Source organism: Ornithorhynchus anatinus, chromosome 18 (genome assembly GCF_004115215.2).
Source record: "Ornithorhynchus anatinus isolate Pmale09 chromosome 18, mOrnAna1.pri.v4, whole genome shotgun sequence".
In the NCBI taxonomy this organism is placed as follows: Eukaryota; Metazoa; Chordata; class Mammalia; order Monotremata; family Ornithorhynchidae; genus Ornithorhynchus; species Ornithorhynchus anatinus.
The window spans coordinates 12,719,859-12,833,665 of NC_041745.1; the positions used below are offsets into that span (position 1 = coordinate 12,719,859).

The 113,807-nt window shown below is 52.1% G+C and overlaps 1 protein-coding gene across 2 annotated transcripts; it reads right to left on the minus strand.

Moving 5' to 3' along the window:
- Window positions 1-1,140: 1,140 nt before the first annotated feature.
- Window positions 1,141-81,248, minus strand: UBE3A (ubiquitin protein ligase E3A). 2 transcript variants are annotated; one of them, XM_029083015.2, is made up of 13 exons: window positions 81,162-81,248; window positions 54,523-54,586; window positions 53,365-53,484; window positions 49,099-49,143; window positions 38,978-39,288; window positions 25,737-26,983; window positions 14,492-14,636; window positions 9,258-9,463; window positions 8,056-8,220; window positions 5,762-5,917; window positions 5,600-5,673; window positions 2,255-2,398; window positions 1,141-1,437 (listed from the first exon to the last, which is right to left on the minus strand). In XM_029083015.2, exons 3-13 carry the CDS (start codon window positions 53,382-53,384, stop codon window positions 1,317-1,319), a joined length of 2,634 nt encoding a protein of 877 aa, XP_028938848.1. In that variant the 5' UTR covers window positions 53,385-53,484; window positions 54,523-54,586; window positions 81,162-81,248; the 3' UTR covers window positions 1,141-1,316. The 2 variants fall into 2 exon arrangements, with proteins under 2 accessions (XP_028938848.1, XP_028938849.1); XM_029083016.2 differs by lacking the exon at window positions 81,162-81,248 and adding an exon at window positions 54,975-55,147.
- Between the last annotated feature and the right edge of the window lie 32,559 nt (window positions 81,249-113,807).

Below are 113,807 nucleotides of genomic sequence, written 5' to 3' on the forward strand. Positions count from 1 at the left end.
AGGCTAAGAAAGGGAAACTAGTTACTCGTCAGAGCATCGGGATCGGAAACCCAAAGGGCCTCTGCTGGGTTGTCGTCGGCTAGTCGCTTTGGTATTTCCTTTGAGAAAGAAGGTCGAGCAGTTGGGGAGGGACAGTATTCACGGGCCTCCGGACGAACGGTGTCGCCAATTTCCAGGTCGGTCTCTCGTGAAATGAAATGCAAGTCGATGGCGAAGCCATCCTATCCGATTAACCCGCGGTGCCAGCCGCGTGCCTCGATAAAAACGCCAAACAGTTTTGACAGCACGCAGGGAAGACTCTGGACCGTCTGGGTACAATCGACGTGAAAGGCAATTGAGAATGAATTTCCATGTAAGTGCACTTCCTCAGGCTTTCTGTTTCCACAGAGCGGCGACATTCCAGCTTTCTTAAGACAGCCGGCAGCCTCGACACAATGAGGCCGAAATACACGCTTTCCAAACCCAAACCCCGAACCGGCCCCTCGCTCCCCGCCCCCCCGCCCCGGCCAAACCTAGGCTCCAAACCAACTAAAGATGCCCACCCTCCCCCAGCCCCCCGATGGGCTGGGAACAAGACTGGCCAGCGAAACGATCCATCATCGCGAAACACGTGAAGACCACATACGAGGAAATGAGTTTTGTTCTGTTTAATTCATTGTGCTGTGACTAAAAGTAAAGTTCTCAGGGCTGCACTTTACATTCGGCGATCTCCCTTCCATTTTATTGATTCTCAAGATTTTGCACAGAAGCTCTTTGGGGGCTTGAACAGCAGTAACGGCATCACACTGTTTCCAAGACTTCAAGTTTTCAAAGCAAACTGTTCCAAAAAGTACAGTTCCCGATTCGATTAGATATAAGGACCGGGGAGGGCGGGGCGGGGGGAGTAAGGGGGGGGGGGGGAAAGAAAAAAGCACATACTTGAAGGTTACACGGTCTACAAACGATGGCGGTATTTTTCCTGGGGAGAGTACAGTTTGGTTGGTATTTCTGTTTTCTTTAAATACTCCAAAAGGCTCAACTTCAAGCAGTAATAAACACAGGCAAAAGTGATTTAACCCTCAAAATAAATATTCAGGAAAACCTCTCTGTACATACAAGTGAAAGGATAGATAACGCTTTCACGCAAAAGGAGGGGGGGGGAAAAAAATAAAGAATTTGTTCATATGAGCAGCTGGCGTCTGCTGTTCCAGCCCCGGGGGTCTCCAGAGAGAAGGGAGGGAGGCTCAGGTAACTGGCTACCCTGACAGCCGTCTGGTTCGGGGACGTCAGCACCACCACCCAATTTTACCCCTTGGTTACATTTTATTCAGTTTTCTTTACAGCATGCCAAATCCTTTGGCGTATGTGATGGCCTTCAACAATCTCTCTTTCAGTTTCTCTTTGCTTGAGTATTCCGGAAGCAAAAGGACATTAAAGCAAGTGTGAGATGTGGGTAACCTGGAGAGGAAAAGGGGAGACAGAAATCAGGCCGAAAACTAAACACATCAGAGAAGTGCTCTGTCCCGGGGTTGCGGCGGGGGGGGCGGGGGAGAAAAAAACCATCACGGCCATCCCTGGCGATCACTGTCCGGGAAGTTCCCATTTTCTGTATTTCTGAAGACTCCTTTGCAAGGAAAGAGCCTCATTAGAGCAAAACAGCAGGGTACGCGTTCACTCCGGGAGGTGAAAATCATCCTGGTATTTGCGGAGGGGTTACCCTGGGCCGGCCACCGTGCTAAGCGCTGGGCTAGATACAGTTCCTCTCCCTCGTGGAGATCCCAGGCTAAGGGGAGAGAGGACAAGTATTTAATCCCCATTTTACAGATGAGGAAACTGAGGCCGAGAAGTTAAGCGACTCAGCCGAGAACGCGCTCTGTCCTCCGGGCCGCCCTGATTTTTCTTCCCAGGCAGGCTCTGACAGAGCTTTGAAATTCCATTCTGCGTCGTACTAAAAGGCAGAAGGGCAAAAGAGCGGTTCATCTTTTCGTTCAACGGGACGGATCCATTTCTAATCGGACGCTCTGCATCACGACCCGGCAAAAATTCCAACCAGGGCGAAGCAAGGCTGACCGGCTCGAGCCCCGGCTGGAGAGGGGCCTGGGGAGTCATTATTACAATAATTATTTCACAAAATCGGAGGGCAGGTCAACCTCCTCCGCCTCGTTTCACTTTTCTGCGACGGGGGAGGGGGCAGACCCGCCCGCTCCACGGCTTCGTGAAAGGCGCGTCTTTGAAATGATCCCTACCCCGACTGTGCGTTCGGTCGCGTATTTACCTTTCGGTGTCCGGGCCGTTTTTGGCTATGATCATCTTTAATTTGCCCAGGCCTCCCACGGGTGCTCTGTCTGTGCCTGTTGTAAACTGCAAGAAGAGTCTTTTCTGCTCATCTGTAAACGAATGGACTATTTCCCAGAACTCTCTAATTTGGGGGAAGGGAGGGGAGGAAAAAGAAGAGAGATGAATCCACACCGGAACGTTGTACGGTACTGCCGACGCCAGCTTAGGTCTTTGAACTAAATCCCAATCAGAATGGAAGCAGCATTCTCCTGAAAGCTTTAAATCAACATAAGGGCGAAACCTGATGATGATGAAGACGGTATGGTAAGCACCTACCTATGTGCCACGCGCTGTTCTAAGCGCCGGGGTACATATAAGCCCCGTGGGGCTCGCAGTCTTAACCCCAATTTTACAGATGAGGAAACTCAGACCAAGAGAAGTGACTTGCCCAAAGTCACACAGCTGATAAACGGCGGAGCCGGGATTAGAACCGGTGACCTCCGACTCCCAAGCCCGTGCTCTTTCTAAGCCACCCTGCTTCTCTGTGACTTGATGAAATGTTAATGTTAATGTTCGTGAAATGTTCATGAAATGAAATGTTAATGAAATGTACATCGCCTCGATTCTATTTATTTGCTATTGTTTTAATGAGCCGTTCATCCCCTCGATTCTATTTATCGCTATCGTTCTCGTCCGTCCGTCTCCCCCGATTAGACCGTGAGCCCGTCGAAGGGCAGGGACCGTCTCTACCTGTTGCCGATTTGTACGTTCCAAGCGCTTAGTCCAGTGCTCTGCACATAGGTAAGTGCTCAATAAACACTACTGAATGAATGAATGAATGAATGACCTGAAACATGAAACACGTTTCATGAAACACGACTTCGGACCCCAAACGCTCTAACAGCAGCATGTTCGCGGTCTGCGGGCTTGACCTCAAAACCAAGGTTGCCCCATGTGGGTTTCCTCCACCTCTTATTTCTGGGGCCAAGAGGACGTCGATCGTCACCGACACGGTGGCGGGTACACCGGTACCAGCCCCGGGTCCTTAAGGTCTGGATCTTTCGGGAATTCGATTTAAGGCCAAAGTAAAAGGCAACGGGGAAGACACGCTGAGAACTGAGCTGAGTCGCATCGCTACATTAAAACAGACAAAAAAGTCCAATCCGCTGACATTTCCATCGGCCCCTTAGGGGGTAGTGAAGCCAATGGTGTTCACTGTGGCTCTGTGGAAAGAGCCCGGGCTTGGGAGTCAGAGGTCATGGGTTCGAATCCCGTCTCTACCCCTTGTCAGCTGTGTGACTGTGGGCAGGTCACTTCACTTCTCTGTGCCTCAGTTCCCTCATCTGTAAAATGGGGACGAAGACTGGGAGCCTCACGTGGGACAACCTCATTCCCCTGTATCTACCCCAGCGCTTAGAACAGTGCTCTGACGCAGTAAGCGCCTAACAAACACCAACATTATTATTATTACTGGACCCTTTGTGCTGAACACTGTATGCAGCCTTTCATTCATTCATTCATTCATTCATTCATTCATTCACTCAACTGTATTTACTGAGCGTTTACTACGTGCAAAGCACCGTCGTATTAAGTGCCTGGGAGAGTATAATAAACCAACAGACACATTCCTGCCCACAACAAGCTCTCAGTCTAGACGGGCAGACAGACATTAATATCAATAAATAGATAAATAACAGCTAAATATAGATATATATATATAAGCCTTTGGGAGAGTACAATAAATACCACCGATTGAGTGACATAACAGAACAAAATGGGGGGACACATTCCCCGCCCACAAGGAGCTTCCAGTCTGGAGGGGGAGACCTGAAATCATATATTCCTTCCTATGGCAAACCGGATGACAGGCTACCCCCAAAATGGAACAGGCCGTTATTTTTCGGCATCGTTATCATCAAGAGTGTCGGCTAAAGAGAGCCGGTGAGTGGAACACTGTACTAGGGAAGTGTGGGAAGGTGACAGAGAAAGATGAAGACCTCGTTCCCGCTCCCCAGGCGCCGACTGTCTTGACAGGCGAGGTGGGCAAGATGCAAACAGAGCTGGAAAAACGCCGGACGAGCGGAGAGAACGGATAACAAGGGTGACGAAAGACACCAAACGAAACGCTAGAAATGGGGAGGGAGCCTGTCGGCCGACTCTCTTATGCTGTACTCTCCACACGGTAAGCGCTCAATAAAAGCCTTCACTAAATGATCGAGTAGGACCCCGTTGGGAGCCCGGATCTGGGGCCGTGGCACTGTTCGTGGCCTTCCCCGTGTACCCCGGTGGCACACGGAGGATCTGGGGCTAGCTGAAATGAATGGCGTGGGCAGGGTTGGGTAGGCTTGATGGGAGCCAAACAGTATCTCGGAAGGAAAAAGGGCACTGTTATCCCACGCCGGACCGACTGGACTTCGCCAGGCCCCTAGAAACCAGGGTGTCCCTGGCTCACTTTCCTGCCTGAGACACACTGGGCCGGCTCACAGGACGCTTGCTGCCCACAAACACGGAGCTTAAGGGTTTGTCCCAGGCAGAGGCCCTTTGTTTTAAAAGAAAAAATATATTTTGAAGCAGCGCTCGGTGGAATCAAAAAGACAGTCCATTCTCTGGGATCCAGAGCCCAGAGGAGAAAACCCTAGGCTTCATCAGGCTGTGGGATCCTGAGGGCTGGAGCAGAGGGCGAGAGTTACACTTAGAAAGCCCAGGGAACGGGGCTTTACACCCCCACTCAAAGACAGCTTGCTTTGGAGCAGTTTTCGTCCCCAGCACGGGGCCCTCATGTCTCCTGGGGCGAACCCTCTTCTCCTCACTCCCTCCAACCTCTTCCTTCCAAAGTTCCCAACCTCCCCCCTTGCTCCTAGACACCCCCTTCTGCTGCCTCTGAATCCCTGGGCTCTGACCAGTGGAAAAGGTCCATTTTCACATACACGGGTCCTTCGCTCTGTCACCTCAGGCCAACCTCGTCTTCCGAGGGCTACGGCTTTTGGGCAGGGTTGACTTTTATCGGGCAGGGATGCTCATGTTCAACGGGGAGGAGGAGGAGGAGGAGGAGGAGGATGCCCTTGCCATGTCATCGCCAAACCAGACCACGTCCAGTTGCCCTGCTCTCATTAGCCGGGGACTCCGCCCCCGACCTGCAGCCCCCTGGAAAAATCCCCAGACCCCTGGGCCACTCTCCCTGGCCCGGAAGCTACAGGAGTCCACGGGGAACCCGCGGGGAGCCCGCGGAGAGCCCGCTTGAAGATGCGGGCGAAGGGTACGGAGGCAGCAGCGGGCAAAAACCTGACCAAGGACATATCCCGTGGCCACGGAAGAGAAACTCTTAACAGAATCACTCTCTTACCTAATAATAAGAGAATCCCTGGCGTAGCCACCATCATATTCTGTGGTTTCTTCTAGTGCTTGGAAGTCTAGATTCTGAAAATACATGACACGTTCTAGTTCCTTTCAGCCAATAAACCGGCCCCTTCCCCGTCACACCCCCCCCAAGTTCCGGTTTTCTTACCCGGCTTCCGCAGATGAGCAGTTCGATCTCTTCTGGCCTGAACAAATACTTCAGAGGAGACTCATTGGTCACCATGTGAAAACCTCTCCGAAAGGCCTTGAATTGCTTTTCTACTGATTTATTGAGAATGTAGTCAGCGTACAGACTGACAAACTCCTGGAGGAAAAAAAACGGTAACCAGAGAAACGTCTCAGTGTTTGTACGGGAGGTACAAGGCGAACCCATCTGGCGGGAGGTCGTTATCGGAGGCGAGCACGGAAACAATTACACCAACGGCCTTCCCGAGGGAAAGAGCACTATATGGAGGTGGATCTGAGGATCACACAGTTATCACTTGCAGTTATCAGAGCAGTCTGGGGTTTCCATATATATATATATGAATATATATATCAGTTTATCAGTAACCCTGGCTTAAACCTGGCCACCCTGAGTCGGTTGACTAACCGGGATCTGCTGTCCTTTCCTTCATTCCCTCTTGTGCTGGACGTGCAAGGGTCTGTGGGAATCACAGACCTCAGCTAATAACAATAACAGTAATGCTGATTACTGCGGTAAGCACTGAGCACACACTTCCTGCCAAGCCCTGTACTAGACACGCTACAATCACATCAGCCTCAGTCCCAATCTCACATGGGGTTCACCGTCTCTGGGGAAGGGAGAACAGGTGTCCCCACCTGACGGACGAGGAAACCAAGGAGCGGAAAAAGTACAGTGACCTGCCACACGGCGGGCAAGCGGTGGAGCCGGGATGAGAACCGAGGCCGCCCCATTCCCAGGCCCGCGCTCCTTCTACTGGGCCCCGCTGCTTCTCTCCGTGGGAGGATGCGAAGCGGTAGCATTGACGGGAGAGAAGAACTGGCGTGTTTCTACCTCTATTCCCCTGGGCCGGGCTCTCTCTCGGTCGCCCTTCTGCCTTGCTTGGTGCCCGTCTTCCCAACTCTGACCTCCACTCATGTGACCATCCTCCCAGGTCCCATCTCTTTCCCCGTGCCCGGACTAGAAGACGAGCCAGAGTCCTGACATGAAGAATTTAGGAAAAAAAAAAAATCGCATCCGGGGAGTTCTCCCGTGACCGGGGAGCGGTGTTCTCGGACAACCTCGGGGTAGGGGCAAACTCCATTAGAGTTAATCAGTGATTCGCTGGTGTAGAGGGCGGGTAGCGCCGGGCTACTGCCGAGATCGATATTTCCCAATATGAATTCGAATGGAACGCTTTGCTCCGGTGCCACCCGTCCTGGTACGAAATTAGATATTACGAACTTGCAGGCAAAAGTACCGTACGGCTCGGAACAGCAAGACCGAGAATGGTAATGATAATGACAGCGATGGTGGTATCTATTAAGCGCTTATTAGGTGTCAAGCACCATTAAGCCCTGGGATAGATGCAGGAGGACCAGGTCCCACATGGAGCTCACAGTCTAATTAGGAGGGAATTTTAAAAACCAGTTTGGCAGTCGAGAAGTTTTGCAGGAGCGCATCCCGACCGCTCCATAAACACATGTGGGCGCGGCTGCTTCTCCCCGCACCAGATCTACTCGCGCTCATATGCGACTCCTGCTTGGCCCAGACCGGCTTCTCGCCTTCCCTGATTCTTCTCCTGTGCTCTACCTCAACTGTGGAATGAAAAATGTGCCTACATTACAGCAGAACTGGGTTTTCTCCTCTCTCTCCTGGGTAAGTCTACCATTCCCCTGCCTTGGAAATTTCAGAACGTCGGCATATCTTATAGTCAGGAGCAACTTAAGAGCAGATGAAGTTTCTTTCTGAGGTTTCCGTGACCTTGCAAGGATGCTAAAAGCTACAGAAAACCCCTCAGGCCCGGGGGGGGGGGGTCCCTTGCTGGTTAGAAGGGGTTTCTTTCCACGGGGACTAATGTCCTCGGGAAAATCGGCCGGGATGTTGGTCGTCCTTCGGAAGGGTCACCGTTTCAAAGGCAGGAAATTGCCTCCTTGGGCTCTCGACTTGGAAACCAACTAAGGAGCTTTCGAAAATTGGGTCCGTGGGCATCTTTATCGGCGGTACCTATACGAACTCCAAGAAGTAGTTCTCTGAAAGGATTAACCGCGACTCGCTCTAACAGCGGGCTAAGAAACTCCAAATGACCCTCCCGGCCGAGCCAAAGAAAATGCTTTAAAAATGCGACGGGCCATTCGCCCGGGGACGAACAGGTTATTCGTTCACGAAGATTCTTCACGCTTGCGATGCCGGTCTAAAGAAGAGTTAGCGGAGACGTACTGACGTTTTGGAAGGGGCGGAAATAAGAAACCCTTAGAAAACAAACCGCTCTGAATTACCTTCCTGTTTTCATTTGTAATGGGGATCTTATCTCCATTTTCCTTTAGGTCATACATCATTGGATTGCCAAAGAGATCTGTCTGGGAGATCTGGAAAGTGATCATCATATCATCTTCCACGCTTCCCTCGTACTCCAGTAAATCTTTCAAACTCTGATACAGAACCTGACAACCAAAACCAAAAATTGGATTCATTACCAACAAGAATCACATCGTCATTAAACACCCCGCCTGGAAGAAGGGGCGGCAAGTTATCACGGGCAAGGCGGGACTCCAGGCGGGTGCTGAACCGCTAAAGCTTGTTGGGGGCGGGGGATGCGTCTGTTTATTGTCATCGTGCACTCTCCCAGGCGCTTAATACAGTGCTCTGCACACGGTAAGCGCTCAATAAACACGACTGAATCCGAACAGTCCAAACCCCCGTTACGATCGGAGTCCGGCTGGCCGGGGAGAAGCCCTCCCATTCAGATATCTTGCAGCGGTAACAGTCATCGTGGTAATTCCTGACCTCCCGCCGTCTCCAACGCACTGCACTAGACACCTGGGCTGGGTAGGTTCGTCGGAACCGGGAGACGCTTTCCCTGCCCGTGAGGAGCTTAGGCTCTGAAGGGGGGAGGGAGGCATAAAAATGCATTCAAATAGAAGGACCCTAATAAAGGCGTGTTCACCTGCGTGGCCTAGTCCACCACATAATCCAACAGAGGATGCGAAAGAGAGTGAAAGCTCCTGGTGGAAAAGGAACTTGTCAACCAGCTCTGTCGCACCGAGCTCTCCCAAGTGCTTAGGACAGTGCTCTGCATTCAGTAAGCACTTCAAAAATACCACTGACTGACTGATTAGCAGTGGCCTTTGGGTCGATTCGCAGGTGTTGGGAATGAAGCGAGGCCAGCTGGTTGAAGGCAGCAATTTAGGAAACGCGGGCAGGGCTCTGCGGGAATCGGCGGGGCCTGGGAGGGGGGGTGTAGTTCCAAACCAGGGGAGCGGAGGGGGGAGAGCTGCGGGCGGGGCTGCCATGATCTGAAAATTCATCTCGTCTTGGGGGCCCCCTCTGGGACCCCAAGTGGCGCCGTTAATGGGCTCGTGCCGGGTTTCGGCACTATACGCGTTCCGTTCTCAATGCTGATTTTCTCTCTAAATGCTATCTAATGATTCAGGGTCCCTGGAACCCGGAGCAATAGAATCAAAAGACATCAAGTACTTACTGGGTGAGAGTCGGCGAGATCCCGGAAAGTTCCTTTCTTCCCCATTAATTTCCTGTAGACAACCATGGGAAAGTGTACGTCCAGAATACAGTTATTGTAAATCGCCAGACCCAACACTATGCCAATCAGGGTAAACTGACCCTCAGTTTCAAAAGAGGATGGATTGAACCAAAATAGCTTGGTAGACTCCTCATACGTGAACATACCTATAAGAAACAATTTCAAACCAGACATTACTTCCAAATTTCAAGAACAGGGTGGCCGGGGGCGGGGGGAGAGGCAAAGAGGCAAAGGGAGACCTACGCAAATGTAGATCTTTAAAGACACTCTCAGATATAAGTGCAGGTACGCTTAATATCCCGTTTTGGCAGTCAGCGTTCGGGAGATTAAAGGTCCTACTGGGTGGGGAAGAGGGCGGAAGGGTGGAATTTCAGGAAGGTGAGGCAAACGTGTGGTAAAAAGTGATTCTAGCAGTATTTGCCAGCCTGCCTCAAGGTCACGTTTTCTATCTTTCAGGGCTCAGTCTGGAAAAAAGGCCCCGGCACGGGAATGTAGCCGGCAGTCGGGAGGACCCAGGACCCAGTGAGAAGGGTGAGGCTGAGGAGACAGGAGTGAGAAGAGCGGAGTCACGGCTTCTTCATTTCACTATCAAGTGCCTTACCCACCCTCCCTTTCCAAGTTAATGTCCTCCTCTCCCTTCTGCCCCTAAACTTTACCAGCTCATGGGAAGAGTTTCTCAATAAGCAGGGACAAGCTTCTGCTCCACTACTTGCCCTACCTGGAATCTGTTTTTATCGTCTTCCACCTCCTGTAGAATGTAAACTCCTTTTGGGCGGGGATGGTGCTTATCAACTCGCCTGCACTGTCCCAACACTCAATATCGTGCTCTGCACACGGGAGACACTTAAGTACAGTGCTTAGTAGAGTACCTGGCACATAGTAAGTGCTTAACAAATACCACTGGGGGAAAAAAAAATGAAATAAATACCACCAATTGACTGACAGTCACTGGAAAGCTGTTTACTTCACCCAGAAGAACTGGTACAGAAAAGGTCTAATAGGTTGAGGTTTGAAACACTGCACCTGTTGCCGTTTAAAGCACGGATTATAAATTGCATTCCCAACTGTTGGGGGCTAAGTCCCTCTACCTTGTAAGACCAAGGACTTTCTGAACAAATGGGGTTCAGGGTTGATCAGTGGAGACCCTCACTTTTCTTGCTGGTCCCCTATGGGGCCTAATTCTCCCCAAAACGTCTCTCTCCATGGGCTAATGGCCCAACAACTCCACGTCCTTTTCTGCTGATTAACGCACCGCATTTACTGAGCATCTAAAGTAGGTACCAAGCGCTTGGGGGAGTACAACAGAGTTGGAAGACACGTTTCCTTTCCTTTTCTGAGGAAGTGTCCCCTCCCCGGTCCTTCTCACGAACGGCTCACACACACGCTTTGGGCATAGAGGCCGAGATGAGGTAGAAGAATGTGGAGAGTGGTTAGGCAAAACCACGGCTAACCCCAAACTGCAGGGCGTGGGAGACGAAATGGTATACGAAGAATAGTGAGAATGGCTACTCAAAACCATGGCTTGGGAAGGGAACGCTTTTAATTGAACTTCTCAATTTTCCATTTTGGCTCTTTTTTTCTTTCTGGTAAAAAGAAAACCACCCCAAGATGCCTCTGGTTTTCATCGTGAGAAATGAGATGATAAATTGGCTTCAGCTGGTGGGAAGAAAAAAAAAAAAATCCAACCTAACGTCTCTAAAATAGATAAATTTGCTCCCTCGGAGTTTAACAGGCAAGTTACCGCTGAGTAGAAACTTCATATAAAAATTTCCTTAATTGAATCACTTCTCTGTCTCAGTCACAAAGGAGAGGGTAGAAGACAGGCACTTCATATTAAAACTGGGGAACAATGAGTCCCCAAAATGGATTTTTGCCCGTCTGAAGGTCAGGTGTGGAGGTGACGGTAAGAAGAGCCATCCGTCGTCAGGTAAGGGTGGAAAACCTACCAGCTTTAGAGACCTGAAGTGTCTAATTTTTCCTACGGAGTGGGCTGTGGGACATTTTAGGGCACCTCTTAAGAGGTGCTCTGCAGCTCCAAGGAAGAAAGGCACCAACACATTACCCACTCGTCCACACATCGGAGAGGGATTTCAGGAGGAACGTTTAAGAAAATGCTACTGAGGGTGCTTTGGAGAGTATCACAATTAAAACGGTTATTTAGGAAGCCTCCAGCAGAAAGCAGCAACCAGGCCTCTGGTTTATCCTCTGTAATTTCGGGCCCTAACTCCGTACTTTGTCCCCGGTGAATGAACCGGAATGACCGCAGGGAGGAATGGAGATATGGAGTATCTGTTGCCGATTTGTAGACTCCAAGCGCTTAGTACAGTGCTCTGCACGTACTAAGCGCTCAATAAATACTATTGAATGAATGAATGAATGAATGAATACACAGAGCTAGAGAGTAACATCTATCATTATCTCTTTACCACTTCCAGCATCCGGCATATTTTGTGCCTGATTTAATCCATTGTGCTTATTTACTGTGTGCAGAGCACTCTACTAAACACCTAGAAGAGTACAATACAGCAGAGTTGGTGGATACATTCCCTTGCCATGGGCTAAGAGTCTAGAGAGGGAGACAGACAGTATTATAAACAAATTACAGCTATGTACATAAAGTGCTGCGGGACCGAGGGGTGAATAAAGGGTACAAATCCAAGCGCTAGGGTGAGTGGGAGAAGAGGAAATGACGGCTTAGTTGGGGGAGGCCTCTTGGAAGAGATGGGCTTTTTCAACGAGGCTCTGAAGGTGGGGAGAGTGTAAACGTCCGTTGGAAATGAAGAGGGAGTTGCAGGCCAGAGGCAGGACGAGGACACGGGGTCAGTGGTGAGACACACAAGACTAAGGTAGCATTAGAGGAGCGAAGTGTGCGGGCTGGGCTGTAGGAGGAAATCAGGGAGGGAAGGTAGGAGGGGGCAAGGAGATCGTGTGCTTTAAAGCCTGTAGTAAGGAGTTTCTGTTTGATCTGGAGGTGGATGGACAACCACTGGACGTTTCTGAGGAGTGAGGAAACATGGAATGAAAAGGTTTTTAGAAAAATGATCCGGGCAACACAGTGCAGGATGGACTGGAGAGGGAGGAAGACAAGAGGTGGGGAGGTCAGCAAGGGGGCTGATGCAGCAATCAAAGCAGGACAGGATAAATGCTTGGATTAACACGGTAGCGGTTTGGATGGAGAGGAAAGGGTGGATTTCAGAGATGTTACAGAAGCTGAACCGACAGGATTTGGTGACAGATTGAATATGTGGGTTGAATGAGAGAGATAAGTTGAGGATAATAATGATAATGGCATTTGTTAAGCACTTACTAAGTGCCAAGCACTGTTCAAAGTGCTGGGGGTAGATACAAGGTAATCAAGTTGTCCCACATGGGGCTCACGGTCTTAATCCCCATGGTACAGATGAGGTAACTAAGGCGCAGAGAAGCTGAGTGGCTTGCCCAAGGCCACCCGGCGGACAAGTGGCGGAGCCGGGATTAGAAGCCGGGATTAGAGGATAGTGCCAAGGTTATGGGTTTGGGAGACAGGCAGGATGGTGGTGCTGTGTACAGTGATGGGAATGTCAGGAGGAAGACAGGGTTTGGGTGGGAAGATACGGAGTTCTGTTTTGGGCACGGTAAGTTTGAGATGTCCACGGCTCGTCCAAGTAGAGCTGTCCTGAAGGCAGGAGGAAATGAGAGACGGCAGCAAAGAAGGGGGATCGGGACTGGAATATTAGATTGGGGAATCACCTGAGTAGAGGTGGTGGTTGAAGCTACGGAGCCATCGAGTCCTCCAGGGGAGTTGGGGGTACGCGGAGATCAGAAAGGGACCCAGACTGAGCCTTGAGGGGACGCCCATAATTGGGGGCGGGAGGCAGAGGATGAGAGGCCAGAGAGATAGGAGGAGAACCGCAGGACAGCGTATCGGCCGAAAACAAAAAAATTCACCATCGCTAGTCTCAAGGTTACTTTGGGCCCCAACAAGCGGTAGGTATTCTTTCTTACGCACGGATCCATAGATTATGTATTCACATTAATGTCTGTCTCCCCCTCTGCTCTGTAAGCTCGTTGAGGGCCTGGGACATACGAATCTATCAACACTGTCCTCTCCTAAGAGCTTACTACAGTGCTCAGAACAAGGCAGGCGCTCAATAAATACCCCTGACTGATCAACATAAGAGCTGACAGTCATCGTCTTGCCATCAAAACGATTGGAAACGGGCCCTCCAGCTCTAGTATGCAAATGTGAATTTTTTTTTTTTTTCGAATCAAGAGCAGATGATGATGATGGTGACTATAATGAAGTCTCTGGTCAGAAGGAAAACCTCGGTCCAGTCCCGAGAGTGGGCAGCCAAAATAGATCCATCATAGGCTTTCTTTTTAGTAATCAAATACCTGGGTTTACCTGAATCCTGAGACGGCACTGGCCTTATCAATCCATAAACTCCAGTGCCTTCTCTCTCTCCGCCTCCTGTTTTGCTCACTTTAATGCCACCGTGACTTTCACCAGGGGAAGAAGAAATAAAGTTAATTTCATCCCTCTTGGTGGGGCCTGGGTTTCGGAACTAGAGAAGACAACAGAGAGGACTCCTCCTGCCGCCCCACCGAAGAAGGACTTGTACTGGCACAAGTTTGTTGCAAGTGATCCTGGGTCTTTTTTTTTTTTTTTTTTAATTAAGCAGTGTGGCCTAATGAAAAGAGCATGAGCCTGAAAGTCAGGGGACCCGGGTTCACAATCCCGGCTCTGCCACCTGTCTGCTGTGTGGCCTCGGGCAAGTCACTTAACTTCTCTGTGCCTCAGTTTCCTCATCTACAAAATGAGGATTCAATACCTGTTCTCCCTCCCTCTCGGAAGGCGAACCTCACGCGGGCCGGGGCGGCTGGGTCGACTTGGGTGTTTAGCAGAGTGCTTGACACATAGTAAGTGCTTAACGATGACCATTACCATGATTACCATGTGAACAATTTTGCCCATCCTGAGAAACCAAACTTTTGGCCACAGAACACTCTGCCAAAAACCCCCCAACCCAGTCTTGACTTGAGAGCTGGATGAACTGCAACCCCCGCCATCAGAGCGAATGCACACAGCACACGGTGGAGTCAGAGGTAAAATTTCCCTTAATCCACGAGAAGCAATACAGAGAGAAGCCGAGTACAGACATTTTAGCGGGGTGAGCGAGTCACCAGATACATACCAATATCTGGGTTGAAGATCTCCTCCACAACCAGCTGAAAAAACTCTTTGGAAACACCTCCTTCATCTACGCCTTGCTCTCCTTCGAATTCCACATACAACTGCTTCTTCAAGTCTGCAGGATTTTCCATGGCGATCATCTCTAGCTAATAGGTGAACAACATACACGTGAGAAAAAAAATGATTGCCGCACTACGGTGAAAGTGAAACAAAAACGAAGTTGGGGCTTGGGGGGGGGGGGGAGGAGGAAGAGAGAAAGAGAGAGAGAAACGTACGTAGGGTAGTCGATTTTTACGAACGTGAATGGCGCAGTTCACACGATCGATTCCCTCAGGGGTTAAGACGACAGATGCTCCCAATTTGTTACTCCAACTTTTTTTCTACAGGGCCAGGTAGGGGACACTGCACCAGCAACAGGGGAGGGACTTGGGTAAAACTGGTGAGGGGCTGGCCACGGGGAAGCTCACTCACGCGTGCTGGCCTGGAGCCTTTCAGCTCTAGGGGAGGAGCACGGTTCTCCCTCCATTCTCGACCCCGCTGGCCCTCCCTCCAACATCCGTGCCATTTTTAGAACAGGAGGCTGGCGGCGGTTCTAAAAGTAGCAGTGGTTGGATTTCACTCCGGAGCCCCTCCCTAGGCCACAGACAAGTCGGAAGACCACTGGGCTAAGCCAAACCAGTTCTGTCGGCCGGGCTTGGCCCGCCTCTCGGAAGGGCGAGGAAACGGCCCGCAAGTGGGCTAAGGACCAGCAGTTCCTTGACGAATCTGCCAGAAACAAGGTAAATTAGGCAGGCAGATCTTGTTTTCATCTCCATCTGTGAGTTTAAGGTGACTCTGCCGGGAGGGCGTGGCATCCATCGCACCAGAAGATCACGAGACACCGAACAAAGACGAAACGCCCGGCGCTCAATCCTATCCTAGCACCTACTCTGAACCAGCGAGGAGCCAGCGGGCAATGCCACGGGACAGCAAGCCGCAGGCCCCATTCAAAGCAATGACGTCCCAACCGGCCGAAGTGAGCTTTCGTTCTTCCTAGAGTTCCCCTGCCTGGATTCGGCGGCCACCTCGGTCTGGCTTGGGCCGTAATTCACGCCGATCGTTCACGTAAGGCTCGGAAGGATGGCCGGCACTGATTTCTCACAGCTAAGTCACAGCTCCGGCTAAGTTCATCCCTCTTGGGCGGCGCCTGGGTTTTGGAACTAGAGGAGACAACGGAGAGGGCTCCTCCCGCCACCCCACCACAGAAGGACTTGTACCGGCGCAGGTACGGTGCAAGTGATCCCGGGACTGGCATGGCTGAGCCCACCCCGTTTCGGTCTCAAGCCGGGGAAGAGGCAGCTTCCGGAAGGCTCGGCCCGAGGGGTGGGATTCACGCTCCTGTTCCTCCCTCAGGTTTGGGCAACCCAAGGGCACCATCACCAGTGGCCACCTCTCTAAGGCTCCGCAGCACTTGGAGATCCCCCTCTAGACCGTCAGCTTGTTGTGGGCGGGGCACGTGCCTGCCTAGCGTACTTAGCGCAGCGCTCGGAACACGGTGAGCACTCAATAAATACGATCGATCGATTCCACCTGGACAGAAGCACACCGGCCCAGGCTTTCCGCCGACTTCCTCGGTCCAGGAAAAGAGGCCGCCGGTTACGTCTTTCCCTTGCGACCGGCCGAGGACTCCCCCGTCGTTGTCACTCCCAAGGTCTCTGAGGGCAAGGAGTCTGCCCCGGCAGGATCTGGCACCCTTCTGGAGAGGGCACATCGGCTGTTTTGCCAAGGCCACAACTCTGTCCCTGGCTACCAGCAACCCAGCACACGGGAAGCAGCACGGCGGAGCGGATAGAGCACGGGCCCGGTCATCGGCCAGTCGTGGGTTCTAATCCCGGCTCCACCACTTGTCTGCTGTGTGACCTTGGGCGATCACTTCACTTCTCCGGGCCTCACTTCCCTCATCTGGAAAATGGGGATTGAGACTGTGAGCCCCGCCGTGGGACATTTGAACCGACCCATTTGCTTGCTTCTACCCCGGTGCTTGAGTACAGTGCTCGGCACACAGCGAGGGCTTAACAAATACCAGAATTATTATTATTATCACCCCGGCTGCCCTGGCCTGGCATCCAACCTCAGAATAGCCCCGATTACTGTTTGGCTAGAGACCTCACTTGGCTGAGCTTCAGGGGAGGAGGCTTGGCATTCTGGCCCTGCTAATGACTCAGTGAAAGGCTGTAACGCTGCAAGCTATAACGCTGATCAGGTATAACAGATCAGGAACTTGCAATAGGCGGGACTTGAGAGACTGCAATACAAGTCAGAGATGCTGTCAAGGGCCCTCATACCTTGTCTCTTCTCACTCCTTCCCTTATCCTCTTCCCGTTATCGCTACGCTGAATTCTTATGCGACCTATGTGACAGCCCCACCCGTTGTAACGTTACCAAAAGATGCAAACAAGAGGGATAACTGCGCTAGTAAATACGGCACTTAGCGAATAAAAGTTACTTGCTCAAGAAAGGAAGACCTACCGACCACCGTGTCTTCCTCCAAGATTTCTCTCGGTATCCCGTATCTAATGCATCAGGGCACTTAAGAGGGTCGTTTGGACATTCTGGACTCTCCAAGTTGGACTGCAAAGCTGCTAGCTTGGCTTCGGCGTATTACACTTTTCGTCACTTACCGTGACCAACACCTCTTATTTAAGAACATTCCGCTTTATTCAATACTACATCTAACCCAGTCGGTCTCGAGAAGTAAGGGAACTTTAATAACCCACCTGGAGAAAAAGGAAGTAATCTTCTGTCCCAAGAATAAGGTAAGCACCATTCACGAGTTCAACAGAATCAGTCGAAAGTGGCATTAAAACTATGTTTTTTCAGCAGCACAGGCATATCCCATTACACGACACACAATACTCAGACAACTGATTCTTTACCTCAGTTTACGGACCCTTCGAATACGTATAACCTGGGGGGATACAACCAGGGTTGTTCGATATTTGTTTGATATTTTACGCCGGGTTCATTCATTCATTCAGTAGCATTTATTGAGTGCTTACCATGTGCACAGCACTGTACTAAGCGCTTGGAATGTACAATTCGGCAACAGATAGAGACAGGTTTACAACATCCCCATCAATGAAACAGTTAAGACCATAAGCTCCTCTATTTGAATAAAATCAATCGATCGGATTTACTGGGCACTTACTGAATGCGGAGCACCGTACTAGATGCTTGGGAGAGTTGGCAGACACACTCCCTGTCCAAAATGAGCTCACGGTCTAGAGGAGGGGCCAGACGTTGATATAAATAAACTGCGGACGCGTACGGAAGTGCTGTGGGACGGAGGGCGGGGTGAGTCAAGGGTGCAAATCCGGAATGGAAGAAGGGTTTAGTCAGGGGAGGCATCTCGGGGGAGGTGTGTTTTTAAAAAGCTTTGAAAGCGGGGAGAGTGATCACCTGTCAATATGAAGAGGGAGGGTGTTTCAGGCCAGAAGCGGGATGTGGGTGAGTGGCCGGCAGTAAGATGGACGAGACTGAGGTAGAGCGAGTAGGTTGTTATTAGAGGAGTGAAGTGTGCGGGCTGGGTGGTAACGAGAGAGTAGCGAGGTGGGTTAGGAGGGGGACGAGACGATTCAGTGCTTTAAAGCCGACGGTAAAGAGTTTCCGTTGGATGCGGAGATGGATGGGCAACCGCTGGAGAGGTTCCTGAGGAGTGGGGAAACACGACCTCAACGTTTCTGAAGAAAAATGATCCGGGCAGCAGAGTGCAGCAGGGACGGAAGTGGGGAGCGACAGGAGGCAGGGAGGTCAGCAAGGAGGCAGACGCGGTAATCAACAATCTCTTCTGTTAATGAAACGTACGTCGCCTCGCTTCTGTTTAGTTGCCATTGTTTTTACGAGATGTTCTTCCCCTCGACTCTATTCGTCGCCATCGTTCTCGCCTGTCCGTCTCCCCCGCTTAGACCGTGCGCCCGTCAAACGGCAGGGACCGTCTCTATCTGTTGCCGACCTGTCCATTCCAAGCGCTTAGTACAGTGCTCTGCACATAGTAAGCGCTCAGTAGATGCTATCGAATGAATAAATCCTATTGAATGACTAATCAACGGGGAAAGGATCCGCGCTTGGATTAAGGCGGTAGCACTTCGGGGTGGAGAAAAATAGATGAAGAGGCTCTGGTCCCTCACCCACAGGCTAGGATCCCGTATCCCCAATAGCTGAATCGTGGAGAACGTTTTCCCATAAACTTTACGTGACACAAATGAACCGCGGCTGGCTGGCGCGATGACCGGAGACAGGCCAAAATTACGCCGCAAATCTCTCCCTCATTTGTCCCCTAACTCTGGCTGATGGGTCTCTGCCCCGCTCTACCTGTATTCTAGAGCGCGAGTGAAAAACAAACGTAAAAAAACCCTCAATATTCGGCCCTAACTAAGGTGTCCGCACCCCTCCACGCCAGCCCAAGTCACAGGGACGGGGAGGGGGACCGACCGAAGCAGACCGGGGATAGGGGAGAGAGACGTCTCCTTCCGGATCGCCACCGCTGCCGTCCATCCCACCCCGTCCTGCTGACTGCAGGGAAAGGCAGGGGGAGTAGAGGTGGCTAGAATTAAAATTCAAGACAGAAAAAGAGAAAGAAGATACTGTAAAACGCGCCGGGAGCGTGCGGGAGACTGTGGAGACGCGATGAGTTCGGCGGGTGGGGAGGGAGGAGAGGAAAGCGGCCACGAGGGCGTATGACAAACCAACGGCGATCGGCCGTAATGGCGGAGGTGAGCAGGCGCGGGACGGGGTAGCCGGGAAATAATACAGGTCACGTAGCGGGGTGTGCCTAACGCAGGGAAGGCCCGTATTTAGATTACGCACCCTCTTTGGGCCGGAGGATATTTCTGAACGATGCAGTCAATCTTCCCCAGCACTCGGTGCACAGTGCTACCCGAAAAGAATACACGATAAGAGAGCGTGGAGAGATCAAGTAGCCGGAAAAGGTTTATCACAAGTCAGGCTGCTGCCAAGACTCTTTCACCTTTAAATGATTTTAATGGACATCCCAATTTCACTCGAAGGTCGCTGCCAAGGTATCCGCAAGCAAACGAAGACTGGTCAGGCGATCTGCCGTAACGGGGACCGCTGGGTATCTTTTTTGTTGTCCACAGGCCCCCAGAAATCTTTTCCGAATTGCTTCTGGGTCTCCCAGTGGGCTCCCGGCACCTCCTATTCCGGATCAGCCAGGCAAATATCAAAAGCATCTAACAGGGAAGCTTTTTTTTTTTTTAAAGCATCCCGCTGAGGTGGAGGGCTATTTTCCTTCCGAAAAGAAGGGGATGACCCCTAAATGCCGTCAAATTTCGCTGAGTTCGGGTCGCAGAGAGAATTTGCTCTCACTCCCTGTAACAGTATTTGCGGCATTCGCTGAGCAACTGGTACGTGCCAGGCATCGTCTCCATCTGTTGCCCAACTGCACAGTCCAGGCGCTTGCGACGGTGCTCTGCATATAGTAAGCGCTCAATAAATACTACCGAACGAATCCCCATTTTACAGATGAGGTAACTGAGGCACAGAGTGGTTAAGTGACTGGCCCAAGGCCACACAGCAGACAAGTAGCGGAGCCGGGACCTCCTGACTCCCAGGCCCGGGGCTCCACCCCCTAGGCCACGTTGTCACTACACACTATCTTGCAGCCTGCCCAAGGTCTTCCTGGCCTTTTTTGAGTTCTCAGTTGGCATCACTGGGCCGCGTACTGCTCAGAAGCAGAGAGGCCGAGTGGAAAGTGCCCGGGGCCTGGGAGTCAAGAGACCTGGGTTCCAATCCCGACTCCACCGCGGACTTGCTCTGTGACCTCGGGCAGGTCACTTAACTTCTCGGTGTCTCCGTTTCCTCGTCCACGTTAACGGGGGATTCAATACCTGTCCTCCCTCCTGATAATAATAATGATGTCGGCATTGGTTAAGCGCGTACTATGTGCCGAGCACTGTGCTAGGCGCTGGGGTAGAGAGAGGGTAATCAGGTTGTCCCACGTGAGGCTCACAGTCTTAATCCCCATTTAACAGATGAGGTAACTGAGGCCCAGAGAAGCGACTTGCCCACAGTCCCGCAGCTGCCAAGTGGCAGAGCCGGGATTCGAACTCATGACCTCCGACTCGCAAGCCCGGGCTCTTTGCACTGAGCCCCGCTGCTTCCTAATTAGACCGTGAGGCCCCACGTGGGACCTGATTGACTTGTACCTACTCCAGCACTCGGTACAGTCCTCGACACGTAAAATGCATTTGAGAAGTACCACGGCTGCTACGACCAGTATACTGCGACGGAATCTGGATGCGAATCGACTCCCCGGATACAGACCGATGTAGCACTTATAATTTTCTTCGAACTTGTAAGTTCGAGGCGCCGGGTGGCTAGATTAGAGGATCCTTGGCGGCAAGGCTCCCGTCTACCGATTTGACTGCACTCTCCCAGATGCTCGCTAAAATCCTCTCTACCCAACAGATGCAGACTACTGACGGATCGATGCGCTGGCAAAACGGTGGACAATTAGGTGCGCGTCTGCTCCGATATACTTGTCAGCCGCGTGACTGTGGGCGAGTCACTTCACTTCTCTGGGCCTCAGTTACCTCATCTGGAAAACGGGGATGAAGACTGCGCGCCCCACGTGGGACGACCTGATTCCCCTGTGTCTACCCCAGCGCTTAGAACAGTGCTCTGCACACAGTAAGCGCTTAACAGATACCGACGTTATTATTATTATTATACGACCCCAACAGTCTCCTGCACAGAGACCTACTGCCTCAGAGCCGTCCGATGACCACCGTAGCCTCCCGAGCCGGAAAGGTTTCGCTATCCGCAGACCCCGTGCTCGAATCCACCGGGACGGCAGCCCAACGGGCCTCGGCCGGGGCCTCCCGCCCCGACACGGTCCCGGATTCACCCCGGCGGTGACGGGGAGTGCTCAGATGTCCTCATTCCACAGAGGCCTACGGCCCATTTTCAAGATCAACCCGAAGTCTGGGAACTCCTGCACCTTTTCTTGTTAACTGAGAAAACCTTGAACCCTGGCTGTCCGTTTGTCAATTAGGCCACTTAGAGACGATCTATATCTTTGGACCGTCCGTGGGAGATTCGGGTTCCTCGGCAAGCCATCTTTATCCCTTCTCTCCAGGAAGGCCGGGAGAAGTACAGTGAGCTCTCTACCCATCTGAAGAGGGATTTGTGGGTGAGAATGCTGGAAGTACTAACTTGGGCTGGGATTAACTGGTCTGACACTGTTCCCTTGAAGTTAAAGCCTGGGATTCACACGCACAGCCTGTAGAAAGAAAAGATATCCGGGGGTCTGCTTTAAGCTCCGCACGCGGTAAACGCTCCATAAATGCCATCAATTGACCGACGGGGTCCATCGGTGCGTCGCCTGAATACTACTTGTACGGGGGAATGAGAAAGGACCTTCTCAGTGCCGTCCTCTTGAGTTATTCCCGTCGAATCATTCCTGAGGAGTCAGTTGGGACCTGAGGGGGTTGAACCGGGGAGGCACAACTTGGATTGTGCCCCGGCGGGGGAGGCTTCGGACCAATTCTTTAGGAACCAGTCACTGAGGGCAGTGTAAAATCAGCAGATGCCTTTGACAAACCTTCCTTACTCAGGCTGCGAGTTCCGGGTGGGACGGGGGCTGGGACTCATCTCCATATGCCATACCGTGGTACGGTGCCTGGCACACAGTACGCGCTTCAATACCACGGCTACTAATATTAGTCTACCATATGAACCTCTAACGGTACCGGGAGGTTCATATTCTAGAAGCTGATCCGGGGTCTCCAAAGACTTAAGGTCATGCAGACTGGGAAGAAGGATCTCCTTGCCTTGGGACTCTTTCTCCGGGGATAGCCCGTCTTCTTGCAGGTCGGCCCCCAAGCCCAAACTGATCTGAGAAGTCCCCGGTGGTCTGCCTGTCTGTCCGTGGCTCAGTGGCAAGAGCCTGGGCTTTGGAGTCAGAGGTCACTGGGTTCGAATCTCGGCCACTTGTCAGCTGTGCGACTGTGGGCGAGTCGCTTCACTTCTCTGGGCCTCAGTTCCCTCATCTGGAAAATGGGGATGAAGACTGCGAGCCCCACGTGGGACGACCTGATTCCCCTGTGTCTACCCCAGCGCTCAGAACAGTGCTCTGCACGTGGTAAGCGCTTAACGGAGCCCAGCATTATTATTATTCAATCCTACCTGAAACCCTGCAGAGATCCCTCTTGTTCAGCTGAGAAGCAGCGTGGCCTAGTGGGGAGGGCACGGGCCTGGAAGCGGGAAGGACCCGGGTCCGTCCGGTCATTCGACCATATTTACCACGTGGGACGACCCGATGACCCTGTATCTCCCCCAGCGCTTAGAACAGTGCTCGGCACCTAGTAAGCGCTTAACGAATACCAACGTTATTATCATTATTATTACCGAGCGCTCACTGTTCCAAGAGCTTGGGAGGTACAACACCCCGGCTCCGCCACTTGTCTGCCGAGTGACCGGGGGGCAGGTCGCTCGACTTCTCTGGGCCTCGGTTGCTTTCATCCGCAAAATCAAGACCGTGAGCCCCGTATGGGACGTGGACCGTATCCAGAGTCATTCGCTTGGATCTACCTCGAGGCTTAGTAGGGTGCCTGGCACAAAGCAAGTGGTTAGCAAATATCATTAAAAAAACCCCAGGCATACACCTCTTTGGGCGACGCTCCCTTGGTGGTTCAACTCTGTCGCCTCCTTTGACCGGAGGAATGCCACGTGGTGATTCAAGGACCGCTACGGCCTGGACAATCAGTGGCGGTTCTCGGCTAAAGACGAGTGTGCAGAAAAACACGGTCGGAGACGCTATTACCTCAAACGGAACTCTGGTGCAATCCGGAGTGGCATTTCTCAAGGCTCAGCTTTCCTTAACACCCTCAGTCATGTGTGTGTCCTACAATCTCTAGGAAATTCAAAGAAGCCAACCCCTTGGCTTTTTCACACGATTACAAATCAGTAGAGTGGATATGCAACGGAAGATCTCTAACTGTTGCTTTCCTGCCGATGCGTGCGCACCAAATGACCTATTGATCTCTTTAGAAGTTTTGCAATTTATGAGAGAAGAAAGAACTTGAAATTAGAACCCAGCTCCGCCACTTGTCTGCTGTGTGACATTAGGCGAGTCACTTCACTGGGCCTCAGTTACCTCCTCTGTAAAATGGGGATTAAGAACGGGAGCCCCATGTGGGGCCGGGACCGTGTCCACCCTGATCAGTTTGTATCTATCCCACCGGTTGGTACAGTGCCTGTAATAACACCATAAATACCATAAAAAACTAGAGAGCATTACGGGCGCACGCGCAAAAAATGTGTTCTCTCGATTTAGGAAGCGGCCACGTCTAGAGAGTCAATAGTCGATCCGGAAAAGAAGATACTCGTACTTCTAGGGATCTGTCGCCCGGATTTCTTCGAGCAGATCTCACCTGCTTCGCTCACAACCGAAAACGGCACCTCGGTCTTACGCAGGGCGGACCTGGATCCTCGCTCTTGGACAAGGCGGCACTTCCGTCACCTCGCTGAGACCCGGGGCGTATTCTGCCAGAGTTGTGCGCTGAAATTCGAGAATTCCTTAGACCCGGGACGCTCACCCTGCCAATCTAATCCCAGCCGGTGGCATCCAGACCTGGGCCTTCCATTCCACGGAGCGCACCTCTCCTGCGAGACAACCGTCTCGCGTCCCCCACCGGGGGACTTGTCTTGGAAGGGAAATCTTTCCCGAAAATGCTCCGCCTCTGCCCACAGCTCCACGGAGAGGTGAGAGCGAAGGAACTGTGGCGAGAATAGGAAGCCCCCAAAGCCTGCCAAAGACGCCCAGACCGAACCGAGGAGATGGCCTGCTGCATGCCCAAGACGGAAACTCCATCCGCGCTCCCCTCACCTCACCCGGTCCTTGCCCAGCCGCGTGAGGGGCTCCCGGAAGATGCCGCCAGAAGGCCGGCGGTAAAAGGGGCCGGTGAAAACCGACGGCCTGACTTCCCGTGGCTCGCCGGGACCGCAAGGGAGCGTGACTTAGCGACCGAAGGGTCACGGTGAGGGACGGGTTTCGGCTCGCCTCCGATCCCCCCCGGAACACCGGTTCGGAAGGGGCCGCCTGGGCTTAAGCGTCTGCCGTGGACGGAGGGTGCCGGCCCAGCCCGCCGCTGCCAGAGCAGGGCGGGAATCGGTGACCCCTCACTAATCCCGTGGAAAGACTCCAGCCCCGGCTCTGACGCCCCAGAGTCACCAGGCCTCGCTGCTCTACAGGTAACTGGAGGAGAAAGAAGGGGGCGGAAATTCAGCCCCAGATGCGGATGGCCTTTGCCCTTCAGAAGGGGCGAAGGGTTTATTCGAGGACCCCTTCGGCAGCCGGAGGGTAGGCCCGACCTCGCGGGACTGCCCGCCTCCAGGACGGGGGGCGGACGGTCATCTCGGGGTGGCCGCGGGGCGAAGGAAGTTACTCCCTTCAGCCAACGGCGACCGAGACCTCCTCCTCCCTTCCCCTCGCACTGTGCTTGTCCGCTCATTTGTATATATTTTTATTACCCTATTCATTTGGTTAATGAGACGCACATCACCTTGATTCCATTTATCGCTACTGTTTCTGTCCGTCCGTCTCCCCGATTCGACCGTCAGCCCGTCAGTGGGCAGGGACCGTCCCTATCCGTTGCCGATCTGCACGTTCCCAGCGCTTAGTACGGTGCTCCGCGCATAGTAAGCGCTCGATAAACACTAGCGAATGAATGAATATCTACCAAGCCGCCGGCCGACCCGAGAGGAACTCCGTGAGGCAACGGGAGAAGAGAGAAACTTTATCGAAGAGGCCGCGGAGGTCACCGGGAGAGTCACCGCTTCTTCGGCCTCCGCGGGCAGAGAGGAGGAGCGAGAGGAGGGAACCAGGAGGCCCGGGGTGGGAGAGGAGGAAGGGAGGCTCCGTAAGCACTTCGCCCGTCACCCCGCTCTCGCGGCGCTCGGGTCCCCCACCTCCCTTTGACTCTACCGCCCTTCGCCGTAACTCCTTTCGGCGTCTGTCTCCCCCCCGGGGACCATCGGCCCCTCGCGGGCAGGGGTCGCTCCAACCCAGGCAACCGTATCGTACCCTCCCTTCGCGTTCTGCGCCCGCTAAGTACCCGGACGCCGCCCATCGGCTGACCGCGGGGCACATCGCGGCTGGGAAGAAGTGCCGGGCCCCGCCGCCCGCCCCGTGAGCCGCCCCCTCCCGCTTCCCGAGGCGCCGACCGCCCCGTTCGCCGGCGACTCACCCTGACGAGGGCGTCGTCGATGATGTGATCCCGTCTGACCTTGAGGCGCAGGTAGGGGTTCAACTGCTGGCCCTGAACCAGGCTGTAGAGAACCGTGATCCGCCGTTCACTGTACATCCGGATTCTATTGTCATAATACAATCCCAGGTTCTTGGTGACAGCATTCAATATAAAGGGGCAGGTCATAAAAGAGAATTTATTTTCCGTTTCTACTTTGAAAAAAGTATAATCCTTGTCCATTTCTAGGATGTCGTTGAGGGGCTCGTTGACGAACTCTTCGAAAGGGATGAGCGGTCTCCTGCAGTCGAGAGTTTTCACCCCGAGTTCCGTCTCCAGGGGGTCGACGCGCGGCCCCTTCTTGTTCCTTCTCTCCTCCCCCAGGAGCTCCTGCAGGGTCAGTTCGCTGGACTCCGGGATGGGCTCCTCGTCCTCCTCTTCGTTGTGATCCGTGTCCACCTCCCCGCCGACCACGTTTGCATAGTAAACCATCTTTAAGCACTTGGAAGCGGCGACGATGGCGTCGTCGTCGTTGACCAGGTTCCGGCTGCTGAATTCGTTGCTGATGACTTTGTAGGTGATGAGCTGCTGGAACGTCTCCATCATCCGCCGGATCTGGTCCGCGCTGTACCGGGACCACAGGCGGATCAGTTTGGCCTGGGCGGCGAGGGGCAGCTTGCTCATCGCTTTGCAGAACAACGGCAGGGCCATCTCCAAGTACTCCGGGCTGTGGAGGTTGCCGTTCTCCATGACGATAATGAAGAGGTTCAGATAGTTCGGGTCGCGGGAGTACACGTTGTGGTACGTCAGGTCACATTCCACGTTCGGCGACAAGTACACCAGGGCGTTCAGAAAGGCGGTTTCGATCTTCTCGTTGGAGAGCAGGCGGGTGTAGATCCTCCGGACGGCTTCCACGTCCACCGACACCTCGTCGGGGCCCGGGCGGTGGCGGTCGTTATTGCCCTGCGAGCTCTCCCCGGGCCTGGAGGACGACGCCTCTGGGTCTTCCTCCATGGCCACGGCGGAACAGGCCGCCTTCTCCTTCTCGTCTTCGTCCTTGTCTTCGTCCTTTCCTTGGAGCGACTTGAGCTCCTCCTTGGTGTGCTGCTTGGCTTTACGGAAGCTCTGGACCAAGGCCTCGGCACTGGAGAACACCCTTCCGATGACCCGGATCAACGGGGAGTAATCTTCTCTCTCTCTGCATAATTCTAGGATCTCGTACACCTTTTCTTCCGTCAGGTAGGTCACATCTACGCGATCGGGGAGGAAAAACAAGAGGACGGTTTTGAGACCGACGGAACGTGAATTTTTGGCAAAGGTCAACGGACCATCCCCGGACCAGACTCCTCGCGCCAACGTGGCGCGCGCCTCGACGGGCCGGGGGAAAGACCAATTCTCTGCGCTCTTTGGATTCCTCTGAAACTACGGGTGCGTTCGTCTGCTTGTCGGATTTCCTTCCCGAGAGCTAAAGCTCGGGCAAAAATCGGGGGCTTGCTCGCTACGCCTTCGGCGGATGAGCTCAAAATCCGTTGGCGATTCTTACTCTGGGATGTTCTTGGAGATCATGGCTAACCGGCACTTCGAAGAGATTTCTCCACTTTTGGGAAACGAGCTACTAAGTGATTAATCTAGGGACTCTAGCTAATCTGAAGGTAAGTAGCAGAAGGGAGAAATATTCACTTGATCACCTAGAATTTTCACTGATCAGTAAGTTACAGGCCTTAGAGCAACCGGCCGTGTTTGTTTTTTTTTAAAAATCGCTTTGCTAAAAGGAGTCCAAAGAACATGAATTCTCTCGCCTTCAGGAGGCCTTCCCTGACTAGGCCCTCATTTCCTCGCCCTACTCGCCCTCCCTTCTGCATCAGCTATGCAGAAGCGGCATGGCATAGTGGATAAAGCACGGGCCTGGGAGTCGGAAGGTCATGGGTTCTGATCCCAACTCCGCCACTTGTCCGCTGCGTGACCTTGGGCCAGTCGCTTCACTTCTCTGGGCTTCGGTTACCTCACCTGGGAAACGGGGATTGCGACTGTGACCCCACGGGGGACAGGGACCTGTGTCCGACTTGATTTGCTTGAATCCACCCGGGTGCCCAGTACAGACCCCGACACACAGTAAGCCAACAAATATCATTATTATTACCCCTTTAAGCACTGTGATATCCACCCCTCCTCCAGCCCCACAAAACTTACGTAGTCTCGTTCTCTGCCGCTTCCCCTATCTGAAATTTAGTTGAATGTTCATCTCCCCGGTGGACTGTAAATCCTGTACGGGCAGAGATATCACCTAACTCTGCTACGCTGTACCCTCCCAAGCGCTTCGTACAGGGTTCTGCACGAAATAAGGGCTCAGTGAATGCCACCGCTTAACTGACGGATTATATGCTTTAGTCTAAAATATTCCACCACTAACTTCTGTAAATTTTGAATTCAGCGGTTCATATGCCTGTGCATACGACCCGGATCAATAATAATAATAATAATAATGCTGGCATTTGTTAAGCGCTTACTACGTGCACAGCACCCTTCTAAGCGCTGGGGTAGATACAGGGTAATCAGGTTGCCCCACGTGAGGCTCACGGTTAATCCCCATTTTACAGATGAGGTCGCTGAGGGCCGGAGAAGGGACCTGCCCACAGTCACACAGCTGACAAGTGGGAGGGCCGGGATTCGAACCCTCGATCTCTGAGTCCCAAGCCCGGGCTCCTTCCGCTGAGCCACGCTGCTTCTCTTGTCCAGCTTCAAGCTGGACAGAATCATGATACGCCCACTCGCCGGACATCTGGACCCTATTGTCAGAACAGAATCTCAGATTCCTGGTAACGGCATTCAGTAAAAAAGGGGCAAGTCCCTGAGGAGAATTTCTTTGACTTCTCCTTATTTACCCTATTTATTTGTTACCTATTTATACCACTTCACGTACTTATTTCTACTTTGAAAGAGGTGTAATGCATGTCCATTTCTAGAATGCCACTGAGTGGTTCGCTCTGCACAGGCACGCACACCGTTCCGCAACACGAACGGTTCCTTCGTTTGGTTCGCGTCTCGGAGGCTTCGTCCCGCACCCGTTCCCCGGACTCGGCGGTGACGGCAGTGGAACCCGGATAAATGCGGTCCTTTTGCTTCCGGCCGAGGGGATGACCAGCACCGGACCAACGCTCACTCTTAACGAGAGCCGGATCAGCCCCGAAACTGGAGGGGAGGACGATGACCCAGGCCTCCCGTGCGTGTCAGACTCTCTTAATACCTCCCGGCAGAATGTCAGCAGTTTGAGAAACGGCCCGGCGCTGCTGGCTCGCTTGCAGCTTGGCTCCCGTCTTTCACCGCCGAACGGAGGGGCGGGATTTCGTCGTCACCCCTAAATGCGCCGCTTTACGCTACCTTTTCCTACTCGCCTTCGGCCCGATGTCCCAGCCACACCGGGACAGCCGCTCGGAATTCTATCCCCGACCTCGGAATCTAAAGGGCTGGCGGCCCGGCCCCGGTTTCGACGACCCCTCGTCCGGGTCGTCAGTGGCGACCCGCAGCGCCATCCCCGTGGAGCAACGTCCGAGGAGCGGCGGCGGCCAGGTGGAAGCCGAACCGGCGACGACAACTCCATCGGAGTTGACGCGGGGCGCCTGGGGCGTGCTGCCTGTGGGGGACGCTTTTCAGGAGGGCTTTTCAGGGCGGGGGGAAGAGTGGTTTGGCAGACATGAGGGCAGAGGAAGTTCCGGGCAGGAGGTAGGGTCAGACAGGGGTATGTCTTTTTTTTTTAAAAAAAAGGATATCTGTCAAGCACTTACTGCGTGACAGGCACCGTATCACGTGCTGGGGCAGCTAGAAGCTAATCAGGTCGGACACAATCCACGGCCCACCCGGGGTCGCAATAATAATAACAACGTTGGTACTTGTCAAGCGCCTACTATGCGCCGAGCGCCGTTCTAAGCGCTGGGGGAGATACAAGGTGATGGGGCTGTCTGCCGTGAGGTTCGCAGTCTTAATCCCCGTTTTACAGATGAGGGAACTGAGGCACAGAGAAAGTGACCTGCCCAAAGTCACACAACGGACAAGCGGGGGAGCCATTAGAACCCAGGTCCTTCCGACTCCCAGGCCTGCGCTCCAGCCACTAGGCCGGGCTGCTTCTCCGGCGGTGACGTTTCGGGCCTGCCAAGATATGCACTGAACGAACGACATCAGGGCCATTACCAGGCGGAAACCACTTCAGAAGAGGCACGACCGCCGGGATCAGCTGAAAGGCTGGGTGGCTTAGACTGGCTGGATCTCAAAAACGCCTAATTACGATATGGAAAGCGCCGTTCAATTGCGAAGGGGATGAGATTCGGCGGGAAAGGGGGCGGAAGGAGGAGTTTTCCTCCCTGATCTGGAAGGCACCGTAGGCACAATCTGAGAAGCTGCGACGAACGTTTGTTATGTCATTTGAAAAGTCCCGATTCCGCATTCCGGGCCGTGCTCTTCAGAAGGAGGTGTGTCTTCCTTCTGACAATAGTAATGAAGGTATTTGTTAAGCGCTTACTTTGTGCTAGGTTATGATAATGTTGGTATCCGTTAAGCGCTTACTATGTGCCGAGCACCGTTCTGAGCGCTGGGGTAGACACGGGGGAATCGGGTCGTCCCACGTGGGGCTCACGGTCTTCATCCCCGTTTTACAGACGAGGTAACCGAGGCACCGAGAAGTGAAGCGACCCGCCCGAAGTCACCCAGCGGACAAGTGGCCGAGCCGGGATTCGAACCCATGACCTCTGACTCCCAAGCCCGTGCTCTTTCCACTGAGCCACGCCGTTCTAAGCCCTGGGGGGAGGGGGGGGGGATTCAGGGTGATGAGGTGGCCCCACATGGGGCTCACAGTCTTCGTCCCCATTTTACAGACGAGGTAACTGAGGCCCAGAGAAGTGAAGCGACTCGCCCACGGTCACCCAGCTGACAAGCGGCGGAGCCGGGATTAGAACCCGCGACCTCTGACTCCCAAGCCGGGCCTCCTTCCGCTGAGCCACGGCTGCTTCTCGTAATTACGGTGCTTGCTAAGCGCTTACTGTGTGCCAGGCACTGTTCTAAGCGCCGGGGTGGATACAAGTTACTGGGGTTGGACACAGTCCCTGTCCCACATGGGGCTCACACTCTTAAATCCCCGTTTTACAGATGAGGTAACTGAACTCCTGAGACGTTATGCGAACAATAAGAATGATGATATTAACCGCATTTAAGTGCCCACTTTGCGCCAAGCACGGTTCTAAGCGCTGCGCTGTATTCAAGGTAATTCGGTTGCCCTACATGGGGCTCAGAGTCTTAATCCCCATTTTACAGAGGAGGTAACTGAGGCCCAGAGAAGTGAAATGACTTGCCAAGGTCACACAGCAGCCAAGTGGCGGAGCCGGGATTAATGATGATAAGATAATGATGACGATGTTGGTATTTGTTAAGCGCTCCCTCCGTGCAGAACACGGTCCTGAGCGCCGGGGGAGATGCAGGGTGAGCGGGTCGTCCCACGTGAGGCTCACAGTTAATCCCCATTGTTACAGATGGGCTAACTGAGGCACGGAGAAGCGAGGTGACTCGCCCGGGGGTCACCGCCGTTGACAAGCGGCAGAGCCGGCATTCGAACCCATGACCCCCACGCCTCTGACTCTCAGGCCCGTGCTCTGGCCACTAGGCCACACTGCTCTCTACTCTTTCCCCTCCCTTCTCCCCGTACCTCTGCTCCCACCTGTCTCAAAGAGGAAGCTGCTTCTTCACGCATCTCGCCCTCGACTCTTCCACCTCCGGCCCGGCTTCTCTCCTCAAACCCGTCACACCGCCCTCCGCCTTCAGACCCTCTAACTTTCCTCATCTGCGATCCAAACCGGGCTCGTCGGGTGATCCCGACGCGCGCTCATTTCTCTTCTACGCCTGCTGCGCAACCTGGTGTTGAGAGAGGAACTTGAGATGGGGTATCACGGGCTCTGACGCTATTTCTTTCGATACCGGGCTTCGCTGAGCTCCACAGGCTTGCGCTGGGGAGAAATTATTACCTGATTTCCCCAAAAGCGCGCTAACCAAATCACAGAGTAAAAACATTCACTGTGGGAGCGGAAGGACTCTCCGTCATCTTGGCGGCAAGTCAACGGTCCAAACGATCGCGATACTAACATTTCTTCTCGCTCTCACTGAATGCACGGATGGGTAAAAGCAGCCCGTAACCTCCGCCGAAGGAAGTTTTGAGCCCGCCACCGGTGAGCGAAAAGTGAGTGAAATGCACAGATAAAGAGTGGAGCAGGAGGGGTGGGGAGGGAGAGGGCGTGAGCGGTAGCTGACGGTCTTCAAGCCAACAGTCGCGATTCTGAGTGGACAGGAACGGGGAGCACCAGGAGGTCCCTGAGGCGGGGAGAGACAGATTCCGATGGGCGTTTCACCGAGATGAGGCCGCGCACAGTGCGGGAGAGAAGAAAATGGGGGGGGGACACCGGAGGCGGGGGGCTAAGGGAGGAGGAGGATTCGGAAATCCGGCCAAGAGACGATGAGGGCTCCGGGCGGGGTGGTGGCTGGAACGGTGGACAGGAAAGGGTGGACTTGGGAATCGTCGTGGCCAGACAGATTCGTGGAAAAGGAAATGAGTTAAAAACGACCTTTGAGATAGGTCACGATTATTGACCGTGACGACGAAGGAAGGAGGAGGACACGGCTTAGGGGGAAGGACCAAAAAACTGGTTTTTGTCCGTAGACTGTGAACTCCTTGTGGGGCGAGGGCTGTGTCTATCCAAGTCTCCCAAGCCCTCAGTCCAATGCTCTGCACCCAGGAAGAGCTCGAGGAACTCCACTGACGGACTGATTGAATTAAGACGTCAGCCAGTCGGCCACGGGGAGGTTGACTGGCGGCAGGGGGATGTGCGAGAACGGAAGACCGGCTCCGAGGCGGGGCTCGTGAGGTAGGCTTGGGAGGCATCCACACACAGGCGATAACAAATAACTTCCAGGATCCACCGATGGCGCTGAATATTTCCGTCGGATCCGGGAGCCGCTCCCGGCGTTTTCCCCATATTTCACATACCGCGGAGATCGGGTTCGCCGGCCGGCGCTGGGATCCGGACCGGCGTGGTGACTCCGGGGACTCTTCGGGTGCCGATATTCTTCAGCGGCAGCTCCGGCTAGGATCCCGCTGGCAGCGGAGGGCGATGAGACGTCTCGGCGGTTGTCAAGAGTTGATCTTCCGCTTTGCTTCGGGAGGACGATGTTAACTTTGACATACCGTGGCATCTCTTCGGTGTTGGGGGAGAGCTTGGGAAAGAGCCCGGGCTTCCCCGGGGTGGAGGGTCCAAGCACTTGCGGCCACGGGGTGACTTCACGGCGTGGTGCAGAGTGCCCGGGACCGGGAGTCAGGGGACCTGGGTTCCGATTCCAGCTCTGCCGCTGACCCGCTGCGTGATCCTGGGCAAGCTGCTTAACCTCTCTGGACCTTTTTCCTCACCTTCGAAATACAGATGAAACAACTGCTATCTCCCCTTCTTTGCTTATGAGTCCCACGTGGACCGTGTCCAATCTACTTCATATCTACCCCCGTGGTCCGGCACGCAGAAAGCATCTAAGTGATTCTATTCGTATTATTAGTGCGGCGACTAGCTTATCTTTGAACGCTGAAAAGATTTCTGCGTTTCTTAAGCCCTTGAAGGTAGAGTTTTTAGTGAAACTGTAGAACCGTCACTTCCTCCTCCTTCAAGACTCCCTCCTTGTCTGTAATTAGACGGGGCCAATTTCACTCTTCGGAGGGGTCGAGTTATCCTCTACAAGCCCGTCTAACGTGTGTAAAATTTCTTGGTTCGGTGGCGGTTATAGAGCCTCGGGTCTCTCTCATTTTGTCATCCCTCTCACCTGTCATGTACGTGCTCCCTTAACTTTCTTAAAAAAATGCTATTTGCTAAGCACTACGGGCCAAGCACTGTCCAAAGCACTGGGGTAGATACGAGATAATCACAGTCCACGCCCCACATTCATTCACTCAAACATATTTACGGAGCGCCTACTGCGTGCAAAGCACTGTACTAAGCGCTTGGGAGAGTACGATATAACCACAGACGCATTCCTACCCACGACGAGCCACGTCTACATAACTGCTGGCTTCCACGAGACGATCCATTCGTACAGCACCGCAACCGTGAGAATTCATTCATCTTTGATTTGGGTGACTTTGAAAATGACCGAAAAATACTTGTCCTAGCAGGCATTTCGACTGGTCTAGAGACAGCCTCTCTGCTAGGGCTCCGCAGATGGCACTCCGAACACGCGACTTAGAGGGGTCGTGGAACTTTACTTATCAAGGTTTCAGGCTGCCCTTTCGTTTTGAAGTCAGAACCCTCTGAGGATGCCTGAAAGGCCTTAAAAATAAGCGCGTTGTTTCCCGTGTTTAAACCGTTGTGCTTCGGGAAAGGCTTCCCTTAAAAGTGCCCCGAAGAGCTCTTTTCTGGAGTTCTGGAAGAGGCCCTCCCCAAATGTTTGTTTTATTAACCATTCTTCTGTGGTCACAGCCAGAGGTGCGGGTTGAGCTGCACAATAACATTTCCTCTCCCCTTGCCCAAGAACCAGCACTGACTGGTAAGATCCAAATTTCAGGATGATCTCGACGGGTCTGTTCTTTCCAAGAAAAGAAGTCAGGGAGAAGATGATCCCCGACCGCGCACGGAACTAGGCCCTGGGGCAAAGAAAATGAAAATGAGCGGACTCGAAATCCTTCTCGCACGTACCGCCCAGCAAAGGTGAGATGCTGGTGAACTGGCTGCATTCACGTTGCTCATTAGGAAACTGTCTGCGGGCATGAGTGAGAGAAGGGGGGGGGAATGATCATTTACGTTTAGAAAAAAACAAAACGGCCCACACATCACATCGGGGCTTCTCTTATTGGAAACTGAGAAATGGCCTTAGGGTTTCGAACCGGGAAAAACCCAAGGTCCGGGACCTAGGCGTTATAAAAAAAAAAAAAATGCAAAATTAAAATACGGTATATAAGGCCCTCGCTCTGTGCCAGGCACTGTAGTAAGCACTGGGGTAAAACACTACAAGGTAATCAGGTTGGACACGGTCCCTGTCCCATAAAGGGCTCAAAGTCTTAGTTCCCGTATCACGGAGCAGGTAACCGAGGCCCGGAGAAGTGCCGTGACTTGCTCAAAGTCACACAGCAGACAAGTGAGGGAGCTAGGATTCGAACCCAGGTCCTCTGAGTCCCAGGCCCGGGCTCCTTCCACTGGACCATGCTGCTTCGTCACCTCCCTTGCCTGCCGGCCCCCTCGCCAGGAGGCAGAGAAGCCGCGTGGCACGGCGGAAAGAGCACGGACTCGGGAGTCCGAGCACGCGGGTTTGAAGCCCTGCTCCCCTTTTCTTCCCTTCTCCCTCTCCCCGGGTTTCCACCTATGCCACTTGTCTGCTGTGTGACTTGGCAAGCCACTTAACCTCTCTGCGCCTCCGTTACCTTACCGCAAAATGGGGATTAAGCCCGTGAGCTTCCGTGGGCCAGCCTTGCATCTATCCCAGCACAGTAAGCCCTTAAACACCAACAGTTACTGTTCTATTTTTAGACTGAAAATGGGCCTAGCCGAGCTTAGTCTGGGGCTGCAGAGAGCAGGGTCCTCCCCAGCGTGAATCCAGAGATATCGCTCTTCTTCTCTCGCTTCACCCATCAACGGAAAAGAGCCCCCGGTGCCCCCTCCCACATCCCCACCCCAACCTGGGTCCCACTTCGAAACCGGTGCGAACCCGAGAAGCAGCGTGGCCTGACGGAGAGAACACGGGCTTGGAGCCAGAGGACCTGCCTTCTAATCCAGCTCTGCTGAGGGTCCTTAGGCCGTTAATCACTTCCCTGTGCCTTCTCAGCCTCCTTCATCTGTTAAATGGGATTAAATGTCTTGTTCGCCCTCCTACTTGACTGTGAGCCCACAGGAAATGTGTCCAAACCAACCGAACTGTGCCTCCTGGAAACACGAGGACAAGGTTTTTGTTTTTTGGTTTGTTTACTGGTATTTGTAGCACTTACTATGTGTGCCAGGCACCGTTCTAAGTGCCGGAGTAGATACGAGGTGATCAGGTCGGACAGTTCCCTGTCCCACGTGGACTCACGGTCTTAATCCCATTTTACGGACGAGGTAACCGAGGCCCAGAGGTTGCATGACTTGCTCAGGGTCACGGGCAGACAGCTGGCAGAACGGGATTAGATCCAGTTCCTTTTGACTCCAGGGCCGTGCTCTATCCATTAGGCCACGCTGCCTCTCCGAACTGGTTGAGACCAAGTGGCGTCTAAGAAATACCGCAATTATCTTCCATCCTTTGCACGTGACGACGCCACTGCGCACGCGGACCAACTGCCGCGGGAGAGGGCTACGCTCCTTCTGACACCGAGCGCCGGTGGACATCGACCTCGGCGCCCTGGCATTCGGCCATTTCAGAGGGTGGGCTCTGGCCCCTTCTTCCTCCCGGAATCGTGGCTCCGAGAGAGCGCCGCCCCCTTCCCCGCCGGGCGCTTTCCGTGTTTCCTCCGGCGGACCGAGCCGTCGCCTCCCGGAGGTTCCCTTTCCGGAACGTCACGAGTCAACCCGGCTTAAGCTCCTCCGCCATTCATCCTCCTGACCGTTCCGCTCGGCAGAGCCACCGCCTCCGCGTCGCGTCTTCAAGGCCGTTCCCTCGACCGTGTCCCGTGACGGGGGTGGCCCTGGCATCTTCCCTGGGGCGCAGCTCGCCCACGGCTTCTGGCTCCTCTCGCGAGGCGGTGGGCCCAGCGGCCGCCGGTCCGTCCTTCGCCCGGGTTGGGAGGGACGCCCGGAACCGTCTAGGGGTCGGCCGGAGTGGCGGGATCGTCTCTCTCTGTTGCTGAACTGTACTTTCCGTGTGATCCGTACGGTGCCCCGCACGGAGTAGGCGCTCAACAGCTACGACTTAGCGAATGAACCCAGCCGCCCGCGCCCCACGAGGTCTGGGTTGGGCGGCTCCTGGTTCCGGAGGCTTGGCCGCCCCGGTTCGAGACGTCACCCCTTCTGGCGGTCCCGCTTGCCACCTCACGCGGGAACGCCACGTGCCACGCGCACGGCTAATTTCCGCCGCTCGAAATAACACGCCTCCGCTGTCGCCGCCTCTCTCTCAGCCACCCTTCGCCCCGTTTTTCTTCCGACCTTACCTAAGTAGTTACGAACACAATCGCGGTGACATCTGTCTCGAGTGCTTTCGGTTCATCTTTTTCCCGAAGCTCCCGATCCTGTTCTCCTAGAGGCTCGGGCTGCACGACACATCTCCCGACGGGCCGGGGGAAACGGGCGGCCCCGCGGGCCTTGGAGGGACGACGGCTCACCGGGCTCTGGCTGAAGAGCAGCTGGCCTTGCCCCCGCCCGCCCGCCCCGGAGTTCAACCTTCTCCCGTCCCTTCCCTTGGCCGTCGGAGGCCAGAGCCGTCACGCACGGATTTCACTCCGAGATGGATGGCCGAACTGCCCGAGGCCGGTCGGGCCCCATTTCGTAAGGCGCCTGGAGACGAGCCCCTCGGCCCAGCGCCGCTTAGCCGCTGACATCGGTTCGCGCTGGGCGCGGTTCTCTCAGCACGGTGCCCGTCCTCCCTCGTTTAGACCCGAACAGAACTGACTTCCACAGAATCTCCCCAACGTTTAGGCCTTGGGGAGCATTTAACCGTAGTAATACCAAGACCTATACCGATATTAATGATAATAGCGTAGGTGGCCGTCACTATAATAATTATGGCACTCGTGAAGCACTCGCTGATGTGCCAAGCACCGCTCCAGTGTGAGGGCGGTTCGGGTTTATCCGGTGGACCACAGTCCCCGTTCACGTGGGGCTCACGTCTTCATACATCAAAGGGCATCCCGCATCCCAGTTGATGCTGGAAATGCAAACCACAGAGACATAAATCCCGAACTCCAATTCATTTAACCTCCTCCCCGTAACTGGACCGAACGGGCACGGATACCAGAAATTACTGTGACGTCTCATCCATTGCAAATCCAAATAAAGGAAACGACATACTTGGATCTGTTTTTAGCTCTACCAGCTTCTGAGACCCCTCAGGTGAGGAACAGAGATCAGGGAAGCAGGATTGCCTAGTGTTAAGGCCCGGGAGTCGAAGGTCATGGTTCTAATCCCGGCTCCGCCACCTGTCTGCTGTGTGACCCCGGGCAGGTCACTTCACTTCTCTGGGCCTGTTACCTCATCTGTAAAATGGGGCTCGAGACTGTGAGCCCCACGTGGGACCAAGGACTGCATTCAACCCGACTGCTTGTATCTGCCCCAGAGCTAACTACAGTGTCTGGCACATAGTAAGTGCTTAACAAATACCATAATTATTATTATTATTAGTGTGTGCAGGGAGGACAGGTTCCCCCGAGGTTGCCAGGTAAGTTATCCACAGGTCTCCGTCTCAAGCACCAACATACATCTGCAAGCGGCGTGGCTTACTGGGTAAAGCAGCGTGGCTCAGTGGAAAGAGCACGGGCTTCGGAGTCAGAGGTCATGGGTTCGAATCCCGGCTCTGCCACTTGTCTGCTGGGTGACCCTGGGCGAGTCACTTCACTTCTCCGCGCCTCAGTTCCCTCATCTGTAAAATGGGGATTAAGACCGTGAGCCCCACGTGGGACGACCCGATTCCCGTGTCTACCCCGGCGCTTAGAACGGTGCTCGGCACATAGTGAGCGCTTGACAGATACCAACATTATTATTATTATACAGCACGGGCCCGGGAACCAGAAGGACTGGGTTCTAGTCCCGGCTCCGTCAAATGCGTCTGCCGTGTGACCTTGGACAAATCATTCGTATATATTATTTATTACCCTATTTATTTGGTTAATGAGGTGTACATCCCCTTGATTCTATTTATCGCGATTACGGTGTCTTGTTTTCGTTTTGTTCTATTTGGCTTTGCTCCCCGTCTCCCCCGTTCAGACCGTGAGCCCGTCGCTGGGCAGGGGGGGTCTCTCTCCGTTGCCGAACTGTCCATTCCGAGCGCTTAGTACAGTGCTCTGCACACAGTAAGCGCTCGGAAAATACCACCGAATGAATTATTAGGCGAGGTGGGGGTCGAATAACACAGTAAACCCTAGGACCGGAAGACGGCAGAACGATAAATTACAAGCGACGCAGCTTGGAGAAAATCAGACCGACGTGGAGGCCAAAGCCCGAAGCCTCTCTTCCCGGGGGTGACCCCGAGTCCAGGCCGGGAGACTTCCGCGTGCAGCCGCCCCTCCCCACCGCAGAGCGGACGGCGGAACGAAAATGGGCGCGCAAAGGCCTCACCTTTGAAGTCATCTCTAGGGCCGTGGGCTTCCTTCCGATTCATTCTCCTCTCGGGGCAGGACTTGTTCGGGGTGCCTTGGGAGTTGGTTTCCAGGTAAGCCGAGCTAGCCCCTTTCTTGGAGGGATGAGGATCGCAGAGTTTTGCGTTAATCTTATAAAGCTCCAGGGCCTTAACGGCTGCTGCATTGTTATCCAAACGAAGGAAAGTCGGGCAGGAAGCACAAAACTCATTCGTGCAGACCTCATTTCCACAGCCCTCGGTTAACTGGTGGTAATAGCGTTCTATTAGATGCTTTGCAGCTGCTCGCTTCCTGTACCGGACGGTTCGAAAGGGAAGCACAGAGATTAGTACGGCTCTCGGACGCCAAGCTCGCTCCCATCGCCCGCCGGGCCGAAGTTAGTGAAGCACGGACGCGGCCGACGAGTCGCCCGCGTCGGGGGTGGACTTGCCCGGCTTTCGAAGATACGGGGAATACAGACTGGATTTGCAGATGTCAAATGGAAACAACAGAGGAGGCTCTGTTCTCATTAAGGGCAGGGAAGGTTGCTGCAGTTCTACTGAATTGTAACAATAATAATAATAATGATAACGTTGGTATCTGTTAAGCGCTTACTCTGTGCAGAGCACCGTTCCAAGCGCTGGGGGAGATACAGGAGGCTCACAGTTAATCCCCATTTTCCAGATGAGGGAACCGAGGCCCAGAGAAGTGAAGTGACTTGCCCACAGTCACCCGGCTGACGAGGGGCAGAGCCGGCATTCGAACTCATGACCTCTGACTCCCAAGCCCGGGCTCTTTCCACTGAGCCACGCTGCTTCTCTATCGTACTCTCGCCAGTGCTCGGTACAGTGCTCCACACGGAGTAGGCGCTAAACCAATACCACTGATCGATTTTAACTGCTGCGTTCCCCCTCCTCTAGACTGTAACCTCCTTGAGAAGCGGCGTGGCTCAATGGAGAGAGCAGGGGCTTGCGAGTCGGAGGATGTGGGTTCTAATCCCGGCTCCGCCACTCGTCTGCTGTGCGACCGTGGGCAAGCCGCTTCACTTCTCTGGGCCTCAGTTACCTCGTCTGGAAAGTCCGAGCTGTACATCACCCTGACTCTATTTATTTGCTACTGTTTTAACACGTTCTTCCCCCGGATTCTATTTATTGCCATCGTTCTCGTCTGTCCGTCTCCCCCGATTAGACCGTAGGCCCGTCAAAGGGCAGGGACTGTCTCTGTTACCGATCTGTAATTCCAAGCGCTTAGTACAGTGCTCTGCACGTAGTAAGCGCTTAGTAAATACTACTGAATGAAGGAATGAATGGAAAACGGGGGATGAAAACTGTTAGCCCCGTGTGGAACAACCTGATTACCCTTTATCTACCCCAGTGCTTGGCACATAGTAAGCATTTAACAAATACCATAATAGATAGTGGGCAGGGAATGTGTCTGTTATATTGTTGTGTTGTACTCTCCCAGGCCTTCAGCACAGTGCTTTGCACACAGTGATTAATAAATACGACCGATTGATCTGGGTTTCTTCTCACATCGGCCAGGCTGGGCCACCACATACTTCCAAGGTAAACGCTGGTAGGGGCAGAGACTGTGACCGGCCCGAATGCCCCTCTATCTACCCCAGCACTTAGTACGGGGCTTAGCGCATAAGGGCTTCCACAGCACAGTTATTACTATTATTATTCCTGCCATCTTCGTACTTTGCATTTGGGGAGAGGGCTTCTACACTTGGAGTTAAGAACAAGAATACTTAGGAGAGACGAGTAAAACTGACCGTGGTGGCCAGTGACCCAAGGGGTCTCTTCAGAGAACGGTGAGGAGAACCCCCTCACAAAAAAGTATTTCGATGCATTTGGGAAAAAAAGAGTCCTAGCCATCACACGCTAAATTACACTCTAATTTTACTGATGACCCTATAGATACTTGTCACGGCATATATAAAGGTCCTAACCACCCATTTGAGTAATCCTGTGGAGGTTGTTTACCGTGGCGGAATTACGACGAATAAATACGAGTGACTGATTCACAGGCTGACTTTCTGCTTACTATTTTCCCAGTTAAAATGCCCTTAATTTTTTCAGAAGTAATTTTATTCTGTGGGGGGGGGGAGAGGGAGAGACTTTAATTAGAATTTGAAAAAGGAAAATAAAAAGATGCGGCGGGCGTGGAACAGGTGGAGATCGTGTTATAAGGTACAGTCCTAAAAATCCATATGCTACATGGAAAGGATTCTTAAGTGCAAGACGTATTTTACCTCGACAGTTGTCACCTGTAAAATGGGGGTTCAAAACCTATTCTTCCTCCCACTTAACCTGCGAGCTCTACGTGGGAGGGGGACTGCGTCCCAACTGATCATCTTATACCTACTCCACTGCCTAGCAAAGTGCATACTTCACTAACTCCACTATCGTGATTTGGTGTTCAGGTTCTGAGTAGTACTGAGATGTAATCAGAAATTAAATTAACTGGAAAATGCTCGCAATGAGACATTTTAAGTGAATAAAGCATTTCGGAGCTTCGATCCATTCATATGCTGGATCCTTCGCTAAAGCGAGAGAGCGCTTTTATAAAAGGATGCAAAGAGCTTGGCCCACGGTAAGCGCTTAGCAGATACCACTGCTATTGCAAATCCGACTTAAAATACCTCAGATTTTCCGTCAGCAATCACGGCGGCACGGCCGAGCGCATGGACCGTGATTCTGGATTCTAATACCAGCTTCGCCACTTGCCTGCTGTGTGACCTCGGGCAAGTCGCTTCACTGCTCTGTGCCTCAGTTACCTCATCAGTAAAACGGAGATTAAGACCGTCTGCCCCATGTGGAACAGGGACCGTGTCCCCAGTGCTCAGACCAGCGCCTGATACAGAGTAAGCGCTTCATAAATACAATCATTATCGTCAGCACTAACACGTCTCGGCTGATACGTCTGCTTCAAACGCTCCTGATTTCTCTTGGCTGACAGGTCGGCAACCGGGCCCCGTCTGTAGAGGGGTTTCCGCCCGTGGCGACGACGGCCCGTGAACCTGTCACATTTTCTGAAAGTCGGTTGCCAACTGACGGCAGCGCGGCTCAGTGGAAAGAGCCCGGGCTTGGGAGTCAGAGGTCGGGGGTTCTAATCCCCACCCTGCCACACGTCAGCTGTGTGCCTTTAGGCAAGTCACTTAACTTCTCTGGCCTCCGTTACCTCATCTGTAAAATGGGGACTGAGACTGTGAGCACCACGTGCGTCCAACCCGATCTGCCTGTATCCACCTCAGCGCTTAGTGCAGTGCCTGGCACACAGTTAAGCGCTTAACAGATGCCATAATTATTATTATTATCTGCAGGGCATACCTGCTGCTGGGTCACGTGCCTAACGAGGAAGCCCGGGTTCAGCGGGCCTCTCGAGGTGACTCGGGGAGGCTTCTCCCGGCCTTCCAGCCCGCCCGCCAGTGCACCCAGGGGCAGATCCCTTCAAGGCCCGCCTTGGCTTCCGGCCTCTGCCGGTGGCTCGGTCCGGACCGGGACGCTCTGTTTCGATGAGGTTTTATCATGTATGTAACCTCTTTATTATAGGAAAACAGCACAGTAGAGTGAACAGAGCACGCAGCTGGGAGTCAGAAGGTCATGGGTTCTAATCCCGGCTCCGCCACGTGTCTGCCGTGTGGCCTTGGGCAAGTCACTTCTCTGGGCCTCAGTTAATGGGGGTTAAGACTGTCGGCCCCTCGCGGGGCAGGGACCCCGTCCAGCCCGATCTGCTTATATCCACCCCAGCGATCAGTACAGTGGCTGACACAGTCATCATCACTGTTACTTTCCTTCACAGAGCTTGTCTATTTCCTCGAGGAGGAGGCCGTTAGGCAAGTTGATCGGGTGGAAGATCCAGCTGCTAACTGATCTCTGTTGCCACCCGTGCCACGAAACGTTTAATCTTCCACACCTTGACATAATCCAAAGCACCATCACCAAACCATGATGGGTCTAACTTTATCACACCCAAGTGGGCTTTTGATAAGGTAAGAAGAACCCGGCGGACTGAAACGTCACTCGTTCCGCACTGGGCACGGTTACTGCAATGACACCTCCTCTCACGTAAGAAAAATGACTAAGCCCAGAGAAAGATATAAAACCAGATTTCTAGCCGGTACTGTGGTACCCCAGAGCGACTTTCGCTTTTCCTCAAACACGAAAACGAACTCGCTTCGTCAAACACGTAGCATATATCGGGACCCAGAAAAATGACTGAGAACCGTGAGTTACCTGGTATTAATCACCGGTTAATAAAGCACATCCACAGCACTTAGTTTTAAAACCTCACCAGCTTCATCAGGTCCAGGATGGACTACGTGAATAAAAAGCCACTACTACAGCCAAGATCAGCGTTACCAAATCAAGACCACACGGCACAATAGATATCAGAGCATCGCACTCCTTAGACTTACAGCTATATTTCTCTATAACGCAGAATCTCTTAGGTTCTCACTCAAACAGAAGTGGACAACAGTATTTTCCCACACTGGTCAGCTCTCCGATTTTCAGTGGATCCAAAGCGAAGGCCGATTGCCGTCTTGTGAACGACACGTAACCCCACCCGAGGGTCAAGAGCTCAGATCTGCCGCGGGGAGGTTGGAGGGGGGCACTCCACCACTTTCTGAGCATCTCTTGGCCCCAGAAGGCGAAGGGGAGGTGAGTGGGAGAAGCAGAAAATGCGGGGAGAAAAAGGGAGAAGAGAGTAGAAACGAGAATAAAGAGATGTGTGTGTATATGAGTGTGATGGTGGGGTCGGGGGCAGGGAAGGGTGGTGGGGACGACGATTCTTTTTTCCTCTTTTATATGCTCCTGGCTCGGGACTGCCTTTCACCTTAGTTGTGCCAACACTGCATAACAACAATGACTACCACTTTCACTGACCATGTTTTTTGGTGTCTGTGCCGAGCTGGGAACATATCCAAGCAATTACGTATTGCATCCAGGGCTTCTTGGATGACTACCACCGTTTGGCAACTTTTATCCTTTTGAGCCACAGAGCCACTTACATCTCGGCAGGTAAGAGAGGAATGATCTTGCTTTAGACAAAGATAAGGAGGGGTGCAGCTGGTGAGAGGCAGGACGGATTGCTCAGTTAGATTAAGCGAGAGTTTAGGAGATCCATTCTAAGACACTCTGCCGATGACTCGCCCTGAGACTCCGAATACGCCCACCTTCACCAACTACACTCCGATGTCTAATTCTGGAGGACGGTGACGGAGAAATTGGTGTTCTGCTTCTTCCAGCTTCCCTGAGTCTTTTGCAAAGTTACAGTCGATGTTATCTGATCACCGGGAAAGAACGACCGTCCACACGATTTCATTTTTTTTTTTTAATTGCCTCAAGCTAAGGCCCTGGAAGTGTTATCCCATTATTTCCTAAAAAAAAACCAGGTGGCATTAAACCGGCTCCTCTTTCTAAAGGGGATTCCGCCTGGGTTGCTTAGTCTGTCAGCTGAATTTACTGAGCGCTTACTGTGTGCAGAGCACAGTGCTAAGGGTGTGGGAGAGTACAATGTAAACGACCGATGCATTCCCTGCCCACAACGAGCTTACGGTCTAGAGGGGGAGAGAGACATTAATACAAGTGAATTATGTACCCAAGTGGCTGGGAAGGGGGATGAATAAAGGGAGCAAGTCAGGGCGACGCAGAAGGGAGCTGAAGAAAAGGCAAAGGGGGCTTGGGCGGGGAAGGCCTCTTGGAGGAGACGTGCCTTCAGTAAGGCTCTGAAGGAGCGGAGAGAAATCGTCTGACAGATACGAGGAGGAGGGGCGTAGAGGCAGGTCGGGGGCGAGAGTCGGCGGTGCGACGGACGAGATCGGGCTACAGTGAGGTTAAAAGTTAGAGGAGCGAAGTGTGAGGGCTGGCTGTAGCAGGAGAGTAGCGAGGCGAGGTAGGAGGGGGCAAGGTAAGGCCAATGGTAAGGAGTTTCTGTTGGATGCGGAGGTGAGGGGCCAGCAGTTCTTCCTCCACCCACAGTCGGAGCAATAGGACGGAGTCTCGTCGACTCTTCCCCTCTAAGACAGGCTGGACGTTAAAGCTGTCGGGAAGCTGTGGTCATTTAATCCTTCCTTTCTCGTTACCACCTTCACGGGGCAGCGGCAACCTCTCAGAATCAAATTATTTTAGGAGTGAGGAGATGAACACGTTAACTGAACCTCAATCCGGGAAAGGAGCATGGGAGTTGGTGGAAAGAGAAAAGTGCCTAGAAATCTCACGGGGGCATTTCCCTCTCCCTTAATGAACAGGCCTTAGCTAGCTTTTTCCTCAGAGGTTTGCAATCTGAGGATGCCCCCATCTTCCCAGCAGCTCTCCAAGTAGATGTTCAGGTCCAAAGAAGTGTACATCCTAGCCCGAAGGACGACTGGCTCTGTAACTGGTGCACCTTTGACGGGCCCTTGCAGGATTCCCCAGGTGGGCAACAAGCACACTTACTATGTGCTACGCACTGGGGCGGACGCAAAGTTACGCGATGAGGCACAGTCCCTGCCCCACGCGGGGGCTCACCATCTCATTCCCACTTTACAGAGAAGGAAACCGAGGGTCAAAGAGGTTGAGTGAATGGTCCGAGGATACCCAGAAGACCAATGGCACAGCTGAGGCTCCATCCCAGATCACTTGACTTCCAGGCACGTGCTCGACCCGGGAGACCACGCCCTTCCCTTCCGCGATGGGATCTGCTCACGGCTTTTTTTCAAACCAGAGAGGAGACATGGTATATTTCTCTTTCCCATCGTCCACTCCAGCGTCAAACTTTCCCTCGGCGAATAGCCGAAAAGGGGGGAAAAAAAAATCCCTCCTTTTCATTCGGCTAAGACAAAAATCATGGGATGTTACATCCCAGAGGAAAACGCTGGGGAAAAACTACACCAAACCTAAGGTTAAACATCTGTCACGCACGCAGTGGGAAGCAGCGTGGCCTAGTGGAAAGAGCACGGGCCACGGAGGCGGCGGACCTGAGTTCTAATCCCGGCTCTGCCACGTGCTTGCTGTGTGACCTCGGGCAAGTGGCTTAACTTCTTTGTGCCTCAGTTCCCTCATCTGCAAAATGGGGATTCAAAGCCGGTTCTCCCTCCCTACTTAGATTGTGAGCCCCATGTGGGACCCGATAATCGTGTCTACCCCAGCGCTCAATACAGTGCTTGGCATAGAGTAAACACTTAAATACCATGATTATTATGAAGAATTATAATTATGGCACTTATTAAGAGCTTTTAGTGTACTAAGCGTCTGGGTAGACACGAGATTGGACTGTATGAAATAGTCCCCAAAGAAGAAAATGAAAAGTTCCATCTTTTATCAAAAAGTTACGACGACTTAGATACCATCTAAAGGTAGAATTAAGGGTTAAAAAAAATGTCCTCCTCACCCCTTAGCGGGAAAGTCAGTCCCTCAAGGAGGACTGCTGCTGAGGGAACTGAGGCACAGACAAGTTAAATGAGAAGCAGCGAGGCCCAGTGGAGAGAGGACGGGCCCGGGAGTCAGACCGATCCGGTCTCTAATCCCGGCTCCTGTCTGCTGCGGGACTTTGGGCAAGTCACCTCACTTCCCTGGGCCTCAGTTACCTCATCTGTAAAATGGGGGTTAAAACCTGGAGCCCCAAGTGGGACAAGGATTGTGTCCAACCTGACGAGCTCGTATCTAACCCACTGCTTAGTACAGTGCCCGCCAAACAGGCGCTTAACAAATATGATTTTAAAAAAAAGTGGGAAGCGAGGTGGCCCTCGCTAGCCTGGTCTGTCCAGAGGCAGAGGGTCCCCAAAGCCTAACTCTGCTGCCTCTCAGCTTCGCTTTGCAAGCTAGAGGCCAGAGGCAGCCGGGTGCCATCTCTAGGACCCAAAATTAAGGATTTCTCCCCAAGGGAGAATTTAGGGGGTGGGGGGATGTGAACTGAAGGTAGGCAACTCCAAGACAGATGCTTAGATATCTCAGATGGGTGAGCAAAAAGTTACATCCGTTGCTGCCTTTAAGAGGATTACTGCTTTCGAGAGTCGATGGAGTCTCTGAAATGCCAGTTCCCTTGGGAACACGCAACTGTTTGTTTGCTTCAAATAGGTCAAAAGTTGCGGTAAACGCAGGGAAGCTGTTACCTCAAGAAGTTGTGCCCGTGGAAACGTCAGGAGATCTGAGAACAGCTGGGACAGTCAAGAGGCCCCTAAGAACACAAAAATAGCCCATCCGATCCGGTATTTTGAGTCGGCAGCGACGACAGGCTGTTCGGAGGCAGTGTCTGACAGTACGCCCTACCGGGCAACCATCCTCATGGTTAGGGATGAATAAATCTCCCCCGACACCCTGGCATCCCCTAACTTTTCTTTTAGTAACCCACCACGGATCATCCGTAGTACAATCACTCATCCTATCCCGACTGGATGTTTGCATCAGCATCCTTTCTGACCTCCCAACCCCCTGTCTCTCCCCACTTCAGTCTATACTTCACGCTGCTGCTAGGATTATCTTTCTACACAAACGTTCTCCCGCCTCACAAATCTCCAGCGATTGCCCATCGACCTCCGTATCGAGCAAAAACTCCTCACTGTTGGCTTCAGAGTTCTCCATCGCCATCCCCCCCCTCACCTCACCTCCCTTCTCTCCTTCTACGTCCCAGCCCCCTCACTCCACTCCTCTGGTGCCGCTCACCTTCTCACTGGGCCTCGTTCTCTCCTGTCCCGCCGTCGAACCTCTGGCCTGTAACGCCCTTCCTCCTCAACTCTGCCAATAATCACACTTCCCCCCTTCAAAGCATTACGGAAGGCTCACCTCCTCCAAGAGGTCTTCCCAGACAGAGCAGCTCTTTCCCCCCACTCCTCCCAGGCTCCCCAACTCACTCCCTTTGCTCTCCCCGCTGCCCCACAGCCCTTGTGTATATAAATGTACATATCTATAATTCTATTTATTTACATCAATGCCTGTTTACTAGTTTTGATGTGCGTATGTCTTTAATTCCGTTTTTTCATGTTGATGCTATTGATGCCTGTTTACTTCTTTTGATGTCTGTCTCCCCCTTCTAGACTGTAAGCCTGGTGCGGGCGGCGACTGTCTGTCTTTACTGCTGAACTGTACTTTCCAAGCGCTTGGTACATGCTCTGCACACAGGACGCGCTCAGTAAATATGAATGAATGATTGACTGGACTCTCCTGAATCCGCCGACAGGTTCTGTCTGCACAACTTCCTGATAGTGACCCTTCCACCTTTAGCCCACTGCGTGCAGAAGTGTTTCCCTTGGTTGGTTCGAACAGACTGCTGGAAGGGTAAGTTTGGAAAGCTACAAGGTGCATCCTTTAAACCAGGAGACTGGAGGTCAACCACCAGCCAGTTCCTCCAAGTCTAATAATAATCATAGTATTGCTTACTAAGTGCCAAGCACTGTTCTAAGCGCTGGGGTAGATACAAGGTAATCAGGTTGGCCACACTCCGTGTCCGGCATGGGGCCTGCGGTCTTAATTCCCATTTTATAGATGAGCTAACCGGAGCACAGAGACATGATTCGTCCAAGGTCACACGGCAGGCGCGAGGCAGAGCCTGGATTAGAACCCACGTCCTCCAACTCTCAGGGCCTCGCTCTATGATGTCACCGTTGGAAGCAGAATACTGGACGAGAAAGGCCGCTAAAGGGATCCAGGATTATGCCATTCATACTCCGTGGATCAGCTCCAGCTGACAGATTGCAATAAAATCCCATCAGACCGTAATGGATCGGATCAACTTTCTGGAGACGCACATTTTGCGAGATCTGCGCCCGAGCCCCGAAAACGTTGGGACGGATCCTCTTAGACCGCAGGGCAATACCTCGGGTTTGGGGGAGCTGGAGAATGGGAGAGAAGACCCTTCCCGAGAGAAACGCGGCATCCCGCTGTGGGCAGGGACTCTCTCTCTCTTTATCGTGGAAACTGTACTTTCCAAGGGCTTAGTAAAGTGCTCTGCACCCAGTAAGCGCTCAATAAATACGACGGAATGAATGACCGTGGATTCCAGTGAGCACAGTGAGGGAACCGGCCACGGGGAGGTGGGAGGCTGCATCAGACTTGTTTTGGAACCAAGGGAGTTTCTGGTCTGAGGGCCTGCAGTGTGTACTGGTGCTTTAGATTTCCTTACGAGGGGTCTGGTTCTACTTACATTCGGCTAGCTTCAATGTCGTCAGAGTGAGGTTCTCCTGGTGATCTGAAAGAGGCAGATCGAGACAATTTAAGCCTATTACTCTGCGCTCCAAAATAACTGATCTTTGGATCTGGAAGGCAAACTGGAAAGAAATCTAGCTTGCAAAAGTAAATAAACGAAACGGCGTCTCAAACTCTACCGTTTAAACCCTTCTTCAAAGTGTTTCTCTCGTTCCAGAGGGAAACAAATACTCATTAGAGGGACCAGCAAATAAACACGTCTTCAGACAGAGAAACGTATTCTTTTAGGGCTCGCCTGAGCCTGAGGATATAGATCTGTGTTGGTTATGCGATTCTTGGTGACTAACAAGAATTCAGAGCGTAACGCAACCGCGGTTATACGACTATCTATTGATCCTTTTCATAACGCTTCCGAATGTAGCGTCAGCAAATATGAAAATACTAAGCCGTCCTTCTCAGGGCACAAACCTAGCTTGTCTCATCCCGCTTCCTCTTATCCCACTCATGGCAACGAATAGAGCTTTAGCTATTTCATAATCCCATGTGGTTCGGCTGAAAACGGAACTTCAGCATCGGCAAGCTCAGACACAAAACGCTCTTTTGGGGAATTGAAAAAGAGATGCGTTTTCCAACTCGAATCAGCTTTAATTCTTATCGGAAACACAAATGGCGTGCTGATCGCGCACTAGAAAAATGAGAAATATCTGCGCTTTTCCCTTTTCTTGGCCTTTTTTTAGAATCACCTCTTCAGTCACTTTGAAAAGTGAGTTTATTTCCCAGGGTGGGCAGTCATTCTTTCAAGTCCTATTAGGAACCGATATAAGATGAGATTCCCAGCTCGGTTATTCAGGGGACTTTCCCTATCCTACCCTACCTACCTTAATCTGGTTTGAAATGGATTTTAAGAATTAAATCCCATTAGACTGCTGGAAATCACCCAAATATATAAACTCCACTCTAACCTTTTCCACGGTGGGCAAGGAAGTCACCTCTGGGTCCCACCAGCTTTGCGGGTCAGAACCCCAAGACCCCATGGAACCCGCTAAAATCCAATCCTGGACTCGGCAAGGCAAGCTTGCAGAACAAAAAATAAACACATGCCCAGTAAGCAGAAAGGTCGCTGAGGAGTGAATTCCAAAAATATTTCACCAGGCAGCAAAATCTGCAAAACTGGTTAGAAAAAAAGAAGGAAATCAGTCGATGGTATTTGATGAGCGCGTACTGTGTGGAGAGCACTGTGCTAAGCGTGGGGAGGGTACAACGGAGCCAGAGAAATGGGGAAATGGAAGCAAGCGATGAACAGCGCGTCCCAAGCAAGGAGGGAATGATGCTCAATCCCAACTGAAGCTGGGAACGGGACAGAGACCCTTAGGTCACAATTGATCTGAGGTAGAATGGGAGATTCCCTGAGGGCAAAGGTGACGTCTACCACCTCTCCCAAGTGTTTAATACAGTGCTCTGTACCAGCAGACTGTAAGCTTCTTTGGGGCCGGGATCCAGGTCACCGACTCTCCCAAGTGTTTAGTACCGTGCTCTGCACACAATAAATACCACTGATTGACGGATCAGTTATCTGTGAGAAGCCAGTGGCCTACAGTGGAAAAGAACATGGGTCTGGGAGTCAGAGGACCTGGGTTCTAATCCCGGCTTCGCCACGTGCCTGCTGTGTAACCTTGGGCATGTCACGTTCTGTGCCTCAGTTCCCTCTTCTGCAAAATGGGGGGTCACCACCCGTTCTCCCTCCTGTGAGCCCCATGTGGGACCTGATGATTTTCAATCTATCCCAGCGCTCAGTACAGTGCTCGGCACAGAGTATGCCCTTAAGTACCGCAATTATTATTATTATTACCTACACTGGACCTGACCTGCGTTTTCTAAATAGATGCCTACTCTAGAACTCTTCTGTTACAAATCTTCGGTTTGCTTTTTAAAATTTCAATTCTTTTCATTCGCCAAAGGGGGAAAAAGATTATCGTTTAGGTAATGGTTTACAAGGTAAATCATATAAAACCGATACTTATAAACACAATTGCACAGAAGGTGAGTCCTCTGGGGGACACAATCCATGTCTAATTCCCCTCTGTGCACTCATTCCCTATGTTTAGTACAGCGCTCTACACACTAAAAGCGCTAAATAAATACTACTGTGAATTTCTAGTCACCCTACTCTGGATAAAAAAAAAATTTTAAACGTATTTGCTCAAGCGGAAATGGAATAATAATGGAAAAAATATTTGAACAACGGTTTCGTTCGTTTTCCAAATATCAAGCTCAACTTAAAAAAAATTTCACTTCAGAAGCCGATCCATCGAGAGTCACTGCTGAATGCTTACTGTGCGCACAGAATTGTATTAAGTGATTGGGAGACACTTCAAAAGAGGTGTTAGACGTGCTCCCTGTCCTAAAGGAGCACACGTGGAGTTCCAACTATCCTTGAAAGAAGCTGGGAGAGTTATTTGATGGAGAGCCATTTCTCCTTGAATGCCGGATGACGTGGACCTTGGCAAAAGCAAACCACGCATTTGTGATTCCTCCCAAGGAAAGAGGACACTTTGGGCCAGGTTGTGGCGAAAAGGAATCAAGGGGCAGGTGACAAAAATTCCAACGCTTTCTTTCGACCAGCCAAGGACCGCAGTCACTCTGGCACCTTGAGGTCCGAGCTTCTCCGAGCCAAAGCTGGCCCACCTTTCTGTTTCGACTGGGATCCCGAGCCACTGGCCTGGCTCGCCAGCGGGCACGCTACCGCAGGGACTCACCCGTTCTCTGCCTGGCTCCCTGTCAGGACACCTGGGTCCTTGGGGCCTCTGGGTGTCAGTCCGCAAACCTCCGCTCTGACCACTCCACCGCCCCTCAAAGCCAACGGTAAGGCCGGCTCTTTTTAATTGCAATGGCCAAATCGGCAAAGTTGCAGTTTATCACGCCTCCCTCGCTGTAGTGAACTTCGAACTTAAAACCTGATCGAGAAAGCGTCCGTGATGAGCTATTTGGAATGAGAAGACCTCACAGTGGGATTGCCTATTCCCACAGAATATTTCCTCATCCTTTCTGCACGGAGGCGTGTGATGGATGGGGTCTGTCATTAAGCCCTTACTTGGTCTATTCGCCCCTCACTCTCTGCGTCCCTTACGTTCTTGGGAGTGTTTGCCTAAAGCACCTGATTCTCCCCGAACTCCCACAGTGCTTACGTATACAATCTTATACTTTTCTTCCGAAATTGACCGTGACGTCTACCTCCCCCCCGTCAAACTCCTTGCAAGCAGGGATCGTGTCTCCCAACTCCACTGTCTTGTACTTTCCCAAGCGCTCGGCACGGTGTTCCGCACACAGTAACGCTCGATAAATAACGCCGACTGCTCTACCCCGAGTAAGCATTCAAATACCACTGACTGGTAAAGAAAAATGAAGAAGGTTCTACGACATTCTGGGGAGAGTAAAAGAGCAGATAAGGTACGAAAGAGCACCTCACACCGTACCAGTCGGATTGATATTTTCTGCAAGTCACTGCGCTATATTTTTAATGTTGTCTGAAGATTAATTCATTCACTCGTATTTATTGAGTGTGCACAGCACTGTACTAAGCGCTTGGAAAGTACAATTCAGCAACAGAGAGACAATAGCTGCCCACAATGGGCGCACAGTCTGGGGGGGGGGGGGAGACAGACAACAAAACAAATAAATAGGCATCGATATCATCAATATAGAGTTTATAGATACACGCACATCAAAACAAGTAAACGGGCATTATATGAATAAAAAGAATTATAGATATGTACACAAGTGCTGCGGGGCGGGGAGAGGGGTCAACGGAGGTTAGAGAAAAGGGCGGCTTAGTCTGGGAAGGCCTCCTGGAAGAGGTGAGCCTTCGGTAAAGCTTCGAAGGGGGGAAGTGCGATGGTCTGGCAGATATGAGGAGGTAGGACGTGGGCCGGGGGTCCACGGCGGGACAGGTGAGAACGAGGCCCAGTGAGGAGGTTAGCGGCAGAGGAGCGGAGTGTGCGGGCTGGGCTGTAGAAGGAGAGGAGGGAGGTGAGGTAAGAGGGGGCAAGGTGTTGGAGAGCTCTGAAGCCAACAGTGAAGAACTTTTGCTTGATACGGAGGTGGACAGGCAACCACTGGAGATTTCTGGGGGGGGGGGGGGGTGACAGGCCCAGAACCTTTCTGTAGAAAGGCAATCCGGGCGGCACAGTGAAGTATAGACCCAAGTGGAAAGAGACAGGAGGTTGGCAGATCAGACCTAATACTGTGAAATAACTTTCCAAATTACCTTTTACAAGCTGTGGCCATTCGGTGACATCGGGGTGATCACAATGTTGAGTCACTGATTTAAAATAGGCTGTCACACCAGTTTAGCTGGTAACTTGGGCTGCATGGAGGCTCAACCAAGCTAATAAAAAACAACAACTAGAGTTAGAAAGTTACTGTTTTCTCAATAGTTACTATTGTGATCCTGTTAACTGTATCAGATGTACTCCTCTACTTAAGATATCAAATGTTAATTGTGGATAATAGCACTTAACAGTACCACCTGAATATTTCATAACTTTTTTAAAAAATCAATTTTCTTGTCCTTTAAAGTAAGGTTCCTATTCTAAGGACAATACATTCAGGATTTCGAAATATATAAAATTGAGATTGGCCTCAGACTTCCCAGAAGTAGAAAACGGGGACGGTGAGAGAAAAGAACAAATATTGCACGGGGCATGTGTCAGGGCCACAGTGGAGATTTGTTTTCCGTACAAATCCAGGGCGATCGACAGCCGACACAGACCTCCTGCAGAAAAACATTCCATCTTATTTTGTGTTTACGCCCGTTCTGAAGCTGCCATTTAGGCAATATTCCTGGTTCCAGTGAAATAAAAAGGACACATTATTTACTACCAAGCCAGAAACCACGGTGACTAAGGAGGCACAGCATTTGGATAACATTTTCCCGTCGTAATCTCTGACCCCGAGCTGCTCCTCCCCCTCCCTGGATCTCGAAAATCCCGTGGATGGATTGCTCGGGCGGATGGGGAGGAGGGAACGGGTCGGTAGGGCGGGTGCGGAGTAGGAGATGGGTCGGTAAGGTGGGTGGAGACAGCACAAACTTGCCCCGAGCCCTGTTGGCTTTGTGGTGATCTAATCGTCGTGTGTCTACCAACTCTGTTGTTTTATATTTCCCCAAATGCTTAGTACAGTGCTCTGCCCCAGGAAGCGTTCAATAAATCCCCACTGACTACCAGAATCCACCCAACCCCGGGGCTTCATTCTGCTCTCTCGTGTCCCCCATTCTCCCGTCAAGCCAGAGCCTCGCCCAAGTGGAGGCCCTCAGTTTGCTGGAAACCTCCACAACTGTTCGGAACAAAACCAGAGCCCACACGTGAACGGAACAATTTGAGTACGAACATCTACGGAGAGCAGAAAAAAAATACAATCCAAGTACCATTTTTCCAGTTCTTCAGACGGAGTTTTCTTGCAAAATATCCAGGCCGCTACAGGTTTCTGATCTATAATACAAAACACGTCGCATTTCAGTTTCCAGGTTTTCGATCTATAACGCAAAACACGTCTCGGTTCGCTCTTCCGTAACGTAAGAGGAGCAGCGTGGCTCGGTGGAAAGGGCACGGGCTTTGGAGTCAGGGCTCATGAGTTCGAATCCCAGCTCTGCCACTTGTCGGCTGTGTGACCGTGGGCAAGTCACTTCACTTCTCTGTGCCTCAGTTCCCTCATCTGTAAAATGGGGATTAAGACTGTGAGCCCCACGCGGGACAACCTGATTCCCCTATGTCTACCCCAGCGCTTAGAACAGTGCTCGGCACATAGTAAGCGCTTAACAAATACCAACATCATCATCATCATCATCATCAACTTGGTGTTTGTAGTCGATATTCGTACCGTGGACCCTTCGAAAAGACCCGACGGCCACCCTCTACTGCCGATCAGTACGGAATAACTGCAAGCATTTCAATGACGGTATATTCACGGCACGTTTCGCTTTGAAAAATGAAGGCAGAATGAGGTCATCCTCTCCACGTCACAATTACGCAGATGAAATTCTCACGACGGCATCAGTTAAACCAAATAGATGACACTGAAACGAATATCTGTGGATCAGGCAATATCACGCCTGCAAGTATTTCCACCTACCACAACCCGGCCTGCACATTTTGCTTCTCCAACACCAACCTACTCACTGTACCCCTCTCTCTCGTCTGTATTGCCGCTGACCCCTTGCCCGCATCCCGCCTGGAATCGCCCCCAGAACTCCCGTCATCAAAGAGACCAACTCCCTCCCCACTCTCAAATATTTATTAACTAACACAACTCCTCCAAGGGGCCTTTCCCGACTGAGCCCTCATTTTCCTTATCGCCTCCCCAGTCTATGTCGCCTATGCATTTGGATCTGTACCCTCTAAGCCCTCGATATTCATGCCACTCTTAGCCCCACAGCGTTATGCAGATACCCCTAACTGATTTTAACGTCCTCCTCCCCCCTTCTAGACTGTAAGCTCCTTGTGGGCAGGGAACACGTCTACCGATTCTCTTGTACTTTCCCAAGCTCTGCCCACAGTAAGCACTCAGATACCACCCATCGATCGACCGACGGTATTTCTTGAGCGCTTGTGATGCAGAGCACCGTATCGAGCGCTTGGGAGGGTATGAAAAAGCAGAATTAGCAGCCGTGCCCATAATGAGCTTACCGATACCAGAGAGTGCTCTGCACACAGTAAGCGCTTAACAAATACCAACGTTATGATGGGGAAGCAGCGGGGCTCAGTGGAAAGAGCCCGGGCTTCGGAGTCAGAGGTCATGGGTTCGACTCCCGGCTCTGCCACATGGCGGCTGTGTGACCGTGGGCGAGTCGCTTCACTTCTCTGTGCCTCGGTTACCTCATCTATAAAATGGGGATTAACCGTGAGCCTCACGTGGGACAACCCGATTATCCTGTATCTACCCCCAGCGCTTAGAACAGTGCTCTGCACGTAGTAAGCGCTTACCAAATACCAACCGACGTCTGAATTCCGGAACAAACTTTTAAAGCCAATCGGGTCAATAAAAAATTACGTAATCAAATATCGGGTAACGGAATCCATTTTGGGATCCTACCGCACCCGACATCTATCGCCCCACCTCTCCGCTCCCATTTCTGTCCAAGCCCTCGGGGAACGGCGTGAATACCGGCTGTCCAACGGCGTTCTGGCTGACCCGTTACGATCCGATTTCCTCCCCCATCCTCTAGCGAGGCCGCACTCCCACACTTCTCTACGAGAGGCTTTCGGTTAAGTCTACCGCTCTGGTCAAATGGGTTCTCTCTACTGTGCCCTAAATCCTCTCTGACCTCGCCCCTGCCTTTGACCATTTAGAGCTTGAGGGGGACAGGGTGGAAACTGGGCAAAGATGATCCTCGAGTTTCAGATAAGCATGATTTTTTTTTTTAAATCAAGAAGCCAGCAACCTGGTGGGTAGAAACCGGAAGTGGGAGTTGGGAGTTTTGCTCCACCTCCCTGCACCTGCCCTGACTAAAGGTGCTCAGGGGGCAGGTCTCGCCGCTTCTCTGTGGGTTTTGCCAGCTGGGGAGCGACTATAACCCGATGCCCAAGTCCTTCGCGCCATCCAGACCGGGAAGGAGAAATGAAATTCAACCCTTGAAAAACGCCAAGGACTCCAGCCTCTCATCTACCCGCTCTTGTCGAGTAAACGGCCAAGCGGCTGCCTTGTTTTCAGCTCTCCCGACTGAGATTCACCGTCCTAACTTTTCCCTTCCACGGACCGCCATTTTCTTAGCCAAACCAGAGTCCTCCCCTCCCCAAAAGCCCTCTGAGAAAGCCACCTCTCTTCAGGAGGTCCTCCCTAACTAATCCCCCACCTGCCCTCCCATCGATAGCCTCGTCGATTAATCTGGCATCTCTGTCTTCTCCTTTTAACAGACCGCAGACCTGCCAATTATTTGCGTCGTCTAACCCCCGTGGGTTAGAAGCGGGTCTTTTCCTTCTATTGTGCTTTTCCCCAGACACCTAATACCCCGCTTTCCACACCACGGCAGGACGCCAGTAAACGCTGCTCCCGAGTCCAGGAAGGGAAACAGTCCCAAGAACAGGTTCGACAGAAGTAGCGACTGGCTCCACCGACGCAGAAGGTTGACCAGAACCCAACCTGCCGACGACTACGCTGCCTACTAGAGCGCTTCCTCCGTCATGCCGGAGGGAGGGCAGTCCCTGGGTCAGACCAACTCTCTCCAGCCCCGTCTTCCGTCTGACTCCAACAGAACTACTATCTTAGCTTGCCAGTTTCCTACCACAGCGCGGCCTGCACGCTTCGCTTCTCTAACGCTCATCTAGTCGCCGTACCACGATCTCGTCTGACTTGCCACCGATCTCTGGCCTGGAACTCTCTCCCCCGTCATATATGACAGACCACTCCTCTCCCCACCTTCAAAGTCTTCTTAAAATCACATCTCCTCCAAGAAGCCTTTCTCCAGCTAAGCTCTCATTTCCCTTACTCCCTCTTTGACAGTGGATCTGTTCCCTTTAGGCGCTTGATAGGCCTCTCTCTCAGCCCCAGAGCACTTAAGGAGATAGTTCTAACTTATTTTATTGCCTCCTCCTCCAGACTTGCTTGTTGGCACGGAGCACGTCTAGCAACTGTCGTACTGCACTCTCCCGAACGCTTAGTGAGCGCTCAGTAAATATCTGTCGACGGCTTGCTCGCCTGGTGGACTCGCTCCCCTCCTCGACGCCGTTTCCGATCTGAAAGGATATACCCTTTAACATCCCTAACTTTACCCCTCTTTACCATCAGCTTCCCCCGGCTAGTCCAGATAGACTGCTCTTGCATGAATTCTTCTAGACTCCCCTTGAACCTGCTCATACATATTTTCCGTCTTCCGGCCCCTTTCCCGGCAAGGAAGCGAAGACAGGCGGGAACTGGAATTACAAGAGGAAATGGGAATGCTGATATGGTCAGACGAAGCAAAAGGAGCCTTCACAAAGCTTTTGGCGCTTATTCTTCCAAGATAAATAGAATACGACAGGCCTGGGAATCAGAGGACCTGGATCCTAATCCCGGCTCTGCCACATGCCTGCTGCGCGATCTTGGGCAAGTCATTTAACGTCTCTGGGCTTCGGTTGCCTCATCTGTAAAATGGTGACTCGCTACCCGTTCTCCCTCCTGCTCAGATCGTGAGCCCCGTGTGGGAGAGGAACTCTCTGACTTGCCGATCGTCCATCTTCCCCAGCTCTCAGAACCGTGTCTGACACGTAGTAAGTGCTTAAATACCACAGCTGGGAGGATTTAATCCCCACTTTACAGATGAGAGACCTGAGGACCGGAGAAGTGAAGCGACTCCCCCAGGGTCACACAGCAGACAGGTGGCAGAGCCAAGATTAAAACCCAGATGCCGACTTCCAGGCCCGTGCTCCTTCCACTAGGCCTCGCCGCTTTCTCTTCTACCACTATATTGCTCACATCCCTAATGTTAAGGTTTGGAAGACTTGAAACAAAGTGTTTGGCTAACTGTGAAACTTCTGTTTGGGAGATGAGAGACGACCCCGCCGGGAGAAAGCATCCTGTTGCCTCGAGAGACCGATCCTCTATCGGAAATCCTGGTTTGGCTCAGGGCACGGGCTACCGGGTTCACAGCACGAGGCCAAAAGCCGTTGTTTTCCATATGGGGTGGCTTCTGATCGCCGCACAAAACATTAGGATGCTCTGTGATGAAGCTCGGCGTGGGCATGCCTAGCAAATCTGCTCTGTTGTGCTCTTCCCAGTGCTCAGCATACAATAAGTGCTCAGTAAATACCACTGACTGAAGCGAAGGTGATACTGAATAGGGCTGGTGTCCCCGCAGCACTGGAGCAGCCAACAGCCAAGTAAGCCCAGTGTGGGAAGGGACTCTCATTATTGCTGAACTGTACTTTCCAAGCGCTCAGTACAGTGTTCTGCACACAGTAAGCACTCAGTAAGTACAACTGACTGAATGAATTGGTTTTGATTTTCCCAGCCAGTCCCACTCAGCAACGGAGATGTCAGGGTACACAAAACCAGCCATGCTTCTGTTGTATTTTCCCCTCCCAAGCACTCACTACGGTGTTCTGCGTACATCAGGCGCCCAATAAATGACACTCGGCTCACTCATTCCCTGGAACTCTTCTGCATTTCATACCGTGGCCAAGTATTACATTTACACCCCCCAGTTAAAAACCAAACAAACAAACCCTGGCCTTGGCAGTTTTCATAATCCGGTGTTCCCATTAAAAAAAAAAAAAGTATCCGTCAAGTGCCAAGTTCCAGCCGCCGTTACCTGACAGGACTGGGAGCCCGTTGTGGGCAGGGATTGTCTCTATTTGTTGCTGAATTGTACTTCCCCAGTGCTTAGTACATAGTAAGCGCACAATAAATATGACTGAATGACCGAATTCGGGTGTTTCCGAGGTAAAGTGATGTCCTGCTTAACTGTCCGCTCTGGCTGGTTCTCCACAGCCGGAATACGGAGAAAATGTCCGGGGACTCTAAAGGTTTCATCACCATCAAGAAGGATCTGGGACAGTGAGCTCCCGAGGGACAGGGACCATGTCGAATTCTCGCCGCACAACCCGGTGCTCTGCACACAGAACACGCTTCGCACCGTGACTTCTCCAGGAGCTGAGGAGGCTGACTGGAAATTTTCTTGGGATGCCTTTGCTCTCGCCTGCTGGGAAGACTGCTCTCTAGATGGAGTGAGAAGAAGGGTGGCCTCCAGGCTAGAACCAGCGGCCTGGGAGTCAGATGACCTGGGTTCTAATCCCGGCCCCGTCACCTGTCTGCCGCGTGACCACAGTCGCTTCACAACTCTGAGCCTTGGTTACCTCATCCGGAAAATGGGGATTAAGACCGTGAGCGGCCCCGTGTGGGCAGGGATTGTCTCTACTGCTGAACTCTACTTTCCGAGGGCTTAGTACAGTGCTCTGCACACGGTAAGCACTCAATAGATACGACTGAATGAACGAGTGTGGGACACGGACTGGGTCCAAACTGAGAGCTTAGAGAAGCAGTGTGGCTTAGTGGAAAGAGCTCGGGCTTGGGAGTCAGAGGTCGTGGGTTCTCATCCCGACTCCGCCACTTGGCAGCTGTGTGACGTTGGGCAAATCACTTCACTTCTCTGTGTCTCAGTTACCTCATCTGCAAATTGGGGATCAAGGCTGTGAGCCCCGAGTGGGACAACCTGATGACCTCGTATCGATCCCAGCGCTTAGAACAGTGCTTGGCACAAAGTAAGCGCTTAACAAATGCCATTATTATTATTAGCCTGTACCTATCCCAGTGCCAGGCAGCACATAGTAAGCACTTAAACACAATTATTAGCTTGCATCTACCCCAGGACTTAGTACAGTGCCCGGCACATAGCAAACGCTTAACGAATACCATTTAAAAAAAAAATTGATGGGGTCCTGACGACGATCAGGTGGTCCCGGCATTTCCAAGCGACTACCAACTGGAGGAGGCCACGGCAGGCGTGATCTCTGCTCGGTTCCAGAGCCAGAAACCATTCCGAGAATGACACCGACCTCCCCGGCTCCTATTTTTAGACTCAAACCCATCTGACCCCGGCAGCGGCAGCCCCGCTCCCTGACATCCATTAAAAACACTCGGCTGCCCTTGCAAGTATAATCGGGTTTTTCGCTAGGCGGGTCCCCGTCAGGTTTGAGGGGGGCCTTCTCTGACTACTTTCCACTAGATAGTGGGGTCAGGTTCCGTACTAGTCTACTCATCCACGTTTGAGACCGTAACGGGTAATTCTGAAGCCGGTGGCAAAGGTTTGTGATTCTCTGGCGATGCTTCCGCCTCACGAGGCTGTGAACATCACGCACAGCCTTTGAATCCCTCACTCGAGGTCCTCTATATCGTCCATGGCATTTACTGAGCGCACACGCCGTGCAGAGCACTGGATTAAGTGCTAGGGATGGTTCAACGGAATTGGTAGACACGTTCCCTGCCCACAGCAAGTGTCCGGTCTAAAGGGGGAGACGGACACTGATACAAATAATTTATGACATCTAATTTATCGATGGGTACTGAGCGCTGTGAGGCTGAGGGCGAATATCGAATCCCCTAAAAGTCCCAGATCCAAGCGGGTAGACAACGCAGGAGGGAGAGGCGGGCAAGGAAAAGAAGGCTTCATCGGGGAAAAGACCTCTTGGAGGAGATGGGACCTCAATGAGGCTTTAAAGGTGGGGGTGAGGCTTTGAAGCTCTCGGTACGGTGCTTGATAAATATCACGGATTGAGCGATTTGAAGGTGACGCTCCCACAGGAATTTCTCTGAGGAGAATTTCTGTCCGGCAGATGCGTTCTACTGCTACTTCAAGTAAAAATGCAAATTGTTGAGAGCCTAGGGCCAGCTATATATCCTGTAGCTTAAAACACTCCCTCTGGGAACTTCGCAAAGCGTCCTTGGCTGAAGTGATTTATGTTTTTTCTCCCGGACCGTATGTTTGCATATAACTCCTCCAAAAGGTCCGATTAGTCACGCATCTTTCCTACCCTCCAACGGTCATTTCAGCCCGTCCATGCCCCTCTCTCACCCGTGCCCCGGAGATCTAACGTACTAATCTAATCGGAATCTACAACTTCCTCCCATCTGTAAATAATTTTTGTGTCCATCTCCCTTTCTAGACAGCACATTTGTTGAGGGTAGGGAGCATGCCTGTTATCGATCGATCGGAATTCCCGAGTGCTTACTGTGTGAACAGCCCCATTCTAAGCGCTTGGAAGAGTACAAGAGTTGGTAGACACATTCCCTGCCCACAACAAGCTTACAGTCTAGGCGGGAAGACAGACAGTAATATAAATGTATAATTTACAGACCGGCACATAAATGCCGCGGGATGGAGGGCAAATCCGTGGGTGAGAGTGATGCGGGGGGGAGGGGGGAATAAGAGTCTAATCGGGGAAGGCCTCTTGGAGACGTGCTTTTAATAACGTTTTAATGTTGGGGAAAGTGATCGTCTGTCGGAAATGAAGAGGGAGGGAGTTCCGGGCCAGAGGCAGGACGGATCACAAATGATCTCCTTCTTGCCAAATCCAACAGCCTCTACTCCACCCTCAACGGCCTTGACCTCTCAACTGTGTCCGACGCTACTGACCGCTCCCTATCTCCCGGAAACGTTACCCAACCTGGGTTTCACTGACGCCGTCCTCTCCTGGTTCTCCTCCCATCTCTCCGGCCGCTCATTCTCAGGCTCTTTCGCGGGCCCTTCCTCTGCCTCCCACCCCCTCATTGTGAGAGTCCCTCGAGGTTCAGTTCTGGGTCCTCTTCTATTCTCCATCTACACTCACCCCCTCGGAGAACTCATTCGCTCCCATGGCTTCAACTATCACCTCCAGGCGGATGATCCCCAAATCTCCATCTCCAGCCCTGATCTCTCTCCCTCTCTGCAGTCTTGCATTTCCTCCTACCTTTCAGGACCTCTCTACTTGGATGTCCTGCCATCACCAGAAACTGAATATGTTCAAAGACATCTGTCCTCCTCACGACTTGCCCGTCACTGTAGACAGCACCACCATCCTCCCTGTCTCACAAGCCCATTAGCTTGGCGTTATCCTCGACTCGTCTCTCTCACTCAACCGACACATTCACCGTCGCCAAATCCTTCTGGTTCGGCCTTCACGACATCACTGTAATCCACCCTCTCCTCTCCATCCAAACAGCTAACACATTAATCAGAGCACTTACACCCTAATCCGCCTTGACTCCTTGATCAGCCTCCTCGCTGACCTCCCCGCCACCTGTCTCTCTCCACTCCAGTCCATACTTCACTCCGCTGCCCGGATCATTTCTCTACAAAACCGTAAAAGCCATGTTTCCCCACTTCTAAAAAAAACCTCCAGTGGTTGCCCGTCCATCTCTGCATCAAACAGAAACTCCTTACCGTCAGCTTCAGAGCACTCAATCACCCTGCCTCCTACCTTTCCCCCTGATTTCCTACTACAGCCCGGTCCGCAAACTCAGCTCCTCTGAATCCAACCTACTCGTTGTACCTCAAGTTTGTCTTGTACTCTCCCAGGGGCTTTTAAAACAACGCTCTGCAATCATTAGTTGCTCAATAAATACTCATAATTGATGTCTTCCTTCTGCTCAATCCAATGCTTCGGCATTCCCTCACCATCAAAAATAAATGGGCAGGGTATTTCATATTGGCAGGGTGGGAGAACTAAATACGATTGGGCGACTGGAGTTTTTTTTTTTAACATTTAAGCACACACAATCACGCTATAATTCTATAATCAACTGCATTTTTGTTGAATCCAGTTTTGCTGAGGCCTCTCCCACAGTGTCAGAAATCACACAAGGCGTGAATTTAAAGGAACTGAATTCCCAAGGCACAGTTCAGGAGACACGGTTCACTCTATCAATGCCATCACTCCTGGCAGAACCTGACTTTAGTGAGTGATTTGACGAGAAAGCGGTGGACGAATAGGAAGACAGAGTCACAAAGTGTCAGTGAATATCTGCTGCAAGCGGCTCTGCATTGTATTTCCGTATCTAAAGCCCTCTTATCAACTAAAAGGTTTAAAGTCACGGCTGCTATGTTTGCTGGAAACGGTGAACTTTAAGCTGTAACAAATTAGTTCCATGTACTGCGGATGAAGTGACACCCTGTTTCTGATCCAGTACACGCTGCTTAGAGGAGCGGCTGAAGCCTTAGGTTCCTCCTACACCCGGAGCCGTAAACGCCCATCCCAGGATGTGCTGGCAGGGGACCCGTAACGGCAGAGACGGCATTTATTAATCTTGAGCTACGTGCTAAGCACTGGGGTGCAAGAGATTCAGGTCGGACCCAGGCCTTCCACACGGGTCCTTAGGCCTTAGGCCTGAGGGACAGCAGGAATTTGAATCTCGCTTTATAGTTGAGGAAATCGAGACCCAGAGAGGTTAAGCGACTCGCCCAAGGCCACGCAGCAGGTAAATGGCCATGTTGGAACTGGGGGGGGGGGGGTCTCCTGCCTCCCAGCTCTGTGCTCTTTCCCCAGGCCACGCCAATCCCTGGTCAGATCATTCCAGTGGCAGGCATTTGGGAAAAACCACGGGGCAGCCGCATCTTCATTCCTTCATTTAATTATATTTATTGAGCGCTTACTGCGTGCGGAGCGCTTGGAAGAGTACAAAACAACAATAGGCACATTCCCTGCTCACAACAAACTTGCAGTCTGGAGTGGGGGAGACGGATATCGATGCAAATAAACAAATCACAAATGTGGACATTAAATTCTGTGGCTTGACTTCTGGGTTAGGGCTGCACCATCCCTACCTTTCCCCGTCACATTCCCGATTTTCCCTCTAGCAATCCGGAGATAATCATCATATCAGACATACAGGAATGTCTTTAAGTCCCTTTTGAACCAACTGATATTCTGGGCCTCCTCGCCTTTCTTTTTTTTTCTTTTAAAGGGTATTTGTTAAGCGCTTACTATATGCTCAGGCAACGTCTTACGTGCCGGTGTAGACAGAAGCTAATCAGGCTGGACGCGGTCCACGTAACAATACCAATTCTGCTACTTGTTAAGCGCTTACTTTGTGGCAAGCACTGTTCTAAGCCCCAGGGTAGACACAAGTTAATCGGGTTGGACGCAGTGCCTGTCCCACATGGGGCTCTTAATCCCCATTTTCCAGATGAGATAACTGAGGCCCAGAGCCGTGAGGTGACTTGCCCGAGGTCACACGGCAGACAGATGGCCGGGATTAGAACCCAGGTTCTTCTGACTTCCTGGGGCTGGGCTCTATCCACTAAGTCACGGCTTCTTCCCGGAGAAAGGGGAGGGATTTGGGGGGCGACTGCTGGCTGCTTCTTTTACGGCTTTTAAGGATGGATGATTTAGGTCTCCCACCGTGAACTGCAATAAAAACCACTCACCCCACTACCATCTAAGGAGGATCATTAACTAACCGATTATACTTCAGTGAGAGCAAAGCTACAGAAACATCCCCCTGCCCACCAGAACCACAATGAAACCTCACCCTCTCCTCCTTCTGGTGGGGGGCGGGTGGGGAGAAGCGGGCAGAAGCTTACCCGCCCGACGGCTAGAATATTTAGTTGGTGGCTGTTTCCCAGTCGGAACGGCTCTGATTACAGACCTGAAGAGCCGCAATCCACTGCTATATGACTGTCACGCTCTCAAACTGCTGAAGGTTATCGGCTTTGTCCTTACACGTAAGTGTTGGAAGAGAGTATCGCCGATGGTGAAATACACAAATCCCATACACACCGTGCACACAAAAAGGCTTCCCCTTGCCGGGTTATCACGCTTGATGCCTGCGGGGCCTGACCCGGGCTCTCCCTTTGGCCTCCGGGTCTTCCGCTCTTTATTAAGCTTTAGCTCCAAAAGAGCCACTTTTTCCTCATATAAAAGATTCAAAGACCTCACGTGATTTTGAAGGAAAAATACGCTAGGATAATCTGTAAAGTGGTACTCTCCCCCATCTTAATAGCTTCCCTCCTATCTGTACTCTTCGGGTGCTTGTTTTTCACTTTCCGTCGTATTTATTGAGCACTTACTGTGTGCAGAGCACTGTACTAAGCAGTCAGAAGGTACACTAAAATAAACGGACTTTCCCTGCCCACGGTGAGCTTACAGTCTAAAAGACAGTGCGGCAGAGGGGAGGACGGGGTTTTGCCAGCATCTACTACGATATTCCAGAAGAATGAGAACCAAGGGACCCGAGGACGTTGCTGAGGAGAAGCAAGGCCTGACAATTTGGGAGAAAGGGGACAGTTGACAAGAGCCCAGGGTATCGCGAAAGCTAACAATCACTCGGTGCACGGTCCCACTCGATTTATCTCCCCCCAGATCGTAGGAGTCGTGATGATAATGATGATAATAATGCCATGTGTTAAGCGCTTCTATCAAACACTGTTCTAAACGCTGGGGTGGATACGAGGTAATCACATCGGGAAGCGGTACGGCCTAGGGGATAGGGCACGGGCCTGGGAGTCAGAAGGACCTGGATTCTAATCCCGGCCCCACCATCCGTCTGCTCTTTGCCCTAGGCTTCTCGTCTCTGCGCCTCGGTTACCTCATCTGTAAAATGGGGACCGAGACTGTGAGCCCCATGCGGGACAGTGACTGTGTCCAATCTGATTAACCTTGGCAGTCTCCTCGACTCATCTCTCTCATTCGACCCACCTATTCACTGGCATCAAATCTTTCTGGTTCATCCTTCACAACATCACTATAATCCACCCTTTCCTCTCCATCCCAACAGTCCCCGGCACATAGTAAGTGCTTAACCAATACCACAAAAAGAAAGGACGCAGTCCCTGTCCCACACAGGGCCCACAGGCTAGTCACAAGGGGATATAATCGTCGTGGGCAGAGAATGTGTCTGTTTATTGTTGCACTGTGTCCTCCCAAGTGCTCAGTACGGGGCTCCGCACAAACTAAGCGCTCATTAAATACCAACGACTGGCTGGCGGACTAATGAGCACTCAATGGATGATCTGCGCTACACTAGATGCTTGGAAAGTATGCAACAAATTCCCTGTCCACTGAGTGCCTAAACTCAAATTGGGAGGACAGGCAAATAAATCCAAAAATAAAGCTCCTTGAGGGCAGCGACCCTTTCTTTTTTTTTTTACCGATAAACAGCATGAGTCCCAGCTGTAACGCCAGCACTGAGGGCTTAGGAGAACTCAACGGAGGTGAGAGATTAAATCCCTGCCTTTGCAGAGCCTCCAACCTCTCCATTCTATCAAATACTCCTAGGGCCTGGGGTGGAGCTCTCCCGCCGACAAGGTTCAGCAACACAAAATCTGACTGCTTTAATCCAGCCATGTAGAGAGGGGTCACTTAACTGTAATATTTTTCAAGTGCTTACTCTGTGACAAGCGCTGTACTAAACACCTGTCTCGCCTTACGCCGTAGAGTCGTTTCCGACCCGTAGCGACACCGTGGACGCGCCCGCTCCCAGAACGGCCCGTTCTCCATCCGCAATCGTTCCGGCAGTGGATCCAGAGAGCTCTCCCGGTAAAAATAAGGATGCGGTTTACCATTACCGCCTTCCGCACGGTCAACTTGAGTCTCCGCCCTCGACTCTCTCCCCTGCCGCTGCTGCCCGGCACGGGTGAGCTTTGCCCGGTAGCCGACGGCCTGCCACTCGCTAGCCACTGGCCAAGCTGGGAATGGAGCGGTTACGCCTCTGCTCGACTCTCCCTCCCGAAGCCGAGACTGGTAGAGGACTGGAAATTCTCCAGGTGCGACCCTGAGAGGGGGTACTGAACCCTGGGGTAAACGTAAGATAAACAGGTCCCACGTGGGCTCGCGGTCGAAGTAGAAGGGAGAACCAGAATCGAAGCCCCATTTTTGCAGATGAGGGAACTGAGGCCCAGAGAAGTCGAGCGACTTGCTCAAGATCGCACAGCAGGTATGTGGCAGATCCGGGATTAGAACCCAGGGCCTTTGACTCCCAGGCTCTTTCCATTAGGCCACACTGCTTTCCTGCCACTTGTTCCTCTTTATGATCCCACTACTCTTCGGTTGTCTCTGCCTGTTCTGCCCGTGATGGTATTAACTCTGAGAGAGCTGCGACCGGAGTACGGAGCTTCACGCTTCAACGTCATCGACGGCCCCCTCAAGACACCTCACCAAGGCAGATCGAATGGCGGTTCAATCAATCAATGGTTTTTACTGAGCGGTCACTACGTGTCGAGTACTGTACTACGCGCCTGGGAGAATAGGATCTAACAGAATTAGCAATCCCATTATACTGTTCCCCCTTCTACCTAGATTGGGAACACTACGGGAGACAGGGCCTGGGTCCAACCTGATTACTTAGAAACCTCTCCTATTTTAGTCACAACGGGATCAGGAGGAAGGTCAGAGGCCCTGGGTTCTAATCCCGGATCTGCCACATACCTGCTGTGAGATCTTGAGCAAGTCACTTAAGCTTCTCTGGGCCTCAGTTCCCTCATCTGCAAAAATGGGGCTTCGATTCTGGTTCTCCCTTCTACTTAGACTGTGAGCCCCACAGGGCTGATTGATCATTTCATATATATATAAAATGAACAGACAGATATATGATCATTTCATATATATATAAAATGAACAGACAGAATGAGAGCTTCACATCTACATTAGTACAGTGCGCTGCACACGGTAATCGCTCAATAAATACGACTGATCTATCAATCGGTGGTATTTATTGAGCGCTTCCTACGCACAAAGCACTGCATTCAGCACTTGGGAAAGTGCAGCAGAATCAGCAGACATGTTCCCTGCCCGTATTGAGCTTACAGTCTCGGGGGGGGGGGGGGGTGGGAAGAGACATTAACATGGATAAGTCATTAGCTGGGGAAAAGAGGACTTAATCAGGGAAGGTCTCTTGGAGAAGACATGACCTTAATAATGCTTTGAAGCTTTGCTGTGGGTAGGGAATGTGTGCTCTCCCGTTATGCTGTACTCTCCCAAGTGCTCAGTGCAGTGTTCTGCACACACTGAGCGCTCAGTAAATACGGCTGACTTTGAAGGGGGAGGATGGGGGAAAGGGGTCAGCGGCTGTGCCACGGCGATCCCGGGCACCGGCCAGCTCAAGGTCAAAACGCTATCCGTGACCTCCTGAAATAGGGGCGGAACTTGGAAGCGCGGGCGGGACCGCGAGGCAATCCGGGCCAGGACCGCGCAAGCAGGTATCATTTTTGAATATGAATATATATATATATAAAATGGACAGAATGAGAGCTTCACATCTGCATTAGTACAGTGCTCTGCACACGGTAATCGCTCAATAAACACGACCGATCGATCGATCGATGGCATTTATTGAGAGCTTCCTACACGCAGAGCACCTCCATGCTGACGCCGTAAGGTGGAGGAGGAGGGAGAGAGGGGGCAGAGACTGGACAAGCGGAGGCCGGAAGCTGTGACGGCCCGGCAGCGCGGGTAATAAACCCGGGTCCCCTCCGACCTCGTGGTCAGCGGATCTCGACGGGCAGCAGCCGCTGGCCTGCCGTCCCCGCCCAGAGCGCCGGACTCCCGCTCCGTCTCTGGAGAGTGAGGGACCGGGGGACGGGGGAGTGTCTCGCTGAGAGTTCGTGGGCGGGAGCTAGTTGCTTCGCTACGGGTGGGTGAAGTCAATTTCTCCCAGGTGGGAAGCGTTCGCGGTTGAGAGGAAGGTGCTTCGTCATGTGAGAGCAGAGCACGAGTGGACCCCTCTCCCCTCGGGTGGGTAGCGTGTACGGGCAGGAGCCGGGCTCCTCTCCACGGGCAAGCGACGCATTAGTATATTCCTCCGGACGGGGACGCCCAGTATGATCAAACGATCATAGTCCTCCGGTCGGGAAGCTCCAATACTATCAAATAATCGCATCTCCCGGTAGGGGAGCCCTAGTATATAATTATATTCCTCCGACAGGTAATATATATAATATAGTAAGTATATGATATAATCAGGTAATCACATTCCTCCCGAAAGGGAAGCCCCAACGTAATAACGCGATCGCGTTCCTCCCGACAAGGGTGGTTCAATCCGCCGCGTCGAAAGTAATTAAATAATTATATCCTTCCCGAAAGGGAAGTTCAATCCGCCGCGTCCAAAATAATTAGTTATATCCTTCCCGAAAGGGAAGTTCAATTCGCCGCAACCGGATTACATCCTTCCTCAAAGGGGAGCTGGACCCGCCGCATCGAAAATAATCAGTTACATCCTTCCCGAAAGGGAAGTTCAATTCGCCGCAACTGAATTACGTCCTTCCTGAAAGGGGAGCTCGATCTGCCGCACCGAAAATAATCAGTTATATCCTCCCCGAAAGGGAAGTTGGATTCGCCAACGTGGAATAAATCTCGTACGAATTCAGCCCTCGACTCCGGCCTCTTTCGTCGCGCCGATTCCCGGACCCGTTCCCGGGTGACAGGTGAGAGCGGGATTGGGGCATGGTGAGAAAGTTGGCGCTAGAGGTGCGGGCCGGGCCGGAGCAGGGGATCTGCGACGTGAGGTGGGATGGGGACGGGCTTATCGAGAGCTTTAAAGCCAACGGTGAGGCGTTTCTGTTTGATACGGAGGCCATCCTGCCCGGACCCTGGCTCGTTCACCATCGCCAACAGAAGGCACTCAACGCATCTCTGGTGCGGGACTCTACGCCAGCCAGAGAGGAAGTTCGAAGGAAAATCTGAACAATACACCCCAACGTCCAAGTGCCAGGGACACAAATGCAAGCGTGTATCACGCGAGGTTTTCGGAAGCAGATCTCCCAGCAATCGCTGATCTCTCAGTCAAGGCCAACCCAATAAACAGGAGTCGTTAGGACCGGCTGACGGCCTCCTGGATTTGGAGCTTGGGACCGTACAAGAGACCGACTGAAGACAGTCCCTCTCCCCAAGGGCCTCACGATTTAAAGGTGGGGAAAACACACTCTCACACGACACCTTACCATTCGAACATCAAAACCAACCCTCCCGTTCCCAGTCCGGGAAGAGCACAACCCTCCAGGACGTGTAAAAGCATGACTTTAGAGGGTGGGTCACGGGTTTGGTGTCCCTCCCCTCCGTCCCAAACCACGATACGCTCAGTCCTCCGATATCGCGAGCACCGCACACTTGAGAAATCTCGGGCTAAAGAAAACGCGAGCTAGGGCGCTCACCTCTCCAGATGTCACGGACACGTGAACCAACAGCTTCTCTGAGATAACACAGCACTCCCGCAGGCTCTCGTGGCTGGGAAAATGGCGGCACTTCACTAATTCCATTCAATCAGTGGAATTCACTGAGCATTTAGCATTTACCCGGTGCAGAGCACTGTACTACACACTTGGAAGAGACTGCAAGCTCACTGTGGGCAGGGAACACGTCCACCAACTCTGTCGTCTGGTACCCTCCTAAGCTCTGGCCACAGTAAGCCCTCAGTAAATACCAGGGATCGACAGGGAGCTCACACCAACGTGCCGATTGAAAAAATGTGTTAGAACGGAGAAGGGCGGATCTCCTCAAAAAGTTTCCGAGCAGCGTGCTCCAACACGAGCCATTCGCATTCCGGCACAGACATGCAAACAACTCAGTTCTGCCCCAGTGTGTGTTTCTGCTACACTTCGGGGATTCAAAGCGACTCCAGAATCGGAGAATGCTCTTCGGACAACGGGAGTGTAGATAAACCGGTCCCGGGATCAACCGAAACGGTTGTTGTACAGGTGTAGACACACGGGCCCGGGAGCCACTTATCTGCTGTGTGCCCTTGGGCCAGTCACTTCTCTTCTCTGTGCCTTACTTATTCATCTGTAAAACGGGGACTGAGACCGTGAACCCCACGTGGGACAGGGACGGTGTCCAAACCGAGTTGCTCGTCTCCACCCCGGCGCTTAATAGGGCGACTAGCCCATAGTAGGTGCTTAACAAATGCCATTATTATTATTTTTATGAGGGTAGGTTGCCAAGTCAACGGGTGAGTACCTTAATCTCACGATTCTACAAGACCCTGACCGCATTTCCTCTTCCCCGAAAGCCACCCCAACTGAGATTGAGAGACGCAAAAGTGGCTCAGATGCGCAAGCACACACACGATGAAGTTCCGCGGGTCGGACCCAACGTCGCAGGCTCGAAGCTTCAGAAAATTATGATTCTCTGCCCAAGCTAGGTAACTGCTCTTTCTCTTCTCCTTTCTGTTTCCCCATCCCCTCTCCCTGCTGCTCTCCTAATACTTTCTCTCCGCGTTACTCTCTTCCAGCCCTGGAAACCTTCTGTTGCCTCGGGTTCCTCCAGAGGGAGTGCCAGGAGGAAATGCTGATTTTGTTTGGCATCAGACCTTTAGAGCTGCTGATTCCAGCTCCCTGTTCCTCCATGAGGAAAAGCAACGTGGCCTAGTTATACCCCGGGAGTCAGGACAACATCTAGGTTCCAATCTCGGCTCCGCCGCTTCCCGTCGCGTGACTTTGGGCAAAATCACTCGACCTCTCCGCGGCTCGGCCGCCTCGTCCGAGAGACCGGTATTAGTATCACATCGGTTCCTCTCCTCCGAACGTGATCCTCCGCTGGGACAGCTTCTGTGTCTAATCAGGTTGTTGTGTATCTCCCCCATCATGCGGCCCAGTGCTTGGCACACAGTAAGCGCTTTAACAGAGGCCACAGCTATTATTATTACTCAATGGGGGCAGGAGATGGATGTCGAGGCCAGTGACGAGGTGGGGTCAAGACCCCGGGTCTTTCCCCACCTAATGATCAGGCCCTGGAGCCTCCGCACCGGTGAGGGTTGGGTTCTAGTGACGGCGGACGGTGGACGGTCCTAGGGCACCTGTGGCCTGATTTTCTTCCGGTTCCAGTAGTCGGGAGCTGGTCAGGGTCAGGTCCCCCCCGTCTGCTGTGGCCACAAGCCACCTCGGATCGAACAGGCTGAGCGCTGCAGGGTTCAAGGAACACGTTCCCCTGGAGAAGGGACCACCCGGAACAGTCGACAGCGAGTATCCCACCCTGGTTACATTATCTGCTCGAGAGAGTAGACAAAGCGGTGATTATTTGAAAATGCCCATCTCCAACACTTAATGACCCAAGCGAGTCGTGCCTATTTCCGGAAGGACTTAAAGGACTTGGCCACCTAGTTTTGCTGTATTACCCAGATTGGGGTGGGGGGGAAGGGAGGAGGAAGGGCTCAGCCGGGCAGGATTTTACACCACCCCAAGGCCCACTTCTGTACGGCCCCCGCTGGTCTGGGGGTGGCGGGTTTGTCTCGTGCCCTGCCGGCAGGCCTACGCTCCGGGAGGGCCAGCAGATCCGGAGGATGGGCTGCTTGGTGGCTGGGTGGGGGCAACGGGCCTGACAGCGTGGCCTAAGGGAAAGGGCCTGGGGCCTGCAAGTCAGGTGACCTGGCTTCTAATCCCAGCTCTGCCACTTGTCTGCTGTGTGATCTTGAGCAAGTCACTTCACTTCCCTTGGCCTCGGTCACCCCCATCTGTAAAATGGAGATTGAGGCCGTGAGCCCCACGTGGGACGGGGACTGTGTCCAACCCAATTTGCTTGTGTCCATCCCAAGGCTTAGTAAGGTGCCCGGCACCTAAAGTAAGCACTTAAATACAATTATTACCATTACCGTTGTTAATCCCAACTCCGTCACTTGCCGGCCGTGTGACCTCGGGCAAGTTACTTCACTTCTCTGGGCCTCATTATCCTCAACTGTAAAAAAAAAGAGGATTCGATACCTGTTCTCCCTCCTACTTAGACTGTGGGCCCCATGTGGGAAGGAGACGTGTCCAACTTGATTATCTTGTATCTACCCCAACACTTAAGGTACACGGCACGTAGTAAGCTCTTAAATACCATAACAACAATCACATCTGTCGCTCCTCAGACTGTACTGTCATCTCCCCAAAAAACCTGTTTGGAGCTGTAGGAGAGATTTGCCCTGGGAAGATTCAGACTCCCCCTTCCCAACCTCCCCTCGCCGAAAAAAATCCTTTCAAGCGATATATCCCCTTTTGGAGAAGCCAGTGTGCTGACTTGGATCAATAAAGCCTCTTTCATACACCTCTCTTCCCATCCAGATCTGAAATCTTCCCCAAAACCTCCGGCCCACGGTACCGGGCCTTCGACTACGACAGAAGGAGACGAGGCTTTTTCAATGAAGGCTTTCTGTCCCTGAAGATTTGCTTTTTTTCAATTGAACAGAGTGCCCTACTGACCAGTTCTTTTTTTAAAAACCAGATTAATATAGGTCAAGCAGAGAAAACTACAGATTGGATAAAAACACCTGTTGAGACTCCTCGCTTGGCATGCGCTATTTATCGCTTTTGCAAAGTATTTTTCACTTCTGACTTTGCCAAGGTTTATTGATTCGAATTTAGCTGACTACCAAATAAGTCACAGGGTAACTAACAAATGCTTTCAGATATAAATTTTACATGCAAAACTGGCCAACTTTAAAAGATGACAGAAACATTGGCCTCCGAATCTCAGAAACCTTCCTTTAAATCCTTAACTCTCCGAGAAAGGAAGAAAAGAGTGAAACCAGATGCATCATTAATCTTTGTTTTATTCTAAACACTTAGAATACACGTAACCAAATTTACAGGAGAAAAGTGAAATGAACCAATTTAACAACTTGGAAACACAAGGAGGCCCAATCTCAGCTTGTTCAAGAAACTGAACTCTGGACACAAACGTTTCTCTTGCAAAACTGATTCGACTTCAGTTTTCCCTTTCACGAGTAGTTGTTACTTTTAAAAACAGTTTAGGTAAAGGGACTGCCTAACACGGTAAGCCCCGGCAGAGCTGATGCTTTCCTTACGGGAAAATTCAATTCCCTTAACTTTCTTTCATCCTAAGAAAGGAACTTGCTTTCCACCGTGAAGACCCAAGTAAACTTGGATTTTGACATGCACGCTCAAAAAACATATTCGCCGCGCTTCATTTCTACAGATTATAGAACGATCATGGACTCTTTTTTGTGCTTTGATGCCTTCCATCTGTTGCACCCAATATATATACATATAATAATAATTATTATTTTTTACAAGGGATCCAGAGTCCCAAATACGGCAGAATGGAGGTGCGTCGGCACCTTACTGACCAGCCCCGGTCTCCTCCACTCAAGACCCACGTGAGGCAGGGACTATGACCCACCTGACTAACCTGTATTTACCAGGGCTCAGAACAGTGCTCAACGCAGGGAAAGCGCTTATTAATAATAGCAATTATGGGATCTGTTCAATCAACGGCATCCGTTGAGCCTTACTATGCGCAGAGCACTGTACTAAGCCCTTGGGAAAGTACAACAGAATTAGCTGACGATTCCCCGGCCACCTGTCAAGTCCAGGGTGAAGACGCCAAATCTTCTAGCCGGCGCTGACCCTTAGATGGCTCCGATTTCGACTCACGGACTCTCCCCTCAACGCGTTGATTACGCATCGCTTCTGAGGTGTAAATTACTCCCTAGGCTCACTCCCAAATTCGCTCAAAAACCTACTGAGTATTTACACAGTGCCTTCACGCAGGGCTAATATCTGTTAGGCGTGCACTTGACGTTATTTCAAAGGAAGACCCGCATCCAAATGAACCATCCTTTTGGATCTCCACACTGATGACGTGACCGGAAAAGAGGGGAAGTCAGATCCCCGGAAAGACCACAGGACCGGGAGTCAAGCACCTCGATTCTAGCCCCGGTGCCACCGCTTGCCTGCTGGGTGACCTCGGGCCAAATCACTCCAAGTCTCTGGACTTCAGTTGCCTCACGTGTCAAATGAGGATAAAATCCCCACTCTCCCTCTGTCTTAGATTGTGAGTCCTATGGGGGCGGGGACCGCGTCTAGTCTGATTATCTCGTAGCTGGCCCAGGGCACGGCACGGTGCTTGGCATATACTGAGTCTGCAACGCCATCATGCCCATCACTGCTTAGCTGCTAATCGTTCCATCCCGGCTTCCTCCGAGGTGGCATATATTAACGGAGCAAGGGAGCAGGTCCAAGAGAAAAGCAGGCACCCACCAGCTTCCCGGAATTGGTTTGCTTCTCTGAAAGACCCCGAGGGGCGGTTCGACAGGTAAAAGGCCGTAGGATTGTCCTAATCCCTTGGAGGAAAGAGCAGGGTGCCGACAGACATCCCCACCGGTCGAGCATCCACGCTAAACGTTTGCGAGACACTCTTTCGCACGCATCCATCGGAGAGCGTCGAGACCCTCTTCGAAAGTCACCAATGCCGCCCACTGCACCTCACAACAAAACTCTTGGCCACCACCGGCTTCTGGTGCCCTCGCGGCTAGCCGTTCCCTCGCTTTCCCCTTCCAACACATACTCGTTTACCTCTTCAGGGGCACGGTGTACCCCTCTCGGGGTGGCACCTGGACAGTTTCCACTCTCCTACCGGTCTCGGCTACGGGAGGGAGAGTCGAGCAGAGGCCTGCCCGTTCCATTCCTAGCTTGGCCAGGGGCTAGCCGGTGGCAGGCCATCAGCTACCAGTCAAAACTCACCCGGGCTGGGCAGCAACGGCACGGCAGAGGATCGAGGGCGGAGACTCGAGTTTCCCGCTTCTGGATTTTTACCAAGAAAACTCTGTGGATCCACTACGACTGCAGGTGGAAGTGGGGCGTGGTGGGAGAGATGTGTCCACGGAGTCGCTATGGGTCAGAGACGACTCGACGGCACAGGACAAGGCACGGTATGAGCGTATTGACATTTGCTGTGTCATACGCGAATGTCATTTCTTAACTGCCTACGTACATCTCTGTAATTCATTTCTATTAATGTCTGTATCCCCCTCCAGACTGTAAGCTCGTTGCGGGCAGGGAAGTTGTCTTTTTATTGTTATATAGTACTCCCTCAAGAGTTTAGTACAGTGCTCGGCACACAGAAACCACTAAATATGAACTGAATGATTTATTTTAAAAAATCTACTATGTATTTGTCAGTTTTATCTGCCCGGCTCCTCTTTCAAGTCCTTATGAGCAGAGACCAAATCTCTCGCTTGTCTCACACGATCCCAAGAACCTAGGGCAGAGCTCCACGAGAGGCAGCGTGGCCTGGGGAGTCAGAAAGACGACGGTTCTAATCCCGGCTCCGTCACCTGTCCTTGGGTGGCCTTTAGAGAAGTCACTTCACTTCTCTGCGCCTGTTACCTCACCTGTAAAATGGGAATTAAGACCGGGTCCAATCGGATTAGCTTGGATCTGCCCCAGCACTCAGCGCAGGGTCTGATACCGAGTAAGCACTTAAGAAATATCACACACACACAAAAAAAAAGCCCCTCCAGAGACACTGCTGACAAAGAGTTGGTCCTTTAGCTAGCTGCCTTCTCAGGCTACCCAAGCTGGGCCTCTGAACCCCTTCCAAACCAACTTCCTAACTGTTTCTCTTGTTCTCAACATTCCCACCTCCAATCCACTGCTCACACATCTCCTCCGGCCTGGCACTCCTTCTTCTAGGTTTGGCTGGGAAGGTCTTCGCCAAACTACGTCCTTTCTTTCAAAGCTGTGCGCTCCCCTTTCCCTTCCTCCACCCACCCCTCACCTTTAGGAAAAAAAGATCGCATTTCTCAAGGCGATATCCTCCAGGTTAATCCCTTCACCTCGCTGACCATGCAAAGGATCAGTGACCTCAGCTTCCATCTCTTCCCTCGTTTATCAGGCACGCGGTCCACCCTCGGATTTAACACAACCGGTACCCGAAAGCCACATCTTGCATCAAAGTTCCTAAACTGGAACCGATTTTCTCCCACGAACAACGTCAGTAAGGGTGGATACCCTATGTATTTATTTTTTTACCGAAGTACTTTTCACGATCGGGCACTCAATGAGAAAGACAGATACATCAGCGCATGTCTAGTGAATCGGGTTCCACAGTAGGGTAGGTGACTTTTACTTCATCCGAAGTAAAAGAATCGGGTCCACCTCCCGTGACTCGCCTGATGACCTCCCCTGACCCCAATCTCACTTCCCCGCACCCTAAACTCTTCTGTTCGCCGCCTCCCCAGACCACGACCACGCACGCCCCCGGAGCCAGTGACAAGCTGAAACCGAAGTGTTGTTAAGTCCGAAACGGGGTGCGAATTTAGAAATTTGTAAAGTACCGTTCTCAACGCCAAACCTCAGGCGGAGGACTTCCGGGATCTGTTCTCTCACTTTTGCCTTCATCGCCTCATTAGACTCAGCTCCTCGAGAGTAGGAAACACATCTTTGACTTCCTTTGCCTGTTATCGGAGCACCTATCACGAGGCTCTGCACACCGCACACACACTGTACCGTCTTTCTCGAATCTTCATTTCTTTCATTTCTGCCCACTCGTCCGGCCGAAAGATATCTGCCCGCGCTTCTGCGATGACGGGCTACGGGGTCTCATCTGAGGTCGCCAAGTCCCAACTTGCGCAGATCAGGGTGAGGGAAGGATTTAGTTTTTGCTTTCCCTAGAACCTGCCTAAATTGCTCTTACCCAAGACAGTCTTCCCCAGTCTATTAAGATGATGCCCCACATAAAACTAACTGTGCAATGTGTGTGCCGAACTTGTGTGACATTGTAGCGTTTCGTGACCAACTACCGCCTCACTGTGAACGTCAACCCAAATCTACACCTCTAGCTCTGAACTCTCTCCCTCTCTGCTGTCTCCCATCTCCTCCTGCCTTCAAGTCATCTCCCCTCGGATGTCCTCCCGTCACCTCAAACTAAACCTGTCTAAAACAGAACTCCCTATCTTCCCGCCCAAACCCTGTCCCCCCCCCGCCCAGCTCTCCCATCACTGTAGACGGCACCACCGTCCCTCCCGCCTCCCGAGCCCTTAACCTTGGCGTCATCCTTGACTCCTCTCTGTTCAGAACTCAGGTTGGACCCCTCACTAAAACCTGCCGGTCCCACCTTCACGACATCGCTGAAATCCACCCCTTCCTTTCCTTCCAAACTGCTACGTTATCCCGATCGCTCATCCTATCCCACCTAGATTCCCGAACCAGTTTCCTCGCTGACGTCCCCGCTTCCTCTCTCTCCTCTCTCCAGTCCACACTTCACTGCTGCCCGGATCACTGCTCCACAGAAAGGTTCAGGCCACGTTTCCCTACTCCTCAAGAAACTCTGTCGCCCACCCGCCTCTACGTTAAATAGAAACTTACCATGGGTTTTAAAACACTCACTCACCTTGCCCCCTTCGACCTCACGGTGCTCCTCTCCTCCTCCAACCCAGCCGGCGCACTTCTGTCCTCTAACGCTCAACTCACTCTACCTCCAACTCGTCTATCGCGCCGCTGACCCCGGCCCACGTCCCGCCTCTGGCCTGGAACGCCCTCCCCCTCCTCAAATCTGACGACTACTCTCCACCCTATTCGAAGCCTTACTGAAGGTACATCTCCCCCCAAGAAACCTTCCCTAACTTAGCCCTCCTTTCCCACGCCCTTCCGCATCTCCCTGATTCGCTCCCTTTATTCACCTCCCCGACCCCACAGCACTTAGATATAGCTGTCGTTTATTTATTTATATTACTGTCTTCCCCTCTGGACTGTAACACTGAAGTCTCCCGAGTGCTCAGTAGAGTGCTCTGCACGGAGTAAGCGCTCGATGAACACGATCGACGGACTTTTTATCTACGTCCCGCTGTGGGCAGGGAACGTATCTGTTACACCGTACTCCCCCAAGCGCTTAGTACAGTGCTCTGCACACAGTAAGCGCTCAATAGATACGACTGCGTCACGTGCCACGCCAACGAAGCCCGCGAGCTCCGAAGCGGGGGCCGTACCGTGAGTTGCGCGGTAGCTCTCCGTTACGGGAACCAAAACCGACGATGTGGATTTTTCGATCCTGGAAACGTCAGAGGTTTCGGTTTTAAAAAGCACAGGCTTTTTCCTGGGGGCCGATCGGTGCCCGTTCTTAACTTAAGGCTCCATTCTAAGTGGCCTAAACTTTACGTTCCCCGGAGAGCGAGGGATCCTGTGAAGATCGCTTTCATTCCTCCTCATTAAACGAGCGAAAGGGTTAGATTAGACAAATAGGAGGATGGGAAAGAGCTTTACTAAGAGATAGAGTATTAAACTGGCTAAAATGACGACGAAGAACGACTACATGAACCTGTTGATAGCCACGTGAAATTCGGAGACCTAGAGGAAGGAGTCGGGATCCCCGGATCGAGCCGCCGGTCCGGCCGCCGGGCAGCGTTGGCCGGGTGACCGTCCGACCCGTCCTTGCTCCCTCCTCTCCCCCCTCTGTGACACGGCAGTGACCATCCCCTCGCCCCGGGGTGGGGGGGGGGAGACGGGTATAAGATCGCGCCCGTCTCTCATCGAAGGGCTCCGGGGAAACCGGGCCCGGCGTCCCCCCGGAGCCTCGCCGACGGTTGGCGGAGGTCGATTATCAGAAGCCGCTGGACCCGGGGCGTGTCACCGCTGCCCCTCGGCCACCCAAGGGGCTCTTCCCGTCCACCGCCTCCTCCGAACCCGCTGCCCGCCGGACCCTCGGCCGGGTGACCCTCAAGCGACGAAGCCCGAGGGGGGAATTCTGAGTGGCGAGAGCCCGGGCTGGGGAGTCGGAGGTCGTGGGTTCGAATCCCGGCCCCGCCCCCGTCAGCGGTGGGACTTCGGGCGGCTCACTTCACTTCTCGGTGCCTCGCTTACCCCATCCGTAAAAGGGGGGCTGAGGCCGTGAGCCCCACGCGGGCCAACCCGATCACCTTCCACTTAACGTCTCTGTGCCTCGGTCACCTCGTCTGTAAAATGGGGATGAAGACCGCGAGCCCCACGTGGGACAACCGGACGCCCCTGTGTCCAGCCCGGCGCTTAGAACAGCGCTCTGCACATGGTAAGCGCTTAACAAACACCAACATTATTATCGTCACCTCCCCCAGCGCTCGGAACAGTGCTTGGCACACAGTAAGCGCTTAACGGCTACCGGTCTTAGAGCGGTGTGGGTCAGTGGAAAGAGCCCGGGCTTGGGAGGCGGAGGTCGTGGGTTCAAATCCCAGCTCGGCCCCTCGACGCTGGGCCGGACGCCTCGCTTCTCTGGGCCTCAGTTTCCCCCATCTGGAAGCGGGGGATGAAGGCGGTGAGCCCCACGTGCGACAGCCCGATCGCCCGCTGTCCTCCCGGGCGCTGGGCACGGAGGAGGCGCCCGAACCGACGCCGACATCATCATCATCATCATCATCATGATGAATCCCACCCGTGGGCGGGGTGACCCCGGGCAGGCCGCTTCCCTTCCCTGGGCCTCGGCCCCCTCCTCTGTAAAACGGGGGGGGAGCACGGGGAGCCCCCACGGGGGGCCGAGGAGCGGCGAGGCTCGGTGGCAAGAGCCCGGGGTCGGGAGGCGGTGGGTTCTAATCCCGCCTCCGCCGCGTGACCTGGGGCAAGTCACTTCACTCGTCCGGGCCGCCGTTCGCTCCTCTGGAAAACGGGGATGAAGAAGAGGGTGAGCCCCACGTGGGCCCCCCCCCCCGCCCGCCCCCGGCCGGGCTGCATGTCCCGGCGCCGAGAACGGAGCTGGACGCCGAGGGAGGGCTGAACCGAGCCCTCCCCCGTCAGGCCTTCCTACGGGAGTTGGGGGAGGCCAAGGGCGGGGCCGCGGGCCCCTCGGCGGAGGCGGGCGGACGGACGGGCGGGCGGGCGGGCGGGCCGGTCCCGTCCGTCCCTCCCTCCTTCCCTCCCCGGGGCCGGAGCCCGGGCCCCGCACGCACCTCCTCCCGCGGCCGCCGGTCGTGCGGGCCCGCGCGGCCCCCTCCGGCGGGACGACGACGACGACGACGACGACGACGAGGAGGAGGAGGAGGAGGAGGAGCCGCCGCCGCCCCCGGGGCCCGGCCTGGCCGCCGAGGAGGCCCGGGGCCCGGCTGCCGGGCGAGGCCGGGGGCCCGAGGCCCTGGCGCCGGGACGGTCCGGGTCCGGGGGATCCGGGGGGGATCCGGGGAGGGTCCGACGGTCCGGCGGCGGCGGCCAGAGGCCCTGTGGCGTCGGCGGGTCAGGCCGAGCCCAGCGCCGCCATCTTGGGAGAAGCGGGGCGGGGCGGGGCGGGGCGGGGCGGGAGGAGCGGCTGGGAGGCCTCCCTATCCCGGCGGCCCCCGCGCGCGGCCCGCCACCAGCGAGTCCGCCGGCCCCTCCCTCCCTGCGCCCGCCGCCCCGCGCGGGGGCCGCCGGGAAGGACGCCCCGCGCCCGCCATCTTGGAGCGGAGCGGAGCTGGAGCGGGGTCGCCGGGTCTCCCTCCCGCTCTCCCCCCCCCACACACCCCCTGGGCCACGGAGACCCCCGAGGACCCCCGGCGACGGGACCCCCGGCGACGGGACCCCCGCCCGGCTCCGCCCTCGGGCTAACTTTAGCCCGCTGATTGGGGGGGGGCCAACGATCGGCCCCGGCAGGCGACGGGCCGGCCCGCGGAAGGCCGGGGCCGCGCGTGCGTGCGCGTGCCCGCGCATTTTCCAGCGCCCGGGGGGGGCGCGTGCGCGTGCGTGCACGGGCGCGCGCCGCCGGTTGGCCGCCTGTGAGCGGGCGCGAGCGCGGGCGCGCGTGCGTGTGTGTCGGACGGCGGGAGCCCGCCCGGATTCTACTTTCTTCTACAAGGAAATCCGGAGAACTGAATAAATGGATGGAAGCGGTTTATTCTAGTAATGAATAGAATAGAATGTAGGTCTAGAATAAATAGATTAAACCGGGTTTATTCTAGTAATACGTAGAATGTAGGTCTAGACTAATTCATTCATTCAATTCAATAGTATTTATTGAGCGCTTACTATGTGCAGAGCACTGTACTAAGCGCTTGGGATGACTAAATAGATTAAACCGGGTTTATTCTAGTAATACGTAGAATGTAGGTCTAGAATAGATTAAAGCGGTTTATTCTAGTAATAAATAGAATAGAAGGTAGGGAATAAATAGATTAAACCGGTTTATTCTAGTAATAAATAGAATGTATGTCTAGAATAAATAGATTAAACCGGTTTATTCTAGTAATAAATAGAATAGAAGGTATGTATGGAATAAATAGATTAAACCCATCTATTCTAGTAATAAATAGAATGTATGTCTAGAATAAATAGATTAAACCGGTTTATTCTAGTAATAAATAGAATAGAAGGGATGTATAGAATAGATTAAACCCGTTTATTCTAGTAGTAAATAGAATGTATGTCTAGAATAAATAGATTAAACCGGTTTAGTCTAGTAATAAATGAATAGAATAGAAGGTATGTATAGAATAAATAGATTAAACCCATCTATTCTAGTAATAAATAGAATGTATGTCTAGAATAAATAGATTAAACCGGTTTATTCTAGTAATAAATGAATAGAATAGAAGGTATGTATAGAATAAATAGATTAAACCCGTTTATTCTAGTAATAGAATAGAATGTATATCTAGAATAAAGAGATTAAACCGGTTTATTCTAGTAATAAATAGAATAGATTGTATGTATAGAGTAAATAGATTAAACCGGCTTATTCTATTTTATGAATAAATAGAATAGGATTATAGGCTAAATAGATTAAACCGGATTATTCTAGCCTATAAATTAATAGAAGAAATAGATTAAACCGGTTTATTCTATTTTATAAATCAATAGAATTTATAGACTAAATTGATTAAACCGGTTTATTCTATTCTATAAATGAATAGAACCTTATAGAATAGGTTTATAAAATATAGAGTAAATCTATAGAATAGATTAAACCGGTTAATTCTATTCATTCTATAAATAGCTAAATGAGTAGAACTTATTTGTAGAATAAATAGAATAAACCGCCTATTTATGCACCCACGGTGGGCGGCGGACGCTTGACGAGCTTTGTGGGTGCAGTTGCGAGCCCTGTGCGGGACCCGATGGATGACTGTGGGGCTGAGAAGGAAAGCGTGTGACGGCAGAGGCGGGGGGACCCACAAATTGCGTGTGTCTGTGTGGCGCGTGCGGCTTGTGAGACCGGCGGCCTGCCTAGGGCCGAATGTGTGACTCTTCGGCAGGTTGTGTAGGTGCGGCCCGTGAGCCTGGCGGCCCGTGTCGGCCCAACGCGCGACCGTCTGGCGATGCGAGACGCCGAATGTACGTGGCTGCGTTTGTGACCAGTTGGCGAGTTGCGGGTGTGTCGCCGGGAGACTGGCGGGGGGCCGAACGTGTGTCGGAGCGAGGCGCCGAAGGGATGCGACTGCGTTGGTAACTCTTTGGCGAGTTGTGTACGTGCGAACAGGACCGAGTTTGTGACTGTGAGCCTCGAATGTGTGCAACCGTTTAAGTCTGGCCTGTGGAACTAACGGCCAGACTGGCTGCTTGTGTTGAATGTGAAGGGTTGAATGTGTGACGGTGTGAGATAGTGCATCAGCCTCCTTGCTGATCTTCCAACCTCCCGTCTCTCCCCACTTCAGGCCATACGTCACCCTGCCGCCCGGATACACGTTTCTACGGAAACGTTCAGGGCCTGTCACACCCGTCTCCAGTGGTTGCCCCTCCACCTCCGTATCAATCCTCGCTCTTGGCTTCGAAGCTCTCCGACACCTCGCCCCCTCCTGCCTCGCCTCCCTGCTCTCCGACATCCCAGCCCGCACACTCCCCTCCTCTGGTGCCGCTGACCTTCTCACTGGGCCTCGTTCTCGCCTGCCCCGCCGTCCACCGACGTCTGGCCTGGAACAGCCTCCTCAAATCCGCCGGACCGTCCCGCTTTCCCCCTTTTAAGCCCTTCCGAAGGCTCACCTCCTCCAAGGTTCTCAGACTAAGCCCCCCTTTTCCTCAGCTCCTCCTCCTCGTCGCCCCGACTCGCTCCCTTTGCTCTACCCCCTCTCCCCACCCCACGGCACTCGTGTATATGTGTACACATCTATAATTCTATTTATTTATACTGATGTCTGCTTGTTTTGCTGTCTGTCTCCCCCCTTCTAGACCGTAAACCCGGTGTGGGCAGAGTCTGTCTCTCTTTATTGCTGAATTGTGGTCTCCAAGCCCTTAATACAGTCCTCTGCGCACAGTAAGCACTCCATAAATGCGATCGGAGGAACGAATGTGCATACGTGACTGCATTTCTGACCGTTTGACAAGTTGCGTATCGTGCGACTGACGCATGTAGGGCTGAATGCGTGATTGCGTGTGAGCCACCGAATGCATGTGACTGCATCTGTAACCGAAGCAGCGAAGCCGGGTGGCTCAGTGGAAAAGAGCCTGGGCTTCGGAGTCAGAGGTCATGAGTTCGACTCCGGGCTCTGCCATTTTGTCAGCTGTGTGACTGTGGGCGAGTCACTTCACTTCGCTGTGCCTCAGTTACCTCATCTGTAAAATGGGGATTAACTGTGAGCCCCACGTGGGACAACCTGATTCCCCTGTATCTCCCCCGGCGCTTAGAACAGTGCTCTGCACATAGTAAGCGCTTAACAAATACCAACCTTTAACCGTTGGACAAGTTGCGTATGTGTAACTAACAGCAGCTGGTGCATGGGCAGGACTGAATTTGCGACTGTGGGATCGAACGCGTGCGACTGCATTTGTGACCATTTGACAAGCTGCGTCTGCGTAACTCAAACTGGCTGCCTGTGTAGGGCTGAGTCTGTGACTGTGCGTGTCTCCGTGAGACACCACGTGACCGCATCTGTGACTGTTTGACGAGGTGTTTATGTGTCACTGTGAGACCGGCTGCCGCATGGTGTAGGATCGAATGTGTGACAGCGTATTTGCTGCTTGACAACACGCGCGTGTCTAACTGAGGTCGACTGCGTGTGAAGACCTGGGCGCGCGTCTGTGAGAGATACTGAATGTGTGTGATTTCTTAACAGACGTGTGAGACTGAAGAAATGTGGCCGATTGGCAAGTTGTATTTGTGAGACCGAATGAGTCGTAGTCAGGGGTGTTGGTTGAGCGTCTGCTGCGTGCACGTGACTGATCGACAAGGTGCGCGTGTGTCACGGCGGAATAACTGCATGAGCGGGGCTAGGTGTGTGATTGTGTGGATGACGACAGTGACATGTGACTGCACGATAAGTCGCGTGTTTCACTGAGACCGTATGGCTGCATATGTGTGACTTAGACTGCGTGGCTGCACGTGCAGGGCGGAATGCGGGACAATTTTATTCTGAATTCTCTTCTGAATAAATTATAAATACGATAAATAAAATGTATAATTCTGAATAAATATAAACTATATATTGATGCCTGTCGACTTGTATCGATGTCTGTCTCCCCCGCCCCAGACTGTGAGCCCGTTGCGGGTAGGGATGGTCTCTCTTTATTGCTGTATTGTAGTTTTCCAAGAGCATATACAGTGCTCCACACAGTAATTTTTCAATAAATACAACTGAACGAACTGAGAGACTGAATATATGTGACTGTGCAAGTCAGGCTGTATGCGTGTGTGTAAAATGCCTGTCGATATGAATGGCAGAATGCACACATCCAGGCGGTCACTCATCTTATCCCGCCTGGAATACTGCATCAGCCTCCTTGCTGACCTCCCACCTCTCCCCACTCCAGTCCATACCTCTCTCCGCTGCCCGGATCATCTTTCTACAGGAACGTTAAGGACGTGTCACCCCTCTCCTCAGAAAGCTTCAGCGGTTGCCTACCTACCTCCTTATCAAACAGAAACTCCTCACCGTTGGCTTTTAAGCAGTCCGTCATCTTGCCCCCTCATTCATTCATTCAATAGTATTTATTGAGCGCTTACTATGTGCAGAGCGCTGTACTAAGCGCTTGGATTGTACAAATGGGCAACAGAGACGGTCCCTGCCCTCTGACGGGCTTACAGTCTAATCGGGGGAGACGGACAGACAAGAACGATGGCAGTAAATAGAGTCGAGGGGAAGAACATCTCATTAAAACAATGGCAAATAGAATCAGGATGATGTACATCTCATTAAACAAAATAAATAGGGCGATGAAGATATATACAGTCGAGCGGACGAGTACGATGCTGAGGGGGAGGAGGAGAGGGTTTAGCTGCGGAGAGGTGAAGGGGGGGGTAGAGGGAGCAGAGGGAAAAGGGGGAGCTCAGTGTGGGAAGGCCTCTTGGAGGAGGTGAGCTTCAAGTAGGGATTTGAAGAGGGGAAGAGAATCAGATTGTGGGAGGTGAGGAGGGAGGGCGTTCCGGGACCGCGGGAGGACGCGGCCCGGGGGTCGACGGCGGGACGGGCGAGACCGAGGGACGGCGAGGAGGCGGGCGGCGGAGGAGCGGAGCGTGCGGGGTGAGCGGTAGGAAGAGAGGAGGGAGGAGAGGTAGGAAGGGGCGAGGTGACGGAGAGCCTTAAAGCCTAAAGTGAGGAGTTTTTGTTTTGAGTGGTTGATAGGCTCACCTACCTCCTACCTCACCTCACTTCTCTCCTCCAACCCACCCTGCAGACTTTGCTCCTCTGGTGTCGCTAACCTTCTCACTGAGCCTCCATCTCGCCTCGCCTCTGACCCCGGCCCCCGTTCGGCCTCTGGCCTGGAATGCCTTCCTCCTCAAATCCGCCAACTACTCTCCCTACCTGCGAGGAGTTTACAGACTACTATTACTACTAATAATTGTAGTACTCTTTAAGCGCTTACTTTGTGCCAAGCATCGTTCTAAGCGGTGGGGTAGATACAAGTTGATCACGTCGGTCGCAGTCCCTGCCCTACAAAGGGCTTAAACCCCATTTTACGGATGAGGTGACCGAGGTCCAGAAGTGAAGTGACTTGCCCGGGGTCACATGGCAGACACATGGCAGAGCCGGGATTAGAACCCAGGTCCCGTCGACCGCCAGGCCCGGGCTCCATCCAGTAAAGAAATGCTACTTCTCCAAACGAGAGCCACCCGTACCCTCCACCGACCCCGATTTGAAGAACCGAAGTAGTGGGGGAGACGCCCCGTGGGCGGGAATGCCGGTGACGGGTGAGACTATCGGTGAAAAAGACGGTGAGACTGAGGTTGTGAATGGTGGTGACCGTGGCTAGTGCATCCATCCATCCATCCATTCATTCAGTCGTATTTATTGAGCGCTTACCGTGTGCAGAGCACTGTACTAAGCGCCTGGAATGTACAATTCGGCAGCAGATAGAGACAATCCCTGCCCAATGACGGGTTCGCAGTCTAAAAATTGAAAGGACTGTGTGGAGTCACAGGGCGCAGAGAACTTTCTTCCCACTTCTAGACTGTGAGCCCGTTGTTGGGTAGGGATTGTCTCTATTTGGTGCCGAATTGTACTTTCCCGGTGCTCAGTACAGTGATCTGCACACAGGAAGCGCTCAATAAGTACGATCGAATGAGTGAATGAATGACCTCTCGGGAAAGTGCAGCAGACACCTAAGGACATGTTCCCTGCCCGTCCGGAACTTACGCTCTAATGGGGGAGGTTGCCAGATATTTGCAATCGATGGTATTTCTTGAGTGCTGACCGTGTGCAGAGCACTGGTCTAAGCACTTGGGAAAGTGCCTGATTAATTGGTATCTACCCCAGTCCTTTTTTCAAAATTTAATATTTTCAATGGTATTCAAGTCCTTACCGTGTGCCAGGCGCCATCACTAAATACTGGGGTAGATAGAAGATAATTAGGTTGGACATGATCCCACGTGGGGCTCCCGATCTTAATCCCCATTTTACAGATGAGGTAACGGGCCAAGAGAAGTGAAATGACTTGCCCAAGATCACACAGCGGACAAGTGGCAGAGGTGGGATTAGAACCCAGCTCCTTCTGACTGCCAGGCCTGTGCTCTATCCACTGGGCCATAACTTATTGTTTAAACAATGGATGACGTGAAGTAAGCCCTTAACAAACAGCATTTTAAAAAAAGCGCAATACAGTAGAGCTGAGAGCCGCGATCCTTGCCCGTTACAACCCGAGTAACCCTAATAAATAGGAAAATAGCCGCATCCGGTACGCGCTCAATAAATACGATTGACTGAATGGTTCTATCTGCCGAGGTAGAGCATAGATACAGTAGACCGTCCGTATTCACAGGGGATCCGTTAGCGAAACTCACCTGTGCCGGGCAGCAGCGGCAGGGGAGAGAGTCGAGAGCGGAGACTCAAGTTGACCGCGCGGAAGAAGGCCAGGGTGAACCACTTCCGTAGTTTTGACCAAGAAAAACTCTCTGGATCCACCCCCAGAATGACTGCAGGTAGAAGCCGGGGGTCCTGGGAGAGATGCGTCCGCGGAGTCGCTACGGGTCGGAGATGACGCGACGGCAGAAGACGAGACCCAAGCGCTCCGTCCCGGCTCTGCATCCGGCGCTCGATAAATCCTCTGTAAAACGGAGATTAAATCCTACTCCCTTCTACGTAGACTGTCAACCCCAAGGAGGGAGAAACAGTGTTCGGAATAAATTAGGGATTTGTACTTAGGTGCGGTGGGGCCGAGGTTGGGATGACCGCTTAAAGGGTACAGATCTGAGTGCTTAGGCGACTCAGAAGATAAAGGAAGTGGGCGAAATGAGGGGTCAGTCAGGGAAGGCTACTTGGTGGAGATGTGATTTTTAATAAGGCTTTGAAGATGGGGAGAGGGGTGGTCCTGTCAGATACGAAGGGGGAGGGAATTCCGGGCCGGAGACGGGACACGGGCAACGGGTTGGTGGCGAGATAGACGAGGGACAGGGAGAAGGTTGGCCCCGGAAGAAGAAAGCGGGTGGGTGGGGTGCAGTAGGAAATCAGCGAGGCGAGGTCAGGCGGCGGAAACCTGATTGAGTCCCTTTAAGGCCGAGGGTGAGGCGCTTTCGACTGATGCGGCAGTGGACGGGCATCCGCTAGAGGTTCTCGAGGAGCGGGGAGACGCCTACCGAACGGGCTTTTAGAAGACCGATCTCGGCACCGGAAGACGTGGGGAGAGACGGGAGGCAGGGAGGTCAGCAAAGAGGCCGCTGCAGGCGTCGAGGCGGGATGAGATAAAAATGCTCGGATTTACATGGTAGCTGTTTAAGGGAGAGGAAAGGGCAGATTTTAGTACTTCCTCCACGCAGAGCTCTTTACTGAGCACTTAGGAGAATGCACTAAAGTAGGAGACGCGGTTTTTGCGGGTTTTGGGGTTTTTTTTTGCATTTTCTTTGCCCACCATTCTCTTCCCCGATTTCAGCCGGACCTGTGGAGAGGGCTTTTAAAGAATACCATTTTGGCTGAGTTCTAGCCGTCTAACCATTCTGCCATTGCAGTGTAGCCAAAGCAGTGAAAAGCTGCCTTCAGGCAGAACTGAGCGTATTTGAAGACTGTTTCATCATTAGCTTTGGCTTCCTTTGAAAGGTGCTCTTTAAACTCCTGTTTGGCCTGACTAATTTCCCGTTTGAGCCTGAGCTGCCCTTCTTTATCAACTTCCCTGCTGTTCACATTGGGGTGAACTTTCTCTTTGTTAAAGGCTCCGATGACCTCTTTTCCTCTCCTAATTAGTGACGGGGGTTTCCGTTCAGGCCCTTGTTTTCCTTGTTCTGGGGCACACGTATTTCCCTCCTCGACATCCCCGTCCTACCCTTTCCCGCCCTCCAAGTAACAAATCAAGGCTTTCTTTGAAAAGTAAAATCCTTTCCCAGAATTCAAAACGGAGCACGGCGTGACTTAGTGGACAGAGCACGGGCCTGGGAGTCAGAAGGGCCTGGGTTCCAATCCCGACTCTGCCACACGTCTGCTGTGTGATCTTGGGGAAGTCACAACGCCTCTGGATCTATCTCATCTGTAAAATAGGGATTAAGAGCGTGAGCCCCATGTGGGACGAACTGTGTCCAACCTGATTCACTTGTATCTACCCCAGTGCTCTGAACAGTGCTTGGCACACAGTAAACACTTAACACGCATCATTATTATTATTATTATCGTTACTCTGGGGGTAGTGGTCAGTGGTTCTCCTTCTCTGTCCTGGAAAGAGGTGAAAATGGGCTTGAAATATTACGTTGAGCAATATGCCAAGACTGTCTCCAGCTGAAAAATCTAAAAAAGCTGAAGTATTTTGACTCTTCCGTTACCGCGACCAATGGAATGAGGCAGTGCTCGTTTTATTTAACTTGCCCATTTATGCCATTCATGAGGATGGATCCAGTCAGTCAGCCTAGATTGAGCACTGCTGTAATAAGTGGCTCTGCCATTTGTCTGCTGCGTGACCTTGGGCAAGTCACTTAACTTCTCTGTGCTTCAGTTACCTCCTCCATTCACTGGGGATGAAGACTTGGAGTCCCATGTGGGACGGGGGCTGTGTCCAACCCGATTAGCTTTTAGTACAGTGCCCGGCACAAAGCAAGCACTTAACAAATACCATGACAATAAATAAGCAAATAAACACTCGGTCATAAGAATCAAGGTCGTATCCATTGAGCGCTTACCGTGTGCAGGAAACTGGGAGCTGCCTGGCCACCAAAGGTACAGGAGAAGACAGAGGGGGCTAGCGGCGGGGGCTGGCCACAGACGGAGGCTCCTAGCGGGCAGGGATCGCTCCTGCCCGCTCCACTGAATCGGACTCTCCCGAGCACTTAGCCTCTGCGCACAATAAGCGCTCAATAAATACCACTGATGGATGGATCGATCGATTGCTATTGTCAGTATCTAAGTGCTCCAGGTGGCTGCTGGGGTGATGCGACTTGAGTGTGAAACGGGGAAGGCCTGTTGGAGACGGGAATTTGGAGATTTTGACCTTGACGACAGCAAGGCCACCGGCACCGGACGCGGATCCCGAAAAAGTTCCCCTCTTGGCTGTAAACTCCTCATGGTCAGAGGGCGGGTCTACCAGCTCGGTTATGTTGTACTCTCCCAGTAAATCTATCAATCGTATTTGTGGAGCACTTACTGCGTGCAGAGAACTGTATTAAGTGCTTCCAGACCTCTCAGCTCACTGTGGACCACCCCCTTCTCCCGGAAACATTATCCAACCTCGGCTTCACTGACGCCGTCCTCTCCTCGTTCTCCTCCTAGCTCCCCGGCCGCTCATTCTCCGTCTCTTTCGTGGGCTCCTCCTCTGCCTCCCATCCCCTAAATGTGGGAATCCCTCAGTGCTCTGTTCTGGGTCCCCTTCTATTCTCCATCTACTCTCACTCCTTTGGACAACTCATTCACTCAAATGACTTCAACCACCAACTCTTTGCGGATGTTTCCCAAATCTACACCTCCAGCCTTGATCTCTCTCCTTCTCCGCAGTCTCACATTTCCTCCTGCCTTCAGGACACCTCTACTTGGATGTCCCACTGACACCTAAAACAACGTATCCAAAACACCATTCCTCATATTCCCACCCAAACCCTGCTCTCCCCCTGACTCTCCCATCACTGTAGGCGGCACCGCTCTCCTCCTGGTCTCACGAGGCCCATCGTTTTTGACTCGCCTCTCTTAGTCAACCCACATAGTCTCACTAGATCCTGTCATTTCAACTTTCACAGCATCGCGAAAATCCGCCCTTTCCTCTCCATCCAAACCGCTCTCCCAAGCACTTACCCTATCCCACCTTGATTACTGAATCAGCTTCCTCCTGCCTCCCGTCTCTTCCCACTCCAGTCCATACTTCCCTCTGCTGCCCGGATCATTTTTCTACAAAATGTTCAGTCCGCGTTTCCCCACCCCTCAAGAGCCTCCCGTGGCTGCCCATCCGCCTCCAGCAGAAACTCCTTCCTACTGCCTTTAATGCACTTAGTCACCTTGCCCTCTCCGAACTTACCTCTCTGATTTCCTGCTTCAATCCAGCCTGCACACTTTGCTTCTCTAATGCCAACCGACTCACTGTACCCCAAGCTTGCCTATCTTCCCGCTGTCTCCTTGCTCATGTCCTGCCTCTGGCCTGGAACTCCCTTCTTCATATAAGCCTGTTGTGGTCAGGCAATATATATATATATATAATATGTCTTTTACATCGTTGTGTTGCTCTTAGTAGAGTGTCGGGCCCCCGGAGAGCGCTCAATAAACACAACTCCTTAATTGATTGATTCACCTCCAACTGAAGATCACTCTCCCCACCCTCACATTCTCATTAAAGCCACATCTCCAACAGGTCTTCCCCAAGTCCTCGTTTTCCCTACTCCGTCTTCCTCCTGTACTTTCCTTGGACTTGAATTTGCACCCTTTATGCACCCACAGCACTTATGCGCCCAACTGCGATTTATTTATTTATATTAGTGGCTGTCTCCCCCTCTAGACTGTAAATTCTACCAACTCCGTTCCATCGTACACTCCCAAGTGCTTAGTACAGTGCTCTGCACACGGGAAGCACTCAATAAATACGATTGTTGATCGATCGCGTCTAGGAATTCCCTTGCATCGCGCCTTCCCAAGCACTTGGCACCCGGTAAGCACTCAGTAAATACCAACAATGAGTCCAATAAAAATAAGTACGGTGTCTCCCAGGCTCGGGACTCCAAGAACTGACAGCCTGCCCCTGGAAAATAACTCACCCGGAACCTCCTTTATTGGAAACGTTTTATGGGAGCTAACTGCCAAACCGAAAAGAAATGCTCATTTCCAAATCCCTCAGGGAAGGGAATTTGCACTTTGCCAGGATCCTGAGTAGGGGCAGTGATTTTTCAAGACATCGAATGGTGCCGGGGACACCGCGATCTCGGGATATTCCCGAAAGCAGAGCAGAACCCGAGAAAGATACAGATCTTGACTCTGGGTTCTTTTCTGTTTCTCTGCTTATTTTGTTTTGTGGAACTGGAGGAAGTTTGTCTAAGATGAAGAACAGTTCCATTTTTCTGCTTCTGTTCTCAAACGCTGTTTTGCCTTTGCCTAACTCACACCCCTTCTCCCCAGTTGGTCCTGAAATATTTGACATGCACTGCAATTTATCCTCTGTGGACTTTGTGGGTTTTGTAGAGAGGCAGCATGGTATAATTGAAAGAGCACGTGGCTGGGAGTCAGGAGACCTGGGTTCTAATCCTGCCTCCGCCACTTGCGTGCTGTGTGATCGTACGCAAAATGCTTTGTTTTCAGGCGTCTCGGTTTCCTCATCTGTAAAATGGGACCTAAATACCGGTGTCCCTCCCCCTTAGACCGTGAGCCCCAGGTGGAACAGGGGAGTAGCATGGCCTAGTGGATAGAGCCCGGGTCTGGGAGTCAGAAGGACCTGAGTTCTAATCTCGGCTCTGCCACTTGTCTGCTGTGGGACCTTGGACAAGTCACGTCATTTCTCTGTGCCTCAGTTACCGTATTTATAAAATAGGGATTAGGACTGTGAGCCCCATGTGGGACAGGGACTGTGTCCAACCTGATTATCTTATACCTCCCCCTGCGCTTAAAACAGTACTTGACACGTAGTAAGCCCGTAACAAGTACCAAAATTATTATCATTACTCCAAAACCTAGTATTAATGATGGCATTTAAGTGCTTACTATGTGCCGAGCACTATTGTGTGGCTCAGTGGAAAGAGCCCGGGCTTGGGAGTCAGAGGTCCTGGGTTCGAATTCCGGCTCTGCCACTTGTCGGCTGTGTGACTGTGGGCAAGTCACTTAACTTCTCGGTGCCTCAGTTACCTCATCTGTAAAATGGGGATTAACTGTGAGCCACATGTGGTACAACCTAATTACCCTGTATCTACCCCAGCGCTTAGAACAGTGCTCCGCACATGGTAAGCGCTTAACAAATACCAACATCATTATTATCATTATTTAAGTAAGTGCTGAGGGACTGAGCGTGGGGCTGAATATCCAGTTTATAAAAGATGAAGATACAAGTTCAAGGATATTAATGTGGGAACAGTTTGGATGGAGAGGAAAGGGCGGATTTTAGCGATGTCGTGAAGGTGGGACCGACGGGATTTAGCGGTGGATTGAGTATGTGGATGGAATAAGAGAGAGGAGTCGAGGCAAATGCCAAGCTTACAGGCTTGTGAGACCGGAAGCCCTTTCTCTCCCTCCCAACCCCGTTATTAGTATTATTACAGTGCGTGGCATGTAGTTCTTAAGAAATAAACCATTGTTATTATTAGTATTATCTGAGTTTGTCCACCTCCTGTTTAGTTTGGGGCTGCCTGTCCCTGAAAAATGAGCTCCGCTTTTAGGAAGAAAAGCATTCCCAGGATTTTCTGTTGTTTGAGCATCTCCTCCACTGAACACAATCTCCCTTAACTAGGATGAGAATCTATCTTTCCTACAGAGCCTGGCTGGGGGAACCCATTACCCATTTCTTTCTTGCTCTTGATCAATGTCTTCTTTTTCTGGCAATCTGAATTCCTGATTCCCTATCCCTCCGTTCCTTACACTCAATAGTAATATAAAAACTGTACTGGTGAGGACTTACTATGTGCCGAACACTGTTTCAAAGCACTGGGGTAGATACAAGTTAATCAGGTTGGACACGGGGCAGGGAATGGGGCTCACACTCTTAATACCCATTTTACAGATGAGGTAACTGAGGCCCAGAGGAGTGAAGTGACTTACCCAAGGTGACGCAGCAGAAAAGTGGAAGATCCAGGATTAAGATCTGACTTCCAGACCCGTGCTCTATCCACTAAGCCATTCATTCATTCATTCAATGGTATTTATTAAGCACTTACTATGTGCAGAGCACTGTACTAAGCACTTGGGAAAGTACAATACAATAATGAATGGCGACATTCCCTGCCCTCCACAAGCTCACAGTCTGGCGGGTAGAGAGAGCTGCCTCTCACTGAGCCATGTTACGTCTCCGTGTGTGACGTCAGATTCGGGGCAGAGTCAAACTTGAGGTGTCCGCAACTTTATAGATCCCTGTATCCGAATCCTTGGGGTTTTTTGAAAAGTCCCAGATGAGTTAAGTTCCAGCACCATAATAACAATATAATAAGAATGTTGGTATTTGTTAAGGGCTTACTATGCGCAGAGCACTGTTCTAAGCGCTGGGGTAGATACAGGGGAATGAGGTTGTCCCACCTGAGGCTCACAGTCTTCATCCCCATTTTACAGATGAGGGAACTGAGGCCCAGAGAAGTGAAGTGACTCGCCCACGGTCCCACAGCTGACAAGGGGCAGAGTGGGAATTCGAACCCATGACCTCTGCCTCCCAAGCCCGGGCTCTTTCCACCGAGCCACGCTGCTTCTCAATAATAATAATAAAGGTATTTGTTAAGCACTTACTACATGCTAGGCACTGTTCCATACTCTGGGGTGGATGCAAGCAGATCAGGTTGGACACAGTCTCTGTCCCGCATATGTCCCACAATCCCAATCCCCATTTACAGATGAGGTGACCGAGGCACAGAGAAGTGAAGTGACCTACCCAAGGGCACGCAGCGGACAAGCGGCGGAGCCGGGGCACGTGCCCTGTCCTCCCGCGTATCCTCCTGTTTCTCCCATCGTTTAGTACCGTGGGCGTCCCCCTCGGGCAGCCCTCAGCAAACCCCACTGACTGATGGATCGAGCGGAGTCCTGACGTCAGGAATCAGAAAGCTCCTCGGGACACATTCCAGACAGGGCCGAACGCCAAGCAGGGAGACGCTTTTCCTCTGCCACAGTCAACACACACTTCTATTTGACCCAGAAAATTCCGGCTTGATAATAGCGACAATAATTACGGTATTTATCGCATCTATCTCGCTGTCAACCCCTTGCCTGCATCCCGCCTCTGGCCCGGAACACCCTCCGTCTTCGTATCCAAGAAACCATCACCCTCCCCCGACACTGACCCTATCAGGAGCGATTTCCCCCCCCATCTCCCCTGCTCTACTCCGGTCCCACCCTCCTCCTGTCCCGTCTTCAACTCTCCCGTCCTTCCCGGTAGTATCTCAAGAGGGGATCTCCTGCCTTCTCTCAAAATCCAGCCCCTTCACCTGCGCATCCTACCCCATTCCTGCTCACCTTATCAAAACACTTGCCCGGAGAAGGGAACCTTCTTCCCTCCCTGACTGCCGTCTCCAACAGCTTTCAACTATGTTCACGTCTCCCCCTTCCTAAAGAAACCCTCCCTCGATCCCACGGTTCCCTCCAGTGGGATCCCCGTCTCCAAACTCCTTGAGCCACTTGTATACACCTGCTTTCCCAAATTCCTCTCCTCCAATTCTCTCGTCGATCCCCTCCCCCTCATTCTGGTGTCCATCCCCTTCGTTCCACAGAAACCGCCCTTGCAGAGGTCACCGATGACCTCCTTCTTGCCAGATCCAACGGCCTCTACTCCCCCCCGGTCCTCCGCTGCCGCTCGGCTGCCTTCGACGCTGTCGACCGCCCCCTTGTCCTGGAAACATTATCCAACTTCGGCTTCACTTGACGCTGTCCCTTCCTGATTCTCCTCCTACCTTTCTGGCCGCTCATTCTCATTCTCTTTTGTGGGCTCCTCCTCTGTCTCCCACCCCCTAACTGTGGGGGTCCCTCAAGGTTCTGTTTGGGGTCCCCTTCTAGTCTCCCTCTACCCCCACTCCCTTGGAGAACTCATTTGCTCCCAAGCAACTCTCACCTCTATGAGGATGATTCCCAAATCTGTATCTCCAGCCCTGATCTCTCTCCCTTTCACCATCTTTCCTGTCTCAGAAGCCCATTACCCTGGCATTATCCTGGTCTCCTCTCCTTCACTCCTCCAACAGATTCATTCTATCACTAAATCCTCTAGGTTCAACTTTCACAGCATACCTAAAATCCACCCTTTCCTCTCCATCCAGGGACTCATCCTATCCCTCTTCGATTGCTCTATCAGCCTCCTTGCTGACCTCCCTGCCTCACGTCTCTCTCCGCTACAGTCCAAACTTCACTCTGCTGCCTGGATCAATTTTCTACAGAAGCATTCAGTTGGTGTTTCTCCACCTCCAGTGGTGGCCCACCCACCTCCACATCAAACAGGAGCTCCTCACCATGGGCTTTAAAGCACTCAATCGACTTGCCCGCTCCTACTTCACCTTGCTATTACAACCCTGCCTGCACACTTTGCTCCTCTACTGCCAACCTACTCACCGTGCCTCCATCTCACTGCTGACCTCATGCCCACATCCTGCCTCTGTCTTGGAACACCCTCCCATTTTATATCTGACAGACAATTACTCTCCCCACCTTCGAAGCCCTATTGAAGGCACCTCTCCTCCAAGAGGCCTTCCCTGACTGAGTCCTCATTTCCTCTTTTCCCACTCCTTTACTCCCTTAATTCACCACACGACACTTATAGCTGTAATTTATTCATTTATATTATTGTCTGTCTCCCCCTCTAGGCTGAAAGCTTCACTGTGGGCAGGGAATGGGACTGCTATATTTTTTGTGGTATTCTCTCAAGAGCAGAGTACAGTGCTCTGCACACAGTAAGTGCTCGATAATCGAATTCAAACCTTTATTAAGAGCACATCTCCTCCAAGAGGCCTTCCCTGACGCAGCCCTCGTTTCCGCTTCTCCCACTCCCTTCTGTGTCCCCCTTGCACTTCCATTTCTCCTCATTATTCACCTCTCCCTCAGCCCCACAGCACTTCTAATTTACCAATCATATTTACTGAGCACTTACTGTGTGCAGAGGCCTGTACTAAGCACTTGGGAGGGTACAGTGTAACAATAAACAGATACATTCCCTGCCCACAACATGCTTACGGTTTAGAGATGAACATATTCAATCAACCAGGAGCGTTTGTTAAGCACTCACTGTGTGCAGAGCGCCGTTTTAAGCACTCGGAAGGGCACGGCGGAGTCATTATATGTGACTGCTGGCTTAATTGTGCCATCGAATTGCTTTCGCCTTGAACTTCCCAAGCACCTCTGCAGATCACCCCAAAAGACGTACCGGACAGCAAAACTGACAGTGGAAGATGAACTTCCACCTGATCCGCCGTGGGCTCAGGCTGCCCGCAGGCAAGTCAGGCCCGGAGAAGCCACTTAACAAAACTAGAAGGGTTCGGGAGGCGGGAGTGCTAAATCCTAGGGAAATAAAGTTTATCCAATTCTTGGAAGAGCGTGGTGCCCCCAGGATCTGGGACCACAGGAAGCTGAATCCAACTTGAACAACACGGGAATCCCGAGAGTTCAAAATACCTGGTTGTTTGCCCCAGACCCGACTCTCTACGATACGTAGTCACAGGTATCTCCTCTTCCTCCTTCTTCTCTCTGTCATTTGGATCTTATTTCTTCGTTCCACTTGGGCATTCAGCGCTGCCATCTTTCCTAGAGGACAGTTCCCCATTCTGTGCTGATCTTGCGTCGGTATGTATAATTTCTCCATCTCTGACCATCTCATTCCACAGGCCACAGAGTCCACAGCTCGGGAAAGCAAACTGTAAAGAGGTTTGCAGCCATTTGGAGTCAAACCTCGCCTGGGAAACCTAACAAAGAAGTCATTTTTCTTGTTCCAGGCCCTCCTGACTGCGGTATCCTCTCTCCGGCCGACCGACCGGCCGGCGTCCGGCTGGGTTCCCGGCTACCAGGGGGAGGCCTCCGCCGTCCTGCCTCGTCCTGAAGCTACCCCGACGGTCTGGAGATGGGGATGGCGCCGGGGGTTGGGGCCGGGGAGCGGGAACGGGGTTGGGAGGGAGAGAAAGGGCTTCCGCTTGGCATTTTCCTCGACTCCTCTCCCTTATTCCATCCACATACTCTATCCACCGCTAAATCCCGTCGGTCCCACCTTCACGACATCGCTAAAATCCGCCCTTTCCTCTCCGTCCAAACTGTTCCCACATTAATATCCTTGAACTTGTATCTGTATCCTTTATAAACTGGATATTCAGCCCACGCTCAGTCCCTCAGCACTTACTTAAATAATAATAATAATAATGATGTTGGTATTTGTTAAGTGCTTACTAGGTGCAGAGCGCTGTTCTAAGCCCTGGGGTGGATACAGGGTCATCAGGTCGTCCCACGTGAGGCTCACAGTTAATCCCCATTTTACAGATGAGGTAACTGAGGCCCAGAGTAGTGAAGTGACTGGCCCACAGTCGCACAGCTGACTAGCGGCAGAGCCGGGAGTCGAACCCATGACCTCTGACTCCCAAGCCCGGGCTCTTTCCACTGAGCCACGCTACTTACGTATCCATAATTCATTTTAACATTTGTCTCCCCCTTTAGACTGTAAACTCCCGGTGGGCAGGGACTGTGTCTACCAACCATGTTTCGTAGTCTCCCAAGTGCTCAGTATAGTGCTCTGCACCAAGTGAGCACTCAATAAATACCACTGATTGATCGATCGATAAGCGTTCTTACAGATGAGGAAACTGAGGCCCACAGAAGTTAAATGTCTTGCACAAGGTAAGTCAGCAGGCTGGCTCGATGGAAAGAGCCCAGAGGTCATGGGTTCTAATCCCGGCTCTGCCACTTGTCTGCTGGGTGACCTTGGGCAAGTCACTTAACTTCTCTGTGCCTCAGTTACCTCATCTGTAAAAATGGGGATTTAAAAAAAAAATGTGAGCCCCACGTGGGACAACCTGATTACCCTGTATCTACCCCAGCGCTTAGAACAGTGCTCTGCACATAGTAAGCGCTTAACAAATACCATGATTATTGTTATTTGAACCCAGGTCCTCTGATTCCCAGATTTGTGCTGTTGGGAGCAAGAGACACCTCTTCTGGGATTTGGGGGAAACAGTGTGGCCTAGTGGAAGGAACATGGGCTTGGGAGTCCGAGGAACTGGGTTCTAATCCCGGCTCCGCCATTTCCCGGCCGTATGACCTCGGGTAACTCGCTTAACTTTTCTGAGCCTGGGTTCCCTCATCTGCAAGATGGGGATTCGGTCCCGTTCTCCCTCCTACTTAGGCTGTGAGCCCTAAGTTGGGACCGGTGCTTAGCACGTGGTTGGTACATAGTAAGCGCTTAACAAATACCACAGTCAGTATTACTATTATCAATGAATCAGGAGTATTTAATAAGCACTGACCGTGTGCAGAACACCGTACTAAGCGCTCCGGGGGAGTACAGTGTAACAGAATTATTATTAGCCATCTCCCTTGCACTTGCACCGGGGGGAAATCTCCATGGTAGAGACCAGGCCCTGCCTTGGGAATCCATATCCCGGGCGGAAAGAGCACAGGATCAGCGTTGAGAAGACCTGGGTTCTAATGCCGCCTCTGCCATCTGCCTGCTGTGTGACCTTGGGTAAGCCCCTTAACCGCGCTGCTCTCTGTTTCCTCACCTGGAAAACCGGAATTCGTTCGATCCCTCTTCTCCCACTTCCTTAAACAGCTTGGCTCAGTGGAAAGAGCCCGGGCTTGGGAGTCAGAGGTCATGGGTGCCAATTCCCGCTCTGCCACTTGTCAGCTGTGTGACTGTGGGCAAGTCACTTCACTTCTCTGGGCCTCAGTTACCTCATCTGTAAAATGGGGATTAAGACTGTGAGCCTCACGTGGGACAACCTGATCACCCTGCATCTCCCCCAGCGCTTAGAACAGTGCTCGGCACATAGTAAGCGCTTAACAAATGCCAACATTATTATTAAACTAGAACCACGGTGTGGGACGGGGACTGTGTCCGATCTGGCTTTCTTGTATCTACCCGGTGCTTGGCACATAGTAAGTGAAGCGGCATGGCTTAGTGGATAGACCCTGGGCCTGGGAGGCAGAAGGACCTGAGTTCTAATCCCAGCTCCATCACATGTCTGCTGTGTGACCTTGGGCAAGTCATTTCACTTCTCTGGGCCTCAGTGACTTCATCTGTTAAATGGGGATTAAGACTGTGAGCCCCGTGTGGGACAGGGACTATGTCCAACTGGGCAGGGATTGTCTCTCTCAATTGCTGAATTGTACTTTCCGAGCGCTCAGTAAAGAGGTCCTCACACAGTAAGCGCTCAATAAATACGATTGATTGAATGAATAATTGAACTTCTAACTGCCCCAGGGTTTAGAAAAGAGCGTTAAGCCCTTAACAAGTACCATCGTTATTATCATTACGCTTAACAAATCCCACAGTTATCATTCTTATCGTGGTTTTGGATTTTGCAAACCACGTTTATCGCTTAGCGACACCAACGTTACCGGAAGACCGCCTGCTAAAACCAACTCACTGAACCTGGAGGGCAGAAGGCAACTATCCGGATCGTGAAGGAGTAAAATGGCAAGGAGCGAGCGACTGTTCTAAGGGACGTGCTACCTTCCCTATCTGCGGCCGTTTCTCCGAGGTCTCCGTAACTCGTGCTTCCTCCCGCCTCTCGGTAACGTTCATTCATTCATTCAACCGCATTTATTGAGCACTTACTGCGTGCCGAGCACCGTACGATTGTCCACCGTACAGTAATAGACACGTTCCCTGCCCACGACGAGCCGTCTGGGCCGTCCCAGGTCAGATCAACGGTCCATGCCCCTCGTCTGCCGTGTCGCCTTGGGCAAATCACGGCACCTGTCCGGGCTTCGGTTACCTTATCTGTAACCTGGGGATTGAGACTGCGAACCCCACTCGGGAAAGGCACCGCGTCCAACCCCATTCGCTTGCATCCGCCCCGGCGCTTCATTCGGTGCTTGAGTGCTTAACAATACTTCAGTTATTATGATTGTTGTTATTACTGAGTCTTCAGTCTGTGGCAGAGGCACCACAGGACGCCTAGGAGAGGAAAGGACATCGCCGCCCGGCTCTGGACGGGAAAAGACAAACTTTCATCCTCTCAGGTAGAGGCTTGGAATGCTTGGGAATGGCAGGCAGAGGGAGCTCGGATGCGGTTCTTAAAACAGCAGGAGCTGGTGGCGGAGTTGGGATTGCGAGTCAGGAAACCTGGGTTTTAGTTCTGGATCCACCACTTGCCTGCCAGATGACCCCGGACAAGTCACTTAGCCTCCCCCTCCCTCAGTTTCCTCGTCTGTAAAATAACGTTGGTATTTGTTAAGCGCTTACTATGTGCCGAGCACCGTTCTAAGCGCTGGGGATTCAATTCCTGTTCTCCCTCCTACTTAGACTGGGAGCTCATGTGGGGCAGGGCCTGTATCCAACCCGATTAACAGGTTGGATATTAGGCTTAGAACAGTGCTTGACACATAGTAATAATAATGTTGGTATTTGTTAAGCGCTTCTTATATGCAGAGCACTGTTCTAAGCGCTGGGGGAGATACAAGGTAATCAGGTCATCCCACGTGAGGCTCACAGTCTTCATCCCCATTTTCCAGGTGAGGTAACTGAGGCCCAGAGAAGTGAAGTGACTTGCCCACAGTCACACAGCTGACAAGTGGCGGAGCCGGGATTCGAACCCGTGACCTCTAGAGAAGCAGAGTCACCTAGTGGATAGAGCATGGGCCTGATTGTCAGAAGGACCTGGGTTCTAATCCTGATGGGTCACTTTGGGGAAGTCACTTAACTGGGCCTCAGTTCTCTCCGTTCAACCTGATTAGCCTCAATCTACCCCAGCTCTTAGAACAGTGCCTGGCACATATATAATAATAATGATGATGGCATTTGTTAAGCGCTTACTATGTGCAAAGCACTGTTCTAAGCGCTGGGGGATACGAGGTGATCATGTTGTCCCACGTGGGGCTCACAGTCTTAATCCCCATTTTCCAGATGAGGTCACTGAGGCCCAGAGAAGTGAAGTGACTTGCCCGCAGTCACACAGCTGACAAGTGGCAGAGCCGGAATCAATAGTAATAATAATGTTGGTATTTGTTAAGCGCTTACTATGTGCAGAGCACTGTTCTAAGCGCTGGGGTAGACACAGGGGAATCAGGTCGTCCCACGTGGGGCTCACAGTCTTCAACCCCATTTTACAGATGAGGGAACTGAGACACAGAGAAGTTAAGTGACTCGCCCACAGTCGCCCAGCCGACAAGTGGCAGAGCTGGGATTCGAACTCATGAGCCCTGACTCCAAAGCCCGTGCTCTTTCCACTGAGCCACGCTGCTTCTCTGTAAATAATAATAATAATAATGCTGTTATTTGTTAAGCGCTTACTATGCGCAGAGCCCTGTTCTAAGCGCTGGGGTAGATACAGGGTAATCAGGTCATCCCACGTGAGGCTCACAGTTAATCCCCATTTTACAGATGAGGGAACCGAGGCACAGAGAAGTTAAGTGACCCGCTCACAGTCACACAGCTGACAAGTGGCAGAGCCGGGAGTCGAACCCATGACCTCTGACTCCCAAGCCCGGGCTCTTTCCACTGAGCCACGCTGCTATCACAGTTACCGTTCTAGTCAACGCTGAACAAACACCACAATTATGATAATTGTCGGTGTTTGACCCGTCTGACACATCAGAAGCCAAGAAACAGACCTAGGCATGACTCAGTGGAAAGAACCCGGGCCTGGGAGTCAGAGAACCCGGGTTCTAACCCTGAGAGTGAGAGCTCGCTGTGGGCAGGGAATGTGTGTTTGGTGTTCTGTTGTAATAATAATAATAATGTTGGTATTTGTTAAGTGCTTACTATGTGCCGAGCACTGTTCTAAGCGCTGGGGGAGATACGGGGTAATCAGGTTGTCCCACGTGAGGCTCACGGTTAATCCCCATTTTACAGATGAGGGAACTGAGGCCCAGAGAAGTTAAGTGACCTGCCCACGGTCACACAGCTGACAAGTGGCAGAGCCGGGATTCGAACTCATGACCTCTGATTCCGAAGCCCGGGCTCTTTTCCACTGAGCCACGCTGCTTCCCCTTTCCCACGTGCTTAGTATAGTGCTTTGCACACAGTAAGCCGGCAGTAAACAACGATTGAATAAATGAATGAATAATCCCGGCTCTACCACTGGGTGACCTCGGGCAAGTCACTTCCCTGTGCCTCAGTGACCTCATCTGGGAAATGGGGATTAAAATGTAACACAGGGACTGTGTTCAACTCGATTACCTGGTATGTACCCTAGCATCTAATGCAGTATCTGGCACACAGGAAGTACCTAACAAAAGCCATAAAACCCCCCCAAAAACCAAAAAAAAACCCCCCAAAACGCGGGCATCTTCTCTTCCCCAGCAGATGTCACTCTTTCCACACAATATGAAAACCAACCGCGTGACGGTCTCGGTCGCATTACTGGAATGAGGCAAATCTTACCCAAATGATGACCTAGAAGTCAGCAGTTTTCCTTGTGAAAAAGAGCCTCTCTTTTTTTTTTTTTAAAAAAAAAAAAGGCTGGGTTAAAGTCGGGGTTCAGGGGAGGGCAGGGGTCCTGAAGGGACACAGCTTTCTGAGGAGAAAGGCACATTCTCAAAAGGTTTGGAGGCCCCCCCCCCCGCCACCCAAATCACACCCACCCACGAGGCAGAGCCTTCACTCTTCCCCTTGCGTTAAAAGAACCCGCACAGGGTAAACTCCCTCCAGAGCTGCCATGAACGTTACTTGGAAACGGAATTCCAAATCCAGCTATTCCTTAATGGAACCTGCCTCCTCATCCAGCTCGCGGGAGCGGAAACAGCTACTACTAGTCTCTGAGGCAGTTGAGCAGGTATGGAGGAGTGAGGGCTCAAGGCTAAGAGGACTGTGCTTGTCTCTGGTAAGAAGAAAGAATTACGGGCAGCCCTCGACGTGAGACGTTTTGAGGTACGTCGAATGACGCGGCAGACCTCTCTAAATGTACACCCAGTTTCAGCTCTACGGCATGTCCGTTCTGACTTGGCCACGTTAGTCTTCTTCATGGGCTGAGTTCTAGGGTTCCAGGTGGCCAGGGACGAGGTTCGGGGCGGGCGGGGAAAGCGGGGAGAGGTGAAAGAGGCTTGGAGGCCATGGGGTGGGAGAAGGTTAACCAGTTGCCAGAGAAACACCAGTGAAGGTGGGGACACCCATTTGGCTTCCATGGTGAGTTAGTTCTTCCAACTCATCATGGAGCCTCTCTGTCACAATATAGATTCATGAAAGCGGGCAGGGGTGTTCATTTAGAATCGATTGAGTCCACCATCCCGGAAAGTTTTAGTGAAAGCAGGGCATCCAACCTCGGTTCGGGAATCGGACTCCCGTTTGTAACACTGTTCCCCTGAGAAAAGTGGTTCTAACTGAGTAAAGGTGTAGTTTTCAGGAGCCAAATGGGTCAGAAGATAAATGCCCGTAGTCATGAGACTGCCTGATCCAGGACTTCTGCCCTGGGGGATGCTGGATACTCGGCACTCGTCCCATCTCCTCCTGGAGAGCAGAGGTGGGGCTGAAAATGCCAACTGCCAATAGGACAAATCTCGTGGGAGAAGGCTCCAAAAACATCAGTTATAATAATAATAATAATTATAATGTTGGTATTTTTTAAGCGCTTACTATATGCAGAGCACTCTTCTAAGCGCTGGGGTAGAGTGTAATCAGATTGTCCCTCGTGAGGCTCACAGTCTTCATCCCATTTACAGATGAGGTAACCGAGGCCCAGAGAAGTTAAGTGACTTGCCCACAGTCACGCAGCTGACAGGTGACGGAGCCGGGATTCAAACCGAGCAGCATGGCTCAGTGGAAAGAGCACGGGCTTTGGAGTCAGAGGTCATGGGTTCGAATCCCGGCTCGGCCACTTGGCAGCTGTGTGACTTTGGCCGAGTCACTTCACTTCTCGGTGCCTCAGTTCCCTCATCTGTCAAATGGGGATGAAGACTGTGAGCCCCACGTGGGACAACCTGATTCCCCTGTGTCTACCCCAGCGCTTAGAACAGTGCTCGGCACACAGTAAGCGCTTAACAAATACCAACATTATTATTACCTCTGACTCCCCAGCCCGTGCCCCTTCCACTGAGTCGCGCTGCTTCCTGTCTGCACGCGGTGAACCATGAGATAACTGGAGGGGTTGCCAGACTCGTGTCTAAAGAGGAATTTCCACTAAAACGCTCCTTTCCAAAAACGCCTCTGATGTCACGCAGTTACAGCCCCTGAATAGTTCAAATAACCTGCTGGAATCACGGATTCGAGCTCTCCCTCAGGCTGAGGCCGTAGAGAGGAACCGGATGGGCGCTTTATGCCGAGGGTCAAAAAGATGAGAGAGACTGAGGCCGAAACTGGGGAAATCCCACCCTCTCTGACATTCCAGCGGGGGTGATTCTTCTCCCGGCGGGACTTCAGTCTCGGTTTACTTTCAGAAGTTTCAGGAAACAAGAAAACTGCCTTCGGGTCTTACCTGTTTTAGCCTTCCAGACGGGACTGCCATTCCATGGCGGAGTGGATAGAGCACCGGCCTGGGAGTCAGAAGGTCGTGGGTTCTAATCCTTGCTCCGCCGCTTGTCTGCTCTGTGGCCTTGGGCGAGTCACTTAGCTTCCTCGTGCCTCAGTTACCTCCTCTGTAAAATGGGGATTAAGACTGTGAACCCCATGGGGGACGTGGACTGTGTCCAACCCTGATGGCTTGTATCCACCCCAGTGCTTAGTACAGTGTCTGGCTCGTGGTAAGCACTTAACAAATACTATTATTGTGATTATTCATGGCTGCAGGCTCCAGGAGACGGATATCAAAGCCTCATTTTGTAATGCACCATAATGACCTAGAACGGCAGTTGACCCACCTGTATGTGGTATTTGTTAAGCATTTACTTAGTGCCAGGCGCTCTTTTAAGTGCTGAGGTAAATACAAGATAATCAGGTTGGGGGGCAATCCCTGTCCCGCATAAGGCTCTTAGTCTTAATCTCCATTTTACAGAAGAGGTAACTGAGGCCCAGAGAAATGAGGTGACTTGCCCAAGGTCACACAGCAGACAAGTGGAAGAGCTGGGATTAGAACCCACGACCCAGTTCCCTCATCTACCCTTATCTGCACCCAATAGAACTCGATTCAGCATACGCTTTTCCGACAACTTGACTCTACTTGCTTCTTGTCCCTCTAGACTATAAACTTACTGTGGGTAGGGAATGTATCTACCGATGCTGTTGTACTCGCCCAACTGCTTAGTACAGTGCTCTGCACATGGTAAATAATGAATACCATTGATTGATTGATTAGCAATGACATTTGTTAAGCGCTTAGTATGTGCCAGGCACTCCACTGAGCGCCGGGATAGGTCCGAGCTGATTAGGTTGGACACAGTCCATGTCTCAGACGGACCTCACGGTCTCAGTCTCCGTTTCACAGATGAGGAAACAAAGGCGCAGAGAAGCAAAGTGACTCGTCCAAAGTCACACGGCGGACTAGTGGCAGAGCCGGGATTAGAACCCGCGACTGTCCGATCACCAGGCCCTTGGGTTTGCACAGTAGAATAAGTAGACACAATCCTTTTGCCCTCAAGAACTTTACAACCTAGCCGAGGACAGAGCGATGCAAAATGTTACGGGTCGGGAATGCAGCCGAGTATAAGGATACGTTCGTAAGGGTAAGCTCGTCGTGGGCGGGGAACGTGTCTACAGACGCCGTACTCTCCCGAGCGCTCAGTACAGCGCTCTGCACACAATGAGCGCTCCGTAAAGACCGCCGAACGACCGATAAGGGCTGAGGGAAGGGAAGGTGGCACTTAGTTGGAGAGGACTCGAGAGCTGAGGTGAGGCAGTAGAAGGGGAAATAGAATGGGGAGATGAAAGATTCGTCAGGGAAGGAAAAAACAACATCCTGATCCCTTTCCTTGAAGTTATTTAGTGAAAAAAAAATAGGAAAACAGTCCTACCCTGTCACCGATTCATTCCGCACCCAAATGGATGATCCCGTGGCTGCGTTTGTAATTATTATCCTCATTAAAGGATAGCATTCATCAAAATTAGTGAGACATAAATAATCATCCAAAATACGACTAAACCGTGCTGCGTTCTTTGTTAGGGGATATTTTCCAGTTTGTCAACTCTTTGCCAGGGAGCTTTTAATCTGCTTGAGGAAGATCCCAAGAAAATAAGTTATGAAAGAATCTCATAATTATCAGCTGGAGGAAGGCACAAAGTATTTAGCTTGGGATTTTCTCTGAGGCCAATTCCCTCTGCTCTCTTTATAACCTCGATTTCACACATCTTTAAGGGCGTGTGGAGTTTCAGATCTCTTCTTCAGACCTATTTGGAAGCGAAGACTCAAATCCTGCAATTGACATTTTCCTAATGTAAAAGTTGTTTTTCAGAGCTGTGAGGTATTTTGTCTTCTCTTTTGTTCAAATTGACTTAGCGCTTGAGAAAGGTACAGGTGGATGATAATTGCGGCGTTCGTTAAGCGCTTACTCTGTGCTAAGCACTAAAGTGCTTGGGTCGATTCCGGATAACGAGGTTGGGCTCGGGCTCTGTCCCACTTAGGGCTCACAGTCCAAGTACGAGGGGGAAACAGGAAGCGAAGCCCCATTTTACAGATGAGGAAACTGAGGCCCAAAGACGTTAAATGACTTGCCCGAGGTCACAGAGCAGGCAAGCGAAGTAGCCAAGGCCGAGAGGGGTCTAACTGGAAAGAGCGGAGGCCTGGGCGTCGGAAGACCCGGGTTCTAATCCCAGACTCCACCACCTGTTTGCTGAGTGACCTCGGGCAAGTCTTTCAACTTCTCCGTGCTTCAGTTCCCTCATCTGTAAAACGGGGGTTCGGAGTGGGAGCCCCGTTGTGGGACACGGACCGTGTCTGACTCGATTTGCTTGTATCTACCCTAGCGCTTACTGATGTTGGTATTTGTTAAGCGCTTACTATGTGTCGAGCACTGTTCTGAGCGCTGGGGTAGCTACAGGGTAATCAGGCTGTCCCACGTGAGGCTCACGGTTAATCCCCATTTTACAGATGAGGTAACTGGGCACAGAGAAGTGAAGTGACTCGCCCACAGTCGCCCAGCTGACAAGCGGCAGAGCCGGGATTCGAACCCATGACCTCTGACTCCCAAGCCCGGGCTCTTTCCACTGAGCCACGCTGCTTCTCTGTAGTAAGCTGTGGTATTACGGACTTGCGAAACAGGGTCAGGAAGGATGGTGATGCTTTTCTCTACAGTAACGGGAAGATCAGGGAGGAGGGGAAGGTTCGGGTGAGAAAACGAGGAGTTCTATTTTGGACCCGTTCGGGCTGAGGTTTCGGTGGGACATTCAAGTAGAGCTGTCCCGAAGGCAGGAGAGAACGCGAGGCCGCAGAGAAGGAGAGACGGAGCAGAGAAAATCATCTACGATCCCGGCGCCTCTTTCCCCAGACTGTGGGCAAGACAGAGCCAGGAGGGCTGGGCCCGTGACAGCTTGAAAAATGCGCCGCTTCGGGGTTGTTTCCAGCTTTATTTTAGCATCCCTCTTGCTGACGGAGCCCAGAGAGCTGGGCCCTGGCCAAAATGGAGACCGCTGCAGAATTCTCCGGTAGAACAGGCCGAAGAGGACTCGGAACGGCAACCTGGAAACCGAGAAAAAGTCTGCCTTCTGCATTTTGAGCCTGCTTCTGCCACTCTGGGGGTTGGAGGAGAAGCAGCGGGGCTTAGCAGAAAGAGTGCGGGGATGGAGGGGTGTGGGGATCTGGGTTCTAATCTCGGCCCTGTTGCTTGCTGCCACAACTTCTCTGGGCCTCGGTTTCCTCATCTATAAAGATTCAATACCTGTTCTCCCTCCAGCTTAGACTTGAGGCCCGGGAAGGACAGGCACTCTGTCCGATCTGCTCATTTTCTCCCGTGTCCCAGACTTGCCCACCGGTTGCTACCTGGACTGTCTGTGAATCAGTCAGATAAAATAACTCAGGGGGCAAAGATCTTAAAAGTCAGTCCATTGCATTTTTCGAGCACTTACTACGTGCAGAGCACTGAACTAAGCTCTTGGGAGAGTACGACAGAACGATAAACGGACACATTTCCTGCCTGTGTCCGATCTGACCGGATTGTATCTATCGCGGAGCTCGGCAAAACGGGTATTACTAACGGAAATGGTGTTAGATTGGGATTGTATAACCACTCACTCTCAGGGTTTAGAGTTTGTTCTTCATTCATTCAGTCATTTGAGCGCTTACTGTATGCAAAGCACTGTACTAAATGCCCGGAAGAGTAAAATATAACCATAAACGGTCACATTCCCTGCTCACAGTGAGTTTACTGTCTAAAGGACTTACCGTTAATTACTGACTTTCTGTTTTTACTGTTTTTCCGTGCCTGTCTACTACTACTAATAATGTCGGTATTTGTTAAGCACCTACTACGTGCCGAGCACTGTTCTAAGCGCCGGGGTAGGTACAGGGTAATCGAGTTGTCCCACCTGAAGCTCCCAGTCTTAATCCCCATTTTAGAGATGAGGTAACTGAGGCACCGAGAAGTTAAGTGACTTGCGGAGTCACACAGCTGACAGGTGGCGGATCCGGGATTAGAACCCATGACCTCTGACTCCTAAGCTCATGTTCTTTCCCTGAGCCACACTATCAAATCAATGACATTTACTGGGTGATTACTGGGTGCAGAGCATTGTACTAAGCCCTTGGGAGAGCGCGATGTAACAGAGTCAGTAGGCAAGTTCCCTGCCCACAGCAAACTTACTTTTTTAAGAATGGTATTTAAGCGCTTACTATGTGCCAGGCACTGTATTAAACCCAGGGATCGACACCAGATAACTGGGCTGGACCCAGTGCCTGTCCCACATAGGACTCACAGTCTGAATCCCATTTTACAGATGAGGTAACTGAGGCCCAGAGAAGTAATGTTGCTTGCCCAAGGTCACACAGCAGACAAGTGGCGGAGCCGGTATTAGAACCCATGTCCTCTTGATTCCCTACTGTATATATGATCCTCAACTGTCAACTGTATGTATTTTCATCTCAACCGTATATATTTTCATTACCCTATTTATTTTGTTAATGAGTTGTACATCGCCTCGATTCTATCTATTTGCTATTGTTTCAATGAGACGTTCATCCCCTCGACTCTACTTATCGCCATCGTTCTCGTCCGTCCGTCTCCCCCGATTAGACCGTGAGCCCGTCGGAGGGCAGGGACCGTCTCTATCTGTCGCCGATCTGTACGTTCCAAGCGCTTGGTCCAGTGCTCTGCACATAGTAAGCGCTCGATAAATACCACCGAATGAATGAACGAGGGAAGCGACCTTCCCAAGGCGACAGGTGGCGGACGAGCGGCAGAACGGGATTAGAACACGGGTCTTTCTGACTCCCAGGCCCGTGTTCTCTACACTAGGCCGTGTTGCCTCTAACCCTATCGCTGTTTGACTCAGAATTACGAGCCACAGACTTACTGAGCCCTCCAAACTTTAAAGACGCACTCTGTCGTCTCTCTCCCCGCTCTTTATCCTCCCTCCTCTCCCACTACATCTCAGCTCACATGCTTTGTTCCTCTCAAACCCACTTATTCACTGTGCCTCCTCATCTGTAGGGAAGCGGCGTGGCTCAGTGGAGAGAGCCCGGGGCTTGGGAGTCAGAGGTCGTGGGTTCTAATCCTGCCTCTGCCGGCTTGTCTGCTGCGTGACCTTGGGCAAACCACTTAACTGCTCTGTGCCTCGGTTACCTCAACGGGAAAGAAGCGTGGCTCAGTGGGAAGGGCCCGGGCTTGGGAGTCAGAGGTCACGGGTTCGAATCCCAGCTCCGCCGCTTGCCAGCTGTGAGACGTTGGGCCAGTCGCTTCGCTTCTCTGGCACTCGGTTACCTCATCTGTAAAATGGGGATTCAAAACTGTGAGCCCCACGTGGGACAACCTGTTCACCTTGTATCCCCCCAGAGCTTAGAACAGTGCTTTGAACATAGTAAGCGCTTAACAGATACCACCATTATTATTATTATTATTATTAAGACTGTGAGTCCCACGTGGCGCACTGTTCTGAGCGCTGGGGTAGACACAGGGGAATCGGGTCGTCCCACGTGGGGCTCACAGTCTTAATCCCCATTTTACAGATGAGGTTACCGAGGCACAGAGAAGTTAGGCGACTTGCCCACAGTCACACAGCTGACACGTGGCAGAGCTGGGACTCGAACTCATGACCTCTGACTCCAAAGCCCGTGCTCTTTCCACGGAGCCATGCTGCGCTCACTATGTGCCAGGCACTGGATTAAGCACTGGGGTAGATACAGGATACCGCAGCATCTAGTACAGTCCCTGGAACACGGTAAGCACCTAACAAATACCATTTTAAAAAAAGATGATCAGGTTGGACGCAGCCCCTGCCCCACGTGGGGCTCGCAGTCTTTATAGGATTTAATGCCCATTTTGCAGATGAGGAAACTGAAGCACAGAGAATCAAGTGACTTGTCTAAGGTCACTCAGCAGCAAGTGGTAGACTGGGATTAGAACCCAGGTCCTCGGATTCTCGGGACCATCCTCTTTCCACTAGGCCACGCTGCTTCCCGACAGATTGGGCCCGCCGGTCTTCCCCAGACCGCGCTTATCTCTTCGATTGGGTTTTCTACTCTGGCTCTCCGCCCAGGGAGTAGAATTCAAGCAGCAGGGTTAGGACCTGATATTTCCAACGATAAATGTCGCACCCCGAGCTTCCCCGGCGCGGGTTATATATAACTTTAGTTTTGCTCAGTTTCATTACTCCACATCCCAGTTACGAGTCTGTAAGGCAGTGCATTTTTCTCCATTTGTCTTCCTGATTAGCTGCCCGCGGAACACAGGCATCGGGAGACCGCAGCGCAGAGATGTCTGTCTCGAAGACTTTCGGTGATGTTCAAAGCCTGGCAGGAAGAACAGTGAGCGCTAAGCGTTCAGTACAGCGCTCTGCTAAAAGTAAGCACTCGCTGAGAAACGGCGTGGAAAGAGCACAAGCCTGGGAATCAAAGGACCTGGGTTCTAATCCTGACTCCGACGCTTGTCTGCTCTGTGACCTTCTCTTCCCCTCAGTTTCCTCCTCTGTAAAATGGGGATTAAGACTGTGAGCCAGGACAGGGACTGTGACCGACCTGATTAGCTTGTGTCTACGCCAGTGTTTAGTACGGTGCCTGGCACCGAATGAGCGCTTAACCAACACCATAAAATAAAGAACCAGTACGGATTGATCGGTCGGAAGACTTTTCAGATGGTTGAGAAAATGAAGTGACCGGTTCTGGGGTTCTTTGTTCCCTCCTCAAGGAAAGCAGCGGCGAATAGGTTGGACAGAAATGGCCCTGTCTCTGCCACTCTTCACGAACCAAGATCTCTCTCTCTCTCAACTCTCTAACCTCTGGCCAAATCTAAAGGACCCTGATCTTGCCACGTACTTTCTTTCCGTTCGTTTCTGTCTTGAATCTACGGAAGAGCCGTGGGCCCTAGCGGAAAGAACACAGGCCTGGGGAATCAGAAAACCTGGGGTTTAATCCCGGGTCCGCCACATGCCGGCTGTGTGGCCTTGAGCACGTCGCTTAACTTCTCTGGGCACCTCGTCTGTAACGAGGGGATTCGATACCTGCTCCCCCTCCTACTTAGATTGTGAACTCTGTGTGATAGAGGGACTTTATCTGACCTGATTATCTCCCAATCTGACTCCCAAGCCCGGGCTCTTTCCACTGAGCCACGCTGCTTCTCAGGCATTGTGTAGGCTGGGATTCTGCTTCTGGGAACCTTTCGATGTCTTCTTTGGGTAATATAAACCTTGGAAAGGGGACTCAGCTGAAAGTTTAAGGACGACCCCTGTGTAAATACAATACGTCTTCGTGACGTATTTGAGAATCGAGACAACTTTTCTCTTAAATACACTTCGAGGCTCATTCCGCCCGGTAGGAAATCCAGAGATTGGGCACCAACTACTCAGTACCGAGGAAGAAATGCCAGCAACCAGGATGGCTCTGGTAAACTAGGAGATATCGGTGAGAATTCCCAAGTGCCGCCGAGAGACCAAATACATTTTCCTTGGAAAATGTGCCGCGATCCTGGGATACCACGGCATCCGAATGT

Coding starts and splice junctions, on each gene's coding strand:
- UBE3A (XM_029083015.2), bottom strand. CDS start 53,384: ATGGCCACAGCTTGTAAAAG. Junction 26,984..38,977: donor CCCTAGAGATGACTTCAAAG/GTGAGGCCTTTG, acceptor CCGATCGCGTAG/ATGTGACCTACCTGACGGAA. Junction 9,464..14,491: donor GATCTTCAACCCAGATATTG/GTATGTATCTGG, acceptor TGTTTCTTATAG/GTATGTTCACGTATGAGGAG.